The sequence below is a fragment of the Sorex araneus genome, chromosome 1 (genome assembly GCF_027595985.1).
Source record: "Sorex araneus isolate mSorAra2 chromosome 1, mSorAra2.pri, whole genome shotgun sequence".
Lineage (NCBI taxonomy): Eukaryota > Metazoa > Chordata > Mammalia > Eulipotyphla > Soricidae > Sorex > Sorex araneus.
Window position 1 is genome coordinate 171,724,179 of NC_073302.1, and position 144,179 is coordinate 171,868,357.

At 45.9% G+C, this 144,179-nt stretch overlaps 2 protein-coding genes across 2 annotated transcripts; one reads left to right on the forward strand and one right to left on the reverse strand.

Annotated features, from left to right (window-relative positions):
* The first annotated feature begins 22,476 nt into the window (after positions 1-22,476).
* On the forward strand, positions 22,477-85,878 carry RHOBTB3 (Rho related BTB domain containing 3). The gene is made up of 12 exons (XM_055139451.1): positions 22,477-23,340; positions 23,480-23,705; positions 29,299-29,485; positions 38,217-38,371; positions 43,060-43,171; positions 47,116-47,481; positions 57,109-57,221; positions 59,667-59,787; positions 68,696-68,869; positions 72,042-72,208; positions 75,444-75,540; positions 82,815-85,878. Coding segments are annotated over exons 1-12 (1,836 nt in total). The 5' UTR covers positions 22,477-23,338; the 3' UTR covers positions 82,931-85,878.
* A 23,483-nt stretch (positions 85,879-109,361) lies between these two features.
* Positions 109,362-118,845, reverse strand: GLRX (glutaredoxin). The gene is made up of 3 exons (XM_055136142.1): positions 118,538-118,845; positions 112,646-112,765; positions 109,362-110,610 (listed from the first exon to the last, which is right to left on the reverse strand). Exons 1-2 carry the CDS (start codon positions 118,742-118,744, stop codon positions 112,652-112,654), a joined length of 321 nt encoding a protein of 106 aa, XP_054992117.1. The 5' UTR covers positions 118,745-118,845; the 3' UTR covers positions 109,362-110,610; positions 112,646-112,651.
* Between the last annotated feature and the right edge of the window lie 25,334 nt (positions 118,846-144,179).

Here is a 144,179-nt window from a genome sequence, read left to right on the forward strand (position 1 = left end):
ATGCGGAGGATGGAACTCTGGTCTAGCGCGTGCAAGGCAAGCATCCTGCCCGCTGTACTATCTCTCCAGCCCTCCATCAATTACAAAGCCAAGCACAGTTTATTCTACATAGAGTGGGTTTCCGGCTTGTAGTGCACTTTCATCCTAGCTCAAAATCTCTGATGCAATCTCTTTTCCCAGTTTAAACCCAAAGATGAAATGTTTGAGTCCCTTTCTATTCAATAGACATCTGCTATGGTTAGGGCTAGGGACGTGGAGGGTTTGGGTGGAAAGTCAGACGAATATTCCCACATAAAATGGGAAGTGAAGCATTTTGCGATTGTTAGGTGGGGGCTAGTGGGTAAGTCTGTGCCTCTTGTGGGGTCCAGTATGTTTAAAATATGGCAAGATTTGTGATGTGCCCTTCTCCCCTCCACCAGACCCCGCGCAGTGAGGCTTGGGTGAGGCTACAGGGCCGCTGCGCAGGTGCAGAAGCAAGTGGTGGGACAAAGCGCCAAGGCAGCGCGACGTGGTTACATGGGCACCCCGCAGGGGCGGGGGATGGGCTAGGACTGACGCTGTCCCAGGCAGGGGAGGCGCCCGAAGTGCTGCAGCTGGACCCGGAGGTGGCCCTGGCTTGGGGTTGGGGGTGCTGTCCTGGTTTCTCGCCAACTCATCCCACCTACTTTAGACTCCTCGAGCCCTCGTCCTTAGATTTTGCTTCTTCAGAATTTTGTTCTTGTTGCTGTTTTTTGTCTTTGGAGGTCACACCTGGCAGTACGTGGGGCTCACTTTGACAGTGCTCAGGGCTCACTCCTGACAGTGCTCACGGATCAGTCCAAATGGCCTTGCCTCTGTTCTTCAGCGCTGCCCCAGGGAGCTGCTTTCCTGTCTGAAACCGGAGCCTGCCTGCTCACAGGCTTTGCCCGCGGAGCAGAAAGGTGCAGAAAGCTCTGGTTCACCGTGGCTGCAACAGGCCGGGCACCACTTTCAAGACAATGAAGGTTTTACAAGACACGCTCAATGGGGTCAGAAAGCAGATTTAATTTGAAAAGTTGTACCTGTTTTTTGCTTTTATTATTGGGAAGCTCACCTTGTGGTGCTCTGGGCTTACTCCTGGCTCTGTGCTCAGGCGTCATTTCTGACAGGGCTCAGAGGACCATTATGGGGTGCCCGGGGTCAAAATCAGGTCAAGGGCATGCAAGGCAAGCGCCCTACCCATTGCACTATCACTCAGGCCCTACCTCTGTTTTTTTTTTCCAACCCAGTTTATCTTTTATATTTCAGAGGTTTCTTCTGCCCCAGCCCCAGAATTGTTTCTCCTACATCACAGCACTGACAATTGATAATTTTGGGAAATTGCTTAACAGTCATGTAATGTTAGGGGACTTGAGAGGGAGGGGGTGGAAGGAAAAAGGAGCCCTGGAGATTTTTTTTTTTTTTAGTGGTTGGTTTGGCATTGCGATATTACTGCTAAAATTAAATATCAAATAAATTTCTTGGCTCAGTTTACTCATTAGTGAAGTGATGGAATTAAGAGACCTCTAAAACTTTGTCTGACCTTAGCAGCTGTCCTACATTATGGCAGATAGTTATTGCACATTTCCATCATTGCAATTTTCCCAGATCAGCTGTATGCAAGGAAAGTGCCCTATCTTCTGTACATCTCTTCAGCCCCTACTATCCTGTACCTTGAATGGGTCTTATACCACAGATTCCCTATCATCATGCATAGTACTAGTTCTCGAATTAGGTGGTTCTTCCTCTGATATACTGCATTATATATCTGCCACCTCTTCCCTTCTCCCCCAAACTCCCAATCCCAAACTTTATTAGTATAATCATAAAAGGCCCCAAATTTTAATAAGCTGCTGTATCTGTTATTGCTTAGCAAATTACCTCGGAGTTAGCAACTTAAAACTAGACTTTATTATAATGCTCTGTAGGTCAGGAAACCCGGAGAGGCTTAGCTGGGTCATTCTAGCTCAGTCTTTCAAGAGGTTGTAGTCAAGCTGTTGCCCTGGCTAGAGTCATCTTAAGGCTCAACTGAGAGAAAGAGGCCACGGTAACTTTATAACCTAATCTGAATATAACAGTATTATTGCTACCAATTTCTAATCACCTGCAGTGGAACAGCCCACAATCAAGGGCCGGGGAATTAAGCCCCAGCTTTTAGGGAATCTATGCCAAAGGATGAGAACTCCTCATATCTGTAAAACAGTCCAAGTTGTTAAGCTCATGATGCTGGATGCAAGTTATGCCAATCTTTGATTTCTTCTTACAGTCTCAAATTTGTCATTGGAAATAAGAACTGTCAGTCATTTTCATTGAAATGGCAGATTGCTTCTTTCATTTTTGAAAAAAATTGTCTGCTAAACACTCAACTCTGTTAAATTATAGTTTCTCTGGCAGTCATTTTCTCACGTCTAAATAATATTCCTTAAAAAGAAGTAGGTAATTCAAGCTCATAGCTCATACAGGGATACTGTTAATTTTTTTTTTTTTGACAATCAAGTACTTCAGTATGTGGGAGAGGGCTCTTGGCCATCTCCTAAGAAATCACATAGAACATGACAAGCACCCTACTTGCTTTCCCCAAATTCGAAGCATGACCTGCAACCCTTTGAGCCTTTCCCCAGACCTATAACTATTTTTTTTTCTTTTGGGGTCACACCCGGCAATGCACAGGGATTACTCCTGGCTCTGCACTCAGGAATTACCCCTGGCGGTGCTCAGGGGACTATAAGGGATACTGGGAATCGAACCCAGGTGGGCCGCATGCAAGGCAAGCGCCCTACCCACTGTGCTATCGCTCCAGCCCCTATAAACTGTTTTTTAAAGAGGCCACACCCAGCAGTGCGCCAGACCCATGTGCTGCTCGGTGTCAGACGCAAGGTTTTGTATGTGCTGGGCTCCACCACTTCAACTCTCCTTGTGAATATTTTTACATTAAATTCTAACCACTTACAGTTTATAAATAGTGATTTCAATATAGCCATTTCATAGTAAATGTCCATCTTTTAAAACACTTTGTAATAATTGCAAATGTATATGAAGTTGCAAAAATAGAAAAGAGGTCCCAGTTATTTGCCCCAATTTCCCCCAATAACTACATTTTACATTAGTAGAGGATTAGAGAAAATCAGAATATGAAAATCAGAAAGTTGACATCGGTATAATCTACTGACTTTATCCTTATTTCGCCAGTTAAAATTTTCTTTTTCATTTTTTGTTTTGTTTTGTTTTGTTTTGGGAGGCTCAGGGTTTACTCCTGGCTCTACACGCAGCAATCATTCCCAGTAGTTCTCGGGGTATCATATGGGGCACTGGGGACTGAACTTAGATTGGACACATGCAAGGCAAACCCTACCCGATGTGCTATTGCTCTGGCCCCTTACTTTGTATATGATTCTAAACCATTTAATCACATAGGTTAATATTATATCTAATCCTTAATTTTTTGTTTTAATTTTTCTTCATCATGTGAAGAAGCAATATCACAGAATTTTTAAAAGTCTTTTTCTGAGCTGGAGGGAGAGGAATATACATATATATGTATATGTATACATATATAAGAAATATGTTAAATAGAACTATGTTAATGTTAAATAGAATATTTAAAATGTTAAGTATGTTCAATAGAACTGTTAAATGGGATGGAATGATAGCATAGCCAGTAGGGCATTTGCCTTGCACACGGCCGACCCGGGTTTGATTCCTCCATCACTCTTGGAGAGCCTGGCAAGCTACCGAGAATATCCTGCCCACATGGCAGAACCTGGCAAGCTACCCATGGCGTATTCCATATGCCAAAAAACAGTAACAACAAGTCTCATAATGGAGACGTTATTGTTACCTGCTCAAGCAAATTGATGAACAACAGGATGATAGTGCTACAGTGCTACAGAACTGTTAAAATAGAATTTTACTCAATCGCCATTGTCTAATTTCTACATCATTCACTGTTGTCTAACTTCTGTGTCAGTAGAGTATGTTTTATGATTTCTAAAATTCAATTTCGTCTTGCACTGTTATAATTCTAGAATTCATAGTCCTAAGTCAGTTGTTCTTTCAATATTAAGCAGGAACTTATAGTTGCTGCTTTAGTTTTTATGAGTCAGGGTCAGTCTCTTGCCTTATCAAGCCGGTGGGGTACAATTAATCACTGTCTTGGGGCTGGAGAGATAGCACAGCGGGTAGGGCGTTTGCCTTGCACGCGGCCGACCCGGGTTCAAATCCCAGCATCCCATATGGTACCCTGAGCATGGCCAGGGGTAATTCCTGAGTGCAGAGCCAAGAGTAACCCCTGTGCATTGCCAGGTGTGACCCAAAAAGCAAAAAAAAAAAAAAAAAAAAAAAAAACAATTAATCACTGTCTTATCATAGTAAACAACACTCTAAAAGCTTGAAAGTTTAAACCTAACTTTCACAAGTGGCTGATGCTTCAAAAGGGCTTGTCCAGCTTATATAATGGAAGAATAATCATTGTTCTAACAAACTACCTGTACTTTTATTTATTTATTCATTTTTTGGGTCACACCCAGCAATGCTCAGGGGTTACTCCTGGGTTTGCACTCAGGAATTACTCCTGGTGGTGCTTGGGGGACCATATGGGATGCTGGGGATCGAACCCGGGTCGGCCGTGTGCAAGGCAAACGCCCTACCCGCTGTGCTATCGCTCCGGCCCCTCTACCTGTACTTTTAATGAAAAGATCTGTTATCTTAAATAACAATGTAACTTAAACATTATAGTTATTTCTGTTTTAGCATCATACAGCATATTAACATTGAACTTCAATCCTCCTTAGTGAAATCAAGATTTGTGTAACTCTAACCTGAACTAGACAATGAAGAAGCTTCCTTCTACTTAGAGAGAAAATATTGTTAGGCCACTTGCCAAGAAAATTAGTAGTATGAACGGGATCCCATCACCACCAAAGATATGTAATTCAATTTAATGAAAACAGTAAAAGTTTTTGTGCTTGGGAAAAGTGTTAGTAAAAAATTCTTGTAAGATTGCCATTTAAGGGGCTGGAGCAATAGTAGAGCGGGTAAGGTGTTTGCCTTGCATGCAGCTGACCCAGGTTCGATTCCCAGCATCCCATATGGTCTCCTGAGCACCACTAGGGGTAATTCCTGAGTGCAGAGTCAGGAGTAATCCCTGTGCATTGCCGAGTGTGACCCAAAAAGCAGAAAAATAAAAAAAATCACCATTTAAGTAAATATTTGCAGAATCTACAAAATGTCGACTTCATGTAATATTCACATTTCAGAGGTAGACCGACTTCAGACTTCCTATGTTCACATACTGAAGACAATACACACCAATATGTTAAGTTAGATTTCTAATTTCGTAATGTTTGGTGGGGAAAGTACATTTTGATGTTACTTTTACTGAACTAAAGTTACTGGAATGTCTTTGAACCCTAGAGGACTGTTCTGTAGTTTATTTCAAACTGTACAAGTCGTTCCTTTTTCATGAATCAATGATTCTCTCAAGGGAAAACTTAAGAACACAATGCACTTGGTCTCAGTCCATAAACTTGATAGAGGAGGAAAAAAAAACATTCTAATGAATATAAAACATAACAAAACAAAACCCAGGTGTTTAAAACTAATTATGGTTCAGTTGAGAGATAGTACAGGACTTAAGACATTTGCTTTCCATGCTGTATTCAGGTCCTGACAACTGAATGAATCAAATAAGTCAGAACTTAAGTTTGTTCTCCTGATTTTTTTCTTTGAGTCAGTTAGAAAACAAAGAATAGTAATTATAGATTTGAACATGTCAAAGTGCTGATAATAAAGAACAGTTGAGAGTTAAGCGCTGAAGACATGGGAGAAGAAAGGGAAACTAGAATTCCTTCAATGTCAGAAGCAAAAGCACATGTAGAACTAACAAAGTGATCAGCCTTTCAAAAAGATGAGAGATATTTATCTCACTGGATGAAAGGGATGCAGTGGGAAAGGCTGTATAAGACTGCATATAAATTTGTTAGCTTGGTAGTGAGACAAAAGGGGGAATTCCTATTGAATTCCCTTTTAATTCTGTGACATATACCAAGAGACTTGAAGAAGAAGAGCCAGCATTAGAGACGGAGGACAGTGACAGGCTTGTTGCACTTGGGAGAAGAACATTGACTAAGTTTACCAGGCAGTCTCAAATGCCCAATGGAAGGTAGAGACCATGAGTTTATAGTGATTGTGATTTACTACCATACAATGTAGCAGGCTAGCCACAGGAACAGAAAAATCAGACACTGGGATTATTGATCCAGAATTGGGGTTTGGAGCTCAAGTGTTATAGCAGATACTGGTAACTCCAGGGTACTGGAGATCAAAGTACAAGAATAGCATGTCGACCACCGATATCTTCAGTTACAGTACTTTGATTTTACAAATCTTTATTTTTTTAAATTTAAGTTTACTTTGGGTTTTGGTTCATACCCAGAAGTTCTCAGAGCTTACCCCTGGTTCTGTGCTCAGGGATCACTACTGGCAGTGCTCCACAGATGACTCTATGTAGTGCTGGGGATCAAACCAGGAACCATGTGCAAGACAAGTACCTTATCAACTGTACTATTTCCATAGCCCCAAACATTTATTTTTAGCACAAGTATCTCTGCAGACTGAAGCAGCCCCATAGTAAGAACCTCTACAACCAGGACAGCAAGCCAATTCCCTTTTCATTTCTTCTCGGCCTTGCAGCGTTTCCATTCCCTGCTCTGCTGTTCTGCTGCTCACCTCTGGCTTTGGTTACTGGTCACTGCTGATGTTTGTTGGCCTGTGTTGTTGACTTCCTCTTCTCCATATCTCAGTTCTTCACCAATCTGTATACTTACCCATCCACTCCCTACTTCTGCTATTTGATTGGTTAGACTCCACTGAAGTGAGAATTAAAACAACCAATTGGATCATCTTGATTATCTGGTCCTCCTTTCCTCTCTTCTTCCTTGATAAAAGGACAAGAAAAGTAATCGATATGGAGTGAGGCAAAAGTGGCATGAGGTAGTCTCACAAAAATGCTTGTAGAGGGGTCCGAGTGATAGTACAGGAGATAGGATATTTGCCTTGCACGTGGCCCACCTGGGTTCGATCCCCACCATCCCATATGGTCCCTCAAGCACCGCCAGGAGTAGTTCCTGAATGCAAAGCCAGGAGTAACCCCTGAGCATCGCTGGGTGTAACCCAAAAAGAAAAAAAAGATGCTTGTAGAATGGAAGAAAGTGGAAATTTGAATGTTCTACAGCTTGCATAAACATGGAGCAACTAAATGGTTGAAACAGAAGGATTGAAGGTAGTGTGTCAGAGACAGAAGGTATTTGAATGTCTGTTTCTGGTGTGAAACATTGCAGGTAGCAATATACCTTCAGTCTGTCTTGCCAAGGGAAAGGAGAGATGAAGTGAATGGAGCTAGCCACTGAAAGGGTAATTCAACTGGACATTGACATCATGGAGGACTGGTAAATATATGGAGGAAAGAGAAAAAACGTAATTTTTTTGTGGTGAAGGAGGTAGATATTGGGGGCAGTGATTGAGAATGTTAGCCATAGGCGAGATAGAAGGCTTTAGAGCAACTCACTTTGTTGAATCAGAATTTTAAAAAATCACCATGGGGGACAGTTACAGACTTACAAACTTCCATGCTTACGTTTCAGTCATACAATGATCAAGTACCCATCTCTTCACCAGTGCCCATTCTCCACCACCTACTCCCGGTACCCCTCCCACCACTCCCACCCCATCCCCCTCTGCCTCACCCTGCCTCTCTGGCAGGGCATTCCCTTTTTGCTGTCTCTCCTTATGGGTGTTATGGTTTGCAATAGATGTATTGAATTGCTGGGGCTGGAGTGATAGCACAGCGGGTAGGGCGTTTGCCTTGCACACAGCCGACTTAAGTTCGATTTCCAGCATCCCATATGGTCCCCTGAGCACTGCCAGGGGTAATTTCTGAGTGCAGAGCCAGGAGTAACCCCTGAGCATCAACGAGTGTGACCCAAAAAGAAAAAAGAAAAGGTATTGAATTGCTATCATTAGGTCTGTAGTCTACTTTCAGCACGCATTTCCCCTCCCGAGCAGGACCTCCAAGCACCCCATACTTGGTGTTCCCTTCTCTATCTGAGCTGCCTTTTCCCGCTGCATGTGAGGCTGGCTTCTAAGCCGTGGAGCAATCCTCGTGGTATTCACCTCTACTATTCTTGGGGGTAAGTCTCCCATTCTGTTACTTTACATTCCACAAATGAGTGCAATCTTTCTGTCTATCCCTCTCTCTCTGACTCATTTCACTTAACATGATGCTCTCCATGTAGATCCACTTATACGCGAATTTCATGACTTCATCTTTCCTAACAGCTGCATTGTACAGAATATTTTTTTAAGACAGTGTAGTAGCAATGATTTGGCTTTCCATTAAAGCCCAATTATAAGGTAATCTAGAAAGGCAAAATAGGAAGTAAAGCATGGATAAACCAAGATGACCCAAATGAGTTAAAATTGGACCCCTAATAAGCATATCAAGAATGGTTCATGTTAGGTTAGGCTAGCTAGATATTTAAAAAAAAAAAATCACCCTAGAAATATCTACCAGGAGCAGTGGGTCATATATCCCAGATTGGTACTGGATCACAAATTTTCCTGTCACTCCCTGATATAAGAAACTACAGGTAAGGGGCTGGAGTGATAGCACAGCGGGTAGGGCGTTTGCCTTGCACGCGGCCGACCCGGGTTCGATTCCCAGCATCCCATATGGTCCCCTGACCACCGCCAGGGGTAATTCCTGAGTGCAGAGCCAGGAGTGACCCTTGTGCATCGCCAGGTGTGACCCAAAAAGCAAAAAAAAAAAAAAAAAAAAAAAGAAACTACAGGTAAAAGACGTGTGCATCTTTTATTATTCATATACCTTTTAGAGAACTATTATATTACTTTGAAGCTACAGGTTTAAAAAGCTCTATGTAGAAGGTGACCCCAGGCTAAGTATGACCAAGACTAGTTGATCTTCAAAGCTCATGTCATCATGCAAAGCTAAACTTACCAATCAGAAAATTTCAGAAAATCAATCAAGGAATAAATTAGGTTAATGTAGTTTGGTCTGAAATTACTGCCTCTATGACAGTTCAACATTGTCATAATTCCAATTAAAGTATCTGATATGCAAAAACATCCTTGAAATAAGAATTGCCTGTACCTTAGGTGTTAATTGAATGTTTGTTGAACTGAAAAGATAATAACAGGGTTTCTATGTATATTTTTCTACAGGGAAAAGGTGTTGGCCACACTTCATAAGTCTCTAGTCCCTTTGACAGTCCCCTTTCTCATTATAAATGAGAAAATTGGTTTTCTGCTTTACACACTGGCCTCTGTGCATTGGGTTCACAGGAGCACAGTCTTCCCCTGAGTGTAATCAACTTGAGATATCCTGACAAAATTAAGATTCTGAACTTGCAAAACTGAGGAATAAGGCCTGGAAAGATGACTTGACTGAAGCTATGTCATCCCCAGGCTAGATAAGCAACTCCACTGGCATCTCCCTCAGGCCTGGCTAGCTGGGCTGTGTAGCGACCTGGCTCTATTCCGAATCAATCTGACCTACAATAAAAATCTTTCAGGCCATGACAGTGTCATTAGCAAAACACTGTTGTAACCGTAGTTACTGCAAGAGGACTGAGTAATTTGATAGAAATCATAGTGTGTTAATAAAACACGCGGGCTGAAAGTGCCTCCTAATTCTAGACTCTAGCACGAGGGGGTACTAATAGCATACAATTTGTGACGTTTATGGGTAACAATCTAGTAACAGGCAGTTCCATTTTCAAGCCATAGCTAGTGACTGCTAAAATGCTTACATTGAAACAAAACCAAGCCAAGTAAACACTGCTTGTGAGAGCCAGTTTTGTTTTGGTGGCATTATTTTACGCTCTGCCGGCTGCACATGATTCCTTTTGTTCCTAGACTTTCCCCACATTCCGTTTTTGTTGTGTTTTGCTTTGTATTGTGGCCACACGTGGTGGTGGCCAGGCTTCCTCCTGACTCTGTTCAGGGATGGCTCCCACAGGTCTCCACAGACCATATGGGGTGCCAGAGACTGAACAGAGGTTGACCATAGCAAGGCAAGCTATTACTCCAACCCTACAGTCTGAAGAGTTAAATAGAATGACCAATAAAAACAAGATTTCCCCACATACACAGTTGGCAAACATTCTTGTAACAATTAGATTATTTTTGTGTGTGAGTTGATTCAACTCCAAAGAATCGTTTAGACTAACCAATCCAACGAAGTGTTATTTCTCTTCAGTTTTCACTAGAAGAAAACAGTTCTGTTATCCTTCAGGAATTCTTAAATTCTCCTTATGATTTGCCAGTTTTCATAGTAGTAAACCGAGATATGTGGGAGTCAATTCACAGTGTAAACATGTCCCATCCTTTCTTGTCTCCTTGGATCAAAAATGTAATTCTTTACATTTCTTTAATAAACTATTTTACCATTTCTATAATTCCTACAAAATGATAATAGTGTATTATTTAAAAGTAAAATAAAGTAAATTTTACTTTAATACGTGAATATTTTCATGTGAAATCAACAAGGATAGATGTACTTAAAGGCAAAACTCAAGCAAAACTGCACCCAGAGCTCGCAACTGACAATACACAGCAGCAACTAGGGTAGGAGCGTAAAGACAGAAGTATCTGGGGAAAGGGAGTGTTCAGGTACATCTCTTGCATATACTATTTCACTTGAAAGGTCAAGAAGCTGTTTGGGGGGCTGGAGTGATAGCACAGCTCATGGTCCCCTGAGCACTGCCAGGGGTAATTCCTGAGTGCAGAGCCAGGAGTGACCCCTGTGCATCTCTGGGTGTGACCCAAAAAGAAGAAACTGTTTAGCCCTGGGATTTCCAGAGACACTTTTGCTTTCTCTTCCCTAGCCATTGCTTCACTGAGAAAGACCCACATGTTTGGTAGGGTTATTTGCATTGTCCAGCTCTAGCACTACAACTGTAACGAGCTTGTACACTAGACCATCCTGAGAGAGAACAATTGAACCACCTCCTTCTTGAATAGAAGGAGTATCAAGCAGTTGGAGAGAGATTTCAGAGGGCTGGAGCCCTGGAGGCCAGGGTTGAGTCCTGGCAAATGCGTGGACCTCAGCACTGCCCGTGTGGGCACAAACAGCAGCAACAGCAAAATACGATAAAAGTAAAAAACAAGAACAATATCGATACAGTTTGTGGGAATGTTTAGATCTGGCCATCGCTGGGAAAGAAACTGGTTGTCTACCTGGAGAGATGGTAATAATTACACAATTTCAGATGTTTCGATTTGACGAGACAGAGGTGAGAATATCAACTAAAAATAATGTTGTGATGCCAGATTAAAAATTCTTCATTTTAATGAGCTCTAAAAAAGGAACATAAAGATCAGTATCAGTAAGAATGTGTCCAAAGGGATATCTTAAAGAAGGGAAGAAGGAGGGGGAGAAAAGCAAGAGCAAAAAACAAAAATTCATAAAATAAGTTGAAAAATTTCAAATGCTTGAACTAGCCAAAGTGGTGCTTCACTTTGAGGACAGAAATTGCCAACTTAATGCTTAACAGTATCAGCAGGCTTTTGCAGCCTAAGAAAATTTTAAAATGTTAATTGCCATTCACTAAAAGAAATATATTTTAAACTGGTACAGAATATAGATTCAGAAGTGAAATATTTTAAAAGAAGTGGAGAAAAATCAGGGTAGGAAGTATTGTGTGAGGGCAGAAAAAGTGGGAGGAAATCTTTCCAAGCGTGTTTGTGAAAGGCTCCAGCTGGGACACTGCCCAGTAGCAAAGAAGCACGAATCCAAACATGGCAAGTAAAAGGAGTCCAGGGGTTGAGGAAGACATCAGAGGAATTTATCCTTGTAAATACCATAACTTTTAGTACTGATAAAACTGAAGTCAGACTAAGATTATATCATTAGAAGAGCTCTGGTTTTGTGTTGTTTGCTTTTTTTTTTTTTTTTAAGGAAGAACAAATACAGGCTGATCTCAGTCATCTGTAATATATATATATACATATATATGCAAATAAATAAATACATAAAAAAGGTTTATTCTCACACACACATATATATGCTACACTATCAAATAATAATAAATCTTAGAAACTATAATACAGATCTGACAATGACAGCATTTTTTTTTTCAGTGGGGGGAAGGGGGAGAATTGGGAATGAATTGGTTAACTGTGCTTGATAATTACATATGTACATCTATTTAGCTCATCAAATAGCAGAGCGAGCATATTAAAAGTTCCAGCCTCCAGATTTCTTTGAAGTTCTCTCCTTTGAAAATGCTGGAAGTAGGCAATTCTAGTTCAAAGGAACATATGTTCGTGTATTTTTAAGTAACATTTAAACTGGAAAACAGCAGTTGTTTGAAAAACACAATCAGGCACAATGAGGGAGGTGGTGTAGATAATATAAATGCAAACAAGCTCATGTAAAATGGTGCTAATCTCGAATTTTATGTTTTTGGAGTCAATTTGCAAGTTTTATCTTTCATTAGATTAGTTAATACAATACAATATGGTTTTGTACCAGGCTGGTTTCCAAGCCAGGAGGGCTGCTGCTTATCTGTGTTACTGTTGCCTATCTCCCTGGGACTTCCTGTCTCACAGCCTCCTTGCTGCACAACAGCAAGTCCAAAGGCCCCGCTCAGCTTTCTGCAGGGTCCTGAACCCTCTGAGTCCTCTTAAACTCTTTCTCAGACCACAGCCTGAGGCACCAGAGTGGAAGTCACAAAAACAAATCAGTTTTGGCTGCACACCCTTATCAAGAAGAATGTTGGCCTACCCACAAAATAGTTCATATACTGTGAACACAATAAAACGGAAATAAAAAATATTCTATCATATTTTAAATGATTAAAATGTATTCATTATAACATTAGAAAGTACATTTTTTCTCTAAAATGTTATTGTTGATAAGCTTCCTATGGAGAACGGTAATTGAACATGCCTCATTAATTTCCTTTTTCATTTTGTTTTGTGACTCAGGAGCTACTGAGCTGGTCTTCAGTAGGAATCATACCAAGGGGGGTGGGGTGGGGGAAATTGGATATGGGGACGATAGTGACTAGAGGCCGCCATGATTTATGTAAGAAACCCTATCATTAATATTATTGTAAACCATGCTGCCTGAAATAAAATAAAATAAGAGTGATCTTAGCAGCTTTGCTCATGACAGGTTAAAAACAAGAAACAACCCATATTGCGGTACAGTTATATATCCAAAGCACATACTCAACACTTCAAACATGCGATCTAAGCTGCAACCAGTGAACTTATAATGAGCCTGTCAAGGGGATGGTGAGGGGATGGTGTAGTGGGGTAGGGGTGAAGTATGGGAATAGTGCTGGAGGGAAGTTGATTCTGGTGGTGGTACTGGTGTTGAAATATTATATACATAAAAACTCAACTATCAACTTTGTATACCAAGTTTGATTCCCGGCATCCCAATGGTGTCCACTGAACACAGAGTTAGGAGTAACCTCTAAACATCGCCGGGTGTGGCTCCAAAACAAAACTGAAACCAAAACCAACCAACAAAAAAGAGACATAACCAATTTTTTTTCTATTTTTCAGGAATAAGCAGATGGTAAAGTCTAAGGGAAACTAAAACAAGAGTCAAGCTTGTGGTTATCTTTGGAGAAAAGAAGACCGTCATGGATGAGAGACACATGTGTGCATTGGGGTTTGGTTATGTGCACACCTTTGCAAGAATGTGGATAACGCTTTCTGACCCAGGTGATGTTTAGGAATGCTTATTTTATGGTCATTTATTCCTGTAGGTATTGGAGGTTCATGCACATTTCTGTATATAAGGTTTCACAATGAAAGAAAGTTTAAACTGCTGCACTCTTGTCATCACACCACTAACAACACTTGTAATACAGGTAGGTGTTCTAGACCAGAGGAACTGCCCGTGGAATAGACTAATTGATTTCCTCTGGCTGTCTCACTGTAACCCCTTATTGGAAACCTTTCTTTCTTTGTAAAATATTATTGTTGTTTTTTAAGTCCAAATAGTCAACTCATCAGAGGTTATATATACACGTTTTTCAGAAAACATGGTTTTAATTTTTTTAAGACAAGGATTTTTAGTGTATACCTGAGGTAGAAAGCAGAGAAAGAATTTCCTCACCAAGTCCAGAAAAATGGTATAGAGAATAGGGTGCTTGTTTTGCATGTGGTATACAAGGGTTTGAACTCCAGCCCTCACACGGTCTGCCAAGCCTGCCAGGATCGACTCCTGAGAGCAGAGCCAGGAGCAAGTCCTGATCACTGCCAGGGGTGATCCCAAACCAAAAAAAAAAAAAAAAAAAAAGACAAAAAAAATTTTTTTCCATTCCCTTTCTACCAGAGATCTCCTTTAGTGGCTCACATATGCACACAAATCACTTAAAAATATATTTTCATTATTGAATCAGTCTGGTAAATATCATACTGAAGCAGACCTTATCAAACAAAAGAATGCGAAGCCTATTAAAAACATTTGTGCTTTCAGTCTAACCTTACAGTAAACTTCCCACACTGTGTGATTTGTTCCAATACTTGGCTTTTTAGTGATGTTTTGTATGCATATCTCAAGGTATCAGCTGTCAAAGGAATGTAGCTGCTTTTTAATTTTTTTTCATTTTGTGTTCATGTATTAGACATTTTTTTCTTGGCAAGAAGAATTTCTTCCCAGGGATATGTTATTTTTTTGACTTTTATTTTTAAGAATGTCTGTAAGAAGCTTTTGAGCATTTATAATCAGTTTTCTTTACAGTGTCAGTTTAAATAATACATTATTTAAGGATTCTGGAAATATCACTGAGTTTTGCCTTCATGTTTGGATGTCTAACTTTAAATGGCTAATTGTGATCAGTTCAGTGCCCATTAGCTACAATATGCAATTAAGGTGAAGCCATTGTTAGGAAAAGTAGACGTAAATTCATACTTAGAACAATGTTGTTTATCATTTCAATGATACTGGTCAGCTTCTGTGAGCTCTGACTAGTCATTGCTCTTTATCTTTACTTGGCTCCCTCCCAAAGGATGCCAGAAACATTTGCTCAGCCATTGTATTTGCCTGCTGTTGCTTTGACACTGACTCCACTGGTGCGAACTAACAGCTAGTTTATTTAAATATTAACCACAGAGGCACTGAGTCAGATACAGAAGCAGCAACATGTGGTCAAATGCTGGTAGTAAAGGAAGGAGAGAGCCCTTCCCTGGCCCTGCCGGTATGAGTCTGATGCCTACCCTTTCCCCTTCACACTGATGCCAATCTGCACATTAAATATTGGTAAAGCTTTACGCTTTCCCTATTTTTTAAAAAAATTTGAGTGTTATCAGTTTATGATGTCCCATTGATTTTAGGGGTGTAGTCTTTTAAATCAACATCTGTACACACAACTTTATGTTTTTCAGAGGTAGGTGGGAATGGAGGTGCAGATAATCTAGTTATAGTTGCTCATTTCCTTGGGGTGGAATGGGTGGACTACACCTGTCATGCTCAGAGATAACTCCTGGTGGTGCCCAGTGGACCATATACAGTGTGCCAGGCTGGGGATCAAACCAGGGTCACTGCATGCCATGTAGCACCTTGGCCCCTGTACTGTCTCTCCAGCCCCTGGTCATTTTCAGTTGGTTATTAGCAATTTTGCCCCCCGTGAACCATAGTCAACCAGCTAGATAACAGACATGCCAAGGGGTCAGCTATACAAACATATAAGAAGGGAACCCAGGGGATAGGCTGCTGTTTTGCATCAAGGGCACCCCATATGGTTCCCTGGGGACCACCAGGAGTGATTCCTCAGTTAACTCCTAAGAATCGCCAGGTGTGACCCTAAAACCAAACCAAACCAAACCAAAGAGAGAGCCCAGGTCAGGAAACTCTTTGAAGGCATATGATATCCCTGTACCTGGGCAGGCCCTAGGGAAAGCAGCAGTTTTCACTCTGGTGGCCTGAGAACAAAGGGAAAGCGCAGGGACGAAAAGCAGCAGGTGTGGGCCTTAAGCAGTGGTCGGGGAGCCCGGGGCAGCCTGAGAGCAGGAGAAATGGCAGGACGCAGGACATGGGGGAACAATGTGTGACTGGCTGAGTGACATCCCGCTCCGGAAAGGTCAGTGGGGGGACAGGAAAAGTGCCATCATTCACTGGAAAAGAGAGGGCAGAGGGGGCACTGTGTGAGTGATGGCAGGACAGGAAGCAGAGAGAGAGAGGCCTGGATGCTGAGAGCCAGCTAGACCATCAAGAAACTGAACAGTTCCCTTTGAGCGCTCATTTCACGGGCAGAACTCAAAGGCTCACATTCAGGGGACTGCCCAAGTTCCCAAACGTCACCATATGTTAGACCTGACTTACCTCCACCCTCACCCCTTCCTCCTTGGTAACCACTATTTTGTTCTTAAAATCCAAAAGTGTCACCTAGCTCATTCATTTGTTTCCTTACATACACATTTAAGTTCTCCCCTTTACACACACACACACACACACACACACACACACACACACACACACACACACACACACACACTGCACTGTAGCACTGTCGTCCTGTTCATCAATTTGCTCGAGTGGGCACCAGTAACGTCTCCCACTGGGATCTCTTTCCTTCTACCAATATCCCCAGGTTCCGTCTTACTTCCCAGCCTGCCCCCCTTGGCAAGTATATGACATTTGTTTCTTATTAACTTGCTCCCAAAATGGAATTATCAGGAAGGGAATCAATAAAAGTCAATTTGTGATGAAGGATTGCTAAGTGATTTTAACCAATATGTAAGAGACATCAGTTCATTATTGAAACGAGTTAAAAATCCCTTAGCAAGCGAGGAGTCAACAAACCTTGTGATTTTAACCAACACAAATAAGACATTAATTTATTGTTGAAAATGTGTAAAATACCCTCGCAAGCTAGGAGTGAATATACATTTCCTAACCTAGTATGCGCCATTGGTTGTGTCCAGACTCCAGGCCACAGTGCTGGGAAAGTTAGCCTGTCTTCTGGAGAAGCTCTGTTCTTTTTCTTTTTGTAAAAAACAAACAAGCAAACAAATGTGTGTGAATGAGCTGGAGAAATACCCCACGGGGTGGTGGATCCCACGCCCCCACCCCAACACCCTGATAAGGCCCCGGTGCCCCAGCACTGTTAGCCCTACCCAGCCCAGATGATAGGCCTGGGAGTGGTGCCCAGCTTCCCAAGGCGCGCGGTTAGAGAAGACCCCCCCCAAACCAGCAAAAGGTGTGGTCATACACTGCAGTTCAAGTCGATATTCTGAAATTTCATGATTTGTCAGCCCACTTTGGAGCCCCTTGGTCTAGATAAAGTCGTACATTTTGGGGTTTTAATTTTGAGGCCACACCCAAGTGCTCTGGAGGTATTCCTTGCTCTGTGCTCAGGGGTTGGTCACATGCAAGGCAAATCTGACCCTAAAAATCCCCCCTTTTAATGAAAATGGACCTGAAAGTCTACAAGTAACAACAGCCACATGCACTGCCAGTGCTATGCTTGGCCTCACCATCTCGGGTACAGCCCTGGCTTCTCCAGATTCACAGAAACACAGATGGAAAATAATCTTGTGCCCATTTTGCCTCTAACTGGCTTCCTGTCTGGTTCTTAAGGAACAGCATGTTTCCCAGCATCTCCGGTGTTGATATTTAAGAACTGGGAGTCTGTTATTCTTCCCTGAGATACCACCAAAGGACCCCACATTCATGGTTGGCTACATTTTTATCAGGGGATAGGACTATCTCTCAGAATGAGCACAAAGCCTGTTGTTTGTACTGGAGTAAGCCCTTGGAAGCCTGACTGGGAGGGTGGAGGGATCATCCAATTTGTTACATCTGGTAAAAACAATGATTTTTAAAGAAGACTCTGGAGAGGGAAACTACATAGACACTAACCAAATAAAATTTGAAAAAAAAAAGAGAAAGATGTCTAACGTAGCATCAAGTTCATGGTGAAAAGAAATTTTAAGAAAATGGCCCTCTATGAGATTGTATAAAATAAGTATCATTAGCTGCTGCAATAAATTGCTTCCAAATATTTGGCTTAGCGCAATAAAGGGTTATTTTCTGCTATTACTATCATGAATGCATGCTGTGAAGTGTCCTCTGTTCTAAGTTAATTATTCAGGGACCCAGGTTTCTTCCATGCCACAAACTAATACAGTTAAAAAATATTAAAAATAAAATATGTTCCCGGATACAGCTGGCTGTGCTCAGAGCTTTCTACTGGTTCTGTGCTCAGGGATCGCGACTGGAGGGGTTTGGGAGACCATAAGTGGTTTTCTACCTTGTCGTGCCAGATAAGGGCCCTACCCATTGTACTCTCTCTCTGGCCCCAACAGACCAATACATTTTAACACAGCAGCAAGGCTAGCCTAGTTTTACCCAGTTGGTAGCTGGAAGGAGAAAAGAGTAAAGAAGTCACATTTTCTCCTAACTGCTCAGCGGGCATTATATTCCACTGGTGAGAAACTAATTGTGTGGCCCTAAAGTGTGCAGAAACATTTGACATCGTTTTGATGTGCTTTCTTCAGTTTCCCTATGAGTCCTGGAGGAGAACACCTGCTTGGTGTGCTTTCTTAGCTGTGGGTGTGTTTGCCCGGCTTGGGGTATGTATTTTGCTCTGTCCCTCTGAAGAAGTCCATATTCTCTCAAGCACATGTCTTTCTCTCTTTCTCTTCCCTTCTTTCCCAAATAAACTTATTTTGCTTCACTATTTGTGGTCCTTCCTGAAATTCTTTCCTGTGAGAAAAGGAGTGGACCTGAAAAGGTTGGGTAGGATTTAGCAAAACAGCAGCTTCTCCACCAGCCTGGGTTCCACTGTTCCCTGAGAAATCAGACGGCAGCACGGTATCCCACGGTGGGCAGGACAAGTGGCACCCGGGGCGATTAGACAACTGCCTGGTGGGGCTGGTGAGACATGAGGCCAGTATTGTGTAGGGACTAATCACAGACTCTTCGGTCCTGGGTGTCCCAGGGGTAACGTGGGCAGAGGGGTAAGCGGGAGATGCCCTTCTCCACTCTGCCATCTCTCTCCTTCCCATTTCACAGAAGTGTGTAGGGACCGGCTCCTCTTCCACCCACAACAGCCCTCCTCGTCTTTTAAGACTTAAGACAAAGACCCACGACAGTGCTTATATCCTCATTGCGTTTCTATAGGGCACAGAGGACACACTTGCTATTTTTATTTATTTTTTTTATCTTTTTTTTAATTGATAGAGGCTCTGTGATTTACAATACTGTCAATGATGGTTTCCCATGCACATATTTCCAACACTACACCCCTCCTCGGACTGGAGCGATAGCACAGCGGGTAGGGTATTTGCCTTGCACTTTGTCAACCTGGGTTCGAGTCCTCCAACCCTCGGAGAGCCCAGCAAGCTACTGAGAGTATCCCAGCTGTATGGCAGAGCTTGGCAAGCTACCCATGGTGTATTCAATATGCCAAAAACAGTAACAACAAGTCTCACAATGGAGACATTACTGGTGCCCGCTCGAGCAAATTGATGAGCAATAGGACAACAATACTACAGTGCTACATCCCTCCCCAGTGCTCCCACCTCCCTCCCTGAAGAGCCATAATGCCCTTCTCTTTCAATACACCCTGCACTCCAATTCAGTTGTGTGGATCAGTTGCCCCATTGTATTGCCTTTGGCCCTTTTCTACCTTTTACATCTTGGCTACCTTGCTGTGTATCTAAGTCCCATATGTGAGAGATATCATTCTGTATCTATCTCTTTCCTTCTGTTTGACTTCACTCATCATGATATCCTCAGTTCCATCCCTGTTGTGGCAAATGTCATGGTTTTGTTTTTTCTCATAGCTGCATTGTCTTCCATTATGTGTGTATACCGCAACTTCTTGATCTATTCATCCATGGCTGGGCATTTGGGTTGTTTCCATGTCTTGGTTATTGTACTAAGTGCTGTGATGAACATAATCGTGCACATATCCTCCTGTATCAATATTTTTGTATTTTGGGGATAGATGCCAAGACAGAGCATTTTTTGTAATGTTCACAAAACTTTATTTTTGTACTCTGTACTTACACATTACTAGATGCACAAGCATTTAATTATTTAAGGAACAGAATATTTTGAGAACATCCAGGTTCTTAAATAATCATAATATAATGGCCATTAATAATAAAGTCAACTTCTAAGAGTAAGACTGAGTCTTCTATCTTCATATCTCCCATGACAACCAGGCACTGTACTGACTCCCAAGTGCAATAACTAGGGAAAAACAATGAATGCCATCTCAACTCCAGGCCCCTTGAGTGTCTTATTAGTGTGTCTGTAGTTTAAAACAATAGCAATAAAAATTAACATCTTCACCCTTTTGTTAAAAAAAAAAAGTGCATCACAGCACTGTTAACTCTGCATTTCGGAAGAGTTCTCTAGAACTTCTTCCTCTTGCAAAACTGGAACTGTAAAATTGTTGAACTCCCACCCCTCGCCTCTGATAACAACCATTCTACTTTCTGTTTCTAGGAGTTTGAGGATTTGAGATACCTCCGAAAGTGGGATAACATGACACTGGTCTGTTTGTAATTGGTTCATTTCACTTAGCATAGTTTGTTGCTGCAAGTGGCTCATGTGGAACGGGAGGAAGGGAGGCACCTGCCACTTCCCTCTCTGCCCCTCAGTCACCCTAAGGGACATGCCTGAGAAATCTAGAACCAATGTGAGTCCACAGATGAGCCCCTGCATGGAACAGACCCAGAATCTCACCCGCCCCGTGAGGGCATCATCCCACTGCGCCTGTTTCCACTTGTCCACCTGGTGTGGGGAATGGGCCCGGCACCTGGATTGTTGGGGAGCTGGGGGGACCCAGGCTGGGCCCAGACACAGGCTTTCCAGTTCTGCCTCCTTTGCATCACAGCAGGAGACTCCAGGAGACAAATATCGAAGAAAGACAGTCTTATCTAGAGATTTTGAGGAAGGAGTGAGTTCCGTGTCCAAGAGAGAATGCTCACTTCCCCAGAGGGGGAGTTGGGAATGGGCGTTCAGGACAGAGATAACACCTCAGGGTCCTGAACAGTGAGCCTCCCTGCGTGCCTCTGCAGAGTCAGCTTAATAGCTTTCCTCCCAATCTGGTCCCGTGTGGGGCTTGCTATGATGCTGTCAAGGGGAAGAGGTTGGAACTTTGGGTGTTCACCTTTATGTCCTTACACAACTCTTCATTCCTGCTGGAGCTGCTCTCGGGAAGGGGGTCCCGCTTTCTCTAAGGCTGAGCTGGGGTCAATTCAGGTCATATCAGTTCTGTATCCCCAGCGCGGGTCTACCATCATGCTTCTTGGTTACTTTGGACTGAGTAACTTCTTTAAATCCCATCTTGGTCCTATTACTTCCTGAGAACTCATTACCAGCCCAGCCCAACTCATTACCTACCTGCCTCTTCACTGTCCTCAGTGTTCCTTCACTGGTAATGGGGTCAGAAGTTCCTTTTATTTTAAGGCTGGAACAATATTTCATTATGGGTCTATACCACATTTCTGTATGGTTCATCATTCCAGGGTCTGTTTCTCACTTGTGGTTACTGGTTGTGACTTATGAGAAAATATTATTTGCTCCTGCCCAGAGAAAAATGGTGATTCCTCTTAAAACCATAGAGTGTACAAAGAAGCTAGATTTTAAAACATCAAGGACTAGAAAAATCATGCCTCCTACTGTATACCCTCTGTGAGCGTAAGAGACATTACCCGACTTGCAACTGTGCCACCAGGGCCCCTGATAAACAGCTCTCCACAGGCCTCTCTCCTCTCCAGCAGCCTTTCACCCGCCTCCTCAGCCGCCCCTGTTCCTTAGCCTTAAAATGGCTCTGTTGAAGAAGCAGTGAATTCTTAAAGCAGGGCCAAACAAACCGACTGCCCAAGAAATAAAGGAATAAAACAAGAACTCTTGCACAGAACCCTTGCAAAGTCCCAGAGTAACCTCTGACCCTTCTGGGTGCTGCTGGTTCCAGGCGTTCATTTGCACTGCAGTAGTTTGAGGTCCTTCAGGGATCGGCATAACCTTTGCTTCAGTGCCTTATCATGAAAAAATCTAGAATATCCTTGCAATTAGCAAGTTCCTTACTTTTTCAGTCCGGCCTGCGGAGCTGTTACTTAAAACTGAAAAATCTCCAAGTAAACTAGCTTGAATATCTTGTGTGTACACATTAAACACCCACACGTAATTTCCTAAAAAAAAAAAAAAATCAAAGGAACACCAACCAGCTTTAAAACGTAAACGCCCAGCAGAATTTCGCCCCCTCACTTTTTTTTTTGCAAAATGTGCCAAATATAGTTTGAAATAGTAAATAATCCCCCCGGGTGATATTAGCAAATTAATTGGTGAGAGAACAAAGAAGCCTTTCTGCAGAGGCATGAATGTTGCCTTTATTATCCCCCCTCCCCGCGTACAAGCATGGTTTTAGAAAACAGCTGTCGTGCATGTTGACAAATGACAAAGCGGCAGACGTGGTGAAACGCTCGGGCCAGGCCGGCAGGAGGGAAAGAAGCGTGTTGCTGGCGGGCGGCGTCCGGCCTCCCGAGCTCCCCCGCCGGGGGCCCCGCGCCCCATCCCCCTTTCCCGGCTCGGGTTTCAGCCCTCCGAGTTGAACCAACTTGCGGCGGGAGCGCAGAGGCCCGGGAGCTCGGGACGCGGGCGTGGCCGCGGCCCAGCCGACTCTGCGGCGCCCCCCGCGGGCCCCGGACCCCCGCGGCCCGCACGTGCTGCGCCCGGCCCACGCGGGGGCGGAGGCGCCGGCGGCCCGGACCCGCCTCCCGGCCGGAGGAGGAGCAGCGGCGGCGGCACAGCTGCGGCGCGGGCGGCCGGGGTGTCCCCGGGCACTTCCTGAGCGGCTCGCGGCGTCCCCCGCGCCGGCTGGGGCGCTCACGCTCGGCCCCGGACCCCGCGCGCGCCCCCGACGACCCCCCGCGCGGCTCAGGGCGCCCCCCCAGCGCGCGCCCCCGACTAACCCCCGCGCGCCCTCGGGTCCCCGAGCGCGCCCCCGGTCCCCGAGAGCGCCCCCGGTCCCCGAGCGCGCCCCGGCCCCCGGACGCGCCCCTGGCCCCGCGCGCACCGGCCCACCGAGCGCGCTCCAGCTCCGCGCGTCCCCGACCCCGCGCGTCCCGGTCCCCCGAGCGCGGTCCCGGCCCCGCGCGCTCCCGGTCCCCGAGCGCGGTCCCGGCCCCGCGCGCGCCCCGGGCTCGCCAGCTCTGCGGTGGAGGCGCGCGAGGGGCCGCGGCCCGCGATGAGCTGACTGCGGCCGGAGACGCCGCCGCGGGGCCCCGGGAGGCCGCGAGCAGCCGCGCTTCTCGGAATCGCCGCCCTGCCCTGGCTTCGGAGACCATGTACGTAGGCGCCGCCGTGCTGCCATTGTCTGGGCTGCGGCGCGGGGCGCGGGGACCCCGGGGGGCTGCAGGTGCCGCCCGCGCTGACCGCGTGCCCCTGTCTCCCCGCGCCCGCCCTCCCCACCCCCCGGCCGTGCAGGTCCATCCACATCGTGGCGCTGGGGAACGAGGGGGACGCGTTCCACCAGGACAACCGGCCGTCGGGGCTCATCCGCACTTACCTGGGGCGCAGCCCGCTGGTGTCCGGGGACGAGAGCAGCTTGTTGCTGAACGCCACCAGCACGGTCGCGCGTCCCGTGTTCACCGAGTACCAGGCCAGCGCCTTCGGGAATGTCAAGCTGGTGGTGCACGACTGTCCCGTCTGGGTAAGGGGCGGCCGTGGCTCCGGCCCGGGCTTTTCCTTTCTTCCTTCTCCCCCGCCCCTTCGGACCCGCTCCGGGCCGTGCAGTGCGCGGGGCTCCCGGGCAGAGTTTTGGCAAAGATCGTGCGGGAGATAACGTGGGTCCTTTGTTCGCTGGGGCCACGGACACTAGGAAGGCACAGCGCTGCCCACTGCACGACCCGGAGGTTTGTCCCCTGCCAGACAGTTGACAGGCGGACGTGCCAGCCCCGGGGGACCAGGTCAGCGACTTTCACCAGCCCACGGCGATGCTGTGCAGGGCCACCCCGTGCGCCACGGTGTCACATTAGTGCGCTAAAAATAAAGTCAAGTCCGGCCGAGCTACAGTTCTCAGCAGTTCATAAACAGGACCCTTGCAGAGGACGGTGGGACGTGGGACTGAGAACGCACTTCAGACAGCTCCTTATGTGGCACCTACTGCCTTTGGAAATGTTGAATTAGTGGGTTTTTAATTGAGATCCAATGGACATCTGATATACCAGTTGTCGGTGTAGAGCGCAAGGGACTGATTCTTAGGTACAGATTGCGAAAGGATCGCGTTTAAGTCCACTTCATTAGTATTTTTAGTCTTCCAGATTATTTGGTAGGTGTGTGTGTGTGTGTGTGTGTGTGTGTGTGTGTGTGTGTGTGTGTGTGTGTGTGTGTGTGTGTGTGTAAAATCCCTCATGTGCCTTGGAATTTTCAAAAAGTTTAAAATTTTTGTGACAATGGGAAGAAATAGGAGTGAAGTCCTTAAGTTTGAATTGAGTTGTTGAGCATTTAATAAGAGGAGGAAGGAATCTACTCCCTGACACATTAGGAGTTTTCTGTTCACATTAACAGTACATTTTGAATATTTCATTTTCTCTTGTTTGTGATTTTCTGTTTCTCTACTGGTATTGGAATTATTTTGCAAATAAAGAGTACCTTTTTGTACCTGAAGAAAGTGGAAAAAGTAAAGTGCCACTGATCATCCCGTGAGATTTTGCATTTAGTGAGCTAGTTTAAAAAAAAAAAAAACTCCACGAAATTAGGGACTGTAAGGAATTTAGCTGTAAAGCACACACAAAAAAATTTCTTTTGAGGATTGCTGCATATTATGTGAAGTCTAAAAGATCGCTGGACAATATAAATTGTCAGTTGTAGGAAATTCACGCAAATAAGCTAAAATATAAAAAGCAGGCCTTTTCTGTAACAGGGATGAGAAGAATTTGGCTGTGAATGGACAGTGATGATGCTGTGGTAAGAACACTTGATAGAGAATTTATTGGCTGCAGGCCATCAAGCAAACGAAACATTTCTTTTTGGTCATTTCTTTGTGAGAGATCTTACAGTCTAAGATATTTTGGTTCTGCTAGCAGTTAGAAAGTGTTGTGTACATTGGGTAAATAAATATAGGGAGAATAAGTTGGAATGGTTAGGGTTACCTTATTTTTTTCTTTTCTTTTCTTTTTTTTGAACCGTAACTCTTTTCTGTTTGTTAATTTAACAAAAAGCAATGCTTGTGAGCCTACGTATGGTAGTAGATGAGGTCTTTCAGAAGGGTTAAAATAAGCCTACATGGCTTGGATTTTTGCCATATGCTGATTGTTGTGCTTTGTTTTGCTAATCACCTTTTGTTAGACTGTTTAAACCAGGGGCAATTTTCTAGGTTATAGTGGTTTTCTGATATGGTGGAGCTATTCTTTATAAGGTACTTTTCTTGGTGATAAGTCAAAGTCTGCCAGTTGATTGCATTCATCAGCTGGTATTTACATATACACTGAGTCCGAATAGTCCATATACTACCAGAGCAGATAGAGCACAGGACTTGGATACCAAAGCCCTACTTTGCTGGTTAGTGGCTGTTTTCCTTGATAAGTCCTTACCTTTACCTTCACTTGATCTGATTTTCCCCTCTCTGTAAAAATTGTAGCATAGGGGATAGAGAGTGGGAGGAGAGGGAAGAGAGAGGGGGAGGGAGAGAAGGAGGGGGGGGGAGAAAGGGGGGGGAGAGAGGGGGGAGAGAGGAGGGGGAGAGAGGGGGAGAGAGAGAGAGGGGGAGGGAGAGAGGAGGAGAGAGAGAGAGAGAGGGAGGGCGGGAGGGAGGGAGAGAGAGGGAGAGGGAGAGGGAGAGGGGGGAGAGAGAGAGAGAGAGAGAGAGAGAGAGAGAGAGAGAGAGAGAGAGAGAGAGAGAGGGAGAGAGAGAGGGAGAGAGAGAAAGAAGATCCCTGAGCACCCACAATCGCCTGCCCCCAAATTTCAGCATAATCCCTGCCTCCTCTGCTGAACAATAAGTGAGAGAATGCAAGGAAAGTTCTTCGGATCAAGGCCCCCATAGTGAAGGTGCTCAATAATGAAGTTACTACAATCATCATTAAGTATTTATTTCCACTTTAGAATAGCCACGAATGAGTTAGGCTAGGTGAAAGTAAAGTTTCCTCATGTTATCAAGCTTTACCCTGCTAGTTGGGCAGCAGTGTTAGTACATATTCGGTGGTACCTTTGCAGCCCCACAATCAAGAAGAATAAGACTGTTGTTTTCCCATAAAAATTCAGAAGCGTAAGAGATGACTTCAGTTCTGCAAATGTGGCTCCCAGCCCTGTGTTTCGTAACCTTCTGGAGGAAACCCTGGAACTGATTTTCAAGGGGTGGGAGAATTTGATTTCCTTCATAATTCTACAAACCAGTGGAACATTTTCTTTTGAACATAGTTTGAGAAGAAATGAGGTAGTGTTTCCTTGGAGCTGGAATGAGAGTTTTGCATTTGTTCATAGTTTTCTTCCATTGATTTGTAGCTTACCCCGGGTCATTCCTGGTGCTTTTTAGATGAACGTGTTCCAGACATAGTATATTTACTGATTAAGCAGTATGTTTTCACCCACCCCTTTTTTTGGTACAGTTACATTGTGATGTCACTCCTAGAACTTTTTCTGTTTACCGAAATTTTTCAAAAGAAACAGTGATGTAACATAGGCACACTTTTCTTGTGCAAGAGTTGAAGCTCTAATTTTTATTAGTAAACTTATTTATACTTAAATACCCCTAATATCTTTGTATTAAGTATGCCCAAGCTCAATCTTTCAGGGCGTTTTCCATAGCCTGTCTCTTTTTTCCCTTGTACACTTTCTGGGAAGCCTTGAATTTCAAACTATTTGGAATGCTTTGTAAAGAAGTTATTCTGATTTCTTCTTACAGAGTTTAATGACCGCTTAATATTGGCTTTACTTATATTTATTTCTAAAGAAATTCCTATTCATCTGACTTTGCTCCTTTCCTTTGTTCTCTCTCCTGTTTCACTTGTTTACTTTGAATTTGAAAGTGATAGCAGATACAGTTTGGAGTAGAATAATTTTTGTGGTTTGGGATTTGGAAATTAGTATAGTGCTCTGATGGAAGCCTGCTTTCATTTTTAAAATCTGTGTACCACTCCCTGCACTTGGTATCCTTTGCAGAGTCAAGACTTTGCCTTTGGTGTTTATATTCAGTAGTTTGAGGGTTGGGGATGGACTTCTGCTTCCAATAGGGTATTCAGATTTAAAAGTTCTGCAGTTCTTTGACTATGAGTGTTCTTGTAGGAATGGGTTGGTAGTAGGGGCACGTGTCTGGAACAGAGAGAGTGCATGCTAGGTGAGAGGCATCCAGGTGTGACTCTTCAGAATTTTCCATCATAAGGTGTAAGTTTTGCAATTTGATTTGAAGTATATAGTCATACTAGTAACATTTTATTATAATTTGTGAAATTATTTTTAAAATAAGTGAAATATTTCAAACTGCTAACATTTATGAATATGACTCATCTGTGCTAATTGGTAAGTAATATTTATTTACGATAAACTAAATTAAGAATTTTGATTTTAATTTAAAAAAAAGGTATAAGTTTTGACACTTGGGTCTTGATTGATTGATACAAACCTCGTTAACCCTGTTTGGGACTTAGATGTCAAAGTGTAGACAGACTTTCATCTGCACAAAGATAGCCCGGCTCTCTTTGGGTGGCTTTCTTTGGGTCTTTTCGTAGAGAAACAGCCTGTGTTCCATATCTAATTTTGTCACTTCCTAGAAATGCACAAAGGGTACAGGAAAAGGCAGATAATGACAAGTTAAATAGGTCGGAGAAAGTTACTTGGTCACAGTTAGCAGTGGTACTGAGATGCAAATGTATTTTCTTTAAACCATTCCTCATACCAGGCTCAGCAATGTTCTTGTAAAAATGTTAAAGCACTGCATTTCAAGGGAAAGGGTCCAGAATAAATTACTTTGGGCCCTGAGCCTAAATACAAATATTAGTAGTTGTAGTCCAGAAGCAAATATTTCAAAACTGGAAAGACATGCTGAATTTTTAATTTACATGAACAAAAAAAAAAAGTAAATTTCTTACCACGTTAGCACCTTATGTGTTATGCACCTTATCTTTATGTGATAGCATGTACCCCATACATGATAGATTGTCAAAAGATGGATAAAATTAAAATCCTATGTGGAAGCTTGGAAAATCCAGAAGTATATACAAACCTATTCCGTTCACACTGTATTATAGTTGAAAGCAGTTCTGCACACTTAACTAGGTCACAGAAAATCCTTGGAAGCTTCTTACCATATTGGTACTCTTGCAAGAATACATAGTGTTACATTTGCTAGGTTGTAGAGTGACAAAAATAAGGCATGATTTTAAAATGTGCTTAGTTTTAGGTGCATATATTTAAAGAAACTGCATTTCACTAGACTCCAGAATTTTTTACATCTTTTGTTATACCCCTCCATAGATGCCAAGACTAAATAAATAAGTAAAAAAATTACCTAAACAAATTGGTAGACTTCAAATATTTTTATTTCACGTAGTTAGTTGTTGTTTGGTTTTGTTTCTTGGGCCACACCTGGCTGTGCTCAGGGCTTATTCCTGGTTCTGCACTCAGGGATTCCTCTGGCTTTGCTTCACAGACCTGATAAGATGCCAGGGATAGAATCTGGTTTGGCCCCATGCAAGCTAGGCACCCTACCCGCTGTACTATTGCCCTGGCCCCTTCACCTAGTTACTTTTTAAGAAATAAAACTTTTAAGCCAATTCCGATAATAAAAAAACATAGTAGAAAATGTAGGGGCCGGAGCAGTAGTACAGCAGGTAGGGTGTTTGCTTTGCAGAAGGCCTACCGGGTTCGATTTCCAGCATCCCATATGGCCCCCTGAGCACCACCAGGAGTAATTCCTGAGTGCATGAGCCAGGAGTAACCCCTGAGCATCACTGGATGTGACCCAAAAAGCAGAGATAGATAGATAAATAAATAAATAAATAAATAAATAAATAAATAAATAAATAAATAAGGAGGACAAGTGGACTAGAGACTGTGACTGTTGTTTAGGGCTTTTATTTATCACTAGTGTTTTATACTCTGGGGTCTCAGGGCCTTAGCTCTGTCCCTGTGACCGCTCTAAGGACCAGTGCTCCCCACCCACCTCGAGACTCCCCTCCACGCTTCTGCCACCCCGCCTTTCCTTCCATACCCACCACAGCCTTCAGGAGTTCGTTGCTGTTTTGAGTTGATGTCAGAGCTCCGCAGCCGAGTGAAACCATGGGTCGTTGTCTTTCCCTTTGGTCTAGGACATTTTTGACAGTGACTGGTACACCTCTCGGAATCTGATTGGGGGCGCTGACATCATTGTGATCAAATACAACGTAAATGACAAGTTTTCATTCCATGAAGTGAAGGATAATTATATTCCAGTGATAAAGAGAGCACTAAATTCAGTGCCTGTGATCATTGCCGCAGTTGGTACGAGACAAAATGGTGAGTATTGAATTTTCTCTTTTTCTAATGAGAGTGCAGCCACCCTGCTCCTCTCACAGAGCTAAGTTTATTAATGATTAATGGTAAACTTCAAACAAGCCAGAATGACTTGGGTTCAAATGCCAGCTCTTATCTCGTTATCCTTGGATATGATAACGAGACATCAAGGGAGGTATTAGGACCTTTTGCTGTGATTCCAGTGGCTTCAAGGCTGTTTTTAGTAATGGTGTTCTTTTGGTGGAGAGGAGGTATTGGGCTGATGTGTGAGCGCTGAAAGACTGACAATCTGAAGGTCAGTTCCGGGAGAAGGAAAACTTATCCATACAAGGATGTGGGCTTCAGAGCAAAATTTCTAGGGTGAACATGAGACTTTTTTTTTAGTCTTAGAGTGCAACTTTGTGCCCTTTTTTTGGGGGGGTGGGTGGGGAGTGTAGCACACCTTGGACTTCTAAAAGCTTACTCCTGGCTCTGTGCTCAGGGATCACTCCTGGTGTGCTCAGGGGGCCATCTGGGGAGGTGGGAATTGACTTGGGCCAGCTGCATCAAGCGAAGTGCCTTCCCCACTGTGACTCCACTTTGTGCATATGTACAGACACCCACACCACCAGCACACGGATCACAATAAACAACCTTGATGGCGGGAGGCTCTCAGGCATCTTCCAGTTAATAACATCCCACCTCAGGGGTAACCACTCTCTGGCTCCAGTAACCTTATAAATATGGAATTGTACAAGGGCTGGGAGATAGAGCAGGTAGGGCACTTGGCCTTGCTTTCAGCCAACCCAGGTTCCATCCCTAGCACTCCATATAGTCCCCCACATCTTACCAAGAGTGATCCCTGAGTGCTGAGTGAGGAATAAGTGGGGTGGGTCCCCCAAACAAAAACAAAAATGACATGGAATTGCACAGTATGTAGGTCTGTGGTGTGTTAGGTCTGACTCATTTCACTTAGCATAGTGAATTTGAGATTTTTCCAAATTGTGCTTTATTCTTTCTGTCGCTGCATGTTATTCTGGTACACAGCTATTCCTCATTGGTTTACTATTTTCCTCCAGATCATGCATAAACTGTTTGGAGGACTGGCGAGTCAAGGTGGACATGTGTACATGAATAGCTTTAGGAGATAAAACCCAATAGGCTTGACCCTTCCTTGTCTCTATCTCTCATCCTTCCTGTCTGTCTTTTATTTTGCTAACCTTGATTTTTGAGTCATCCATACTTCTGAGCTACTTCCTGATGTCTTATCCTTTCTCCAGTAAACTACAATTTGACTTCAGATTTACACAGTGATGCTGGGTTTGTTCTCACCCAGCACTGGCAGCTAAGTGCTTGTACCAAATAATACATATTGATAAGAATTCTCTTTGAAATGATTCAAACACAACTTTTGCTTCTCTTTGTAAAGCAATCCTTTCCCTTCTGGTTGTTAAAGTTCTGATTGTACTTATTTCCCACCTTCCTTCCACATATCCCTGACTCCCAACACTTCCTGTAATTGTTTCTCGGGATCCCTTCTACTGGTTTCACTGACCCCGATAACCTGTTAACCTGACTTCCCCTCTGTCTTTGTTGGTGATGACTGACTTTGTTCCTCGGGTTTCTCTCTGGACCTATGTATCTCTGCCCCTTCCTTTCTCCTGAATACTCTGTCGTGGTGACTGACACTCCGTGTGTCCATTCACCCAACCTACAGTCATCCAACCAAACTTTCTCTTTTGTTCCTCATGACCAGTTGGTAAAGAAGATCTTTTATTTTGGTTTGGGGGCCACACCTTATTGTGCTCAGGGCTTACACTTGACTCTGTGCTCAGGGATTACTCCTGGCGGGGCTCAGGGCAACGATACCTGTGATCAAACCTGGGCTGGCTGCATGTGAGGCAAGTGCCCTTTACCTGCTGTACTGTTGCCCTGGCCCCCAAGAAAATCTTTCAGCTTTACATTGTAAGTCTCAGACGCTGTACTTTCTCTTCAGAGTTTCAGATCCTAATCACTAAATTATCTGTCAAGTGTATCCCTTTTTTGGTCTCCTTAAAGGGGCAGTTCCAGAATTTGTAGGATCCGAAACAGAATTTTAAATGTCCTTTAGTAAAGAAAAATCCTTCAAAATTATAGGCAATTGCATGAACAGAGTGGATATTTATATTGAAAACATGCACACAATTTGCAGATTCTAAAAATGCTTCTCAAATATGACACACATTTCAAAATGTTTGTTACTAAACAGATCGACACTTCTTTAACTTTTCTTGTATATCTTGGGATGCATATTCTTTGATCACTTCAGATAATAACTTCTCTTTGATAAAATTCCTATGTTAGGAAGAGAATGCTAGCTGATGTTTTTATCAGCCTATGTTTTCACTGTCTACCCCATTTTCATTGTGGGCACCGTGGCGTGTTTTGTATTTTTTCAATTCTGTGTATTTGTGTGATGACACATTATGAAATGCCCCAAGTGAGCAGAGGGAGAAAGCTTAGGCCCTTTCGTGTCCCAGGGCAGTGCTTGAGCACTTGAACTGGACAAGGAAGTGACTACAGACCACAGGTCCTAAACCACTAAACCCAGATCTAAAATCCTCCAATGCCCTTGGTTACTTCAGAGCTATTTCTTACAAGATGCAGTGAGTTAGGGGGCTGGAGAGGTGGTATAGGGGTGACCTGCTTGCTTTGCAGATGGCCTGCCCTGGTTCAAATCCCCGGCAGCACGTGAGATCCCTGAAGCACCACCAGGGGTCACTTCTGAGCAGAGAGTCCGGAATAGCCCCTAAGCACCCTTGGGTGTGACCCTAAACCTTCAAAAAATGAAAACATGAGCACACACACAAACCATGATTAAGTGAGTTGAAAGAGTGAAGATTGATTATTACCAAATGTAGTTCAGATATCTTACTTTGCCAGTTTTACAAAGGAATTGTAAATTGTCCATGTGAAAGAATGCTTTGCTCTGGTTCCTTCTAGGACTTTAAGATGGAAATCACAGAAAAGGACTTGGAAGCTTTAGCTTTATCAGTTTCATGTCAAATTGGACTCTGGTCTTCTTTTCCTGCTTTGCGCCTTTCTGAAATAAAATCCTCTTTGAGTAATACTCTTAGAATATAAGTCAGATCATGGCATACACAGTGCTTTAAATTCTTCAGAAAATTTTCCCCCCTCCCCCGCCCGCAGTTTTATGTGCCAAATTCAGACTTCAGAAAATCAGTGAGAATAAGGTCCCGAATTTCAGAAATTATAATACAGATATATTTTTGTTTGAACCATTTTAGAGTAAATTATAAATATTATGGGGTTTTATACATTTCCTAATTAAGTGCATATTATTTTAGAACAAAACTGTTCTACATTAATTATAATAAAATCTTTACTTAAAAATGTAAAATACTGTTATCTGTTATATTATTAAAGTGTAACCCATAATCACAGTTTTGTATTTGTTCTGAGGCTGTTTTTTGGATCCCGGATGAAATTAAAGAGTATACATGGCACTTGGCGGTCATGCCTCTTTAGTTTTCCTTTAATTCACACCAGTTTCCTGAGTTTGGGTGGAAAGAGGGAGGAGAATGTCGTTAATGAAATTACCATCCTTAAAGAATCCAGAACTATTATTTTGAACAATTCTTTCCGTTTTAGTAACTGTGGTTGCACGATAATGATTTTCTATCATCCCTTCTCTGCCTCGTGGTTGGTGGTGTTCTGTAAATGGGCCTTTCCCTTCTCTCCATTTCCACATCTTCCTTTAGCATCATTGTGATTCATAGATTGTCCCCTAAGGTCAGTATTTCACGATATCTGTCCTTCTCAGTATATTTCTCTGATTCTCAAGTTGTCCCCCGTTTTCCTGGAGTGAGTCGCCTCAAGCTAGCTCTAGTAAATCTCGAGCACTTCTTTAATTTCTGACACAGGTTCTAGACTCACGTTCCCATGTGCCTGTTCCAGACCTGCAAGTCAGAATTCTGGTTCCTTTGGGTGAGTAATGATATTTAGAGGCCAAAGTCTGGGTTCTGGGGGCGCTTACTCTGCAGGTGTCATTGCTTCGTGGCTGTTTTACTGGATCGGACCATATTTTTTAAAAATATGAGTTTCCAATAATCCTTTATTTCTGTCCAATACTTACATCTCGATGCAGTGCTTTTTTTCTTGTGAAGTCTTTCCTAAGAGAAAAGAGTTCCATGATGCAGCCCCTGACTGACTCCACCCAGAACCCCACAGGGCTCAGTCCACTAACTGACCGAAGGGACTAAATGTCTTTCTCTACACTGGGGAAAGTTTCGGCTTCTGTTCTCTGCTGCTATTACTTTCTTTGACTTTCTGTTTTCTCCTTTTGGACTCGTTTAGGTGTTGAGCTCTCTGGGTCTCTCCTCCATTTCTCTTACCTTTCTTTTTTTTTTCTTTTTGGGCCACACCCAGCGATGCTCAGGGGTCCCTCCTGGCTCTGCACTCTGGAACTACTCCTGTCAGTGCTTGGAGGGCCATATGGGATGGCAGGAATCAAACCTGAATCAGCCACATGCAAGCAAATGCCCTACCCGCTGTACTATCGCTCCAGCCCCTTACCTTTCTTTTACTGCGCCCATCCTTTTATTTCTCTGTGTTACATTATAGAAAAACTCTTTGGCCTGTGTTTGCCAGAGCACACTTAACCTTGCTGGGTTCATGTCATGCTTTGGCAGTAGGATTTGCTTGCTCTGTTTTTGTATGTTTGCAGTGCCAGGAATCAAACCCAGGCTCTCACAGATGTATGACACAGTCTCTAGGGCTGAGCCATATCCCACCTCCTTGGCTACTTAATATCCCCTCCCCTTGGCTACTTATTTCCATGGCCCTTTTTTCCCCATTTTCTTTTTTATTCATTTCATTTCAAATGTGAGACATTTAATTGATTCTCTGTTATAATTTCTTGTATCTATTTTAAGGTTGCAAAATTTTCTGTTTGTTTGGTTTAGGGCCACACCTGGCACTCAGGACTGATTGCTGGCTCTGTGCTCAGGGATCACTCCTGGCAGGACTCTGGAAATCATCGGAGGTGCCAGGGATTGAACCCAAGTCCTGCGCGTGCAAGACAGCACTTTCCCCCTGGACTAGAATATACTTGGATAAGCCTGCTGAGCACGTATAATAGGAAAGCCATGAGACTGAGTACATAGAGGGCCAGAGAGAAAGTACCACGGGTAGGCTCTGGCAGACGGCCAACCCCATGGTACATTTTTGAGTGATGATTTTTATTATAGTTAATGTAGAACAGGGTGTTTTTTTTAATTTAAAAAAATTTTTTATTGAACCACAGCGAGATACACAGTTACAAAGTTGTTCATGATTGGGTTTCAGTCATACAATGTTCCAACACCCATCCCTTCACCAGTGTACACTTTCCACCACCAGTGCCCTCAGTTTCCCTCCCATGCCTCTTCCCCTTGGCCCCCTCATCCACCCCTATGGCAGGCACTTTTCTTCTTTCTCTCACTGTCTCTGTCTCTGTCTCTTGCTCTCTGTAGGACAGTTTTTGTTCAATTTAAATTGACATTCAGCCTAAGGATGCAGAACTTAAAAATGAAAGCATTGATCATTTTTACTTATTTGAACATTCCATTTTGAATTATGTCTTTTTCTGAGAAAATTCTAAGTTTTTCCATTGGATAAGGTTGTTGTCGTTGTTTTTTTCCCCATGGTACAGATGCTTCTCAGAGAGTTCATCATTCGTAGTTTGCCTGATTTTGCCATTGGATTGTGGGGGGGGGCACCTTTCTCCCCCTCTGCCCAGCTCTTCTCTCTGGGGAGGAGGCCTCCTTGCCTGCTCCCCAGCCGCTTGCCGGGAGCACCGTCACTGCTGCCGCGCCAGTGCGCTCCCTCCAGGACCCTCCCTGACTTTGACCTTTGCTCTTTGCTCCTGGCCCTTACGCCTTGCAAGCTCACGTTTCCCCGCCCTGAGGTGTCTGTGGTTCTTCTCTATGGCTCTGCACACACAACTCTCCTCCTCCTCTCTCCTCCCGCCGCTCGCTCCCCCCCTCCCCCGTGGATTGAATCACTTCTGCCCTAGGGAGGAGAGAACACAGTGTGGGCTTCACTTGCCTCCAGAAACTGGAAGCAAATGTGTTCCTCCTTGGTCTCACATCAGGGGCCTCTGCGTTTGCTGCTCTCTGCGGCGTGAGAGCCCGGCTGGCTGCAGTGGAGCCAGGCCCGCCTGTCGAAACCCCGTGTCCTGTCCGTAAGCCGGGCAGAGTGGACTTCCTCCCTCTGTTCCCCTGGTGATGTCGTGCACCTTTATCCCCGTGCTTTTTCTAACGTGATGGAAGGGGCTTGCAGTCGGGCACACTCCTGGTCCCTCTGATTATGAGCCTCCTTCCTCTGTGGGACGTTACAGACCTAGTGTTTGATAGGTGCTCAGTAAACGTTTAAGGATGCATGGTCTTACGAAGGATAGACCTAAGTGGAAAATCAATTGTACTAACAAGGTAAAATTAATTTACCCCATTAGGTCTGATCACAAAGTAATTACAGGGCTAAATCCAGCCTGTCCCTCTTGTCCTCCCCTCTCCCAGACCCTTGCAGTGCCAGCCCTGCTGCCTGCTCCTGGGTACAGCTCTGGGATAGTCCTTCTTTCCCTGTGGTTTTGGGGCTGCACCTGGTGGTGCTCCAGGCTTCCTCTTAGCTCTGCACTCAGGGATCACTGTGGGGATGGCCCAGGGGACTGGGTAGGGTGAAAACAATATGGGATGCCAGGGATCAAACCCAGGTTGGCTGCTTGAAAGCGCCCTGCCCTTGATACTGTCTCTCTGGCCCCCTTAAGAGCACGTTCAGTCTCAACACTTTCCTCTGTGGTACATGCTTGGCAGCCTTAACTGTGTATATGTCTTCTTCATCAGATTTAACGTTACAAATATCTGGTTTTTGCCAAATATTTAATCATGTTTTTATTGACCGGAGCGATAGCACAGTGGGCAGGATGTTTGCCTTGCACCCCACCGACCCAGGTTCAATTCCTCCGTTCGTCTTGGAGAGCCCAACAAGCTACCCAGAGTATCCTGCCTGCACGGCAGAACCTGGCAAGCTACCCGTGGTGTATTCAATATACCAAAAACAGTAACAAGTCTCACAATGGAAACGTTACTGGTGCCCACTCAAGCAAATCGATGAACAATGGGACAACAGTGCTACAGTGCAGTGCGGTTTTTATCAAGATATCATAATGTACATAGGGTTCAGATGTTTTATGATGCCACTGCCCCATATCCACTACCAGCTTTCAGTGTCTGGGCCCCTTCTTCCCTGATAATAGACTCAGTCCTACAAGCAGACTCCCAGGGCCTGTTTTGAATTTCTCTTAAAAGTAGAATTTGGGGGAGTGGAGAAATAGTGTAGGAATTAAGCTGCGTGGTCTGCATGTGGCTCACCCCAGTTTGATCCCTGGCATGACACAGTGGCCCGAGCATCCCTGGTACAGCCCTGGATGTCCCCACGTACCACTGGGCTGGCCCAGGTGGTCCCTGGCACTGTAGGGCCCCAGCATCTTTGCCTCATGAACCCTCTCATTGAATCCCTGAACACAGAACTAGGAGAAAGCCCTGAGCCAGACGGGTGTGACCCCCACCCCAAACAACAGCAAAAATGGTTATTGTATGTAATTTTCACATAATTTTGCTCAGAAAACATTACTGACAACTTAATTTTTGTCCAGAATTCGAGTCAGCTTTGTGCATGGCAAGACCTCACCCTCTATACTGTCTCTTTAGCCCCTCCTTCAGCTATAAATGTTTTTGATTTTGAAGAGGAAGACAACAGTGATTGAATTTAGTCTCTATAATGGAATGTTTCAGAGTCTAAGAGATGAGATGGTTTGGTTAAAAATATACTCTAGGAGCTGGAGCGATAGTTCAGTAGGTAAGACTCTGGCCTTGAATACTGTAACTCACCCAGGTTTGATTCCCAGTACTGCACGAGGTTCTCTGAGCACCACCAGGAATGATCCTTGAACACAGAGCCTGGCAGGAGTAAGCCCTGAGCTCTGTTGGGTGTAGACAACCCCTCCTCCGGTTGGTGCCTCTCCCTGCTCTGCACTCAGAGTTTGTTCTTGGTGGGCTCCAGGAACCACATAGGCTGTTGGGTATTGAATCTGACTTTCCAAGTCAGACACATGCAAGGCAAGTGCCTGTCCTGTCTCTGTTCCCTGGAGTTTATCTTTCAAAAGAGTCAATCCATGAGCCAGGAGTGTAGGGGTTACAGTCCTGGCCTTGCAGGCAGATTGGATTGATCCCCATATTCCCTGTGTTCCCAGGGAACGATCCCTGAGCACTGAGTCAAGAGATCCCTTGAGCACCACCACATGTGACCCAAACAAAACGCAACATCCAGGAGGGAAAACCATTCAGACCAACAAAAACTGCTGTTCTCCATGGTTTACAGAGGAAACAGGTTGTTAAATTTGTGCTGAAGGTTGGATTCGAGGTTGTGTGAGAGGAAGTGGGTGCACCGGTACTTGCTGGTGGACCTACTCGTTGGACTAGCCCTTCTCCAGTTTTCCCATTGCTCCAGTTCCCAAGGATTGGGATCAAAGCTTGCAGGTTTCAGGGGCCTCTCTGCTCTCATGGACTTTTCCCACTCAAGAGTTCAGTGGGCGGTAAATCTGTTGCATATCCTTGCCCCGTGGGTTCTGGTATGAGCTCATTGTTCAGATGGTCTCGGTGCCTTTTCTCACTGCCTCATGTCAAAGCTCCTTCCTGCTTCCGTTCATTTTCCTCAGAAGAATTACCTTGCACGTGCCCACTGTGCACCTCAGACCGAGGCAGCTGTGTCAGCACGACGGAGGGCATCCAGCTGGCCAAAGAGCTGGGAGCGACCTATCTGGAGCTGCACAGCCTCGATGACTTCTACATAGGAAAGTATTTCGGAGGAGTGGTAAGTGGAAATTCCTGTTCCCTGAAGTCACTTGTCGGGTTGGCCCTCTCACTGTGTTTTTCAGAACATCAATAAGAAATTCAGTTCTGGAGCATGACCAGGGTTTTCACCTTGAGAAACAAAATGTGACTGAAGTGTCAAAGGGTTGCTGAGACTTGCGCTGTATTTTCTCTCCTAGTGAAACAATTTCTGTTGACTCACATGATTTTTTTTTTCCGTTTGGTGATTTGCGTATATTGATCTGTGATGTACACCTCAAAGGCATGTCGCCTTACACAAAGTGGTGACTTTCAGCTTAGTATTAATCTTTGTTTGTGTAGCTCAGCGAGTCTGGCAGCCTGGAAATTCTTCATTCCTATCTAATTTGAAATGAATAATTTTCTTTTTTTTTTTTTTTTTGAGGTAGGGGCCAAGGCTACACCCGAAGGTGCTCAGGGCTTACTGCTGGCTCTTTGCTCGGGGATCACTCCTGACGGGCGTGGGGGACCTGATGGGGTGCTGGAGATTGAACCTTGCTACGTGCAAGGCAAGGTTCATCTTACTCGCTGTACTGTTGCTCTGGCGCTGAAAAGAATAATTTCCATCTTCTCTGTGCTTCAACAGAATTTTATAAACTTCAAGTCACAGTATCCCAAAGAGCCTGGCCCGATAACTTGGTGGGAATGTGGGGAGCTGGGGCTGACTTGCTTAGTGTCCAGGGGCATTTATTGGACCCTATAGGCTTTTTTTTTTTTTTTGCTTTTTTTTTTTTTGCTTTTTGGGTCACACCCAGCGATGCTCAGGGGTAACTCCTGGCTTTGCACTCAGGAATTACTCCTGGCAGTGCTTGGGTGGACCCTATAGGCTTTTAAGGCCCAGAGGTCTGAGCATTCCATACCAGCCCTGCCTGGTTCTTGAAGGATGCTGTGGGATTGTATCATTTAAGTATTTGATACTTGACTTTAGACCTTTCTCTCCAGTCCTCTAAGAAGTCACTGCTTAGAAGACAGGTCTGATAATGTTGAAGAGAGGTTTAAAGTAAAGTAGACCCTCTGTTACAAAGAAATATATTGGACTTCCCCAAGATTCATTATGTGGAAGTTGCAATATTGTGATTTCTGGAGAAGACTGTAGAAGCCATTGGTATTGGGAACGCAGAAACAATCACTGTCACTATCACTGTCATCCTGCTGCTCATCTATTTGCTCCAGCGGGCACCAGTAACGTCTCCATTGTGAGACTTCTTGTTACTGTTTTTGGCATATCGAATACACCACGGGTAGCTTGCCAGGCTCTGCCATGCAGGTGAGATACTCTCGGTAGCTTGCCGTGCTCTCGAAAGGGGCGGAGGAATCGAACCCAGGTTGGCCGTGTGCAAGGCAAATGCCTTAACACTGTGCTATCGCTCCAGCCCACAGAAACAATATAAATGGTAATATACAACATTAAAAGTCAGCATTGGGGCCAAAGAAAGAGAGAGTACAGAGATGAGGGGCAGGCCTTGCATGGGGCTGACCTCAGTTGGGTCTCCCGTACCTCCTGGTTCCCTGAGCATCACTGCACATAGCCCTGGGGCATTGAGCACCGGCTGACGTCCCAGGGTGGCTCCAACAGCACTACAGTGCCAGCACAGCCCTGGCATTGAGCTAATTGGCTGAGCATGGCCAGGAGGGCCCCCCAGGACCTTGAGCACTCTTTGGGCATCCCTCCCCCATCACATCGTTAAGGAAGATCTAGTCACAATACCTATAATTATCATTGATCGAAAACCTTTTATTTTTGATGATGGTAGAAAGGTAGAGAAAGACGGAAGTTATTTTTCCTGTCAAGCATATTACACAGCAATGCTTTAAAACTTAATTTGATCTAAGCGTTTTGCATTTCTCTGAAATACCTCTGCAGTTGGGAGGAAAAGGGTAACTTAGTTCCATTTGTTGGAAAGGATGAGGCTGGTGCTCTAAGGCTAGATTTTGGTTGTTGTTCACATTGTTCCTTATTCCAGGTTCTTGAACCTTGGCCTTATTCTTTCCATTTCCTGCCTTCCACTTTCTCCCTCTCTCCCCCTGCTCCGCCTTGTCCAAATACTGGAGCATGATTATGTTAGCAGCGTGGTCAAGGTGGGGAGAAAACATGGTGCTTTCTGTCTCCTTAGTTTAAGGTCTGATGATAGGCTGGAGAGGCAGGAGAGCCAGTAGGGTGCTTGCCTCGCACACAGTGGACTCTAGGCCCATCCTTGGCACCACCTCTGGCCTCTGAGTAGCACCAGGATCATCCCTGAGCACAGAGCTAGGAGTAAACCCTGAGCACAGATAGATGTGGCCTGAGAACAAGAAAGGGAAGATGATGAGAGTAGGGTAATAATATGAGAATAATCACTTTATTTTCCATTCAGTCACTGTGAATTACAAAGCTACAAGGTTCTTCATGGTTGAGTTTTGGGCATACAGTGTTCCAGTACCAATCACTTCACTCCCCCAATGTCTCCAGTTTTCCTCCTGGCTGTAGAGGCACTTTTTGGTCTTTTTTGCTTCCTCTAGGCACTGTGGTTTCCGCACTGTTGCTTACCGGTATGGTGGCTATCACTTTACCTCCTTCTGTCCTCCTCCAGAGCACCACTTCCCCTCACCATTGTTGTATTGTTTCGTTCCCTCATCTATCCCCCCTGCCTCTCCCACTCCCTCCCTTTACTCCCTACTATGCCTGTTTATATGCCGCATATGTGAGAGGTTATTCAGTATTTGTCCCTCTCCCTCTGACTAACTTGGCTCAGCGTGATGTTCTCCAGATCTATCCACAGAGTAGCAAAGTGCATGACTTTCTCTTTCCTCATGGCCTCGCGGGTAGTATTCCACTGTCTGTATATACCGTCGTTTCTTTACCCAGCCATCTGTTCTTGGGCACTTGGTTTGTTTCCAGATTTGGGCTATTGTGAATAGTGCAGCAAGGAGTGCAGATGTCTTTTCTGCATCATAGAATAAACCTCTTTTCTGACTCTCGAGTCGTAAAGTGCAAATGAGATCATGAATTTAAGAAATAACGGCATTTTCAAGAACAGGGGTGGAGCTGATCTGTCAGATTGCAAGAAACATCTGAGATGTCTTGAGTAGCGGGTGAAGAGCTGTGCGGTGTTTCCTGCAGCCCCGCACCAGGGGACCCACATTCAGCCTTCATAGAGCCCCTGTCTGGCCCTCCCCGCATGTGCCCTTCCCCGAAGGGCACCTGCCCCGGGAACATGCCTGCTGCAGCTCGTGGTCCCTTTGAGACCTTCGGCATCCAGGATGGGAGCCTCAGCCACAGGTGGCTGTGTGACGTTCCTGCCACATTTCAGGCACTCAGTAGCAGCACAGGGCTTGTGGCTACTCTGTTGACTGGTGCCAGAATTGTAGACCATTTTTTACCACATGCAAGAGTAAGTTCCACTGAACGGTGCTGTCACCCTTCTCCCAAACCCAAGACCTTGGAATTCTCTGATCAGCCAGCACTATTTCCTGCTTTGTGCAGGCCTCGCTCCTGGGCCAGGCTGCTGAAGGCAGGGACAGCATTGCTGGCATCTGCACCCCTAGGCACACGAGAAACGGGAGAGGAGAGTGGATGTGGATGCCCAGGCATGGCATAGAGAGGGGATTGTGTTGGGGCCCAGAAATGAGAGACTCTGCATCAAACAATTAAGAGTCTGTATGAATAGGGGCTGGAGGAATAGCACAGCGGTAGAGCATTTGCCTTGCACGTGGCCAACCCGGGTTTGGTACCCAGCCTCCCATATGGTCAGGGGTAATTCCTGAGTGCAGAGCCAGGAGTGGTCCCTGTGCATCGCCGGGTGTGACCCAAAAAAGCGAACAAAACAAAAGTCTATATGAATATACATGTGAAACTGGCCCCTTGGGTGGATTTTGGGTTGGGGAAGGCGGAAATTCCTAGTGGTGCTCAGGAGTTTCAGGGGCCCCACCAGCAATTCTTGGACAAACAGGCCAGTGGTTTAATACAAGGGCCGAGAATACAGTGCCACATGGGCTTTGCCAGAGATAACCTAGGTCACCCCAGAGGTGCGGGGGCCCCTGGGTTCTTACAATAATGCATTTGTCCGGTCTCTTATACAATCATTATTTTTCCAGTTTCCAACACTTAGGCATATGTTTGTGAACATTTGCATGTACTCTTCCCCAGGGCTCACAGTGTAAGATTTTTCAGTTTATGAAGGGAAGCCTGGCAAGCTCTCTGTGGCGTATTCAGTATGCCAAATACTAAATAACAGGTCTGGATGAACAACGGGTTGACAGTGATACAGTGATACGGTGATGAAGGGAAGCAAGTAGCACGAAAGAAGATGAAAGAAGATGGTATACATGTGAACTCTCCTGGGAGAGAGGAAGTCGTCCCAGATCTTTTCCTGTCCAGAATTCTGCTCATATGAACACCTGTGGTTGCCTGTGAGCTAGTTCTTGATGGTCACTTGACTTTCTTGATTATCCGAAAGAATACTCACATCCATCTTAAGCAAATAGTTTATTTTTATTTATCAGTCTGTTTCATATGATACATTATTTTTAATTGAAAACAGTTTTTTTGTTGTTGTTTTGTTTTGTTTTGTTTTTAGTGATTACTAATGTATGTACAGTACTGGCCTTAGAAATATTAGTCAAAAGTGATTTGGGAGGTGAATAAACATAACATTGTTTTGTTTGAACTTTAAAAGTTTATTTGTGTTTTAGTTGGAGTATTTTATGATTCAAGCCTTAAATCAGAAGACAAGTGAAAAAATGAAGAAAAGGAAAATGAACAGCTCATTTCACGGCCTTAGGCCCCCACAGCTTGGACAGCCAGGTACATTTATTATCAAATAGATGTTTGTTCAATATTTTTTACAGATGATTTTTACAAGTCTTAGAGTAAGTGTTCAAGGCACATCTGATATTCCGATTCAGTATGGAACCTGGAATCTGCTTTTAGTAACTTTCTTATTTTGAAGCTGGAGGAACTTGGACTGTATTTTTATGTCTTAAAAACTTGAATCTGGGACTGGGAAGATTGTACAGCGGGCAGGGCACTTACTTTACACACAGCCAGTCCAGGTTCTATCCTGTATGGCCCCCCCAAGCCCAACCAGGAGTGATCCTTGAGCTTATAGCCAGGAGTATCCCCTGAGCACTGCCTGTTGTGGCCCCCAAACTAAAACAAAACAAAACAAAAACTAACCAAACAAAAAACCATGAACTTGTAACTTCCTAATAATGTATGTTTTGAAGACCTGTTCTCAATTAAAATCTAATAAAAAATAACAGGTGTAATGCATGTACCTTGATTAAATCCTGGTCCACAAAAAGTATTTTTTAGGATCCTTTGGTAAAATTTTAATATAGACCAGAAGTTAGACAATGTTATGGGATTTTGTTCTTGTGTGTGATAATGGCATTATGACTGATGAATGTTATAATATTTAGCTAATATTCTTTTGTGGGGCTAGAGCGATAGCACAGCGGGTAGGGCATTTGCCTTGCATGCGGCCGACCCAGGTTCGATTCCTCCGCCCGTCTCGGAGAGCCCAGCAAGCTACTGAGAGTATCTCACCCACAAGGCAGAGTGTGGCAATCTCTGCGTGGCGTATTTGATATGCCAAAAACAGTAACAAGAAGTCTCACAGTGGTGGGGGCTGGAGCAATAGCACAGCAGGTAGGGCGTTTGCCTTGCATGCGGCCGACCCGGGTTCGATTCCCAGCATCCCATATGGTCCCCTGAGCACCACCAGGGGTAATTCCTGAGTGCAGAGCCAGGGGTAACCCCTGTGCATCGCCAGGTGTGACCCAAAAAGCAAAAAAAAAAAAGAAGTCTCACAGTGGAGATGTTACTGGTGCCCCCTAGAGCAAATCAATGAGCAATAGGATGACAGTGACAAGTGCTGACAATGATTCTTTTGTGAGGATTGCAGCTTTCAAATGGTTCAGCGTATGGCTAGAGATAAAGTAAAAATAGTAAAAAGTCTTAATTGCTAAATCTAAGTGAAGGATATATTTGTGCTTCTTTAAAAAAATTATTTAAACTTCATTTAAACACTGTGATTTATGAAGTTCACAATACAATTGTTTCAGGTATTTGGTATTCCAACACTAGTTGCACTACCAGTGTGCCCGTATCTCCACCAATGTCCCTAGTTTCCCACCCCTTACCCCGCCAGGCCTGCTCCCTTAGCAAGCATTGATATAACTTACTTTATATCACCTATTACAGCATATGTCTTGTAATGGTATTGCTAAAGCAATGGCCTGAGGATTTACAGAGCTGTTAGGTACGGTCGGGCCTTGTGTGTTACTGTTTTCACTCATTGAGCTTAGTGGGCTTCTACTCAGTTTTCTGATCTGATTTCTTGTTTCTCCTGGACTCTCTGCTTGGTGAAGTTGGGAGGGGCAGCAGGGCTGCCTGTGGCGTGTGCCTCGGGGACAATCAGCTGCAGGGATCTCTCTGGCGTCTCTCTGAGATCAGTCCTGAAGCAAGGCCATTTCTCTGGCAGTGGCGGGAGTCGGCTGTGGGTGGGAGGAGCGCTGGACCTTTGGCAGGGCCTGGACTCCATCTGCCCCCACCCTGCCCCGGGTCCAGAGATCCTGGCCTGGCGGGGGCTGGGTCGGCTTGGGATAACTCAGCTGCTGGCGTCTCTCTGAACGCAGTCTGTAAGTGCTTCTTGATCATTCTTTGACCCTTTTTTTACTGTTTGAAAACAATCAAATTGCAAGACTAGAGAAAGTGACTAAAAATAAATCTTCTTAAATTGTTTCAAGCTTTTTTTGGGGAGGATCATACCCTGTGGTGCTCAGGGGTTGCTCCTGACCCTGTGCTTAGGGATCACTCTTGGTGGTAATTGGGGAACCATATGGGGTACTGGGGATTGAACCCAGGTTGACTGCATACAAGGCAAATGCTCTGCCCACAGTACGATTGTTCCAGACTCTCAGGCTTTTTTTTTGAGGGGGGGGTCACACCCAGCGATGCTCAGGGGTTACTCTTCGCTCTGCACTCAGAAATCAATCCTGGAGGTACTTAGGGGACCATATAGGATGCCAGGGATTGAACCCAGGTTGGCTGTGGGTTCGCTTCCCAAATGCCCTACCCACTGTGCTATCGCTCCAGCCCTTCTCAGGCATTTTTTAACTTAATTTTGTGATAGAAGTAGACTGGTTCTCCATCCAGATAAATCTGATGCATATAGAGAGACTATAAATGATGTGCAATTTGGCTGTGAACTTCCTAGGGTGACATAGCTTCATGTAGCAAACACTACAGCCTTAAAGATTTTCTGGATAAGAAGATAGACTGGCAGGGGCTGGAGCAATAGCACAGTGGGTAGGGCATTTGCCTTGCATGCAGCCAACCTGGGTTCGATTCCCAGCATCCCATATGGTCCCCTGAGCACTGCCAGGAGTAATTCCTGAGTGCAAAAGCCAGAAGTAATCTTTGATCGCCGGATGTGACACACACATAAAAAGAGCAAAAAAAAAAAAAAAAAAATTTAAAAATTAAAAAAAAAAGAAGTTTGGTTCAGGTGATTGACTGTCCTTCAGGAAACCCTTTACCATTACACCATCACTTGGGTCAGGTTTGGAAGGAAGTTAGGCAGCAAACACCTCACAGTTTGGGTCTCTGGTGAGGGCTCAGATATGGTTCTCGGCGCTGAATGGGTTGAGGGCTGATCTTCGTGATCAGACTAGGAATAAGGATTGTATATCTTCTTATATAAATTAGCAGCCTCACCCACACTTTTGCTGAGGTGTACTAGGTGGGGAGGAAACTGGCTCTGGGGGAGTAAATTGCTTCACAAGGAGGAAGAAAAATAATTTAAGATCAAAGGCTTTCAAAGTACAGAATTCAAGACTTTGAGGTGTTGCAGGTTTAAGTGTAGTACGCAAGGGCTGGAGAAATAGCTCAGCAAGGAAGTTTCTTGCTTTGTATGTAGCTGACCTGGGTTCGATCCCTGGCATCCCATATGTTCCCCCAAGCACCACCAGGAGTGATCCCTGAGCTCAGAGCCAAGAGCCCTGAGCACAGCTAGATATGGCCACAAAACAAAACAAAACTTAAAAAAAAAAAAAATAGAACAGGGGCTAGAGCAATAGCACAGTGGGTAGGGTGTTTGCCTTGCACGAGGCTGACCCTGGTTTGATTCCCAGCATCTCATATGGTCCCCTGAGCACCACCAGGAATAATTCCTCAGTGCAGAGCCAGGACTAACCCCTGTGCACTGACAGGTGTGACCCAAAAAACAAATAAATAAATAAATAAATATAGAAATAAATAGAACAATGTCCTCTATCCCACTTTCAGTCCCAGGAATAAAAATATTTCAGGTGTGAGACTGGATTTTTATAACTTACTCAAACTTGGTTTGAATGTTTATCAAGTGAAAACAGAGAATAACAACATATTAAAATTCAGATTTTGGAGGAATATTTTATTTCAGGACATACAAATATTGAGAAATGCTGTTTTATTGTTCTTTGTAGGACTTACAGAATCAATTATTCAGCACTGTAGAAAGTAAATATGTAGTATTTCTATGTGACTGTGTTAAGAAGCACTGCAGTCCCAAGCTTCTACGTGTCTCTAAGATGTTTAGACTAGTTTTGGAGGTTAAAAAAATTTCAAAATACTGCAGATTCAGTCATGCTACATAATAATATTTTAAAATATTGTTTTTTGGTATTTAAAATAAAACCCAACATGATCATGTCTATAGATCTGTGAACTAACTTGTTATTTTCCTGTTCTTTTTTCGGTGACAGAGAAAATGCCGGTCTTAAAGGCTGAAGCCTCCCATTATAACTCTGATTTAAACAACTTGCTCTTCTGCTGTCAGTGTGTGGATGTGGTCTTCTACAACCCAGAGCTGAAGGATGTCATCGAGGCCCACAAGATTGTCCTGTGCGCCGTCAGCCACGTGTTCATGCTGCTTTTCAATGTGAAGAGTCCTGCTGACATCCAGGACTCCAGCATCATCCAAACCACCCAGGACCTCTTTGCTGTGAACAGAGATGCTGCGTTTCCCGGTGCTAAGCCCGCGGCTCCCGGCAACCCGCCCTTACGCGTCATCGTAAAAGACGTCACTTTCTGTTCCTGTTTGTCCGACATCCTGCGCTTCATTTATTCAGGTATCTCGATGTGTGGTTCTGGCGCCGTGTAAGCTGTGAGTGTGTATCTTCCTACCATCAGAGGTGAAGGGCATGCTTGAGATAGAATCTGCCATAGGGCCAGGAATTGGTCCAAGTCTTTACAATCTTTTTTATGAGTCTTGGTTTTAAATCTGCTCACTTAAAAAAAAAATCAGGGGGCTGGAGCGATAGCACAGCAGGTACGGCATTTGCCTTGCACACGGCTGACCCGGGTTCGATTCCCAGCATCCCATATGGTTCCCTGAGCATCGCCAGGAGTAATTCCTGAGTGCATGAGGCAGGAGTAACCCCTGTGCATTGCTGGGTGTGACCCAAAAAGAAAAAGAAATCAGTGGTAAAATCAATATAGCACTGATTCTCCCTCACCCCCACAGTGGGCACGTATATTATTAGTATTTTCTTTTAAAAAGACCCCAAATGTGATAATGCAAGGATCTTTTGCCCAGTTTAAGGAAAAAAATTTTTTCAAGTACATATAAATATGTATCTCTACCTTCACCTCTTGTTATTACTTTGCTGTTTGACTCTTGATTTTAGAAGGAATTTAGGGGGTGAAAAAGCTTGAGGGGAGAAATGAGCAGGGTCATTGCATTCAGTTTCGGAACAGGAAACAGACTCTAAAGTTAGTTCAGGCTGAGATACAATCAGCTTTGACTAGGACTATTTTAGATTCGATGTTTTTCTGATTGTGTTCTTATCTTCTAAGAGTCAACTTATTAGATGTTTTTATTTCACCTTTTTACAATTCAGTATTAATCACATGCTCAAGAGTAGAAGTTTTATCTGAGTTATTTTGCAAATGCAGGTCTCACCTCTAAACGTCCTGGGTCAGAATGGAAAGAAATGGGCCGGGCCCACAGGGCTCCAAGGGCTGGTGGGCACATGCCAGGCTCCTCTGGGCCACCCAGCCCCATCCCTGCCCTGAGCTGGTAGTAACCCTGAACACCACCGGGTGTAGCCCAAAGTACACAATGAAAACTAAAATTTAAGAGGCCAGATAGTACAGGGTGCAGGGGGCCTCGCCTTGCGCATGTCTGACCTGGGTTTGAGCCCTGACACCCTGTGTAGTCTCCTGAGCCCCACCAGGAGTGATCATGGAGCACAGAACCAAGAGAAATCCCTGAACATAGCTGGCTGTGCTCCCATTCTCCTCCCAACACCCCCCTCCCCCTGCAAATAACCCTAAAATTTAAAATGGGAAGGAACAATTAGGGACCGTGACAGGATCAGTGTCCAGCAGATAGGGTGCTTGCCTCGAATGCAGCCTGCCTGGGTTCAATTCCTGGCATCCTGTATGGTCCCCTGAGCCCACCTGTTTGCACAGGAGTGATCTGCGCAAAAACAAAACAAAAAACCAAAACAAAAAAGGAACAAAGAGCTTCAGAGAATAAAGCATCCAACATCTTCTGGGAACTTCCCCTTACACTTTATTTAAACACTAGGTTTTATAAAGTTGTTTATGATAATTTGTCACGCACATTCAGTATTCCAACCCAATCCCACCGCCACTGTCACCTTCTCTACATCTTTGTCTTCATTTTCCCAACCACCCGTCAAGCCAGGCCCCATAGCAGGCCCACGGTATTTTATTTCATATTGCTTGTTACCACTAAATGGCTAGCGAAATGAGCCAAGTATATATTCATAGAAGAAAATTTGTGAAAATTATTGTGTCTCACCATGGGGACATTAAGTCCTTGTCTGAGGGTGTACTAAGTTGTTGTTACAAGTTAAGCCTTTTGTGTAAATGTTTTTGTTAGTCCAAATTATTTGGCTTCTACATTACATTCCCATCCAACCTGCTGTGCTCCTATTGCGATGTCAGTATTATAGAGTTTGGAGATGCTGCTTCAGAAAATCCAGAATATTTAACTGGGTAGAATGTCACTGGGTGTGGCTGCCTGCGCTTCCAGAAGTATGGGAAGGTAGGGGGAGGTCGCCCATCCCAGTTCGTAGAAGGCCTGGAGTTTTCAGCCAAAAAATCCTGTGTACCATCTCTGTGGGACTCAGCCCTGAGGTGGTGGCATCTGCTGAGGCATGGCGGTGGCTTTGGGGTGTGAGTGTGGTGCTGGAACGTAGGGCAGGAGTTGATGGATGGAAGGAGCTGAGGCCGTCATAGCTGTTGCCGACCTGAAGGTAATCGGGCAGGGCACAGGAAGCCTGTGGCGATGACAGGATGAAACAGAGTTGTCAAGGTCAACTCCAGCTAGGAGCCGTCTGTCACCCGGGCTCAGGAAGGCCAGCATGCTGAGTGGGCGAGGGAGGACTTGTCCTTCCTCCAGTCCTGCGGTTTGCACAGCACAGTGCCACCTGGGTTCTTGTGAGTATGTAGGTTCTGCTTGGGTAGACCCTGACCAGAGCTTGGCATTGGGACATCAGCCGCCCGACAGGTGTGGCTTACGGGTGTGGCCCCCAGACAGCAGCAGACCCATGCTGGGAAGAACCAGCATGAAGGAGCTGAAGAACTGCTGAAGGAGCTGGGAAGAACCGCTGAAGGAGCACGCCCCTGGCATCAGCCCTGAGGCTGGGAGAGTGGCCCAGTTACCGGTCTCAGCGCGCAAGGTCCACAGGGGGTCGCCAGCAAGGGGGACTGATGCAGAGGTTTCCAGAGCTGGACTGTTGGCGACTGGATGCCAACGCATTGGAAGCTGGGAAAGAGATATAGCAGCTGTGTGAGAGCGGAGAGAGGCCTGAGGAACCAGCTGAGCTGCAAGTCCCTGGACACAAACTTTTCCTTGGACGCTGGACTCGTCATTGCCTTTCTGCTCTGATTTCTCTGTACGTGACAGTCCAGGCAGGGAGTCAGAGCGGGCCAAGGGCTGAAGGTCTGAAGGTCTGGGCTGGGGGACGGCCCCGCTGGCTGCTCAGGCAGAGCTCGGGAAGGAAGGCCTCAGCGGCATCCCACTCAGTGCCCGGGTCCCTCTGCACTCATTCTCCTCAGCTCTGCCTGTCGGTCTGACCTTACAGAGTATAATCTCAGTCTCAAGCAGAAATTGGATTGTTTAAAAGTATTCTAGCTGGGTTTTTTTTGACAGTCAACAAAAATTCTAAAAACTGGGGCTGGAGCAATAGCACAGCGGGGAGGGCGTTTGCCTTGCACGTGGCTGACCCGGGCTTGATTCCCAGCATCCCAGATCCCATCGCTGGGTTTGACCCAAAAAGCAAAAGCAAAAAAAAAAAAAAAAAATTCTAAAAACATGAAACAACACGGGGATGGAGAGTTAGTACAAGGGGGAAGGCATTCTCATTGTGAGGGCTGACCCTGGTTCGATCCCTTGCACCACGTAGGGTCCCTGAGCCCTGCCAGGAGTGGGCCCTGAGGACTAGCGAGTGTAGCCACAGAATAAAACATGTAAAGAGAGGGGGTGGGGGATCAGATTTTCTCTCTCAAGTGTCTAGATGTTTGTTTATTTATTTATTTATTTACTTACTTACTTACTTACTTATTGCCTTACTGTAGTTTTTGTGGCTAGGAGGCTGGCTTTTTTTTTTCTCTTTTGGTTCACACCTGGCAATGCACAGGGGTTACTCCTGGCTCTGCACTCAGGAATTACTCCTGGGGAGTAATTACTCAGGGGACCATATGGGATGCTGGGATTCGAACCTGGGTTGGCTGCATGCAAGGCAAACGCCCTCCCTGCTGTGCTATCACTCCAGCCCTGGTTTTTTATTTTTAAGGATTTGTTAAACAGGTAAAAGTTTAAGCCTGCATTTTTTTTTTTCTCCCTCAAACCTCAGTAAAGAGACTGGCCTTGTGTGGTTTTATTTTGCTTCTATTCTTGTTAAACACGCTAAGACTTTGAACAGCATTTTAAGACCAGTTACGCAATGGTTTCCTCCCCCAAAGTCCCGGCCTTGCAGGCTCCTCCGGGATCCGGGAATCAGGCGGCCTGGCGGGGGCCGCCGATGGGGGCCGCCGAGCCACGTTCCCATCACGCTCGGGACTGTTTGCCCTGAGCAAACACAGGCTGCAAAACACTTCAGAACTGTCTCCTGCCTGGGAAAGGGCAATAAAAGAGGAGTCAGAGTGCAAGAAATGAATGCTCTAGCTCTTTTAATTTTTTAATTTTTATTTTTATTTCATTTTTATGAGGTTGTTCACGATAATTTATTACATTCAGTATTCCAACACCAGTCCCACCACCAGTACGCATTCCCACCACCATTATTTTGAATTTTCCCAACCACCACCCAAGCCTGCCCCAATAGCAGGCTCTCATTAATTTATTTTGTATTGCTTATTATGAATTGTTCTCTAAAAATGACCAAAAGAGGTTTCCATAGAAAAAAAAGTGGATGAAGATTGTTGTGTCTCACCATGGGGCCATTGAGGCCTTGTATAAGAGATTACTAACATGTTGTTATGGGTTAAGCCCGGTGTACTAATATTTTTTTCCTAATGTGTGCTACTGCTGGTACATCAGTAGTAAAGTGTTCTAGCTTCTTTTTAAATTTTGTGCTTTCCAGAATAAGTGCTTTGTGTCGATTGTGTCACAGTGGACATTGGGCCCTACACTTGGGACAGGCTCTCTGGTCACTTAGTTAGCCCTTTCACCTGACAGAAAAGGCTTCGGGTTATTTATTTTGGGGGTTTGAGGCTCATTCCTGGCTCTGCGACAAGGGATTATTCCTGGAAGTGCTCGGGGGACCCTATGGGATGCAGTGATGAGGCCCGGCTGGCTGTGTGCCAGGCTGTGCCCTACCTGCCGTTTGTCTCTCAGGCACAGGCACATTTCTGACCCACCACACTGACGGGTTTGAATGTTTATGCTCATGTCCTGCTGGAAAGTCGCTGACACCGTTGGGGTGTAAACATGCAGAGATTGACAATGGGTCACGGGAGGTGGATCTGGAAGCCAGGGCCACGGGCTCTGAGTCTCACAGAATGGCTCTTCTGTGGCCTCCAGTTATTCTTTTTTTTGTCCTAGCCAACTTGTTTCATTTTATTTTATTTTAAATTTTTAAAAAATTTTATTGAATCACCGTGAGATAGTTACAAGCTTTCATGTTTGGGTTACAATCTTACAATGATCAAACACCCATCCCTCCGCCAGTGCACATTCCAGTTATTCTTCCCTGTGTGATAGGGCCTTGCTGCCTGCACATTCCTGAGTCACGTGGTCTCACGGTGAAGAATTGGAAGCTTTGTCAGAGCCTCAAGAGGGCAGCTTCCAGGGCCAGAGAGATAGTACAGCAGGTGGAGCGCTCTGCTTGCAGGCAGATCACCCGGGTTCAGTCGCTGGTACTGCATGGGCCACCTGAACTCCACCAGGAGTGATCCATGAGCGCAGAGCCAAAGTCAGCTCTGAGTACCATTGGGTGTGACCTCCCACCCCCCACCCCCCCAAAAAAGTTCAGCTTCCAATTCTTCCTGCTCGGGTTGGTCCTTAGAATGCCAGATTGCTTACTGAAATGCCAGAGCAAATGAGTGCGTCTTGCTTCTTCAGTTTGCACCAAATATCCAGCTCTGAGAGTTATGGCATGCTTTTCTGCATGTTTAAAAATACTTCCCGGACATACCTTACAGGCCTGAGATCCCGGGGTCATGCTCCAACATCCCCACCCTGCAAAGCAAGCCTTCTCTCTGTAGTGCGTTACCGTAGGAATGGGCTGGTTATTGAACGAGGAGGCTGCTCGAGGGCTGGAGCACAATCCTGGATTTGAGCCCAGCATTGCAGGCCTTCTGGGTACCACCGCTGGAACCTTGGGGCTCTGGCACACTTGGGAGGCTCAAAACAAAGGGAAAAAGATAGATTGACCCGGCAAGGGCTGTGACTCAGCCATAGAGCACAGGCTTTGTACATGTGAGACCCTGAGTTCAATCTTCGGATCCTTAGCTTAGGCAAAATAATGTGTGTGTGTGTGTGTGTGTGTGTGTGTGTGTGTGTGTGTGTGTTACACACACACCTCACATCCTACAGCCACCACCATGTAAACAGTGGACCAGCTTCATGACTACTCTCAGAAGAGATGCCAAGCCAAACTGCTAACTCTGAGGTTCTGGGGAGAGAGGTGGCTGAGAATCACCCCGGTTCTACAGATCCCGGAGCAACATCCCCAAATTCCTCAATACTAACAACCCATTTGGAGCGTGGCAAATTAGATGGGAAAGTAGCGTAGAAACCAACTAGGCTCAATAAATAAAACCATTAACACAGAAGGTCCAGCTACCAACAAACAGCTCAGTAAACCCCCGGACAATGACTTACTGACCCCATGCGGAGATACAACAATTTTCACAAATATTCTCTTGCTCAATTATTTTTTGATAATTCTATTTGCCACTTTGTTGTAACAAGCAATATAAAAATAAACTAATGTGTACCCATCCGGGGACCAGGCTTGGGGGGGGAGGTACATGGTGGGGATTTGGGGACAGTCTTGAAGGGGAGCCAGCATTGGTGGTGGGATTAGTGTTGGACCATTGAATGCTGAGACAACTGTATTACGAACAACTTCATAAAAACACGGTGTTAAGTTGATATGTATACATTAATTGATAGTGAAATAGAGGGGAAATTGCTGTTTAGTATTGAGTATATCCTGCTCACAGAGAGCAGGCGAAAGATTCTCGCTTTATTAGGGCCCGTGCGTGTCAAAGATGTAATGATTAGGAGAACAACTCAATATTGATGTTTTAATTTAGGCACCGTGGCTTACAAAGGTGGCCCTAGTAGGCACACAGTGTCCGGACACCATCCCTCCACAGTGTCCCCAGGCTCCCTCCTACCCCCTCAGCCTTCCCCCTTGACAGGCACATTTTCCAGTTGGGTTGTGGTTTGGGTCTTTGGCTTTCAGTGCTGTTGGCTCTGTGGTTCAGAGATAAAGATCTGCCTCACCTCTACCCACCAATGAGCCTGAGGCTCCTGGCTACGCCCCCGTGAATTTAGGGGGGGAGTTAAGATGAGGCAGATGGAAAGTGAAAACCCAATATTTAGGGTGTCCCGACAAACTCACCTGACTTCCGTTCCCAGGCATCTTTCTATGACTGGTAATTTACAAATTTGGCATTTACAAATTTACCTGTGACTTACAAATTTGTGACGTATGGTTTACCTACTACTGGTCCCATATATGTAGACTCGATGCTTGGTTTCAGGTCTTCTGAGTTGAGTTACTGTGCAGATGTTTTTAGTTCATTTAATTTGACGTGGAAGAGATGGCATCTGTGCTCTCCTTTAGTATGCCTCAGCCTAGAGGGTCAGAAATACAGAAACCCAAGCGCTGCCCCTGGCTTGGGTAACCTAAAGGTGCCAAAGCATGGCCCTGAGCCGGGGCCGGGTGGGGGATGGGGCTGGAACCAGGGGGCAATAATGGCTGCAGCTGCAATTCAGTTCCCTTGAAGAAGCTAGATTTGGGGTGTGTGTGGGGGGAGGGGGGTTCTGACTGATTTTTTGGATTCAGGTTACACCACTAATGAATAGAACGAGCTCGGGATCTCCCACCTGTGACTGGCATATAGTACCTTGTGAATCACTTTTTCAGGAGATAGACTCTCTGTAGGATGGATGGGGATAATAGCGTAGTTGGAATTGTGCCTTGGGGAACTTCCTAGCACGGAGTAGTGTCTTGGACGAGTAGGGAAGGGAAGCCCGGCACGGAGCAGGGAGGTGTGGGCAGCTGAGAGGAGGCAAAAGGAACTTCTGTTGACCATCGATTAGGAAGACATGGGTGAGTCCCAGCAGAAACTGGGGCTTGACAGTGGGTAAGACTGTTGAAATGAGCTGGGGGAGATACGGCGGGGACGTGGCAGGCATGACATTGAAAGAGGGAAGGAGGGGGTGGGATCCTTTCACCCCAGGGCCTTCATCGGGGAACAGTCTGGCTGCTGTCTTCAGGCTTGTTCTGTTGAGGCATCTCAGTCTGGTCAGGCATAAGACCTTTCTGAATGTACTTGGTTCCTACTGCATATTCTTCTCTTTAATGGAAGTCACTGTGTGTGGTCAGTACAACTTATTTCATGCATGGAAAACACCAGATCTGCCTCCTTGCCCAAGGCAAGTCATTTGGGTGCTGCAATGTACTTGTGATTGTACTTGTGTTCTGGTCATTGCTATTTTTTTTTCAAATTTTATTTTTTTATTAATGAGTCATCGTGAAGGTACAGTTACAGAGTTTCATGCCTGTGTTACAGTTATACAATACTCGAATATCCATCCCTTCACCAGTGCCCATTCTCCTCCACCGATGGCCCCAGTGTCCCTCCTCCCTCCCCATGCTGTCCCCCCCACCCCCACCCCCCTGTGACAGGGAATTCCTTTTTGTTCTCTCTCTCCTTTTGGGTGTTATGGTTTGCAATAGAGATACTGGGTGGCTATCATGTTCAGTCTATAGTCTGCTTTCAGCCTGCCTTTCCCATTGCTATTAGCACTGAGACTTACAGCAGAGAAGGAACAACTATCCAGGGAGGAAGTGTCCAGGGCTTGAGAAGCAACTTAGTGGGAGGAGAACAGTTGTTGTTGGGGGCTGGAGGGTCTGGGCCACATCTAGTGGTGCTCAGAGCTTACTCTTGCTCTATGCTCAGGGGTCACTTTTGGCAGTGCTTGGGAGACCATGCAGTCTGGGAATGAAACTGGGTCAGCTGCATGCAAGGCAAGTGCCTTAACCCCTGTACTCTCTCTCTGGCTCCAGAAAACAACAGGAGCAATTTAAATGTTTTAGATAATTATAAGGGCTGGAGCGATAGCACATCAGGTAGGGCATTTGCCTTGCACGCAGCTGACCCTGGTTCAATTCCTCCGCCCCTTTTGGAGAGAGCCCATCAAGCTACTAAGTATCTCCCCTGCACAGCAGAGCCTGGCAAGCTCCCCCTGTGGCATATTCGATATGCCAAAAACAGTAACAAGTCTCACAATGGAGATGTTACTGGTGCCTGCTCGAGCAAATTGATGAGCAATGGGATGACAGTGATACAGTGATAAGGATGTATATTTGGCATAGAAATAGGACTTGAAAAGGTGATACTTGGAGGGAATATTCCCAGTAGCTAAAATAATAGATGTAACTTAAGTGCCCCTAAGCGCCCATCAGCAAAGGATTGGACAAAGAAGAGGTGATACATTTACAAAATGGAATATTTTCATTTTAAAAAATGATGAAATGTTGCCATTCACAGCAAAATAGAATGAGTTTGAAGGGATTGTGTGGAATGAAATAATTCAGAAGGGAAAGGACACCAGTGATCTCATCTGAGTGAATGGTATAAGGATATAAAATTGATGAACAAAACAAAGCAAAATCGGTTAAAGACAAAATAGAACAAAGGTTATTAAGAAGGGGCTGATGGGAAGAAATTAGGTAGATGGGAAATAAAAACTAAAAAATAAATTACTGATGCTGGAAGAAAAGAAAAATACTAAAGAAAGAACATTGAGGGGGCTGGAGCAATAGTACAGTAGGTCCAGCACTTGCCTTGCACTCGGCTGACCTGGATTCAATCCCGCCTCCCATATAGTCCCCTGAGCACCATAAGGAGTAATTCCTGAGTGCAGAGCCAGGAGTAACCCCTGAGCATTGCCAGGTGTGGCCCCTGAACAAACAGAAGGAACATTAATACCTAATCTAAGATTTTTCTTTCTAATTAAACATATATTCATGCATTTACAGGTGCTTTCCAGTGGGAAGAATTGGAAGAAGATATCAGGAAGAAGTTGAAAGATTCTGGGGATGTCTCAAATGTTATTGAAAAAGTGAAATGCATTTTAAAAACACCAGGAAAGGTAAATTGGTTTATTATAATTAGCTTACTTTGACTTTCTCTGAATTATAACTAGTAGACTTTGATGCATATATAATATTGAGTCAGTATGTAAATGTTTTAAGTAAAACATTTGCCACTTAAATATAAACATATGCTTTCTATCACTATCTAAGCTTTTACTCATATAAGAATTGGAATATATGAGTCATGCCTTTTAAATGTTAATTTTTGAATTTCATCCTTTGAAATGTCCCTCAGGAACCCCAGGAATTTGCAGCCTATGTCAGGAATGAAGGCTGGTGAATTTGTTCCATTCCAGTTACGCTTTCTTGGAGAGGATGCTTTCTCAGTCCTCAAAATTTATGTTAAAAATTGCATTCAGGAACAAACAATTTCTTTTTTGTGCCTTTTTCAAGAGTTCTGTGAGATCTCTATGATCTCATGAGCAGTGAAGGATTCATTTCTCAACTAGTATAACTTCAAAGTTATATGTTAGGTTCAAAGATAATAAGAATGCAGACTGTATATATGTAAGCTTGGATATGTTGAACCTAGTCACATACTGTATAAACAGTCTGTAAGAACTTTAAAATTATAGTTGTTAGGGGACTAGAGAGATAATACAACAGATAGGGCACTTGCCTTGCATGTGGCTGACCTGGGTTCAATCCCCAGCACCTCGTATGGTCCCCTGAGCACCACTAGGAGTGATCCCTGAGTGCAGAGCCAGGAGTAAGCCCTGAGCACTGTGCGGTGTGCCTCCCTCTTCCTCTGTCCCGGCCTCGTAAGAAGAAATGAATAGCATAGGATTAAGGAGAAGACCTTTCTTCTGTGTGAGTGACAGAATGATGCAGGTATACAGCTTTAATAAGTGTTTTATAAGTGGATGGCATAGTGGTAACCCTCTTGCAGTCTGGCTTAGCTAGATAATGCTTTTGTAGAAACATGCCCCAAACTTACGTTTTGCCTTTCAAAAGCTCTCTAGATGAACTTGTGTGTGTTCTGATTGCTTAGGTGAATATGTGCTCCGGTACATTTTTTGTTCTCAGCAAACTTGTGCCTTTCCTTGGCCTTGATTCGGAGCTGCCATTCCCCTGAGCACTGGGTATAAATTGGATTCTTGGGAGAGGTGTGGCTGGGGCTGGGCGCTTCCTAGTCGGGAAGTCCACTCCCTCCGTGCCCCAGGAGGAGCGAGGAGGCCTGTTGTCCGGGGTTCGGAGCACCCCCTGCCCTGGCTGCAGCACAGGGAGGAATTGGGAGCAGGACGTGCTTCGGGGATGCAGCTTCTGCCAGGAATCCTCTCTGGCTGTTCCGGGCTTTTTACAGATGGAGGCATAAGCTGCTTTGTTTCTAAAGTCTCTGCTGCTCTCAAATTCTGGGATGCTTCTGGACAGGAGGGCCACATCAGTGCTCGGGGGCCCAGGGGTGCCCCCAGTTGGGTTTTCGCAGCAATGTGGGCCTGAGGCCCAAGCGTGGTGACTGGCTAGAGGGTCTCTGGAGCCCACACAGGTGATGCCTGTGTTCCAGCCCCTGTGTGTGTGCCCTGGGTCTTCTCAGTGTCCTTCAGGGGAGGTACTGGACAGGGTCAGAGAAGGTACCCGGGGCCAGGACTGCCAGGAGCCTGTCTGGTGCATGAGTTCCTCTGGCAGTGTTCCTCTACCTTATGAGGAAGGACAGTATTTTTCTCTTTTCAGCAAGTGTCTGGCTTCCTGGCACAACTGATTCATCCAAAGTGGGGAGTAACGGGCTGGAGTGATAGTCCAGAGGGTGGGGCATTTGACTTGCACACAGCTGAACTGGGCTCGATCTCTGACATCCCATATGGACCCCAGCACCACCAGGAGTGACTCCTGAGTGCAGAGCCATGAGTAACCCCTGAGCCGCGCCAGGTGTGGCCCAAAAAGAAACTGAAGTGGGGAGCAATGCCCCTGGCTCTTTTGTTGTTGTTGCTGGTGTGGTATATCATGGCCCATCAGAGGATCGAACTCACCAGGGTCTGGTCATGGGGCTGCTGCCCGGCGCTGTGCTTTGGGTCTGCCACTGCTGCTAGGGCTTGGTCCTGTCTTCAGGCCAGTGCCCTCAGGATGCCCTGGCCAGACAGCAGGCGGAAACCGTGTGGACTTGCCTAGAGAGAAGTGGGCTGGTTGTCCGTGGAAGAGATTCGGCCTGCGGGGTGGGTTTCCCAGGTGACAAGAGCAGCCCTGGGACCCAGGACCCTGCATGCAGCTCCCCAGCATGGAGTTTTCCCCAGCTGCGTGTGCTGAAGCGCTGGGGATTGCTCTTTGCCAGACAGTGCGTGGCTCTGGAGGGGAAGCTCCCCTGGAAATCCTGGCTGGAGGAACTGAGTCATTATTTTAGTAGACATTGAGCACCATTTTCTGGATTCTCCCACTCACCCATATATATTCTCAGAATTCATTGTGCAACATTTCTCCTTCTCTTCTTGTTTTTTTTCCCCTCCCAGATTAATTGCCTAAGGAATTGCAAAACCTATCAAGCCAGAAAACCTCTGTGGTTTTATAACACCTCCCTCAAGTTTTTCCTTAATAAACCGATGCTTGCTGATGTTGTCTTCGAAATACAAGGTATGCTTCAATCTTCGCGCTATAAGAGTGAGCCCTTTGTATTTCCCTGCTGTTTCTACTTTAAGTATGTGGGTGAAAGGGTAATGGTTCTCTGCAGCAGAACATAGACTAATGTGGTCCGAATTTCAACCAGATCTTCCAGAGAAATGAACTGTGTTATTAAAATGGGAAAAGAAGGCTTGGCCCTCACAAGCCGTGTCCTCCCCTGGACACTCATCTCTGGCTTGTCGCAGTGTCTCTCAGCTTGCTTTTTCCACTCTGGGGCAGTCTGTGCTCCCCTCCTCTCCCCTCCCTGTTTTTGTTTTTTGGGCCACACCCAATGTTGCTCAGGGTTTATTCCCGGTTCTGCCTCAGGGATCACTCCTGAAAGGCCCAGGGACCCATGTGGGATTCCAGAGATTGAACCCGAGTCAGCGACATGCCAGGCAAACACCCTCCCTGCTGTACTATGGTGCCAACTCCTTGAGTTCTCTCTTGAACGCACACTTCTCTCTTTCTCCCCTGTGCCCCCCTTTTTATTTGGGTTTTGGGCCACACCCGATGATGCTCAGGGGCTACTCCTGTTTCTGCACTCAGGAGTCACTCTCGGTAGGCTCAGGGGACCATATGGCTGCCAGGATCAAACCTACCCACTGTACTGTCCCTCGGCCCCTCCCCTCTCACCTTTCTAAGCAACCCTAATTCAATAAAAGCATTATTGCTTCACCGTTTTGCCTCCTGAAATTCTTTTCTATGGAGGAAAGAACACAGACACACACACCTGTGCTGAGGGGAGGACTGACTCCTTCCTGCTGAGGGCAGTTCCTCTCCAGCGCGAGTCCGCAGCTTCCTGAGAAACTGGGTGCCGGGGATCACCTTCCACCTTGGGCAGAACCAGTGGACTGTAGGTACAGCTTGACAGCTGCTTCATGGGGTTAGTGGGATGGGAGGAGTGTCTGTGCACCAGTCCTCAGCCACAGCAGGCCCCTCCTGGGCAGGTCAAGCAGAGAAGTGGACATTTACCTCCCTGACCCCCCCACTTTGCCAAGCTGCTGGCAACAAAACCATCATTAACAGTATTGTAAATGACATGGTCCCCTAAATGACACTATCTCAATAAACACTAAAAAATATAAAATAAAAAATATAAAATAAAAAATAAAAAATATAAAAAATATAAAAAATAAAAAATATAAAATGAGGCGGGAGGGTGGAATGATAGTGCAGCAGGTAAGGGGCTTGCTTTGAATGTGGCCAACCCCTGTTCGACCCCCAGCACTCAATATGGTCCCCTGAACCAACCAGGAGTGATCCCTGAGCGCAGAAATAGGAGGAAGATCCTGAACCAACCAGGAGAGATCCCTGAGTGCAGAAACAGGAGGAAGATCCTGAACCAACCAGGAGAGATCCCTGAGTGCAGAAACGGGAGTAAATGAGCCCTGAGCATAGAGCCAATAAGCCCTGAGCACCACCTGGTGTGAACACAAATGAAAATGTAAAACAAGGACTCTGCCACTGCAGGTGAGGCCTGCCTCTGGTGACATCATGGGTTACTAAGGGAAGGGAGGCAGGGTTCTTCCCTTCCAGGTGGGTCCCAGCAGCCGCCACACCTGCGCATCACAGCTCCTGCAGCACCTGACATCTACTCAACTATTGACATGCTGCTCACTCTAATGCTTCTTGCCATTTGTTGAGGACTATCAGAGAACAAAGAGCATGGCCTCCACCTAATCCCTCAGCATTTTCCAGGGGATCTAACTACAAAGACTCACCAACACAGCAGGAACACTAGAAAACCATTGGGGCAACACACAGAAGTCCTCCATGTTCAGGAAGTGAAAACATCATCACCAGAGACACAAACACCACCAGCCAGCTCGGGAAATCCTCCAACAATGATTTTAAGTGAACCATGATGGGGATATTTGATGAACTCAAGAAATCATGGCACCGGTTGTCAGTGAAGCACAAGAAAATAGAAGAGTCAGAACGACAGAATGACAATAGAAAGAGCAGGAATGAAGAACATGGAGGGTGATAGAAAAAAGTCAGTAGATGCTCTGAACAGCGGAATAACAAGCTGAGCAGAATGTGGAGAAGCTCCAAGATGAGAAGGAGGAAATGGCTAGGGAACATCAACAGTGGATAGTCTGAAAAGAAATGAACAGCACACCAGTGGGCTATGGGGTGAGTTCTAAAAGAGCAATATAATAATCATCAGAGTCCTGAAGAACATGAAGCCAAATGTGATGAGGAAACAGTTAAAGAAATCATTGATAAGAATTTTCCACAGTTGAAGTTTTTCCCAAAGTTGAAGGCTCTGAGATCCAAGAGGGCTGAAGGCTCTCCACAAAAATAGACCAAATTAGGAAAACTCCAAGGCACACTGTACTCAAAATGATGGCTAGAGACAGAATATTAAAAGCAGCAGGATCAAAAAAGGAACTTACATACAAAGATAACGTAAGATGTGAAGATGATCTAACAAATGAGACTATGAGTCAGAAGAGTATGGGAGGATGTAGAACAAAAACTCGATGAAGTCAGCACCTCATCAAGAATATTCTACCCGGTTAGATTATCATGCAGATTTGAAGGACTGATAGAGAGCTTCACCAACAGGCAACTACATTGAAACGAGTTTTGTAAGAAGCATTATAAGGGTAATCCCTGAGCACCACCAAGTGTGGTGACCCAACAACAAAAAACCAAAAAGAACAACAAACTAGCTCCTTTAAAGAACAGAAGTGGGGGCTGGAGCAATAGCACAGCGGGTAGGGCATTTGCCTTGCACGTGGCTAACCCGGGTTCTATTCCCAGCATCCCATATGGTCCCCTAAGCACTGCCAGGGATGATTCCTGAGTGCATAGCCAGGAGTAACCCCTGAGCATCGCTGGGTTTGACCCAAAAAGAAAAAACAAACAAACAAAAAAATAAAGGACAGAAGGGATGTGTCAATGTGTGGCATTGAGTTTGGCCCTCAGTATTGGTGCATATGGTTGCCCTTTACTATGTTAAGAAAGCTTAAAGACGTAGCTTTCTGATCATCACAAATTGACTTACATTGATCTATTTTTAGGTAATGCCATTTGCTATTCTTTTATATTTTGTTGTGCAAAAACTGTGAAATGAATTTGTTATGTGCCTGCCAAGGGGCTCAGTCTGGTGAGTGGAAAGGAACCTGGGGTCATTGGTGGTGGGACTGGTATTGGAACACTGTATGCCTGAAACAACTCTATTATGAACAACCTTATAATAAACAGTGGCTTCTTAATTTTATTTTTTTAATGAAGAGATAGTCCAGTGAGTAGGGGTTTGCTTTGCACGAGGCCAACCGTAGTTTAATCTCTGGCATCCTATATGGTCCCCAATCACTGCCAGGAATAATTATGAGTGCCGAGCCAGGAATAAGTCCTGAGCATTGCCAGGTGTTACCCCAAAATAAAAAATAAATAAAAATTGTAAAAAATGAAGTGAAGATAGGCAAAAAATTTTTATATATATATTTGTCTTAGTATTTTTCCCCAACCATCTGCTTCATTAATTTTCAAGGATGATTATAGATGGAGAATATATATGTACATATTTCATATATATATATATTTATATATTTAAGAGCGATAGCACAGTGGATAGGGCGTTTGCCTTGCACACACCGAACCAGGTTCTATTCGATTCCTCCACCCTTTCGGAGAGCCCGGCAAGCTACCGAGAGTATCCTGCCTGCACAGCAGAGCCTAGCAAGCTACCTGTGGCATATTCAATATGCCAAAAACAGTAACAAAGGCTCACAATGGAGATGTTACTGGTGCCCGCTCGAGCAAATCGATGAACAATGGGACAACAGATATATATATATATATCTTGTGTGTGTGTGTATATATATATATATATATACACACACACAAGAGTTTAGGTTTTTAATCCCCTGAAACAAGCCTCCTTAATATTATATTACCTCTGGCTTATTAAACATTCTTTCGTTGTGTTTGAATAGAAGGAACTACTAGTGGGTTGAAGGTTATGTCTGGCTTACATCAAGCATCTGTAGCTTTTGCTACACTTATTTTTTTGTCATACACTGAGAATTAATCACCAAAGCAATTGAGGTTGCTTTTTACTCTCTGTAGGAAAGCAGTGCTGCCAAATGTTAATAAAGATGAGCTGTTTTAGTGTCCATTATTGATGATTTGCTTGGATAACTTTGTTAATTTATTAGACTAAAAACATAATCTTAAAATGAATTGTCAGATGTCTTCAATTATGCAGGAATTGTTCCAACTGAAGTAGAACTTCAGGTGGACTATTAATAGCAGGAAGATATAATTCTAATTTTATAGTAGGAATATATAGCAGCTATCAGTCATTTAATTTCTGAAGGGTTTTTTTCCCAGAACAGTTCATTTCACTTTTAAGCTTGGCGGCTTGCCAGTCTCTAAGGGAGACATAGAGACGTGCTGAGATAAAGTGCCTTCTCTTCTGTCCCCAGCTGTGTTAGCCTCGGTCACTGAGAATGGGACAGGAAGACTAACCTTGAAATGCACTTTCAAAAATGACTTAGGAAAAAGAAAACAAGGACCAAATTTGCTTCTAACTTTTATATAAGCCCCATTAATATCTGCTTGCATGATCAAATAGTTGAGCGATTCTGGACCACACCAAATAGATTTGACATCTGTTTGTTATCACTGTAATAGTCTCTACACATATATTTATATAGGTCAGTGGTCTCCGGCCACCAGTGCTTGCCTGCAGGTGTCAGAAGGTTGAGAACCACTGATTCACAGTTTTGGTTATAACTTCCTGTCTGGACTGGTCTCAGGTGGAAAAGTATTGAACATTAATGTATATTTATTACAGCTACTCCTAGTGGCTTTTTAAGAGCAACTATAAAAAAGGGGGGGGTGTTGGGGGGAAGTGTATCTGTGTGTGTGCCTCTGTGTGCCTGTGTTTATGTCTGTATTTATTTGTGTGTTTGTGGAAGCCCCTTCACTGAACTGCAATCCAGACCATATGTCAGCTGCTCTAAAACTAATCTTGGTAAATATTTAGGCCTTATATGGTTCTTTTCCTTTTCTTGGCAGTCTCAGGAATTGAACCCTGGATCTCACACATGGAGAGCACGTGCTCTACCTCTGCGCCATGTCCCTGACACTGGTCCTAACCCTTAGATAGAGAGATAAGGGTTTCCCTTCCACATTTGGATCTGTGTCTCATGAAAACTACTTTAACATAATTGAATTTCCTAGGGGCTAGAGTGATGGTATAGCAGTAAGGCACTTGTCTTGCACAAAGACAACGTGGGTATGATCCCTGGCATGCCATATGGTCCCCTGAGACCTACCAGGAGTGATCCCTGAGCACAGAGTCAGCAGTAATCCCTAAGCACTGTCAGGTGTGGCCCCCAAACAAAACAACATTGAATTTTCTCACTTTTTGTTCTGTGGTAGTATATATATATTTTTTCTGTGCTCATGGGACCATCTGGGGTGCCAGGGATTGAACCCAGGTTGGTTGCATGCAAGGCAAATGACCTACCTGCTATATGATCACTCCAGGCCACCTCCTGTGGTAATATATCTTATAAACTTATATCGAATGTACTTGTGTGATATTCTAAATATGTCTTGAACAAGGCAATTTTCTTGTTCAAGAAAATTGAAAAATGAAAATTTTCACTTGGAAACTTGGAAAGCAGTATGAGAAAAGTATGATGGATGTAGTATTTTATTTTAGGGAAATAAGAATCAGAGACCTCTGATAACTTAGGCGAAGTTTCTAGAAAACTTGAACATTACATTTTTTGTTTCATTTTTTTCCTTAAAAAATTTCGCTAAAGCTCTATGGGAGCAGAGAGGTGAATAGTCCAGGGATTAAGGCTCTTGTCTTGCATATGGCCGATCCTGGTTGAGTTCCCAGCGCCTCATAGAGGAGAACCCCCTCTCCTCAGCCCAGAGCAGGAATAAGCCCTGAGCTCTACTCGGTGTGGCCCCGAACCACCTCCCTGCAGAAACAAAAACAAAACCCCAAATCCCCAAAGCTGTAACAACTGAGTGAATACTACAAGAAAATATTTTAGGCTTTGACATTTTCAAATAACATGTTTACCTTTCAATTACAAAGTAGATGTACAAACAACCCCTAGCCCCCAGAATAAATTTTCAGCTCTTTTGTTACTCTTGTGGACCATACCCAGCAGTGCTCAGACCTTACTCCTGACTCCGTGCTTAGGGCACTCTGTGTGGTGGAGGAGGTCGAGGGCACATGCCGCAGGGCCCATGGCTGAACTACTTTCACTATGTCTCCAGCCATACTTAGTAATTTCTTAACCGGGGGTAAAATAGTTTTCCAAATTAGAGCTTAAAGTGGGGTATTAGAAATGCTGCTAAGGCCTCAGGGTTTATTGGGAAGGGGGTTGTTTTTGTTTGGGGGCCACACCTGGCTGTGCTCAGGGCTTACTCCTGTCTCTGTGCTCAGTGATCCCTCCTGGTGGTGCTTGGGGGACTGACCATATGTAATACCACAGATCAAACCCTGGGCTGCCTCGTGCAAGGCAAGCACGCGCCTCACTGTACTCTCTCCAGCCCACAGGCCTGAGATTTTTGTTGTAGGTTTTGTAATTGTTGTGACTATACTATCTGGAAACATTTCTGCTCAAATTCTGAGGTCTGGCGAGGATGTGGCTCAGTGGTCAAATGCATGCCCTCCCTGTGTGAGGCTCTTGGGTTAGATTCCTGGCACTGCAGAAAAACAAAAGAAGCTATGAACCACATCAATCAATAAAAGAAACATAGTAAGGGAACACCAAATGGCCAAAGTCATTGGTACTGGAAGTTTGATCTACAGAATTGAGCTTACATGCCATAGGGGGCAGTGGGGAGAGACCCTTGGGACACCGGTGGAGGGAAGGGTGCTCTCTAGTGATGGGTGTGGTATTGGAATGATATACGCACGAAAAATATAATTAGCAGTGTCACAAATCTCGGTGTGTCAATGAAAATGGTAAAACAAACAACAAAAAAATTTAAGGGGCCGGACCAATAATACAACTAGAGAGAGGAATTCCTGAGTAGTGACCCCTGAGCATTGCCGCCTGTGACCCAAAAAGAAAAAAAAAAAAAAGTCAATAAGATAAAATCCCTACATTCCAAACTCCTCCCACAGCTACTACCTGTTTACTATTTTGGGCTATTCTTAAGTTCTTCTTAACCAAGATGATAAGTCATCTGATTTGTTGGCTTGCTTCCAATTTTCCTTTTCTAATTTCAGGTTGCTCTCCTGGAGGTTTTAAGGCCTTAAAATTACAAGTCAAGTTGTGTTACCCGTTTGCAGTCAGTGCTAATTGCTGTGTATGAGTCTAACCAACATGCTTTCATTGTGGAAACCGGTCACCCCGCCCCCTTCAGAGGACACGGTCACTTTGAGGGCAGGTGGCTCAAAGGCAGGCGGGCAGGAAGGGCACTGGCTGAAAGAGGGGGGCCTGGGCGCGGAGTGCCAGTGGAGTGTGGGCACCACCCTCTGCCCTCGTGCCTGCCTGGGCATGAGAGCTGCTCCAGAAGATGTTTTATTTTAACTTAAAGCCAGGGAAGGATCATCGCCAACATCTGCCCCCATACAGTGGAAGATTATAGAAGGCAGCAGAGAATCAGCTCCGGTCATAGTGGGACATTCTGGGAGGGGTCAGTTTTGTCACTCTCAAGGACTCTGGTGTCTTCCGACAAAGTAAACGTTTGACAGCTCGGAAGCCGAAGCACTTTGCTTTTCTCATCTTTGTATCTTTTGCACCAGGCGGGATGATTGGCACCAGGGTCTGGTAATCTGCTCTTGCTCTCCTGCAGGCTGGCTGGAGATTCGGGGTTTCTGGCTGGGAGGGTTGGGCAACTGGCTTCACCCCCACCTTAGCCTGGTCTCCAGCTGGAGCTGTGGGAACAGCAGCCTGGCGCTTACAAGCTGTCTACTGTCCTTTCAGCCAGTAACTTGGATTTGGAAATGTTCCTCTCGGGGAGCTTCCCAGGGGAGGGAACCTGCTGGGAAGCGTTGAGGCAAGGTCAGTGCCTGGCAGTTTTTCTGGACGAGCTTCCCTCTTCTTTCCCTCCATGATTCTTTGAATGGTTTGGAGAAACGGTTTCCTTCTGCTTCCGCCTCCTAATCAGGGTGAACTGATTCAACTGTTCTGTGTGTTTGGCCAATAAAAGAAAGGTTTCTGGAGCATAGCGTACAGGTTGTGGTGGGTGGTGGGATTTGAAGCCAGCTGGAAAGGATAGACTTTGTGTTATAAAATCAGGCAGTAAAACATTTTGTCTCAACATTTCTGTCTTCAGGAAATAGCAAGGAAGAAACAAATGGTTGCCGACTTGACAAATGATGGTTTCAGCATCACCTTTTAACTTTTTAAGAACATTTTTATTCTCACACTGTGATTTACCTCGTTGTTTATACTACAGTTGTTTCAGGCACTCAGTGTTCCAACGCCAGTCCCACCACCAGTATAACCTTCCCTCCACCAGTGCCCACGCACGACCCTAGCCTGCTCCCTTAGCAGACGCAGACAGATTGACTTCATACTGTTTCTGACAACACAAGGACAAATGGAATTGTCAAAGCTTAGATCAGTGTAAGAGATCTTCTGGTAGTTGTTGCATCTCACACGGGTGTTACTAAGGTCATTGAGGATTTCCTGGGCTGGACGGTGCTCTCCGCGCCATGTCTGTTAGTCTGTCACTCACTGGGCTTGGTGGTTGTCTGCGGGTGTCAGTTCGCAGCACTTGTCTCGGCTGCCCTGCAGTGGGGCACGTGAAGTGCAGGCTCTGGGTGCCAACTCCTCTGCTCGGCTTCTGTCCGCCGCTGTGCCCGTTACAGTCTGCTCTCCTCGGGAGGAAAGGCACTGCCTGTCCTCACAGAGCTCTGTCTCCCTCTCGAACCTTCTAGGTACCACAGTGCCAGCCCACAGGGCCATCCTGGTGGCCCGCTGTGAAGTGATGGCGGCCATGTTCAACGGGAATTACATGGAGTCCAAGAGTGTGCTGATTCCCGTTTATGGTGTTTCCAAAGAGACCTTCCTGTCATTCTTGGAGTACCTCTACACCGATTCCTGTTGCCCAGGTGAGCGGGGCACACGGCGGACTCTAGCTCACAACCCTGCTGCCCACACATCCTGGTCAGTGGCCTCTGTGAGATTTACCTTCTTTGGGCTGGCATCGTGGACATGGTGGTGTGATCATGAGGAACCGTTAGTTCAGGGGCAGCTTGGTGGTCCCTGCAGATACCCTGGACGGAGGTGTCTCTCGGTACCCAGTGGTCACTTGATCGCAGAGCTCCAGGAGAGCGTTGGGAAACTGCTTTTGTGACTCTCAGTGCTGATTGAGGGGTTCAGTTTTCTGACACCTCCGTGGCCATCACTTTGGTCAGAAAATGGGGGTTCTGTTTATTAGGGATGCCCTCCCAAGCAGTGCTCAGTGGAACACTCAGGTACTGGGCAGGACCATGTACTACTCCTAATACTCAGGCATCTGGGAGGTTTCTGTTCATGTAAGATAGGCACCCCTGACCCGGGCTGTCGCCACAGCCCCAGCATGAGGGACTTGATTATTTTATTTCATTTTTAAAAGTTCATTACTTTAAAAATTTTTTTCTGGCTTGTAATACTATGGTTTCTTATGGACATAATATTAAGACATGGGTTTTAGTATTTTTTTATTTGGGGTTTGGGGGCCACACCTGGTGATGCTTAGGACTTGCTCTTGAGTCAGTGCTCATGAATCACTCTTGGAGAGGTCAGGGTACCATATGGGATGCCAGGTGTGAACCCCAGGTTGCTGTGTGTAAGGCAAGTGCCCTACCTGCAGTACTATCACTCCAGCCCCAGGATGTGGGATTTCAAGGTCATCTTCTGACTTGGCCTGAGTCTCTAAAGCTGACTTGTCTCAAGTGTTGTCTGCAGTTCGGAATGTGCACTGTGTTATTAGATTGATTCCCTCTTCACATGCGGAATACTCACATTGTTGGCCTAGAGCGGGCTGCCCCGGGCCACCTGGCTGGGAACAGATCTTTCTGGGTCAGTTCCTCCACCTAGAGGCAGAAATCGAAGGCCTGGATGCAGGCACGGGTGTCCCCTTGATTTGCCCTCCTGCTCTGGCCACCAGATGGCTCCCACCACCCCAAACACAGTTAGAAAGAGCACTTAGGCGGAGGCGTCAGAGGCGAAGGATGTGGGGCTTGGTCCGGAACCCCAACAGCCATGGCAGGAAACCAGCGTTTCACAGTCTTTTCAGATTCTCCACTTTGAGTTCTACAGCTGTTTTCGGAATGTCTTGTTTTAAATGGGTCAGGTGCCCTCTAGTGAAAAGCCGTAGAAGTTCTCTGAAAAATTCCTTGTACCTTTTAATTTATTCTGTTCTGGATCTAGTTTTAAGACTGTTTTCAATGCTATTGCAGCATGTGACCCAAACTATAATAATCAAATAAAAGTTTGCCAGGGACACTGAACACTGGTGGAATTGGAATATTATATGCCTGAAACCATTCCTAATAATATTATAATGATGATGCCTAAGTTAAAGATTTTTTTATTTTATATTTTTTTAAAGGACTCTGTTGGAGCCAGTTAGGTTGTTTGTGTAGTATTAAAGATTTTCTTGGGGCTGGAGTGATAGCACAGCAGGTAGGGCTTTTTCCTTGCATGTGGCCGGCCCGGGTTCGATTCCCAGCACAGCCATGAGTAATTCCTGCGTGCATGATTCAGGAGTAACCACTGTGCATTGCTGGGTGTGACCCAAAAAGCAAAAAAAAAAAAAAAAAAGATTTTACCATTTTTGATATAAATGAAAGCATTGGTTCTTATCAGAATAAGAGTTGCTAATTTTGTTATTTCAATAGTAGGAAAATTGTGTACTAAATAAAACATTTTCAGTAGACTCAAATTTGTCAGTCATCCTCTCCCCAGAGTAATTGAACTATTAATTTTGTATTTTATCTTGCCAATTAGAGAAATGTTCAAAAAATCTATTTGGTGAGAAAATGTTCTAAAGTGAATAATCAGAATATTGGGGATGCTCCCTATGGGAGCACTGAAATTAAACCCAAAATTAAACAGCAAATTCTTTATTGCTTTATTTGCCTTGAAAAAGTGACAGAAAGAAAATCTCTTCATTGTGGAGTAATAGTACAGTAGGCCAGGCTCTTGCCTTGCACACGGCTGACCAGGCTTTGATCGTGGTACCCCATAGGGTTCTTTGACCCTGCAGGAGTAATCCCGGAACACAGAGTCAAGAATAAGCCTCAGGCATAGCGGAATGGGACCTCAAAATGAAACAAAAAACAGTTAACTGAAAAATTTTTTAAGGGCTGGAGCCATAGTACCGCGGAAAGGGCGTTTGCCTTGCATGCGGCCAACCCAGGCTCAATCTCTGGCATCCCATATGGTCCCCCAAGCACCACCAGGAGTAGTTCCTGAGTACCGAGCCAGGAATAACCCCTGAGCATCGATGAGTGTGCCCCCCCAAATAATTTTTTTAAAAAGACTTTTAAAAATATTGTAATTACATTAAATTTAATTACATTAAATTACATTCACATTTTCCTGCTACCCTATTTACATTGGAATGAATGTAAGGAATTTGAGGAGGGGAGGGAAGAGTTGCATGAAACACAGGGAAGTGAAAATACCTGGGTGTCAGCCAGGCGCTGGGAGGATTGGGAAGTAGTAGTCGATGGCTGCCGAGTTTTAGTTGGGGACTGAAAGTAATAAAGTTCTGGGGGTGGATGATGGTGATGTTCGAAAAGCAGAGTCGATGCCACCCACTGAACACTCAGAAATAGTAACAAATTCTGTTGTGTTCATTTTACCGTAATAAATACATGAGGCAAGAACCAGGGGACTAAAGCTGGGGAAGGAAGATTTGCAAAGGTTGCATTTGTTTAGAAAGCAGAAAAGAATGATAGAGTTGAGAGTGGAAAAGTGATTGAAGAATGCCCTCTGGAGAATAGTGAAAGCGTAAAAAAGAAAAAGAAAAGAAAATTAAAGGAAAGAAAGAAAAGAACCCTCAATGCATAGACTCACATCTGCATGTGCAGACCCAAATGGACTCTTTTCAGGTTGGAGGAAGAGTTTAGAATGTGGATTTTCTTTAAGCTTTTCCCCCAACATTCTGCTTATCCTACGTGGGGCAACAAGGTCGCCCATTTGTTATTGCTTCTTTGTGCTCTGTAGTTTTGCTGTAGCTCATGCACATAAAGTCCTCACGTTCCCTTTGCTTGCGTTTCCTTTCTTGTGCAGCTGGCATTTTCCAGGCCATGTGTCTCCTGATCTGTGCGGAGATGTACCAGGTGTCCCGGCTGCAGCACATCTGTGAGCTCTTCATCATCACACAGCTGCAGAGCATGCCCAGCCGGGAGCTGGCGGCCATGAACCTCGACATCGTGGATCTGCTCAAGAAAGCCAAGGTGATCCACCTTACAGAGCTAGCGTTTTGATTTTGTTTTTTCTGTCTGAATCTTCTAAGACTTGGAGTTGTGTTGATATTTTGCAGGGGTGGGGAATTGAACCCATCCCCAGCCCTCTTGTAAGATTTATTGACAGTATTTTCACTTCTTTTGTTGCCTCCTAAACAGGGCTCAGGAGTAGGTTCAGGGGCCGCACCAGCAATTCTCGGCCAATGGGGCCGTCCATTCTGCACGGCCCCAGGATGCTGGGCTGCTGGTTCCAGCAGTGATGGGCACCTCGAGGAACGTAGTTGGGGTGCTCAGGGGACTGTGTGCTGCCAGGAATTGAACCTGTGCTGTCCTGCTGTTTCTTACGCAGTGTGCTAGTCTTAGCTGGGGAGTTGGGTTAGATGCAGTCAGCATGCCCCTTCAGTGATCTCTGAAGCCCGGGGTTTGGAAAAGGTGTGTGAGCACTCCTTTCGAGGCTGGGGGAAGGCGGGAGGAAATCGCCTTTGACAAAGGTCAAGTTTTTTAACTGAATTACACCCCCTTACTTGAGTCAGTTGAGTATGGTGCTATGCTTGTCGTATCAGCATTATAACAAGTAGAATTCACATTGTCTTCACCCCAAATTATCATCCCCTGGGCTTCTCCAGGGAAAATGCAGAATTGGTCCTTGCATATTTATAGAGACCACTGGGTTCCGACTCATTTGTTCTCTAATTTACTCCTGTAGTGACATGTTGTGAAGTTTCAGGTGTCGTTAGGAGATGTGTACACTTTGTTGTTCCTTTCACCAGGTCTCACTGTGCTGTGCTTATAAAACTCATTAGGGGACCGGAGATATAGTAGAGCAGATAAGGCATTTGCCTTGCTATGCAGGTTTCCTCCCTGGCACCCCATGTGGTCCCCGAGAACCTCCAGGGGCTTACTTAGCACTGCTGGGTGTGACCCAAAAAACAAAAAAAAAAATTTCTTTTTTGAGATGATAGGGCTGTGAGGATAGCCCGTAGGAGCACAAGCTTTGCATTCTGGTGCCCCAGGTTCAGTCTTAGGCCCTACATTGGTCCCCTAGGAGCAAGCACTGAGCTGGGAGTACCATTGAGCACTGCTGGTTGTGTGGTAAGATACAGAATGGAGACGAGAAGCCTGTCTTTAAATCAGCATGTTTGAGGTGAAGAGGTGGCTCTGAGCATGGTGACTGCAGCCTTCCCTGGTTTTTTCCCAGCACCACAGATGGACCCTGAGCATCACTGAGTGTTTCCCAGAAATAGTGGCCCAAAACAGCAAAAATGCAATTAAACTAGAATTTTTTAAAAATGGATTATTTTGTATGTCTTTATAAGAACTGTACTAAGAGCCAGAGAGATCGTACAGCGGGTAAGGCACTTGTCTTGCACAGGGCCAACCTGGGTTTGATCCCCAACACCCCATATGGTCCCCCAGTACTACCAGGAGTGACCCCTGAGTGCAGAGCAAGGAATAAGCCCTGAGCACTGCTGGGTGTGGCCTGGCCACAACATACAAAAGAGCCATACTTAGCCTAAAAGTGGAGACGGCTCTTCATCAATAGCTAATGGACTGGGAGGAAGCATCAGCATCCATTGTGGTATTTTTCAACTTTTAAAAGGAATGAAGGGGACTGGTGCAATAGCACAGCAGGTAGGGCATTTGCCTTGAACACAGCCGACCCGGGTTCAATTCCCAGCATCCCATATGGTCCCCCAAACACCGCCAGGAGTAATTCCTGAGTGCAAAGCCAGGAGTAACCCCTGTGCATCACCGGGTGTGACCCAAAAAGCAAAAAAAGAAAAGGAATGAAATGTTGATAGATGCTACTTTAAGATATTTTGCTAAGTATAATAAAACGCTGGAAAAAGGGCAAATGGATAATTCAGCCTAATAAAATACCTAGAATTCACCAAGATGGAAAACACTAGTGGCTGCCACCAAGAGGGGTAAGGAGAGAGCTCACTCAGTGGGTGCAGAGTTTGGGGTGACATGGTCGTGGACGTGGAGCTGCTGATGCAGTGCTCTGAGGCTGCCTCATGCCCCTAAACTTGGCGCTCAGAATGGTCAAATGGGGTCCGGAGTGATCGTGCAGCGGGTAGGGTGTTTTCCTTCTACAGCCCAACCTGGGTTCAATCCCTGGCATCCCATATAATCCCCTGAGCATCACCAGAAATAATTCCCAAGTGCAGAGCCAGGAGTAATCTCTGAGCATCTCTAGGATATGGGTCCTCCCCCAAAATGGCCAGAATGGGGCCTGGAGCAATAGTACTGCAGGTCAGACATTTGCCTTGCACTCAGCTGACCTGGGTTTGATCCCTGGCCCCATTTGTGATTCCCCCCGCCTCCCCCCAAGGCCTGCAAGAAGTGTTGTCTGATTACAGAACCAGGAATAAGCCCTGAGCACAGCTATGTGTGGCCCAAATTAAGGAATGAAGGAGGGGAAGGAGGGAGCGGGGGAGGGAGGGGAGGGAGGGAGGGAGGGAGGGAGGGAGGGAGGGAGGGAGGGAGGGAGGAAGGAAGGAAGGAAGGAAGGAAGGAAGGAAGGAAGGAAGGAAGGAAGGAAGGAAGGAAGGAAGGAAGGAAGGAAGGAAGGAAGGAAGGAAGGAAGAATGCATCTATCCACAGTAATAGGAACTGTTCACTGTTGTCATAGTTGAGAGGTTCAGTGCACCAGTGGCCAGCACTGGATGGACACCAGGGTCCTGATTACCTGACCAGGTGCTCCTAGTTTCCACAGCAACAGCATGTGGGAGTGACTGATAAATGCACAGGGAAACCCTGCCCGGAGTGACTGTCCTGTGGCCCTTCCTCACGGGAATGGCCACTCACTGAAACCGGACTCCAGATGGGCCATGCGGTCCTCATTAACTTGTTTAGACATGGCTCATCACAGGCTTACCTTGGTTACACGGATCCGCTGCGTGGTGTGGAGCCGAGCTGACACGGAATTCTCCAGAACTCAGAATAGTGTTTGTCAGTGACACCTGCGAGCAGCTGCTTCAAGGCCCTCGGCTGCCCCAGCACTAACTTACTCCTTTCGCGTTTTCTTTGTCGAATGCTGTGGTGTTCTGTGTTAATAATGATGCTGCCTTTTCCTCTCCATCACAGTATTCTGAAGGCTGCAACACCAGTAGACACCCTAAGTTGGACTCAGGAGTCCCCAAGCTCTCACTGGCCCTTTGCGCCTGCATGCCGTTCTGACGTTCAGCAGCCAGTCTTGTCTCACTCTCCGTTTCTCTTGCAGTTCCACCACTCCGATTGCCTTTCAACCTGGCTACTGCATTTCATTGCCACTAACTACCTCATCTTCAGCCAGAAGCCTGAATTTCAGGATCTTTCAGGTAGATTGCCAGTTACTCTTTCTAAATAGAAAACTTGATGTTCTTTGTTCTTATATTTGAGACATCATTTTAGGAATAGAGAAAAATAAGTGAAAAGGGGGCTGAAATGATACTGCAGAGGGTACAATTTTTGTCTTCCATGCAACTGACTTGGGTTTGATCCCTGGCATCCCGTATGGTCTCCTGCGCCCACCAGGAGTGATTCCTGGGTGCAGATTGAGGACTAAGTCTTGAGCACACCCTGAAACAAAGCAAGCAAACAAAAATAAGTGAAAACTCCTCCTTTGCTTTACAGTATGGTCGTTGAAGACACTTAAATGCATTGCCACTTTAGTTCTCATGGCTGTGTTATAGCGATCATCTATTTTTACAAGCTTTTTTGTTTTTTGTTCTTTTCTGTAGTACATAAGGTGGCCTCAGTTGCATTTTTGTTGTAGTAAACAATATTGGTTTTAACTACCTAAGTTAGAAGAAAAATTCAAAGGACAGATTAATATTTTTTCTAAAGGAGTTGTAGCAATTATTTATTATGTCTAATATTGTGCTGAATATCTGTTAATTTTAATATGTCTAGAAGTTCATTATATGCCAGGAATAGTTTTTAATTTTTTTTATTCATTAGAGTGTTACAAAAATTACTGAGCATAGTTTACAGAATGTGATTTTCCCCCTCTGCTTTGTTTAAACACCATGGTTTTGAATTTGTCCATGATGCATTTGTTACAGGCATTCAATATTCCAACCCCAGTCCCACCACTGCTGTCACCTTCCCTCCACCATTGTCCCCATTTTCCCAATCATCCCCCAAGCCTACCCTATAGCAGGCCCACAATAATTTATTCTATATTTTATATTTTAAATGGCTACTGGAAATATCAAAAAAAACACTTCAGTAAAAGATACCAAATTGTGGACATTGTTGTATCTCACCGCAGGGACATTAAGTTCTTATCTGAGGGTTAACTGAGCTGTTGTTGCTAGTTGAGCCTTCTGTGTTAATGTTGTTGTTAGTTGAGCTTAGCCGACTTCTACGTTACATTCCCATCCAGTCTGGTTTGCTGCTATTGGGATGTCTTTGATGTTATGCTTCAGAAGCTCCGGAAAATGTAACTGGGCAGAGAGCTTACATGGCAGGCAGTGGTGGGATGTGGGCATGTCTGCCAGGGCTTCTGGAAGGCCACGGTGAGGGGTGGAGGGGAGTGGGGAGTCGCCCACACTGGAGTTTTCAGTATACCTGAAATTGTGGGCAGTCTGGCATCTTTGTCAAGCTCTGTGGTGAGTCTGCAGGGGCCGGCCATAGGCGTGGCGGCAGCTGTTGAGGTATGAGTGTGGCTGGCGGGGCTTTGGGCAGAAGCTGGGTTTGGCAGCTGGTTGATCTTTTCGGAGTTTTAATCATGAGTCTCTGAAGCTGGGCCAGTAGATGAGCTTATACAGTGGCGGTGGTGGGATGTCCAGAATGAATTTTTTTTTGGGGGGAGGGGAGTCACACCTGGTGATGCACAGGGGTTACTCCTGGCTCTGCACTCAGGAATTACCCCTGGCAGTGCTCAGGGGACTGTATGGGATGCTGGGAATCGAACCTGGGTTGGCCACATGCAAGGCAAATGCCCTACCCGCTGTGCTATCGCTCCAGCCCCAGAATGATTTTTTAAAGTAAATTGCAAAATCTAAAACCAAAAGGTGAGCTGCTGATTTCTCAGAAGAAGAAAGGAAATGAGACTAGCATGTTCATGAGCAGATAGGTTCATTGCCTTTTCACAGTGCTCCATTGAAGAGACTCAGAGTACGACAAAAAAAGGAAAGGAGAGATGAGATACCAGGGTGAAAACTGTTCAACTCAGATAGGAACATTTGGAAGTGCTTTGAGGTTTCCTAAGGGTGTGGTGAGACAGTACAGCAGGAAGGGCACTTGCCTTGCATGAGCTGACCCAGGTTCAAACCCAGCACCTCAGAAGCTCCCCCAAGCACTACCAGGCATGATCCCTGAGCACAGGGTCAGGAGTGATTTCCTGAGCACTGAACACCCTCCAATAAAAGGTCTTCCAGGGTGAGGACCAAGGATATGGAGAGGGGAAGAGAGTGTAGAGATGGACAGGGAGCTGAAACTCACGTTTCCATGACCTTCCCCCTCACCTCATTTAGGGCTCCCTGAGTATTTCATGTCTTCTGTGTTAATGTTAGTTGAGCTTAGCCGACTTCTACGTTACATTCCCATCCAGTCTGGTTTGCTGCTATTGGGATGTCTTTGATGTTATGCTTTGATGTTATGCCTTCTGTGTTAATGTTGTTGTTAGCTGAGCTTAGTTTACACTTCTTTAATGTAGAAGTGTAAAGTAACAGTGGGTGGGGCCCAGGCCCCTATCGGCAATGCGGGGCCCAGGGTACAGTGTTCTGGGGCCATCCAGGGGCCAACTCAGCGCCAAGCATGTGCTTTTCCTCCTTGCACTTGCCCCTGGCCTCAGCCCTTCTGCTTTGATCTGTTGCATGTGTTAGAATTTCAGATTCTTACTTGGGACGAGGAATTTGCCCTTAAAGATGTGAACAGCTACCCGGGAGATGGCTCAGGGGCCAGGATCTGGGGCTCTGCTGGGGGAGTCTAGCATTGACCCCCAACACAGCACACTCCTCTGAGCACCAAGGGCGCTGCCTCTGAACACCACCGGGTGGGCCGCAAAAGAAAGGAGACATGAAACGCTCTTTGCTTCCCTCTGTTTCTCTTGGTTCAGTTAAAGAAACCAGCTGCCTTTTCCCCCAGCATGGGAGGCCGGCTTTCAAGCCGTGTAGCAATCCTCCTGGTCCTTATCTCTACTATCCTTGGGTGTTAGTCTCCCATTATATTTATGTACTTTATATTCCACAAATGAGTGCAGTCCTTCTATGTCTGCCCCTCTTTTTCGGACTCATTTCACTCAACATTATACTCTCCATGTTGATCCACTTGTATGCAAATTTCATGACTTCATCTTTTCTAATAACTGCATAGTATTCCATTGTGTAGATGACCATAGTTTCTTTAACCAGTCATCTGTTCTTGGGCACTCAGGTTTTTTCCATATTCTGGCTATTGTAAATAGTGCTGCAATAAACATGCAAGTGCAAATATCATTTCTACTGTATTTTTTTGCATAAGAGGGTGAAATCTTGGATTCTCTTCACGATTCCTGTAGCTTCTGTAGATTGAGAAATTGTCCTGCTAGTATTGGGATTCTGTGCGTGGTGTTCTGGGACTATTTCTTCTGCAGCCCGTTTAGAAGTGAGATGGTAAGAGTAGGGAAGATCTCACATCATGGCCAGCCTGGACGCATGAAGCAGGTGGTGGAAGATGCGTCATCTTGAGCTAGTAGGATCTCATGCAAACACACAGTGCAGGAGTGTCGGGTACCCGTGGCATTTATAGACTCACTAATCTCACACTTGAGTTCAGCTTGGTATTGTATTGTCTCGAGGCAGGTTTGTTCAGTTTGTTTGTGTTTGTGGCTCACTTGCCAGAGGTCAGCCGCGGTAGCTTTGCTTCTCGGGGTTTCTTATGGACGCACATGCAGAGGTCGGGAGTGGGAGAGGGCCCGTCCAGGTGGTCAGCACTCCTGGTTTGCTGCCGCTGCTATTTTTATCCTAGTGAAAGGGAGTAGGGCCAGGTCACCTTTTTTCCCTAAGGACACCTAGAATTCATTTCCCTCAGAAATGAGGTGCTTTTTGGGCTGGAGCGATAGTACAGCGGGTAGGGTATTTGCCTTGCATGCGACCAATCTGGGTTCGAATCCCAGCATCCCATATGGTCCTCTGAGCACTGCCAGGGGTAATTCCTGAGTACATAAGCCAGGAGGCACCCCTATGCATTGCCGAGTGTGACCCAAAAAGCAAAAAAAAAAAAAAAAAAAAAGAGGTGCTTTCTTCCTGTCCATATCTCACAGCCTGAGTCCAGACCTTGTTTGTCTGAATGGTAATAGGTGAAGTCAAAGGGTAGACAGAGAATGAAAATCGACCTCTAGAGGAAAGCTTGAAGCCCACGGAGGGGCTCGGATTAGAATCAGGCCAATTCACCCCACAGAGGCCCAGAAAGCCCGAGAAACTCAGGGGACCTGGTATTTCAGAAAACAGAACCAGCTTCACAGACCAAACATAGAATTAGGCAAGTGTGTGAGACGCTTTTGTGGAAACTCCATCGCATTGCAAAAAGCAGCTGCTATTCGCTGTCCTCAAAAGGGCCGGCAGGCTTATTCCAGGGAAACTGCCCCACGTGTCCAGATTGGGAGCGGCAGGTGTGGCCGGAAGGGGCGTTAGAGCTGGGCAAAATGTGGCCTCCATCCACATCTCGGTTCCAGATGCCTGCCCGGCCCCCCAGCATCTGCCACTGCAGCCGCCACTCTCTGCTCAGGAAGTGACGGCTTCGTTCTCTGGTCTCCAGGAAAAAGCACACAGGGGCGATCACACGGGACCGTTTATCTGCGCAGTCACTCCTAAGTATGGTTTCCAGGCAGTGGACCTGTTGCCCAGAGTGTTGTCCAGCAGCTGTTCAGTGTCTCCAAAATATCAAGGGATGTTTTGGATGGAGAGATAGCGCAGCGGGGAGGGGGTTGCCTTGCGTGCAGCCAACCTGGGTTTGATCTCCGGCATCCCATGTGGTCCTCCAAACACCTATAGGAGTAATTCTTGAGCACAGAGCGAGGAGAAAACTGAGCACCACCGAGTGTGGCCCCAAAAAACACCAAACCAAAAAAAAAAAAAAGAGAGAGAGAGAGAGAGAGAGAGCTGAGGATCAGTAGGTATTGGCAGCAGTGACCACCGTGATAGATGGGTACCAAAGTCAAATTAATAAAAACTGATGAGATGAAACTTACAGGAACAGAGAGAAAATTTGATTTAAAAGTGGATTCTAAAATGAGTATCTTCCCCCAAATAAGATACTTATATTGATAAAAACAGACACAGAATGTCTTTTTTCTTTGTTTCTTTCTTTCTTGGTTTGGGGGCCACAGCCAGTGATGCTCAGGGGCTACTCCTGGCTCTGCACTCAGGAGTTGTGCCTGGTGATGCTCAGGGGACCATAGGAAATGTCAGGGATTGAACCCAGGTCAGTTGCATGCAAGGTAAGGGACCTACCCGCTGTGCTATCTTACCAGCCCCAGGATGTTCTATTTTTAAAAAGAAGCAGTATTGAGGTGTGTGTCTGGGGTTCCTGCAGCCCCCCCGAGGAGTGGACTTTCACACTGTCAGATATTAGTTGGGCTGTTGCTGGCCCTCTCCGTTCTGGAGAAGCCCGTGTTCTGTCATGAGCACACGTCTTAACGCCCCTCTCCTTAGCTCCCTTTACTCCCTGGTGCACTTGTTACACTTGAAGCAGCTGATTAGTAGAGACCAGAGGAGAGGGGTTGAGGCCAAATCCCGAGGAACAGGGAATAAGGGTGTTGTTTATTGGCTGTAGAGTTTTAGGGGGGTTTGTTGTTGGTGGTGGTTGTTTGGTGGGTTTTTTAGGGCCACACCTAGAAGTGCTCAAGGCTTACTCCTGGCTCTGAGCTCAGGGATCACTCCTGGCTCACATCAGCCGTGTGCAAGACAAGCACCCTACCTATTTTATTACTGCTTCAGTCCTAAAATTTTAGTTTTTCAAGATGAAAAGAATACTGGAGTTTGGTGGTCCAGTACCATGAGTGTGCTTATTTATGTAACTTGTACACTTAGAAATGGTTAAGATAGTATCTTTGCAATATGTGTGTATATATATTATTTTATATATTATTTATATATAATTTTATATTATTTATATATAAAATAATATATATTATTTTCACTTGTGATATATTTACCACAATTAAAAATAATAAAAGAAAAGGAAGTGATTCTTGGATATTAAGTGTGATAGCAAACAAACAAAAATAAACCACACAACTTCCCCCACCCCCCAAAAAAAAACTAAAACTAAAGAGTTAAAAGACAAGGTTAAGAAAATCTTTAAAACTCCCCAAAGTAAGACAGAATAGTAAAGAGAAGGAGAGAAAGTTCCCCCCCTTTTTAAGTAAAAATTCAATGTAAGAGGTGAAGTACCTGAGTAATATTAATACAGAAAAAAATTGAAGGGCCAGGGAAATGGTGCAAAGGGCTAATGTACGTGATCACACACTGGAACGCTGACCCCCTCTGAGTTTGATTCCTGCCTGCTGAGTTCAGAAATGACCCTGAGCAAGCCACCAGGTCTGGCCCCCAAATCAAATATTTTTAATAAAAGTGGAGAAAAAAATGATCAGAAATAATAAAAAGACACACTCTAAGTGCTAAAGTCAACAGAGTAAGAGAAACTACTAAGCTCTTGGCCCAGTGACAACAGCAATTGTATCAGGTCATCTGAGAACAGTGACTCTAGAAAGACAGACCAAAGTGAATCACACACACACACACACACACACACACACACACACACACACACACACACATGCATGCACACACACAGGAAATAAGAAAGCCATGTGACATGCTTCAACATTCTAGGGGCAGTTTTTTAGCCTAGAATTATATCCCAAGTCAAGGATAGAACGGCCACAAGGAGGTGTCCAGAATGCCTGTTTGTTATTTGTTTGGGGACTACACCAACCAGGCTGTACTCATGGATCACTCCTAAAGGACTCAGGAGACTGAATGGGGTGCCAGGTATTGAACTCAGGTTGGCCGCATACAAGGCAGACGCGCTCTCCACTGTACAATAGAGGAGCAATAGCTCTGTCCCTCACAGTACCTTTTCAGCAAGCATCACCCAGACTAGCAAACAATCCAGGTGAATTGCTGGAGTGAAGGACTCACAACAAAGCAAGAAGCAGGCTCAGAAAACACAGTGGGGGCAGAACTCTGGAGGGGATGCTCACCACTGTGGTTGTGTCTTCAGTGGACCTGAGAACTCATGCAGGTGAAAGAGGATGGAGAGAACCCAAAAGGGTTGGGGTTGGGTTAGCTCCCAAGGAAACAAATGAAATGGAGACATGAGTCTTTTAGTCCTCTCCAGGGAAATAAGAAATGGAACCTAAAAGGAACCTAAGTGGACAACAGCCTATCTTGTTCACTGTTTCAATCTGCTTGATGAAACAGTGCACAAGACATGTACAATTGTGTATCTCATTGTAACATAAATCCTAAAACTTTGTTCACTGATTTTGGAAAACTTGAGGGAAGTGTAAGGGTTATGGAACAACAGAAAATCAATAGTCAATAGGAAATCTGCAGTCATTACCCAAATTAGTTTCAAATTGAAGTCTATCCAATTAACACTCATTTTCTGAAACTTTCAGTGGAAGAACGCAGTTTTGTGGAGAAGCACAGATGGCCATCGAATATGTACTTGAAGCAGCTTGCGGAATACAGGAAGTATATTCATTCGAGGAAGTGTCGCTGCGTAGTGATGTAACTAGAGCTTTCATAAATCCCACTTTGGGCAGTGGTGATGATGATGATGCTGTTGAACAGTGGGATGCTTTGGGGTACCAGAAAAGTTCTTGTGATCTAAACCAATATGGGCATTGGAGGAAAAAAATCACTAGCAACTTAATGTGTTGGTTAGTTCCATTTGAAAAAAGCCTACTATTGAGATTTTTAAAGGGAACAAAATATACCATAGACTAAAAGTAAGGCTTCACCCAATTATATAAAGCTGTGATACAGCTACTTTTGCCATTTAAGATGCTCTATTGCTTTAGTGATGTTAACTCCCCTCCCACTTAATATATGCTTGAACTTAAAAATTGTATAGGTTTAACACTTACCATGTCTGCAAAATTGCTCTATTAAGGTGCATTTAAAGACTCACTATGACTATTTCTGTAATGAGCAATCTAGGAGGAAGACTGATGATCTGAATTTTTATAAATAGAGATGTCCCTGGAATTTTGAACTTGCAGTGTTACTTGATTCGAAGTCAGTGACCATATTTGAACCACGGCCCTTCTGAGCCACCTTTTTTTTTGGCCCTGCCCTGGGATTTCTCTCAGGCAGGAAACCTAACCAGGGCTTGTTTGGGCCATGAAGCCTGTGTAGACCATTTAGCCCACACTGAGAAAGGCTCACATTTGGTTCGATAGTGGTACACCCTGAAAATCCCTTTTTTGTTGTTCATTTTATTGTGGCACCTGATCTCGAATCCAGGTCCCAGGCATGTAAGGCATACACTCTACCGCTGAGCCACATCCCAGCCCTTGAAATTCTTATATGATAAAAGGGCTCGAATTTCTGCTTTGTGTACCCCAAAGTCATGTATGTCCCCTTGAAGGATCTGGACTGTTTTTCTTGCTCTGATATCACTGTCTCTGAACATGGAAGAGGCAGCGTAGTCAAGGGAAGAGGAAGGAGGGGGCTGCTGAAGAAGAGAATACATGGGGTTCCCATCTTCAGGGTTGTCTGCACCACATCAGGGCTGCCACTATCATCTCAATTGTCAAGTGAGACATGGTCATGTTGTCTTAGCTTTAAAACACGACCCTGGCTCTGACGCAGACCTACAGGCACTTTTCTCGCTCATTGTGTTAAACCAGGATGTTGATGAAAGTATAACTGATCAATGTGACCTTCAGATACATTTATCAAGATGCACATAGAGGATATGGTGCTTTTGAGAGACTCTGTTGTCAAAGGCTTAACACTCGATCTAGCACATGTACCAAAGTTAGGATGTCCATAGCATGATCATTTTCATTCTTTCTAAGGAACTCAAGGATATTTGACTAAGAGTAGCAGGAGTTTTGTCTTTTGAGATTACCTGGTGAGTTGAAGAATGGTTATAAATCAGACTGATTATATGTGGAAAATGTGGTATTAAGGTAGAAGACAGAACTATAGTTTCTATAGCAGTTCATGATAAACTGCTCAAAAGCTCACACAAGCTGCAAGGTAGAAAACCAAACTGTTTATTTATACTTCATTTTATAATTTCAGTGTTACTCATTAAAAGTTTGGCTAATGTACTGTACCATTGTGGTGAAATATAATCCATCATTGGACGTCAAGAGTTAAACAGAAGGGGCTGGAGTGATAGTATAGTGGATAAGGTGCCTGCCTTGCATGCGGCTGGCACAGGTTCAATCCCTGGCATCCCATAAGGTCCCCCGAGTCCAGCCAGGAGTGATTCCTGAGTGCTGAGCCAGGACTAATCCTGGAGGATAGTCAGGTGTGGCCCAAAAGCCAAAAAGAAGTAAAACAGAAAACATATCCTATGTAGATCTTCTGAGAAACTTGATTTTCATTGAATTTTGTTGAAGAAAATACCTGGGATACACTTCATGTTTCTCATATTAATTACTTGAGTTAGCTTCCAACAGATCTCACTTGACAAGGACTAGAGCTGTATGAATAGAACTGTAGCTTTCTAGAATGCGTCCGCATAGGAGACCGACAGCAACGGCCTTTTGTTCCTCATAAACATATTCTTATCCTCATGCGAATCATAGCATTTAAAATTCTAACTCATTAACTTTTAATCTAGGAAGTTGAAAATGTAAGTCCTAGAGGAATAGAAAATATTTTCTTGAAGAAACTAACATTTAAATAGACGTTAGTCCATTTTTTTAGGTTGCCATAGTTTTTAGACTGTATTGAGTGGACGTTGAGTTTGGAGTCTGGTGCTCAGTTGGTGTGGAGTATGTAGCATTTATGATGAATAGGTGTGACCACACTCGAAGACACACATGTTCTAACTCCCCAGAGATAGAACAATTACCAAATTAGTTTGCAAACCTAGACTCGGTAGCTTTGATTTGTTCAATTTAAAATGACAAGAAACTAAAAATTACTTACAAACTATGGTGGAGAGAAGTGAGTGTTCTTTTTTGAGTGTCTTTTTTAATGGAAAGATTATTTCTAGAGGGATGTATGCCAATTTCTGCTTCAATATATTACCCATCATTTTAATTAGCAAGGATAATGTAGGGTAGGATTAGGGCCTTTTCTTTCCTGGCCACATTTTCACCTTCTGTAGCCTTTTGTATACTTCCAAAGACTCTGTGTTCATATTCTAGGAGACTAGCCTTGTGACATACAAGTTTCCATAGCTCAATGAAATTTGCACATGTGGCGGCTTCATTCATACTGAGCAGTAGCAGAAAACGCAAGAATTGGATAAATTTGACCTCTAAGTCAGTGAACTTTTTCAACTCTAATTTTTAAAACTACACTACAACAATATAGTTCAGTAGAACAAACATGTCCTCAAGGGTACTTTATTTCTTTACAGTGTCTGTTTAATTCAACCTTTAATAATTTTGCAAAGAAGGGTATGTGTGTATTTTAATATAGCCTGACCTGATTTATATGTTTTTAGCTTTAGTATTTAACATTTTGTAACAAATAAACATTTTTTTTAAAACAAGTCTATCAAGTGTCCTGTGGTTGCGTGACCTTGGATGTCCAAATGCGGCAGTAAATCTGGGATTGCTGTTTTGTGTTTCTCAAGTATAATTATGGCTCACAGATCATTTTCATTATGTGTAAAGTATTTTGAGTCTAGCTTGTAGATGACTCGTTTATGGTGACATAAAGAAATTCATCCTGCATTTAACGTCATTACATGCAGCCTTTAACATGAATTCCTGCTGCCTTTACTATAATTTCTAACAAAAGAAATGCATTTGGGCTAGAAAGACAGTGCAAGGGATAAGGATTTTGTCTTGTGTGCAGCTGACCCTGGTTCAGTTCCTGCACCAGGGTCATTCCTGAGCACAGAGTCAGGAGTAGGCCCAGAGAGCACTGAACACAGCCTGGGGTGCTCTCCCCTCAGGGAAAGTGCATATTTAGGCAGTTTTTGTATGTCTATATAATATATAGAGATATATAGACACACCCACATATATACACGTATGTACATATATGCTTTGATAATTAGCATAAAGGTGCACTCACTTGGATGTGAGCTGGGGAGAAGCTGTTCTGAAGAATATGGATTAAGGAATCCAGTACTTAAGAGATTGTACTGCTCAACTGTTAGAAAAGATGAAGTCATGAAATTTGCACACAAGTGGATCAGCATGGAAAGTATCATGTTAAGTGAAATGAGTCAGAAAGAGAGGGACAGACATAGAAAGATTGCACTCATCTGTGGAATATAAAGTAACAGAATGGGAGACTAACATGCAAGAACAGTAGAGATAAGGACCAGGAGGTTTGCACCATGGCTTGGAAGCCGGCCTCACATGCTGGGGAAAAGACAGCTCAGATAGAGAAGGGACCACCAAGTAAAGGGTGTTTAGGGGACCTACTCAGGATGGAAGATGTGTGCTGAAAGTAGAGTGTAGACCGAACGCAATGGCCACTCAATACCTCTATTGCAAACCACAATACCCAAAAGGAGAGAGTCAACAAAAGGGAATGCCCTGCCACAGAGGTGCGGGATGGGGGAGGGTTGGGGTGGGGATGCTGGGAGGGATACTGGGCACTGGTGGAGGGATGGGTACTCAGTCATTGTATGACAAATGCAAACATGGAAGTTTGTAAGTCTGTAACTGTTAAAAAAAAAAAAAGATAGATTGGCCCAAGAGGGTGGTGGTGGGCGATTGTACTGCTAGGGATTGCTGAGTAGTAAGCACATGCCTTGAGTTTGATCCTTGGCATCACGTGATCACCACCCTCACCCTCCCCCATAGTGGGTAGTCTTGGGGAGGCCAGCACCACTTCACACCATGGGGTCTGAAGCCTCTGAGGGCCTCCACAGTTCTCCTGCGCTCTGTCCCTTACAGGGCTCAGTTGGAAATAGCCCTTCTAGAAGACCCTCTCCTCCAGGGCAGGGGGCCTGCCGCAAAGCTGCCCTTGCAGTGGCTTGGGTTGGCTGCTCATTCAAGCCCCAGCTTGAACCGACCCCTCCTTTGCCCTTTGTCACCCTTCAGGGAGAACTCCGACTTCTGCACATGGCTTTCCTCGCTTGTTCATTCTGTTTCTGCATGTATTTTCCATATTCTTTGTTCATTCCTTATAGCCTTTACTGCATTTTAGGGACTTAGTATTGGTGGCCTCATATGGCCATCATTGAAGACAGGAACCAGGAACTGATGTAACTCACCCACCCACTAGCTTCCCTCAGGCACAGGAACTGACATCAGCTTTGCCTCATCAGTGACATCAGTGACCTCAAGGGAGCAGACTGTCTAGGCTCGACCACTACTGAGACCTCGCAGGTGCAGCTGTGAAGCTGCTGATCTGGAGTAGCCAGAGCTGGCAGGCACATGGGACCTGGGAATGAATGAAAAATAAAGAATAGAAGTGACAGTGGGAGAACCACTGAGGAGGTGTAGCTCACTTACAAAATGCCCCTGGGAGACAGAGCATAGTCCCCGTCTGGGAGGCGGAGCACACAAGCACGCAAGGTGGGAGACAAGAATGAAAGGGGGGAAGGAGGCGAGGACATGGCTCATGGGCAAGCACATGCCTGGCATGTGGGGCCCCAGGTGTGATCTCTGGGCTTCTTAAAGAAATGAAGGGGAAACAGCATCCACTGTTACGGAATGTTTGTCTGCAAAGTTCCCCTGGCATGCCACGGGCTCTGTGCCTCTGTACGGCTCGCTGGTCATGGAGGAACTGTCAGCATGAGACGTGTGTCAGATTCAGAGCAAAGAGCTATATTTGCTCCCATTGAAGAACATAGAATGCAACTCAGTGAACATATTTAAGTGGAAAGAAGAATGGAATTTCAGTTTCTTCCCTTGGTTGGAAACTTGGAATTGTAAGATCCATAGTAGAATTCTTTTGACTCAATACCAAACAACCAGAAAAGTTAAAGACTGAGGTTTTTAAAAATTATTTATTTTGGTGTGAGAGCCACAACAGTGGTATTCAGCGGTTATTTCTGGCTCTGTGCTCAGGAACTACTCCTAACAGAGTTAGGAGGACCATAATGGGGTGCTGGGGATTGAACCCTGGTTGGCCCCATGCAGGCAGCCTTACACACTATACTATTTCTCCGGCCCCTAAGGACTGAATTTAGGCCCTCATTTATGACTTAGTGCCTGTCGTGCTTAAGTCACCACAAGCAAGATGGGCATCTTTGTATTTTGGTGTTTCTTCCTTAAGGAATGATGTTATCATGAAAATGTTTTTCTCCTGGTATTTATAATTCCTCTGAGTCCAGAGTTCTCACAAATTCAGTCTCTGACTTGTCATGTTCAAACAGAACAGTTCAGCATATTTTGAAGTTTCTCATTTTATAAGGTTGATATTTTGTAATAGTTAATACATTTGCCAGACTCAGCTCAAAGCAGTAGAGAATAATCTGTTTGCTTTGGGAAGAATCCTCTATTGCCCTTCATCCCTTTCCCCACATTCCCTGTAATTACTTCATTTCTTATGCACCATTACCGTGTTGATGTGAATGCAAGCAAACAAAAATGCACGCTCCTATTGTCCATGTGCTAGACAGAATAATGGCTCCCCAAAGATGTCCTCATCTTAATCCCCAAAATTCGAGGGTGTTGCCTTTCACCACTAAAGGGATTTTGTATTAATTGAAGGATTAGAGATGAGAAGATTATCCTGAGTACACACATTGTTGGTTTGAGGTTCCTGTTGAGAGAGAGTAGTACAGGGATTAAGGCGCTTGCCTTGCAGGCGACCAACCCTGGGCTCAGTCTGCAGTGTTGCATCCCCCAGGAGTGATCCATGGGCACAGAACCAGGGATTGCCCCTGAGCACTGCTGGATGTGGCCTGGAAACAAAAGCAGGAAATGAATGCGCCCTGTTTTTGAGACAGAGCCTGGGTGACTCACGCCTCTGATCCCTACCATGGGCAGGTGCAGACCCTCCCTTGCACTCGCAGCTCACAGAGCAGCGTTGGAATCTCCAGCCGGACTTTCCAAAGGGCTTGTTGCACCCCACCTGGCCCCAGAGTTCAGATCTCGTGCATCTGGGTTGCAGGCTGAGAACCTACCTTCAGAACAGCTTGCTGGGCCGAGCTGGTGCTGCGGGTCTGGAGACGACCTTTAAGAACCCAGTGAAGGTGACTGGATTAGAGGCCCACACTTCCCTCAGCAGCCCCCAGCCCCTCCAGCCCAGGTTCGTCCCTGAGCCCCTGGTGCTCTTTCTGGCTACACAGATCCTCTTCAATGTGCTAATGCTACAAGAATTTATCTACCGATCAGAGCATCTACCAAGGCCTGCGGGTGTGGAGTCTGCGGGCCAAGCAGAGGCTCCGGAGAGTAGTTCTTTTTCTCTGGGGGTCAGTGGGGTCCAGAAGGTGGGAAGCAGCAAGACCCTCTCAGGATCTCCTGCTACGCTTCCTGCAGACCTGGGTTTTGCTGTGACAGAACTTTCACATTTGTCTAAGAGATCCCCTCAGTTATATGAATTGCCAACAAGTCATTGTAAGATTGAATTCTGGTGGGTTTCTATTTGTTCTTAAATTTTGAATTAATAATACCACAAAATGTTTTTTACTTTAGAGATCCTGAATGTCATATGAATGCCTAAAATTTTGATTGGTCTTTTTTGGATTCTGCCAAAACTTTAAATATAAATTTAAAGTTTAAATTTAAATTAAACTTTATTTAATTAGATTAATTAATTTATTTTGGTTTTGACAGCCAGCTGTGCTCAGGACTCACTTGTGGTTCTGTGCTCAGAGATAACCCCTGATGGACGGACTCAAGGGACCGTATGTGAGACTGGGGATCAAACCCAGGTCAGCCATGTGCAAGGCCTAGATGCTGTGCTATCGCCCTACTGTCTGCTGAATTTCAGGGATCTTTAAAATCTTTTGGGCATATTTTTGTTCATGTTTCCAAACTTCCTACCTTTTAAAAAATATTATTTATAATTGTTTTAATTGAGGTAATATTGGTTTATGCGTGAGGTATCCCAAAGAGGAACCAGAAGAGCTATGCTTGGAGTATCATGTTTCACTCAAGTGAGAGAAGGAATTTTGAGTTCCTACCTCCATTGACAGTCAAGAATCAGGGATGCTGTTTTGTTTGCCAAGGCGTCGAAAATCAGATGGGCCAGACACATAATGTGATTCAGAGACGACGACCGCTGGACTAGAGCTGTTACCGACTGGATTCCATGGGATGTCAAAAGACTGCATGACCGCCCACCTATGAGATGGTCAGACTTCTTTGTCAAAACCCTGAATGAACGGTTTGAGGCTTTTCATATTCCTGGAGGGAGCAGATACCATTGAGTTACACTAGCACGTGACAGGGACGAATGGAGACGTTACTGGCACCTGCTCAAGCAAATCGAAGATCAACAGGATGGCAAGTGATACAAGTGAACATTGGTTTATGACATTATATAGGTTCAGGGGTTCATAATTATACACCAAGACCCAGTTTCATTCTTTACCATATAACTTACCCCTCTATCTGATTTACTCAACCAACCCTAGCTATTTGTTGTTGGGCCACACCCAGCTGTGCTCAGGGATGACTCCTGGCTCTGCCTTCAGGGATCACTCCTTCTTGTGCTCTTGGGGACCCTATTGGGTGCCAGGGACTGAACCCAGGTCAACCACATGCAAAGTACCCACTGTACTATGTCTCTAGCCCTAGCCCCAATTATTTTTAATGGATATAGCATGAAGGCTGATCTTGTATGAGACATTAAGATTGGTAGAGATTAGCTAGAGCGATAGCACAGTGGGTAGGGCGTTTGCCTTGCATGCGACCGACCCAGGTTCAATTCCCAGCATCCCATATGGTCCCCAGAGAACCATCAGGGATGATTCCTGAGTGCAGAGCCAGGAGTAACCCCTGTGCATTGCTGGGTGTGACCCAAAAAGAAAAACAAAAAAGATTGGTAGAGGTTAGGGGTTTTTGAACTGCTCTAGGGAACCAAGCCACATACTGATTGCTTGTGTCTTCCTCCATTTTCAGAAACCTTTGTAGCACCGTTCCTTGAGAGACACCCATGGACTGTTGGGCATGGTTGATGGAGCGGTCAGCACAGTTACTGGTCCTCTGAGTCCTCACACAGACTGTCAGGACCTGGTGCCCATTTCTGCTTAGGGACTAGAGAACTAAACTTCACCAGACCACCGAGGCCCTGGTTAATGTGGTGGAGCAGGGGGCTGGTCACAGCAGAGGACAGTCACAGCAGAAGCATGGGCAAATGCCACCCTCAGGGACCTGTGTGGAAGGATGAGAACCATGGGAGGCCCCCCAGGAATGACTCAGCAAGACTCTGACACCTGTATCCTGCAGGCAGAAGTGCCCTGGAATGAAATTTCTGTTATTACTCTTTGTATGAAGTTTACAGACTGCTGAGTCCTGAAAAAATGGGCATTGTGTAGTATTTCAGCATTTCCAAGTACTGCGCTTTTACTTAGTGCCAGTCAGAAAAAGCAAATTGCACGTGCTATTTCCTCTTGAGCAGACCCGACGGCAAAGCAGAGTGGTCTAGTGGAGTGGCTCACCATGAGAGGGACATGGGATCACTAAGGTTTATGCAGCTTCCAGCTCCACCTCTTCCTTTGCCCTTGGACAGAAGTCACGTCTCCCTGGACTTTTGGCTCCTTTATAAAACGAACCTGATGAGTGTAGCAACTTCTCCATGTTATTGCGAGAAAGAAAGGTGATCATCCAAGTAAAATGTTGAAACTGGTGCCTAGCACAGTGTTAGCGCCCTGGCATAGTCGGTGTTGTGGCAATTGACATGATCATTGCATTGTCCCAGTGATCCCTTGAGCCCTGTGCTAATAGTATCTCCATTCTAAACTGGTGCAGTGAGAAACTCATGCCTATGGCCATGGAGTTAATCAGTGGCAGAACTGGAGAAAACCAGACCTGACTTCATTGCCCACATGATCTACCATCTCGTCTCCATGAACATTTCAAAAAAGCTGCAAAGCAATGCTGATAAACACTGGGATTTGTGCTCCCCACCCAAAGTTCGGTAACACTGCTGACTCTGCAAAAGGGAAACTCAAGTTGGGAGACCAGAGATGTCTCCACATCAGGGATAGGAGACCCCCTTCCCCAGCTGAGCTTTCTTGCTAGACTAACTCTAAGGTCTAGGGGTCATTAAGGTCACCACTACTCTCTACCACCACCTTTATCCTCACCTCCTCCCAGGGTACTATTACAAGGACGAATATGATCGTGGTTCTTCTACTGTTAACAGTCTGCCCTTGTGGTTAATATTTGAAGGCAGTAACCCAAGACTGATGGCTGGAAAACAAATAGCCCATCTGGTCTGAAGTGGTCAGAGAGAAAGGCAGCTGGATGCAGGTCAATTCAGCCCCGACAGTCAAGGAGTGAGATTCTTCTGTTCATCTTCTTTCCTTTTAATTAATTTTAATTTAATTAGTTGATGTAATTAAGTTTGGTTCTCATCGTAAGAATCCAAGCCGGAGAAAGCCACTGAGCTGTAGGCACACAGCTTGGAAAAATCCTAGCAAGGATTTGAGTTTGGGACATGTTGCTTCGAAGCAATAAAAATCCATTCTTCGGAGTGGCAACTTCGGGTCCTTGGGCTGGTTCCTGTAGGCGCTCTTCAGCTTAGGGGAACATGCCTGCACAGAATTGTGTAAGTGAAATGCTGAGCTCTGTGTGTCTAATATAGTTCCACCCAAAAAAAAAGGAAAGGAAGGGAGAAAGAAAAGAAGGAAGGAAGGCATGAGAAGCCAGTAAAATGGTTTTTCTTTTTATTATTTTATTCATTATTTTATTTGTGTTTTTGGATTGGCGGCCATACCTTGCTGTACTCAGGGGTTATTCCTGGCTCTGCACTCGGGAATTAGTCTTGGCAGTGCTCCAGGTACCATATGCGATTACAAATTTCTTACACAGCCCTCCTAATGCCACATGCCACACTAACTCCTTGTAGAACGGAGTGGGGTCTACAGTGAGTGGAGAACAAGAATGAACACGTGTGTGTCTGTATGTGTTTGGTGATGGCCTTCTCTGTAGACCACAGAGCCCTGGCTCTCTGCTCCATTTTCAAGATGTCATTTTATACAGTTGTGAAAGCTCAGGACTGTGTTGAACCAGTGCCTCTAACAACCTCTGGGAGATTATGGGGTCACAGTGATCCTTGAACTGACTCAGTAGATGAAAATGTGGGTGGGTCATGGGTCCTTGTTGAGAACCTCTGGACTTTCTGAGTAAGTCGAATGCTGATGTGGGGTGGGTGTTGGGGGAAGATAATTGACAGCATCCTGCACAAGGAAAGTGAGACGTGGCCATCTGAGCCAGCCGGGGGAGGGACATGAAAGGGTAACAAAAGCATTCTCAATGCTTGTTCTTAAAATGAATTCTGAGAGGCTCCTTGAAGAGAGGACTGCCGGTTTCATGCTTTGGGGAACTTTGGGCCACTTGACCGCTGCTTACACATTCGCCTGTTAACTGCTCTGACAAGTTCCACCTGATGGTGCTGCCAGAGGCCTCGCCTCCCTCTGTGTGGGCGTCTTCAGGGTAAAGGAGACAGACCTAGAGCCTTTCCAGCCTGCCCGCCGCCTACTCTCTGCTGCTAAGGCTCAGGGAAATCAAACATTTGCTTCTCCCGTGTCCCAGGGGCTGCCCTGGGACATCTGGACGTCCCTGGGGTATCACAAGCTTTAGGATGTTGTTTGAGTTCAGGTGATCAGGATCCTGTTGGACGCACCTGCACCCCATCTGTGTAAACTGATCATGTTCCTGCAGTGCCCTTATCCCAGCAATGAAAGTGAAGTGGGAGATTGATGTATGTGGGATTTGGTGAGACGGTGAGCAGACATTTGGTTTTTCTTTTCTTTTTCCCCCCTCCCTTTTTATTATTTTTTTATTGAATTACTGTGAGAAAAAGTTACAAAGTTGTTCACAATTGAGTTTCAGTCATGCAATGCTCCAACACCCATCTGTTCACCAGCGAACATTTCCCAGCACCCATGTCCCCATTTGGGTTTTAATTGGCAGTAATGTTTTTCAGCAGCTTAGAAGTTCATGGCACAATTGAGAGGAAAGTAGATTTCTGAAGTAGATCCACCCCATCATGCACAGCACCCCCATCCATTGCCAGTGCCCCCCCCATAGTGCTATAGTTATGTTGTGCATTCGATGGGTTTGGGTAAATGATTATAATGGCATTACATTTTTTATACTAATTTTTAAAAAAATGTTTTATTAGTGAATCACAGGGCTGGAGTGATAGCACAGCGGTAGGGCATTCACCTTTCATGTGGCCAACCTGTGTTCAATTCCTCCGCCCCACTCAGAGAGCCTGACAAACTTCTGAGAGTATCGCGCCCGCACAGCAGAGCCTGGCAAGATACCCATGGTGTATTGGATATGCCAAAAACAGTAACAATAAGTCTCACAGTGAGAGACGTTACTGGTGCCCGCTCGAACAAATCGATGAGCAACGGGATGCAGTGACAGTGAATCACCGTGAGATATGGTTACTTAAGAAACAATTTTACTGCACTAAAAATTCTCTGCCCCGTCTGTTTGTTCTACCTCCTGCCCCTCAACTGCTAGAAACCACTACTTTTTTTTTTTTTTTTTTTACATTTTGATCCACATCCAGTGTTCAGGACTTGCTCCTAAATCTGTGCTCAGGGATCACTCCTGACAGTGCACAGGAGACAATCTGTGGTGCCAGCGATCAAACCAGGTCAGCTGCATTTCACCTGCTGTTCTATCTCTCCCGCCCAACCACTGATATGTTTACCATCTCCATACTTTTCCCTTTTCAAGAATATCAAGTCATTGGAATCTAACCCTCAGCCTTTCCAGATAGCTTCTTTTCTTTGTTAATAAGTTTTTAAAGTTTTATCCATGTCCTTGTTTCCTTTTGGTGCTGAGTATCATGCTGCTGTCTAGAATATTCAGTGTCTCACAAATCACAATTATTATTGCTCACTGAAAAATATCTTGGCTGTTTCCAAATTTTGGCCATTATAAATAAAGTTGCAATCAACATCTGTGGGCAGGTAATGTGTGGATATCACTTCCAAATCCTTTATTTTTTAAATTGTTCTTTTAGGGTCACACCTCACAATGCACAAAGCTTACTCCTGGCTCATGCACTCAGGAGTTACCCCTGGTGGTGCTCGGGGGACCATATGGGATGCTGGGAATCGAACCTGGGTCGACCGTGTGCAAGGCAAACACCCTACCCACTGTGCTATCACTCCAGCCCCTCCAAATCCTTTAGATATTTATCAGGGAGCACAGTTGTGGAATTGTATGCTACAAATTTGTGGTGTTTTGCAAGAAACCACGATTTGGAAAGATAGCACAGGGATTAAGGTGCTTGCCTTGCATCCTGCAGACCCTGAGCCAGCACCACATATGGTCTGCCTACCACCGCCAGCTGGATATGGTTCCCCATCATCTCTCCCCACCAAATCAAGCTAACAAAATAAACAAGGAACCAACAAACTGTATTCCGAAGTGATACAAAATATCATTTTGTTTTCCCAGCAATAGTTAATCAGTACCTCTACTGCTCCATCTCCTCACGGGATCTGGTGAGGTCAGAGTTCTGATTTGGTAATTAAGATAGGTGTATAAGCAGGTACTCCCTTCTTCTGATTCACTCTTCCTGATGTGAAATAGAAAATGTCTGTGCACATGCTTATTTCCACCTATGGATCTGCTTTGGTAAGGTGTCGGTTAAGGTATTTGGCACATTTAAAAAAATTTTTATTGAATCACTGTGAGATAGTTACAAGTTTTCATGTTTGTGTTACAGTCACAAAATGATCAAACACCCATTCCCCCACCAGTGCACATTCCCTCCCATCAGTAGCCCGATATACCCCCCCTTTCCCACCCTCCCCCTGCCTCCATGGCAGACAATATTCCCCATACTCTCTTTCTCCTTTTGTGCATTAATGGCTTGCAACACAGACACTGAGAGGTCATCATGTTTGGTCCATTATCTACTTTCAGCACGCATCTCCCATCCCAAATGATTCCTCCAGACATTATTTTCTTAGTGATCCCTTCTCTATTCCATCTGCCTTCTCCCCTCTGCTCATGAAGTGGGCTTCCAGCTATGGGGCAATCCCCCTGGCCCTTGTATCTACTGTCCTTGGGTGTCAGCCTCATATGATGTTATTCTGTACTCCACAAATAAGTGCAGTCCTTCTATGACTATCCCTCTCTTTCTGACTCATTTCACTTAGCATGATACTCTCCATGTCTATCCATTTATAAGCAAATTTCATGACTTTCTCTCTCCTAACAGCTGCATAGTATTCTATTGTGTAGATGTACCAAAGTTTCTTTAACTAGTCAGCTGTTCTAGTGCACTTGGATTATTTCCAGATTTTGGCTACTGTGAACAGTGCTGAAATGAACATATCGGTACAAATGTCATTTCTACTGTGCTTTTTTGCATCCTCTGGATATATTCCCAGAAGTGGTATTGCGGGGTCATATGGAAGCTCAATTTCTAGTTTTTGAAGGACTGTCCATATTGTTTTCCAGAAAGGCTGGACCACTCAGCATTCCCCCCAAGAGTGAAAGAGCGTCCCTTTTTCCCCACATCCACACCAGCACTGGTTGCTTTTGTTCCTTTGAATATGTGCCAGTCTCTGTGGTGTGAGATGATATCTCATTGTTGTTTTGATTTGCATTTCCCTGCGATGTGGAGCATTTTTTCATGTGTCTTTTGGCCATTTATATTTCTTTTTTGAGGAAATTCCTTTTCATTTCTTCTCCCCATTTTTTTGATGGGGTTGGAGGTTTTTCTTTCCTTCTTTCTCCTTTCTTTCTTTCTTTCTTTCTTTCTTTCTTTCTTTCTTTCTTTCTTTCTTTCTTTCTTTCTTTCTTTCTTTCTTTCTTTCTTTCTTTCTTTCTTTCTTTCTCTCTCTCTTTTTTTTTTTTGCTTTTTGGGTCACACCTGGCATTGCAGAGGGGTTACTCCTGCTTGGTGCTCGAGGGACCATATGGGATGCTGGGAATTGAACCCAGGGACGACCGCATGCAAGGCAAACGCCCTACCCACTGTGCTATCACTCTAGCCCCTGGAGGTTTTTTTCTCATACAAATCTACTAGTGTTTTGTATATCCTGGATATTAATCCCTTATCAGATGGGTATTGGGTAAATATTATTTCCCATTCTGTGGGCTCTTTCTGTATTTTGGTCACTGTTTCTTTTGAAGTGCAGAGGCTTCTTAGTTTGATGTAGTCCCATTTGTTTATGTTTGCTTCTACTTGCCTGTTCAATGCTGTTTCATCCTTAAAGGTGTTTTTAGTTTTAATGTCATGGAGAGTTCTGCCTACATTTTCCTCTATGTACCTTATAGATTCATGTCTGATATTGAGGTCTTTAATCCACTTTGATCTGACTTTTATGTCTGGCATTAGACAGAGGTCAGAGTTCATTTTTTTGCAGGTAGCTATCCAGTTTTCCCAGTACCACTTGTTGAAGAGGCTTTCCTTGTTCCACTTCACATTTCTTGCTCCTTTGTCAAAGATTAAGTGGCCATATATTTGGAGATCTGTGACAGGATATTCGACTCTGTTCCATTGGTGTGCAGGTCTGTTTTTATCCCAATACCATGCTGTTTTTTTTTAATAAATTTATTTATTTTTAATTAATGAATCACCATGAGGGTACAGTTACGGATTTATACACATCTGTGCTTATGCTTCCCCCATACAAAGTTCGGGAACCCATCCCTTCACCAGTGCCCATACTCCACCACCAGTAAACCCAGCATCCCTCCCATCCTCCCCAATCCCATCTCCCCCCACCCCACCCTGTCACTGTGGCAGGGCATTCCCTTCTGTTCTCTCCCTCTAATTAGCTATTGTGGTTTGCAATAAAGGTGTTGAGTGGCCACTGTGCTCAGTCTCTAGCCCTCATTCAGCCCGCAACTCTCTTCTCCCACATGGCCTTCGACTACATTATAGTCGGTGATCCCTTCTCTGAGTTGCCCTTTCCCCAGAATGTGAGGCCAGCCTCCTAGCCATGGAGTCAACCTCCTGGTAGTTGTTTCTACAATTCTTGGGTGTTAGTCTCCCACTCTGTTATTCTATATGTCATAGATGAGTGCAATCTTTCTATGTCTGTCTCTCTCTTTCTGACTCATTTCACTTAGCATGAAACTTTTCATGCCGATCCACTTAAATAAAAAATTTGTGACCTCCTTTTTTCTAACAGCTGCATAGTATTCCATTGTACAGATGTACCAAAGTTTCCTCAACCAGTCATCCGTTCTAGGGCATTCAGGTTTTTTCCAGATTCTGGCTATTGTAAACAGTGCTGCGATGAACATACATGTGCATATGCCATTTCGATTATACTTTTTTGCCTCTCTGGGATATATTCCCAGCAGTGGTATTGCTGGGTCAAATGGGAGCTCAATTTCTAATTTTTTGAGAATCGTCCATATTGTTTTCCAGAAGGGCTGAACCAGTCGGCATTCCCACCAGCAGTGTAGAAGCCAATACCATGCTGTTTTAATTACTACTACTTTGTAGTAGAGTTTGAAGTTGGGGAAGGTGATGCCACCCATCTTCTTTTTCCCAAGGATTTTTCCAATCAAGGATTGGAAATCCTTTTCCAGTCCTTTTCCAATCAAGGATTGCTTTAGCTATTCGTGGGGGGTTATTTTTCCATATGAACTTCAGGAGTGTTTTGTCTATTTCTTTGAAAAATGTCATGGGTATCCTGATATACACATTAAATTTGTATAGTGCCTTGGGCAGTGTTGCCATTTTAATAATGTTAATTCTCCCTATCCATGAGCAGGGGATGTGTCTCCATTTCCTAGTGTTTTGTAATTTTTCTCGTATAGGTCCTAGGTCCTTCACTTCTTTGATTAAGCTGATTCCAAGGTACTTGATTTTCTGAGCTACCATTGTGAATGGGATTTTTTTTAATATCTCTTTATTCTCTTTCATTATTTTTATATAAGAAAGCCATGGACTTTTGGGCGCTGATTTTGTAGCCTGCAAATTCACTATATTGACCAATTGCTTCTAGGAGCTTTTCTGTAGAGTCTTTAGGGTTTTCTAAGTATAGTATCATATCGTCTTCAAATAGTGCTAACTTGACCTCTTTCTTTCATATCTGTATGCCCTTGATATCTTTTTCTTGTCTAACTGCTATGGCCAGGACTTCCAGTACTATATTGAATACGAATGACGAAAGTGGGCAACCTTGTCTTGTGTCCGATCAAATACCTGGAAATTAAACAGCTCACTATTGGACAATAAGTGGCTTAGAAAGTAAATCAAAGAGGAAATCAAAAGATCCCTGGAATTGAATGAAAATGAGGACATGAGTTACCAAAACTTATGGGACACAGCAAAGGCTGTGTTAAGAGGAAAGTTTATAGCTCTATAAGCATTCCTCAGGAAGAAGGAGCGAGCCCACATAAGTAACCTAACCTCACACCTTAAGAGCTTGGAGAATGACCAACAAAAGGAGCCCAATCTGAACAGGAGGAAGGAAATAATAAAACTCAGAACAGAAACCAACGAGATAAAAACCAAAAAACAATCAGAAAGATCAATGAAACCAAGAGCTGGTTCTTTGAGAAAATAAACAAGATCAATAACTCCTAGCAAGACTCACAAAAAAAAAGGGAGAAAACCCTAATAAATTGAATTAGAAATGAAAAGGGGGACATTACAACAGAAACTACAGAAATTCAAAGGATCCTCAGAGATTGACTTTGAGAATCTTTATGCCACGAAACACGAAAACCTCGAGGAAATTGATACATTTTTAGATTCGTATAGCCTCCCAAGGCTGAACGAAGAACACCTGGAATACCAAAACAGACCTATCACCATCAAGGAAATTGAAACACTAATAAAAATTCTCCCCAGGCACAAAAGTCCTGGCCCAGGTGGATTCACTAGTGAGTTTTTCCAAAGTTTTAAAGAGGACTTACTCCCAATCCTCTTTAAGCTTTTCCAGGAAATTAAAGAATCAAAAACACTTCAAAACAATTTATATGAAGCAAATATAACCCTGATACCAAAAGCAGACAGAGATACCACAATGAAAGATAATTAGAGACTGATATCCCTGATGAACACAGATGCAAAGATTCTCAACAAAATATTAGCAAATAGAATCCAATGACTCATCAGAAAGATTATACACCATGACCAAGTAGGATTCATCCCAGGGATTCAAGGATGGCTTAACATTTGCAAGTCAATCAACACAATTCATTATATCAATAAAAGAAATAACAAAAACCAAATGATCTTATCAATAGATGCAGAGAAAGCATTTGACAAAATCCAGCACCCGTTTATGATGAAAACTTTCAGCAAAATGGGCATCGAAGGAAGTTTCCTCAATATAGTCAAAGCCATTTACCACAAGCCCACAGCAAGTATCATTCTCAGTGGGAAAAAACTAAAAGCCTTCCTTCTTTGGCACATTTTTTTTTAAGTTTTTATTTTATTGAATCACCATGAAAAGAATTACAAAGCTTTCAGGTTTAAGTCTCAGTCATGTACTGATTAAATCCCCATCCCTTCACCAGTGCACATGTTCCACCACCAAGAACCCCAATATAACTCCCTTCCACCCACCCCCACCAAAGTAGCTAATAATCTTCACTTTATTCTCTCTATATTTTGAATACATTCAATATTTCAATAGAGAACTCACTATTATTGTTTGTAATTTTCCCCCAACAGTCAGGCCTACTGAAAAGGCATCATTTAATAATTTCTTTTCATTGCTGAGAGTGAAGACTCTGAGTTCACTGGTGCGGCCACGTGGTTTTGGGTTTCTGATATTTTAGCTCAGTTTTCAGTCTAGATGCATTTCTGCAAAAAGCTGCTTTGGGTGCCAAAATGGGTTAGAAGACCTCTCGATCATAGTCTTTAGGAGCAGAGGGTCCGTTTCTCGCGCCGCAGCTCCAGATCTTATCTGGGCGGAAGGCGTGCCGGTAACGCCCCCACTCCCAGGACCACCTACGGGCTACATCGCTAAGAAGTTCTATCTCTGGGTTGGGAGGTCTTAGAGGGTGGCTCTCGCCACATGGATGCTTCGGCCGCCGTCTTTGGCACATTTTTAAAAATAACTCTTTGTGTTGGTAGCCTGGGGTTTAAGAGTTTCTTTATTTTTGGATAGCTCTTATCAGCTGTAGCTTTTGCAAATTGCCTCTCAGAGTTGGTGGTTCTGATTTTCTTGAGAGTGCATTTTACAGAGCACAAATATTTCCTTTTTAGAAAGTCCACCTTGTTGGCTTATGATACATTTTGTATTCTTTTGAATTTTTTGAGGGGGCACAGCCAGTTGTGCTCAGGGCTTACTCCTGTCTCTGTACTCAAGGATCACTCCCAGTGGGGCTTAGGGACCATATGGGGTGCTGGGGATGGAACATGGGTTCGCCACATGCAAGGGAAGTGCCTTCCCTGTTGTACTATCTCTCTGGCCCACTTTTGTGTCATGTTTTGTGAAGAATGTAAAGTCTGTGTCTTGATTCATTGTTTCCCAGGTGATTACCTCCTTTTCCATATGCTTAAAAAAATTTTTTTTGTGGGGAAGGGCACACCCAGCCTTGCTTACTCCTGGCTCTGCACTCAGGGATCACTCCTGGCGGTGCTCAAGGTGGTGCCAGGGATGGACCCAGGTCAACTGAGTACACCTCACTCGCTGTTCTATCTCTCAGCCCCACTCTCCCCATCTGGCCTTGCATCCTGCTTATTTTTTTTTTTCTTTTTGGGTCACACCTGGCGATGCACAGGGGTTACTCCTGGCTCTGCACTCAGGAATTACCCCTGGCTGTGCTCAGGGGACCATATGGGATGCTGGGATTTGAACCCGGGTCGGCCGCGTGCAAGGCAAACGCCCTACCCGCTGTGCTATCTCTCCAGCCCCACATCCTGCTTATTTATCAGAGTCTCAGTGCTTTTTCATAGTTGTTTAAAACTCCCAGTTTGGTTTCCACGTCTCTGCTGTATCTGAGTTTGCTTCTTATGTTTGCATTGTGTCTCACTGTGCCTTTAGTTTGCATTGTGTCTCACTGTGCCTTTAGTCACCTCATATTTGTTTCCAGCTAGCCAAATGCCATGTACTGAGTAACTGTTGTCACAGGCCTTTGGTGATGAGGTATGGAGATGGATGGAGGAAAGGGAAGCATTCTCTTATCCTGAACGTTTCAGCTGTTAGTGATTCTGTGCCTTGGGGCTGTAAGCATAGTCACACACTCACATTCAGACACAGATACACACGGCCAGTGGGGAGAGTAGCTGGACATAGTCTCTTCTTCCTCAGGGCCAGCCGAGGGGGCCAGAATCGGGTTTTCCACTTTTCCCAGGTATGTTAGATTCTAGTCAAGTTAATCATGTAACCTACTTGTCACAAATTCTATGACCATTTTTTTTTTTTTTTTGCCAAAACTGTCGGGGAGCCGGAGACATAGTACAGTGGGTAACGTGTTAGCCTTGGTGGCTGGCCCAGGTGCAAATTGTTGCTACTATGTATGGTCTCCCCAACACCTCCAGGAGTGATCTCTTCTGAACACAGAGCCAAGAGTAAGCCCAGAGCACAGTGGGGGGGGGGGAGGGAAGGATTGTGTTTGGGGGTCCCCTCCCACTTGGAGAGGCTAGGGAGAGAATACCGTGGTTTGAGACCCCCTGCCTTGCATGCGGCTAACCAGGCTCTAATAGTGGCACCACCTCTGGCCACCAGCACCGCCAGCCGTGACCCTGGGCCCGGGGCTGTGTGTCTGAAGTATCGCAGGGTTCCCAAGCACACAGGAAAGTGAGCAGGCAGTGGCTGGGCCAGGACGATAGCACAGTGGGTAGGGCACTTGCCTGGCATCCCAGGTGGTCCCCCAAGCAGTGCCAGGAGTAATTTCCTGAGTACAGAGTCAGGAGTAACCCCTGAGCATCACCAAGTGTGACATATGACCCAAAAACAAAAGAGAGAGGGAGAGAGAGAGTAAGAGCAAAAGCAAGAGAGAGAGAGAGGAGAGAGAAAGGAGCGAGCGAGAGAGAGGAGAGCAAGAGAGAGAAATAGAGAGGAGAAAGAGAAGCGAGAGCGAGCAAGCAAGCAAGAGAGAGAGAGCAGTTGCTGGGCTCCCGCCTGAGAGGTTCTCAGCTGCAGAGCCCCGAGCCACAGCTGCGAGGGTGGGCAGGAGGAGGCGGCCCCCACAAGCCTAGAGATCTCTGAGAACTTTGAGCCACCTAGGCGTGGCAACACGAAGTTGTACTTTCTTTGACTCTTTTGATAAGAGACTCCTTCCCTCCTGCTCAGCTCAGACCTCCAGTGGAGGTCAATATAAGGTGACGTGTCAGACCCTGGCCAGAATGCTTGTCTCTGGTTAGTCAGATTATCTTTTTGTCCCCTTCAATGTTTGAAGTATGTTTTTGTTCATGTTATTTTTTGTTCTGGGCTGGATCCAGTTGTATTCAGGGCTTATTCCCAATTCTGCCCTCAGGACTGACTCGGGATTCTGGCTCAGGAATTATTCCTGGCTCTGTGCTCGGGGCTTATTCTTGGTTCCATGCTGAGGGCCTACTCCTAGCTCTGTGCTCAGGAATCACTCCTGGTGGGGCTCAGGGGACTATCTTTAGTGCCAGCGATCAAACTGGAGTCTGCTACGGGCAAGGCAAGCCTCTTCATCCTACACTGTCTCTCTGCCTGCCAGTTGCCAGCTATTCTAAGTACACCGAAGAACACTTTCACTGGGACTTTCTTTCCACTCATTTTTGCTGCTTTCCTTTGTGGACCCAGCCATGTGTTGCTCTTTGGGTGACCAGGAGCACCATCATCCGCGGGGCATGACTTTTGGTTCCTTCATCCACACAGAGATTCTCTGCTAGGAGCTGACAAGGCAGGGAGATGAGGCAAGAGCCTACCTCTGACCACATCCTGTCCCGCCCCTGCTATGAAGCTGGAGACACCAGGTGGCTCAGAGCCTTTTCGGACACCGTGGACTGGGGAGCTGACGGCACTTCAGGTGTAGGGAGCCTTGGTTCTGGTGTGAGCAACCACCCCCAACTGGGGCCTATTGCAAAAACCCACCCGAAAGCTACGAAGATGAAGATCAGTTTTCTGGGCACAGGAAATCAGATGTGAATCAGAATATGAATCAGAGTCCCATTGCTGCCCGAGTCAGCCGGACTGTCTCCTGCCAGACGCCAGCTGGAGCTTGGTGCTAGGGCAGCTGTGTGCCACGTCTCCTGCCGGCCACGTCTCCTGCCAGACGCCAGCTGGAGCTTGGTGCTAGGGCAGCTGCGTGCATGGGAGCCACAGCCCTGCTGTCTCCCTGTGAGCACAGGCCAGAGCTGTGGCACATCACACCAGCCCATCTCACCCGCAGCTGAGAACGCTCATGAGGTGGGCTGGCTACCGGAAGTCAGTGTCACCGGCATGACTCTGACACTGAGAACAGCAGCTGCCTGGGCCGCCCGGAATGACTCAGAGGAAATTGTCCCTCTACCAGCTGGGCCAGCTGCCCCGGCTCCTTCATCCACACCTCACTTTGCTATCACATCCAGCCCCTACGTGCTGCTAGCTGCAAGCACTGGCGTTTTCTCCTTCTGACTCTTGATCTCAATTTAAAACTAATGCTTAATTTATCATAGTTGAGACTGTACAATAGTGTTAATGTTTACGGCATCAAAGTACAAGACTACTGCACACCCTCCCCACCGGCCCATCAAAGTACCCAAGACCCTCCCGCACTTACCCTGTGTCACCCTGCGCTAGTCTCTCTTCCTTCTCCCTCACCTCCCACTCCTTGGTAACTGGTTTTGTATTCCTAGACCAAGGGCTTGTCATCTGGATACTTGCCCTTGTTTTGTTTCTCTATACCACTGATGAGTGAGAGTGTCAACATTTATCTTTCTGCCTCTGACTTATTTCACTTAACATGGTACTCTCCAGTTCCACCCATGGTGTAGTGAACTGCAGGATTTCATCTTTTCTTGCAGCTGTGTAGTAATCCACCGTGTATAGGTACCTCAGCTACCTGCATTCATCCATCATAGGACACAGTTGTGTCCACACCGTGGCTATTATTGAGTGTGCAATGAACATAGGTGTGCACAGCTTTTTGAATGAATGTTTTAATATTTTGGAGGTAGATGCCAAAATGTGAATCTCTGGGTAAGATGGGAGTTCTATTATTACAGCTTTTTTAAAATTTGTTTTGTTTTGAGCCAAACCTGAGTGAGTTCAGGACTTATTCCTGCCTCTGTCTCAGGGGTTATTCCTGGCAGGGCTCTGGACTATGGATGTCAGGTATTGAACCTGGGTCAGTTCCATGCAAGGCCAGTGCCCTACCCACTGTACTATCTCACTAGCCCCTATTCAGATGTTTCTGGACAGTCCCCATACCACTTCCCATAGCGACTGAAGCAGACGCCAGTCACACCAGCAGTGGATGAGGAGTCCTGTTTCACCACATCTTAATCATGGGATGGAGCAACAGGGAACAAAGTACTGGTCTCAAACAGCTTACATTTTAGTAGTCAATATAGATGATCACCAAGTACAGTGCATTATACAGAGGTGAAATGCGGATAAACATTATACATAGGTAGAAACCTGGTGGAGAAAAATACAGCAGGCAGAGAAAGAGGAGACACAGAATCAAATGCAACTTAAGATGGTGGGGGCGGGGCAGGGGTCTAGAAGGCCTCACAGAGAAAATGACATTGGGACAAAGACTTTGTGGGGCTGAGTTGAATAGCTCAATCCAGGGGCTGGAGCGATAGTACGGTGGGTAGGTCGCTTCTCTTGCACATGGTTCACCTTGGTTCAATCACCAGCATCTCTTATGATCCCCTGAGCACTGCCAGGAGTGATTCCTGAGTACAGAGCTATGAGTAAACCCTGGGCATACCCGGGTATGCCCCCCAAACAAACCAAAAATTAGCTCAATTCAGGCATCCAAACCCTCCAAACAGCTCTGGTTGCCTCAATCCTAAGTACTTACAGTCAGCCAGATCTCCAAACACTTGAGGAAGCCTTTCATTGTAAATCAGAAATAAAAACTAAAAACCTAAGAGGAACAAAGAAAAGGCAGGAGAGGCCTAAGGGGCGGCTGGGAAAATTGTGGTAGATGACGGTGGTGGTGGGGCTCTAGTGAATGCCTATAACAGAACACCATGAACAACTTCGTAAAGCACTGGGTTTAAATAAAGTGGGGCGAAAGAAAGGGAAAAAGGAAAGCAAAGGCAGGAACTGTAAGTGAACTTTCCCTTTATCTTCTTTTTGTGCTTTTCATTCGGAACAGTGTTGAGGGCCCATTCACTCTTACCTGCTCCAGCCCCAGAAAGAAAACTTTAAAAAGTCCCAGATATTATTATTTGGAGTTTCTTCCCCCTAAAGTCAGACCTGCTGAAAAGGAAGCATTTGATAATTTGTTTTCTATTGCTGAGAATGAAGAGATATGAGGTCAAGCGGCCACACTACCAGTCGCATAGTGAGGTTTTTTTGTTGAAATATTGAATGTAATCAAAGTGAAAGTAAAGTGAAGTTTATCAGTTATACAGGCGGGGTGGGGAGCTGGGGAGGTGGGGGCTGGGGGAGGTATACTGTGATTCTTGGTGGTGGAATATGTGCACTGGCGAAGGGATGGGTGTTCGAGCATTGTATAACTGGGACATAAACCTGAAAGCTTTGTAACTTTCCACATGGTGATTCAATAAAAGAATAAATCTAAAAAAAACAAAAGTCCCAACTATCATTAAAATCTTCATTGAGGTAAGAGAAGTGATTGTTTCCCCAGTAGGCAAGCACAGTCACCTGAAAGAGGTCAGGTATTGGGCTGGAGCCATGGTACAGCAGGTACTATGCCTTGCACGCAGCCAAGCCAGGTTCCATGCCCCGCATCCCAGAGAGTGCCCTGAGCATGCCAGGAGTGATTCATGAGCATACAGCAGGAGTAAGTGCCCAGCACTGCCGGGTAGCCCCAAAACAAAACAAACAGAAAAAAGAGCTAAGGAACTACTTAGATGAAACAGAAAGCAACATCGTCCAGATAATATCAAAGAACAATTGGGAATCAACGTCATGATACTGGAAATTAGAAACTCACTCGAGAGCAGAGCGCCCACATGCACAAAGCCTGGGTTTGCTTCCTGCCTCCACAGCCTCTCGAGCATGTTGTGGTGGGAGCCTGTGTTCTCAGACCATAGCCCTGAGCCCGCCCAGGTGCAGGGCAAGCACTGGTGCCTTGGCAGTACCACCTGGCCACCCTTCTTTTCTCAATACACAAAAGAGAAATCAGAGAAAGGCAGGGCAGAAACTCTCGATTACCTAATCCAAGCAAGCCCCCCAGGTGAGTGTCAGCACATTGCCTGGGCCCTGGAGTCCTCCACAACACCCAAGGCCCTCCCCAGGCTCATCACTGCGATGGTCCAAAGCACAGGCTTAGAGGGTCCAACTGGACACAGGTCCAGGAAGCAGGGCTGGGGCCTCGCAGAGGCCACGCACACACCCGGCTGTTTGAGGACCCTCTGCTCGGCTGGGCTCCTGAGCAGTGCAGCTGACTGTGACCATAGCACGTTTCCTTGCCAGAAATGTGGGTTTGCCAGGGTTTCCCAAGACTGAAATGCAGTGCGTCAGGCCATTATAGGGGATAAAAAAAAAAGAGAGAGAGAAATGTAGGATGACAAGGGCAAACTCGAGCTGGTGCTCACTGCTACAGAGGGAGGGGCCGGGGCACACAGGGTTGTCGGGTGCTCGTCCATCTGCTCCGAGTAAAGAGGTGCTATTTCTTTTCACTTTAGGGGCCACACCTGATTCAGAGCTTGGAGGTGATCGGGGGGTATTTAGGGGCCTCGGTGGTGAGGAGGCTTGAGCCCAGGACTCCTGCATGCAAAGCATGTGCTCCAAACCTGCGGAGCCACCCCCCATTCTCAACTCCTTTTTTGAGCCACACCTATTAGTACTCAGAGATCACTCCTGGCAGTGCTTGGGAGAGCAGTTGGTGCCAGAGTAAACATAGGTCAGCTGTGTACAAGGCAGGTGTCTTACCCTTTGGGCTATTTCTCTACCCTGGCCTCCACCCTTTAACTCAAGGAAGGTCTATAGATCAATAAAACTATTTATCCTTGGGTATGACACTTGCCTTGCACACCGCCAGCCCTGGTTCGATTCCTGAAATTCCATCTGGTCCCCTGAGTGCAGAGTCAAGAAGTCCCTCTGTGCAGTCGCTTGAGCACCACTAGGTATGTGCTCCTCTCCCCCACAAAAAAAAAAAACCCTAAAACTATGCATCCCCAATATATACCGTTAGTCTATCACATTATAAAATGGGTTGCTCCTTAGAACTGGGAAGTGAGAAAAATTTATAGCAGCATTTTTGAACTCTTGAAACCACATGTCTATTGCTGTGGTTAACTAGAATTTTGCCAGAAACTGAACATCAAGATGTTGAGGAGTTGTGCCTTTGACACAATCAAGTGTCAGAATCTGTCAAGAAATTCTGTACAGATAGCTGCAGTTCATTTAACTACAACCTTACTATGGTCAAAGGGTTCAGCATTGTACTTTCAGATTACACAAGAGAGATCAAAGGCTTTTTTTTTCCTAGCTCTGAGTTTAAAACCGCAGTGAGAGAGTACGGAGAGGAGCCTGTCCACTGGGCCTTAAAGGAGGTTGGGAGTAGACTAGAGGAGAAAAGGATCAAAGATGGGGAGCTTGGTGTGCAAGGTCCCAGAACATGAAACCAGAACCAACTCATGGTCTGGAGTGGGTGAGGCTATGAGCTGGCCGTGTGTGTATGAGTCATTGTGCTGTGTGGGGGCAGCCAGCAGGACCATCCTCCTCTGTCTGGTTGTGGGGGAATTCTGGTCCCGAGGAGAGGCCGGGGAAGTCCAGGTCCAAGGGAGGCGGGTGGGCCTCTGGCTGAGTGCTGAGCATTACTCAATAGTGCTGAAACCACACGCTTAAACAACTTGTCATTCCAATACGAAAATTTAAAAATCACATCAATGATTTATACTTAGTGATAATAACAGGCATTTATTTCTGAAAGTAGGGAACAAATATAAATATGAATAAAGCCTTACAATGATATGCTTCACACTAATGGCATTCCTTAAGGTCTTGACATCAGAAGAATTGAACAAAAATCACTTATCTCTGGGTGCTCTTTATTACAAAAATTAAGCATTCATACAGAGAATGTAGAACATATTACCTTAATCTTGCAATTCTAGAACAGACAAACTTCATGTAAGGGATTCTAAGTTTTGGGAAACTTGAGGGGTGATGGGAAAAGAAAAACATTTAGGTCAGAGTTTCTCAGACTTGGTTTCTCTTAGATATTCTGGGGGAAGAGGCTACTTTCTAGGATGGTACTTTGTTTTTTATGTTTAACTTTTGTGGGTAATTTTAATTGAATTAATAAACACTTGCACAGAATCATCCTCTCATGTGGCTGAGCACTCATACCTCTAATTCTTGTGGTACCAAGTGAAGACAGTTCATGCCAAACTATGCATATACAATCTCTCAAATCACGTCCTAAAGCCTTCACAGAATTGTTGGACTTTCCTTTGAGAACCATGAGTGATCCAATCTTAGAACACTTTAGTGATTCTTGAGCCAGGATCAGATGGGTTTATTGACCCCTTTGGTTAGTCTGAAGAAGAACCTTCAAAATACCCTTAATTCGAGCATTGTATAACTGAGATTTAAACCTGAAAACTTTGTAACTTTCCACATGGTGACTCAATAAAAAATAAAAAAAAAAATACCCTTAGCTTTCATATGCAGTTCCGTAAATCCAAACCAAATAAAACAATTGCAACCATCTATAGATTTATGTTGGAGCAAGAACTTGGATAACCTTGGTTGAGAAATACTGACTTAAGAGGTAGAGGAGTCTGGAACATGGCAGGCATCAGAGTCAAGTGCCCCGAAAGAAAGAAAACCTTTTGGGTCAGAGGATGAACGATAATTTTAACTTATCACAGTTAGGCCCAGGAGGGCCAATCCAGCAGAACCTGAGATCAGCCTCTCTGGCCCTGGGGTTCGTGGCAAGTTGGTTCCTTTTATTAATACTGAGTCCAAAAGAAAAAATTGATTGTGCTCCCCCAATCATGCCATGATTGGTTAACATATTTCAAAATTTGAAGTAAACAATTGCTGGGCTGAATGAAGGCAGGCCCAGATCCATCCACCAGACGTGTGGTCATCCTGGGCCATACGCTGCAGCTCTCCACGGGGACGTCCATCTAGGCTCAGCTCTACAATGGAGAAATGGCACATTCAGGAAAGTCATGAGTTGGCTTCCATTCTGACTTGCTAAGGTTGTAGAATACAAACAGTTGGCATCCAAATCAGTTGTGTTTTAGTGTAAGGCCTAAGGCCAGGAAGCAACATAGTGTTTGAGCGACAATACAGCAGGGAAGGCACTTGCCTTGCATGTGGCCGACTAGGGTGTGATCCCCTAGTCCCCCTTTTTGGTCCCTGGAGCCCCACCAGGAGCTTACTGCAGAACCAGGAGTAACCCCTGGGCATCACCTTGTATGGCCCCCAAAGAAAAACTGAAACAAACAGCAGAGGCATTGCCTGCTGTGAAGACTTAGCAGAATTGTGATTAGATAGTCCTTGCATTAACTATTTCACTTCAAAAATTCAGTTTTTTTTTTTCACTTTTAAAAATATCCTGTTGTGATGCTGAGGATAATCACCAGAAATTGTCTATGCTTACTGCTCACAGGTAAGGTACTAACAAGTGGCAATAAGTAGCATCCAAATAGCATTTTGGCTCAGGAGGTAAATCTCTCACTTGACAAAAAAAGGAAACAACAACTAAAAAAAAAACCCTAGAGTTTCTGTGTGTGAGGGGCCTCACTAGATGTGATATGGCAGTGACAAGCTGGGAGAGGGGGTAGCTGTGAGCCCCAATCCTTGCAGTATTTCCCTTCTAGAAAGGTTTTTCACCTCCAAGTTTCCCATTGTACTAAGGGTCTCTTAAGGATACAAATTTAGAAAACAGTTTTGGTGTTTGAGGAGTCAAACAAGATTGATTTGCATTGCTAATATGGGAAAAGCAGAAATTTCTCTTGATTTCTTGGTACACCTGCGCTGTAACACTGTCTAGCACTGTCGTCCTATTGTTCATAGAGTTGCTCAAGCGGGCAACAGTAGCATCTCTATTGTGAAATTTGTTGTTACTATTTTTGGCATATTGAATATGCCATAGGTAGCTTGCCAGGCTATGCCATTGTGGGTGGGATATTCTCGGTAGCCTGCCCGGCTCTCCGAAAGGGACAGAGGAATCGAACCCGGGTCTGCCATGTGTAAGGCAAACGCCCTACCCGCTGTGCTATCACTGCAGAATAATCTGGAGCTCTAGAATAATCTAAATTGGTTTGCATAACCCACATGGTCTGGGCCCTGCCCACTAGGATTCTCAACTCACCTTGCCCTTGCTTTCTGTTTTCTGATTCTTCCATACTTGTCACCTCAGAATCTGCAGTCCCTGGGCTTAAAAAGGGCTCAGCCCCATGCTCTATCTTGAGAAAGGCCTTCTCTCAGTTACGGTCCCTGTTCCTCATACCTAGACATCACAGGATTCTTTGACAGCCTTTATGTTCTTGTTCTGATCTGTCCACTTCTCTAGAACATAAGTTCTGTATCATCATTTTGTTCATCACTATATTCCCAGGCCTGGTGAAGTGTCTGGCCCATAGTAAATGCTCAATAAACATTCAGTTATTTTTTTCTTTTCTTCTTTATCCGTAAGTTTATTTTATTGATTGGGTCACACCTGCACTGCTCAGGGGTTATTCCTGGCTCTGCACTCAGCAGTCACTCCTAGTGGTGCTTGGGTGACCATATGATATCAAACCTGGGTCTGCTGCTTGTACGGCAAGTGCCCTACCCTCTATACTACCATTGGTTATTTTTCTTTTGGAGGAGAGGGTTGAGGCACACCAGCTGGTGCTCTGGGCTCACTCCTGATTCTGTGCTTAGGGGGTCACTCCTGGCAATGTTGCAGGGGTAAAATGCAGTGTTGGGGTCTGCACATGCAAGATGAGAGCCTTACCCCCTGTGCTCTCTCTCCAGCTCCTCAACAAACATGTGTTAAAGGAAGGTTGAGTGAAATAGGATCTATTCCCGTTGGCACATTAGTTCCTTTGTGAAATGCTGGTTCTCAAATCCCACCCCCAATCCTTTCTCCAGAGTGTTTCCTCCTGGGTCTTAACAGAAGGTGGTGGTGGCCTTCGGAAAAGCTGGGCTCTGGGTGTGTGGGGCCGTCTCCTCTCCCCTCACCTGCCGTCACTGCAGGACTCCCATCTGCTTCAGCCGCATCAACAGCTGCCCGCTCTGATGCATGCTCACCAGCTCCGAGCAGCCTCCGATGCACTCTGTGCCCAGGAAGACCCGCGGGACCTGCAGGGCAAGACAGACCAAGGAAGCTAAGAAGCCGCCTTACAACCTTCTCCCCTTCCTTTCCTGTTTGTTGCCACACTGGCAATGCTCAGGGCTGGCTTTGGGCTCTGGGCTCAGGAAACCGTAGGCGGTGGCAGGGGTCAAACCTGGAACAGCCACCTGCAAGGCAAAAGAAATTTACACCCTGTATTACCAGCCCGACCGCAAGTGAAATTTGTGATAAGTGGGAAGGCGAGAGAGCAAGCGCACGAGAGAGACACAGACAGAGACACAGAGAGGAGAGAGAAGAAAAGAGGTGGGGGGGGGCGTGGCAGGGAAACTAGTGACATTTTTGGTGGTGAAAGGACAAGTGTTGGAACATTATATGACTGCAACCCAATCTTGAACACTTTGTTACTGTGTATCTCCTGTAATTAAAAAAAAAAAAAAAGAAAGAGCCTGCATTCTCTCACCAGTCACCAGAGACTGACATGTACATGCTTCTCCTAGATGTGACAAAGGGGGGTGACCTTGTATGGGGCCATTAAAAAAAAAAAAAAGGAAAGGTGAGAAAAGAGTTGAGTTCTTTTGGGAAGTCCTTTCAGGATTCCTTCGAAGAAGAGGATCTGGTGTGGGGAGGCTTTAGGCTTTAGCCAATAAGGCCGAGCACTGAACCCTGCATCACGTGGCCGGGGCCAATCCCTGTGTTTCAAGTGGGACGCCTTACACAGAAGTGGGGCCCAGGGAAGATCCCAGTCACGGCCTCTTCCATGACGCCTGGGGCTCAGTTTTGCAGCATGCAAATCTGTGCTGTGCACGTGTAATAAGTACCATCAAGGCAAGTGGGAAGATGAGATCAGAGAACAAAGTTTTTCCATGGTTCTACAAACAGTAATACTTTAGGTGGGAGAAATGGTCCAAGAGCAGGAGCTCATTTCTGGGCAGTGCTGGGCAGGACCAGAACTCTAGGCATGCCCCACAAACAAAAGCAAAAAGCAAAAAGCAAAGCCCCCTGTTCCAAATTGTGGCCTTTTAGCTTATACCTCCCCCCAAAACACTCAGCTATGGTCAGCTGTAGCAGGAAACAACAAAACCCCTGGGATTCTAACAGCTGTACTACACACCTTTCCGAACAGCTACTGCCCCCAGGAAACAGAAGCCATCACATGGGCATGTGTTCTTCCTGGAATAAGCACCTCGCGTGCTTGTGCTTGTCCTGATGTTTCTTTGCTTGCCCATGTCCACTCTAGAGAAGCCTGTGTTATCTCTCAAGCTTCTCTTCTCTCCCCTCACATCTTTCTAAATAAGTTTCAATAAAAAGTTTCTTGCTTCAGAGAGAGAGAGAGAAAGAGAGAGGGAGGGAGGGAGAGAGGGAGGGAGGGGAAGAAAAAGCCACCAGCACTTAAACAAGGAGGGCGCATGATCATTCTTATTTGGTTTATTTGGTTTGGTTTTGTAGGGGCCATATCTGGTGATGCTCAGGGTTTACTCTTCACTCTGTACTCAGGTCCTCCTGCCCGAGGAGGGAAGTCATATGGGAGGGAAGCTGTGGATAGACCTGGGTTTGCTACATGCAAGGCAAGAGCCCTATCTGCTGTATTATTGCTCCAACCCCTGCACGATCATTCTTGAATGATTTTCTCCCCGTTCCATGGCCACACCCTGGCACCCTCTGCAGGGGATGTAATCAGGGCCACCTGCCTCCAGCAAGCAAACCATGGGCCTCAGCCCTCTGAGCATCTCCCAGCCAACTCCTCCCCTCAGCCCCCACCTTATTTCTGCACAGTGCCAGGCAAAGATCAAACAAGGCTTCACACATGCAAAGCAAGTGTTCTACTGCCAAACAAAAAGAACTAAACAGGCTGGGCAAAAGTTAAGAGAACATTTTTCAGACTGGAACCCAAGACTTCAGGTGCACCACACCTGGAGTGATGCCCGAGCACCCCAGTACAACTAGGCATGGCCCACAATCCAAAAAGAGATTGAACAATTGTTACTCCTCTGCTGTCTTGTCACATGTCTTATTGATCAGAGCATTGACCAAGAAGAGTGCAGTTAAATCCCTTTGTAAGAATGGCCTGAGAGGGACTGGAACAAAAGTAAAGCAGGTGGGGTGTTCACCTTGTATGTGGCTGACCTGGGTTCGATCCCCAGCTTCCCATAAGTTTCCCCAACTACTGCCAGGAGGAATTCTTGAGTGCAGAGCCAGGAGTAACCCTTGAGCAATGTCAGATGTGGCCTAGGGGTCCTCCCCTAAAGCAGGTTTTCAAACTTAATCACAGATCAGAACCACCAAAAGGCTCATGGAATAGGGCTGGAGCGATACCACAGCGGGTAGGGCGCTTGCTTTGCACGCGACTGACCAGAGTTCAATTCCCAGCATCCCATATGGTCCCTGGAGCACCACCAGGAGTAATTCCTGAGTGCATGAGCCAGGAGTAACCCTTGTGCATTGCTGGGTGTGACGCAAAAAAAAGAAAAAGAAATACTCGGAGAAGGTGTCAGGGCCTGAGAGATAGTGCAGCGGGCATGGAGCTCACCTTGCATGCTGCCAGCCTGGGTTGATTCCGTAACACATACAGTCCTGCAAGCTCCACCAGGAACAAACTCAGTACAGTCAGGAGTAAACCCTGAGCATAGCGGGATGTGGCTCAAACATCAAAAAAGTAGAAAAAATAAATAAAAGGACAGGCCCACTCCCCTCAGCCTCTCCAATTGGCATAGGGAATCTTTTGGGCCCTCACTTATACTTCTTTTTTCTTTTTAATTTTTAATTTTGGGGCTACACCCAGTTGTGCTTAGGGCTTACTCGGGCACTCAGGGATTACTCCTGGTGGGCTCAGGGGACCATACAAGTGGCCAGGAATTGAACCTGGACTGTCCACATTTAAGGCAAATGCTCTTCCTGCTGAACTCTCTCTCGGTCCCCCACCCACGTGTACTGTTGTTCCCAGCTTGCTGCGGTCCCCGTGCCCAAGACCAGCCACAAAGCGTTAGCTGTCACTAAGGGCCTTTATCCTCAGGGCCGCGTGCTCTGAAGCCCCAGGGTCTTCAGCAGCTGTGAAACTGGACCCTCTCAGCCTCCACAGCAGCCTGGCCCCTGACAGCACAGGCTGCGAGCACCAGTCCCTGCCCCACCCCTCCGGCCCCAGCTCAAGAGCACGGGCTGCACAGTTCGTGTGGGGTGGCCTCAGTGAGGAAACCGGAAGCCTGGCTCAACCACGGGAGGAAGAGGAAGCACAGCCCCCTGCCCTGCTCTCGGCCCGTGTCACTTTCGGGGGCTTGAGTCTGACACTGTCAGGGAGCTGCCAGCAGCCCCCTCCCACCATAAACAGGGTGTTGAAGCAGTTCATCACTAAGAACATGATTGATGGAGGGCTTGGCTCTGTGGGAGGAAAGGGAGAACATACGGGAACAAGTAAGTGAAGTCTATAGTCCGTGCCCTGGCATGGAACACAAACAGCTTCTCCAGCTCCAGGACCTGATCAGAGGTTCTGCCACAAGCGAGCCCCAGAGCACCGAAATGTCCACCGCTCAAGTGTCCCCCTGGCCTTGATGAGGGTCCTGCAGAATGGGGCACCCTGAAGCATATAACTTTTCAGGCTTTGCTCCCCTCTGAAAAACAGACTTCAAAACATTCCAAAGCAAATGTGAGAGGCCACTAGAAGAAAAAATGTTGCTTCAGAATAAAATGAAAAATGCTGCCGGGAATATGCGGCAGGTTTTTCCTGCTGGGGAGCAGATACTGCCAGGTGAAGTTGGAGCGCCCAGAACTTCCTGAAAACTGGGCTCACTTGGGGCTTGCTCTCAGGCGTGTGTTCTTTGGATGGGAAACTGACCTGCTTTACTGAGGCCAGCCTGCCCAGTGTGTCTGTATCAAGGGTAGAGAGTTAGCCTGACATACGCAAATGTTGTGAATATTACAATCAAGTTACTTAGCACTTCTGGAATCAAAGCAATTAGTACAGTGGGTAGGGCACTTGGCCTTGCAAGTAGCAGGCCCAGGTTCAATTCCCGGCATCCCGTATGGTCCCAGAGCCCTGCCAGCATATGCCTGAGCACAGAGCCAGGTGTAAGCCCTTAACACTGCCAGGGCTTATTAAAACAAAACAAAAAGTTACACTTCTGCCCCTGCAATGGGAATCCGTGTGCGTGCATGTGCACGCGTGCGTCTGTCTGTCTATCTTGGGCTGGAGAGACAGCACAGGTGTTAAGGTATCCCCCTTGCTTATGTGTCCAACCCTGGTTCCCGCCTCTCCTCCCGCCCACACATAGCCTTTCAGACTGACCCCGGCCCCCGGCACTGCTGGGAGGAATCCTGGTGGTCCTCAGCACTACAGGACCCAAACCCCACTGGCTCCGTCAGCCCTCACAACCGAACCATCTCTCCTGGTGCATCTGGCCTGGTTAGTCGCTGAGGGCCCTTCTTATCTTCTTGCGAAGCCTTCCCTCTGCCACATAGAATCTTTTGGCAAATTTCAAGTACACCCTATTATTTTCTAGTGTTGCTCAATGTAGATTAGAGCCCCACTTTATCACTATACAATATGGAGTCTCTTGCCCTTCTTTTAGTATATTTTTTGTTTGTTTGTGGGTCACACCTGGCAGTGCTCAGATGTTCCTCCTGGCTTTGCACTCAGGGATCATTCCTGGTGGGCTCGGGGACTATACGGGGTGCTGGGGATCGAACCAGGTTGCCTGCATGGAAGGCAAATGCCCTCCTTCCCCATCATACTATCTCTCTGGCTCTCCTTTGTCCTCTTCAGCCAAGGGGTCCCTAACACTGCCCACCCCCGCTGCCCTCTCCGGAGGTGTGAGTTAGTTGGCAGGGAGTGATTTCGGCCAGGCGAGGATGTGGATGCAGATGAGCAGTGACCAGTAGTCCAAAGGCCCAGAGGCAGTCCTCACATAGATGACTGGCCCAGCAGGAGCCCAAGTGCCACTTGGAGGCTCTGGCATGGTTCTGAACAAAGGTGACCTGGAAGCCACTGACTTTTTTTTTTTTTTAATTGGATCACAGTGAAATAGTTACAAGCTTTCGTGTTTGGGTTACAATCACACAATGATCAACACCCATCCTTCCACCAGTGCACATTCCTCACCACCAATATCCCCAGTTTCCCCCCGCCTTCCTCACCCTCCCCCTGCCTCCATGGCAGACAATATTCCCTATACTCTCTCTAATTTTGTGGAAGCCACCGGCTCTTTGTCCCTGAGCTGTAAGCACTGGCCTGCCATTTGGACTCTGGACTTGCTACCCTGGCTGGCTGCAGAAAGCCCCATTCACACTCAGGGCCAGGCGCAAACTAGGAGCAGCTTGATTTTTCCAAGGGGGGAGCAGCTGAGGAGATAATAGGCGAAAGCTGGGGTAGGGTCTGAGAGCCCACTGGGAAGGCGGGAGGGCGCCAGGCACACCCAGCACGTGGCTTCCCACTGAAGAACAGGAGTGCTCCGTGGCCCCCTCCCTCCACCCCACCTCCCTCCCTGTCACTCCACAGCATGGCTCCGAAGACAAAGGTCCCAGTTCCCTCCCCAGCCCCTCCCGACCAGGCTGTTGGGGCTGGCCCTGCTCCACAGCACGGTCAGCCAGGGCCCTCCTCAGGCCCAGGGGACACAGCCCAGCCAGCCTCTGCTCCTGCCCTCCCCCACCCCACAGTCCTTGCAAGCGACGCTGAGTGACAGCCCTAGCGGGGCTCTAGAGAAAGACACCGTGTCCGCGGCTCACAGCGCTGACAACAGGAATCCTGAGCTGCCCTCCCCCTCCCCACCTCAGCAAATGCACCCCAGACTCACCGTCCGGGCTCCCGTGAGCTGTTTCAAATAGTCTTGGACCTCCTCCGTGTTGTTGGTGGCTGTGATATCGACGAATTCCAGAAGCCCCTGTTTGAAGGGCAGCTGGCCCAGCAGCTCCTGGGTCCGCTTGCAGTAGGGGCAGGTGGGCTTGATGAACACCACCACCTTCCCGGGCTGGATTTTGCAGTTCACAAACTCCTGGGCCATGCTGATAGGCTCTGGGGGAGAAGCTTCAACTGCAGGTACAGCTTGGGGTGTAAATTGGCCGCCCCGGCCAGCTGGCTCCCTTTTAAAGGCACCTCCTCCCCGGAGGAGGAGTTTGCCTGGTGTCATGTTCGGCTTTTAAAGAGACAGCCCCAAAGTCACTCGGTGAGGTGTGTCAGCTCCGGAGACACTGGGATGGGCTTGAACCAATAGCAGTGCTTGGGTCATCATCACTGTCCCCAGGAAAAGCTTCCCTTTACTGAGCCTGCACTCAGTCCTCCCGGCCCTGTAGGAAATGGGAGGGCGGGCTGAGCAGGCCCGGACTTCCTCCAGAGCCATAGTTCTGAAGGCACCACCAAACGGGCCAGGAAACAGCCCTGGGAAATCTCTCCACAGGATGTGACACTGAAATGGTACTTTTGCATCTCAGCTGGATGTGGCTCCCAGAGCTGGGTTTGGAGTTTGCTGTGAGGGTTTTAACAGAATCAATTTTCAGCATTTAAAAAAATCTGGACATTTCATGCAGATTCTCTTTTTCATTTGGGGGGCTACACCTGGCAGTGCTCAGAGCTTAGTCCTGGCTCTGTGCTCAGGGTTCACTACTGGTGGGTACTGGGGACCGTATGGAATGCTGGGGATCAAACCTGGGTCAGCTGTGTGTAAGGCAAATGCCCCACCCACTGTACTGTCGCTCCAGCCCCTTCATTCTGGACAAGCCGCCTCTAATTCGGTGACGTTGCATTGTCAAGGACAAAAGGAAATAGGAAGCAAATGGTCCCAAGGAACGACTTACTGATGCAGATGTCAGGAGGATAGGCTGGATAATCTAAACCTCCTTCCTCTGTTTTATCAGACCACCAGCTCCATGGAAAGTGTTCACCTGCTGCCTTTGTCAAGCAATTATAAAAGCACCTGCTTTGCTCTGAATCCTGTCAGGAAACCTTTCCCGCAATGTGGGAGCTTCACTGCTGCCTTTCCTCTCCTTTCCCTTCTTTTATTTAGTCATTCCATCTCTGGATCTCTGGCTCCTGTTTTTAGTTTTGAGTGTTTGGGGACAGGAATCCAATTGACTGTGCTCTCAAAGTCAATATGCAACAAGACTGCGTGTCTCTGCAACAGTTTGTGTGTATCTGTAGCTGCGGCGGAAGAGCTGTGAGCCCCTTCCTAGGACAGGGCAGGCTGGCTTCCCCCTGCCGCAGGATCCCAGCCCTCCTGCCTTCCATTGAGACACCAGTATTTGCATTTGTGACCTGTGAATCGTAGTTCTGAAAGGCTGGAAGCAAAAGTCAACAGGACCCCTTAATCAAACACCAGATTCAATGAAGGTCTTTTTTTTTTTCCCCAATGAAGGTCTTTGTCCCATGAGTGGAAGTGTGGAATGTGGGTGGCAAGAGTTATAGGAACCTGGATGGGTCACCCTCCTGAGTGGGAAGAGCGAAGGTTCGAGGTCCAGTTCTGACCACCTAGGCCACAGGCTGCAGGAGCCACCTGAGCAACCAGGCTTCCTTTGAATGAGCATCACCCTTTCCCCCCTGAAGTTCCGTGTCGAAACTTCCTGGGTGTCTTCAGGATGTGGGATGGGCCGGGGTGGACGCAGTCTGGGCTGTCGCATCAGTGAATGCCCAGCAGGTTGGCATGGTGAGGCGGCTGGAATACGGGCACCCGGGAGAGCGCTCATTAGTCCTAAAATTAGATGGCAGAACAGGAAAGCCTGAGTCTGAGTCATGGGAGGAAGCTCTGCGTGAGATCTCAGTCAGCCAACGGAGTGTGGTAGGCCGGGTGGGGCCCCTCGTGTGGGCCTGGGCTTCCGGGCCCAGCCTTTCCTGCACCCCACGTCCATGCCGTTTTCCTCGGCACCTTCTTCCTTCTGTTCCAACTCTGGTGGCCGTCTCCTCTCAGGCCCTCAGAATGCTGTCTTGCTAGTAATCCTGGACTCCTCGAGAACTCTGGCCTCAGACTCAAGGCTCAGCGAAGGCTCCTGCGGCCCCGGGCCTTGCTGTTTCTCCAGGGCCTTTGTCTGAGTAGTACCGGGGTTCACTTCCCTCTCTGCTCTCTCCTCTCGCCCCGTCCCACGTGACTGTGTTCAAGTCTCTGTTCAAGTCTCTCCCGTGGTGGTAGAAACCACCATGCTGTGCGGCAGTAGTGGGGGGCAGGGAACGAGACAGGCAGCAGCTCGAACCCAGGGCCCGGGAGGCACGTGCTTCACTGCTTTAAGCAATCTCCTTTCCCTCTCACACTGAGGGAAATTTCAAAGATTTAAATTTTTTAGTTTCTATACATTTTGGAGTAGAAAAATATTTATTGGGCAGAGGTAAATTCTCACAGAAAGCTTTCTTCTTGGAAGGAGCTAACCCTCTTCTTTGTATGTGGAAGGACTGAGACCATCCCCGCCCATTTTACAATCTCAAACTCCCGGTAGAGAAATTCTGGCTTTTAACAATTGGGTGGGGGCCAGTCAATCTTGGAAGAAATTCTTATCTCAAAGATTGCATTTTGCCCTAGCTTCGATTACATCCAATCGTTAATTCTCCACTCCCTCCCTCCCCCCAAGTATAAAAGCAGCCTTTGACTAGCTGGGGCATGAGAAGTCCCAGAAGCCTCTGGAATAGCAATGCTTTATCTTGCGAATGTAAATCTCTCCTGGAGTGGGTCTCCTGCTAGTCTGAAGTGTGGAAACGTGGAGTTGGAGTCTGGGTTTCCATGGGGAAGAGGCTGCTTTCTTTTCCAGGGAAGCCTTGAAACTCTACGATAAAGTTCTTCCATGTTTTTCCCTCTTGGTGGTTCTCAGGGATCACTTTTGGCTCTTGTGCTCAGAGATCATTCCCGACAGTGCTCAGGGAACCATGTAGGGTGCTAGAAATCAAAATTTTCAGGCTCATCACTTTGGACAAGAACTGAGTGTTGGGGCCAGAGCGATAGTACAGCCTTGCATGTGGCTGACCCAGGTCCCCTGAGTACCGCCAGGAGTAATTCCTGAGTGCATGAGCCAGGAGTGACCCCTGTGCAGAAAAACAAAATGAACTGAGTGCTGAAAGTAGGTAAAGGGATGTACATGATAACCTTGTAGCACCTGTATTGCAAACCATAATGCCCAAAGAGGGGGGTGAAGGGGGGGAGAGGGAAGCTGGGAAACTGGGGACATTGTGGTGGGAAATGTAAGGGATGGGTATTGGTGGAACATTATATATGACTAAAACCCAATCATGAACAACTTTGTAACTGCGTGTCTCACTGTGATTCAATTTTTAAAAAATAATAAAAATTTAAAGAGAACAACAACAAAACTCCAAATTCTTCAGGGTCAATCACTTGCAAGGCATGCGCCCTACCTGCTGTGCTGTCTTTCTGTTCCTGAAAGTTCTTTTTTAAAAAAAATCCAGTCACAGAAATGATTTCTTTTAGTTAGCATAAGGTAGGAGTTTCAGGTGTACCACATGAAATCTTCCCTGGGCCTGCCTTTCTGCCTCCTCCCTTTGTTTAGCATAACTAGTTTCAGGAAGGTTGGCTCTTTGTTCTTAACCCACCTCCCACTGTCTCCTTGGCTTACATCTGTCATCTCAGCTCCTTATCAACCTTCCAGCTAAAAACACCTTTAGCCAATCACAATCAATCATAATCTCCAAGTTGCTAAATCCCCTTATCTGGGGTGTGCTGGCTGAGCCTGTCTCTGAAGTCTGGGTGTGGTCTTTTTGGTAGATGGATGCTATGGTCCTCCCAAAGGATCCTTTTGCATTGGGCACCCTGGAGAGATGGAGGCAGAGGATGGGATTTGGGGGAACAATACAGCACAGCCCCAGGTGCTACAGACCAGCGCAATCCAGAGCAAACATTGAGTTGGGTCATGGGGTGGCCCAAGACACACCTCATCTCATCTACAAGCCTCATTTCAGGAAGGACCAGAGGAGGAACTTGTCCGTATCCCTAGGCTTCTGGACAGAGGGCAGAGAAGGACAAGGACTCATGCCCTCACCAGCAGTTTTTTATTCCTGATTTCTTTGGGCTGCTTTCAATCCTCACTGCCAGTTCTCACTAGAAGAAATCTCTATTCCCTTTCTTGGGAATGAGAACATAAGGGAAAGCTGTTTAGCTCTTTCTACAAGACTGTTCCCTCTTAGGGGGCTGGAGTGATAGCACAGCGGGGAGGGTGTTTGCCTTGCACTCAGCTGACCCGGGTTCAATCCCTGGCATCCCGTATGGTCTCCTGACCATCTCCAGGTGTGACCCAAAAAAGAAAAAAAAAGACTGTTAAAAATAAAAGACTTTGGGGGCTGGAGCAATAGCACAGCGGGTAGGGCATTTGCCTTGCACGCGGCCGACCCAGGTTCGATTCCCAGCATCCCATATGGTCCCCTGAGCACCACCAGGGATAATTCCTGAGTGCAGAACCAGGAGTGACCCCTGTGCATCATCGGGTATGACCCAAAAAGCAAAAATAATAATAATAATAATAATAAATAAAAGACTTTTCCCTTTTTCAGAAAATCTTTTAGTCCCACTGTCAGCTATTTGTTCAAAAGAAATGGGTGCTGACAGATCTGCTGTTTCATGCTCAATAGGGTCACCGTGGAACAGAGCATAGTGGCCTGGTGGGAAAATTCTCCTAGAAAGTAAACTATGTTTTGTCTAGGGCCCCTTCCACAAAGGTAACTTTTGACCCACGACCTATTTTGAGATGACAGAGTTTAGCTGCTTTATAGTTCCTCCTTTGGAACTTTTTTTTTTCTTTTTGGGTCACACCCGGCAATGCACAGGGGTCACTCCTGGCTTGTGCACTCAGGAATTACTCCTGGCGGTGCTTGGGGGACCATATGGGATGCTGGGAATCGAACCCGGGTTGGCCACATGCAAGGCTGTACTATCGCTCTGGCCCTAACACTCAGTTCTTGCAAGACAAATGCCCTACCCGCTGTGCTATTGCTTCAGTCCCATTTTTTTCTTCTTTTGGAACTTCTTGTCCTACAACTCTGAAGTTGTTCAATTATTTCACGGAATCCATGTCTCAGTCCTGAGACTAGATGCATTCATGAAAGGAATCGTCTCTACATCCTTGACACAGAGGAGAAAAGTTACCATGGAATGAACTGGAAATCCAAGCAAGAGCTCCAGCAGCCCCCGAAGGGTCTACATCTCAAAGCACCTTCGGGTGGAAATCATTCCCGTTGTAAGAAATCAGAAACACAGACTACTGGTCAAGGACATTCATCCTGCTCTTATTCTCCAACTTCCACCCCGGAAGCCAAGTTCCTCACTTAGCTCTTTGTTCAGGTTTCTCTTATCTAAGTCTAAGAAGGTGGAGACCTGCCCACAAAGGAATTCTTGTTCTGGAGTTGGTTTGCTATCCACCCTCTTCCCCCTTCTTTTCCTCTAACCCCCCTTCTGTGACCCGGCCCACAAGTCTCTGCTAGTGACCAGTCAGCGGGTGTGTTGCCAATAAAGCTCTTCTACACCATTTCTCATTTGATTGGCCCTTGAGCAGCACCTGAACCAACCTTCTGGGCTACATTCTTTGTGGGTCTTGTCAGAATGGGCCCTTGCCTCATGACTGCTAGGTGAACTTTGTGCAGAAAGGCCTTGTCATTTTCTCTCTTCTTCGTAGAAGCCGGGAAATAATTGGGCTGGACTAGGACCAAGAATGCATTAGGGAAAAAATTAATTTAAAAAGTAAAAAAAAAAATACATTAGGGCCAAAGAGCACTTGCTTTGCCAACAGGAAGCCCGGGGTTGATCCCTGGCTCTGCATAATTCTCGCACCAGTAACTCAAGTGAAGTAGCTCCTGAACTCTAAAATCAAAAAGTTAATTGAAAGTATTTATTCCAGTGTAGGGATCATGATTGGGTTTAATAACAAGTCTCAAGGTGAGGTGTCCGTTTTGGCTTGAAGCTGAGCAGAGGGGCAGCTTGGTGGGTGTCATCAAGGGAAGGCTTAGGCTGCTTTTACGACACCTTAAGCTGGACTGGAGGGCAGTACCAGAGGACAGGCCGTTTTTGGTGCCACTGTGGTTAGATCCCTGCACAGCATATGGTCCATTGAGCACAACTAGGATGATCCCTGAGCACAGAACCAGGAGTCAGCCCTGAGCACTACCAGGTGTGGCCCCCAAAGAAGCAAACAAAACCCCAGCTAACCACCAGCACCCTGACCTTATCCTGGCCCTGCCATAGGTCTCAGGTGAAAGAGGCTATTGAGGCATATTGTTACATGTTGTTCTCACAATGTTGCTGTTAGTGTAAGTGCTACCATGTTACCTATCACTGTTACATGTTGCATCTCACTATGTTTCTTATTCCTATGAATCATGTTGCCAAAACCTTTCTAGTCTCAAAGGAAACGTTTCCAGCTTTGTTTATACCTCGCTGAAACCAGTTTTCAGTCTGATTTTATGGGCCAAGCACAGAGAACCTCTGGCAGCTGGATCCCTCCCCTGCCACCTCCAGGCTGTCTCACCCACAGCCGCCAGGTTGGGGATCTGCTCTGGGTCAGGCTCCGTGTTGTCCCTTTTCAAGCGTCATCACTAAACCGCAGAGCAGCCCAGAGAGGAGATTCTGGGTCCTAAACTGAGGCTCTGAATCCTAATCTGGCTGGAGGGCTAAAGAGGAGTCCCAGGTTGAATAAGGGATGGGTGCTGGAGCATTGTAGGACTGGAAATCATGAACAATTTAGTAACTGTGTATTTCTTGGTGATTCAATAAGCACTGTAGCACTGTGTAGCACTGTTTTCCAGTTGTTCACCGATTTTTTTCAAGCAGGCACCAGTAACGTCTCCATTATGAGACTTGTTACTGTTTTTGGCATATCGAATACGCTACAGGTAGCTTGCCAGGCTCTGCTGTGCAGGCGGGACACTCTCAGTAGCTTGCCAGTCTCTCCGAAAGGGACAGAGGAATCGAACCTGGGGCAAACGCCCTGCCCTCTGGACTGGATTCAATAAGATTGAAAAAAAAAATTATTTAAAGCTCTTTTGTGTTGCTGAACTTCCCCAGCTCTTGGGGCCAAGAGACCATGATGCCTGTCTCTCTGCAGATCCCCTTAAGAGCCTTAATTCCAGATAGATTTGGATTTCAGAGCAGCTGCTAAATGGATGAGAATGCGAGGCTACAGCTAACATTAAGTCTCAACTAGGCCTCAGTTTCTGTTTCCCCGAAGTAGAAATTACTTGCAGTTTCTGGAAGACTCCTATTTATGTAACTTGCCGAGATAAGGAATTGGGCCTTTGGGTCTGGCTGGTCATCAGGGGTCACTGTACCCTCCTTAGAAACTGTTACTATTATCTAATTGCTGACCACTGTTGTAAAAGGGCCGATGCTAAAAATAGAATAGTGTATAGATGGCTTCTTAACTCTGAACCCTAGATAAACCACTTGTGATTTGGAGTCGGGTCCTAGTCAAGACTCCACTGTGTTGGGTGAGACTTTGACCCTAGCTCAAGCTAGTGCTGGCTCGGGCTAGTAATAAAGTTCCTTTGCTTTTGCATTATTGTGTGCAGAGCTGGGTCTCCCCGGGACTGGGGATCTGAAATTCGGGCACAAGAATATCCCAACTTTTGAGCTCTGGCTCCAACCCGACTGATCCACACAGGGGCTGGAGAAGCAAATGCTGGATTACAACCGGCTTTCAGTCAAGGCCTTTCTTGACCCCTGGGATTCGGCTCTGAGTCTCACCTCCTCCTGATGTGGCCCCCCATGATGCAGCCCCCATCATGGCAATGAAATTTCTGGGAAGTATAAAGCCACCAGTCCTAAGCCTGACCCACCTTGTGGATACAGAAAGCAAGACCTGATAAGACCTTCTCCAGCAGAGGACCCTGAGGAGACTGGACCCCTCCCTATAGAAAGGGCCTGAAAGGAATTACTCGAGAACCCTCGATTCCTTCCTTTAATCTGATTAACCCTCAGTGAGCCCAGACCAGAGAAGGCTGGACCCACCCACTGAGAGAAGATCCAGCAAGAATAAAAGTCAAGAAAAGGAGTTTCAAAGAAGACCACTCCCAACCCTACCGCCTTGGAAATGACTCTAGCCACAGATTCTTACCTAGCCAGGAAGCCTCACGTGGGCTGTAAAACCCTGTAAAAATCACCTTGAACAAAGGGAGGGCGTGCCTGTGCTGGCGGGGGGCCCATGTGCTGCTTGTGCCCACATGACCAAGAGCATGTGGCACCCGAGTACATGTGGTGTGTGGTGCCCGCAGTCCCTCCTGAGATGTGCACTTTCATACCTAATGCTGGCTCTCTCCATCTCTGGAGAAGCCCGTGTTCTCTCTCGAGTGCTTTTCTCTCTCTCTCTCTCCCTCCTTGCCTTTCCTAAAAACCTCCAAATAAAATCTCTCTCTCTCTCTTTTTTTTTTTTTTTTTGCTTTTTTGGGTCACACACCCGGCGATGCACAGGGGTTACTCCTGGCTCATGCACTAAGGAATTACTCCTGGCGGTGCTCAGGGCACCATATGGGATGCTGGGAATCGAACCAAGGTCGGCTGTGTGTAAGGCAAACGCCCTACCCGCTGTGCTATCACTCCAGTCCCAAAATAAAATCTTTTTTTTTTTTTTTTTGCTTTTTGGGTCACACCTGGCGATGCACAGGGGTCACTCCTGGCTCTGCACTCAGGAATTACCCCTGGTGGTGCTCAGGGGACCATATGGGATGCTGGGAATTGAACCCAGATCAGCCACATGCAAGGCAAATGCCCTACCCGCTGTGCTATTGCTCCAGCCCCTAAAATCTCTTTTTACTTCACTGCTTGTCCACTCCTAAAATTCTTTTATGTGAGGCAAGACAAGAACCCCAAAACCCTGGGTCCCGGGTGGCAGCGGTGGAATGAGACAAAGTGACTGTCTCTTTCCTCCCTGCCTCACATGAGCCACCTATGGGACCCACATGACTGTGCTGAGTGGGAGAAGGCAGAAGGGGCCTGCCGGGCGTTCCTCCTCCCCACAAGCTTCCTGGGAGCTGAGGGGGCTCTCAAGTGGTGCTCGGGAGCCAGGGCACAGCTCACGATTCTTGGCCGCGTGTGTATGTGCATCACTGCAAGGGCCCCAGATGTGGGACTGCTCAGACCCTGGGGTGCTGGGCCCCTTCAGGGCTATGCCTGGCAGTACTGGGTGGGTGGGGCAGGGCTGCACCTCTCGACGCTGAGGGACCAGGGGTGATGGGTATCTATTCCAAGTCAGGTGCACACTAGGCATGGCCCCTAGCCATTGTACTATCTCCTGCCCGTCACGTACTTTGTATTTTGGGGCCACATTATTTGCAGGCTACACCCAGTGATGCTCAGGGTTTACTCTTGGTTCTGTGCTCAGGGATCACTCCTGGTGAGCTCGGGAGGCCCTGGGTATCTGCACGCAAGGCAAGTGCCCTACCCATTCTACTACCACTCAGCCCCCTCCCCACGTGGTTTTCAAGAGACCAAATACTCCCTATCACTCTGGGGCTGCAGTAGGTCTCATGTCCGTCTGCCTTTCCTGAGCACGTTGGGATGGACTCAATACCTGTGCTCACTGGTCTGCCTCCCTTTGCCACCGGGTCACCTGCTTTATTCTCTGATACCCATTTCATGGCCAAGAGCAGGCACTGTTTCCCGTGGTGCCTCCCCCACCCCCTCCTCGGGGTTCTCTGTCTTAATCAACCCCACTGGCTCAGGGCAGGGTGCTCTTTTGGCCTGGCCCCACATCTCTGTCCTCCATGTGGCAGTGTCACCTCCATCTCTGCAGAACTGTGACCAGAGGAAGGAAGGCAGGGCCCTCCCTCCGGAGAGGTCTCCACAGCTGTCCGGACTGGGTGTTCTTGGTCAGTCCCTCCAGCCCTCATCCCACTCAGAGACTAGCAAAGAATGGAAACATGCCTCAGAAGACTGTTGAGCTTCTCCTAAGGGCAGGGGTGGAGGACGCCCTCAGGCCTTCTTGGAATTCTCTGGAAGAGGGAAGAGGCTGTGCGGGAGGCTGTCTCTCGCATACTCAAACAAAACTGACTTCACAGTGGGAGAAAACTGCAACACTGACATTTTTGTGTCATGACGCTGTTGGGTGGCAGCCTCTGCCAGGGTGTCAGTGGTTTTATTCACAAACTCAGATGAATATTCATGCTCATTCTCGGACTCAGTGCCATGTCTTCAAGCCTAAATATTTTCAGTATTGTCTGCTTGGGCTTTCCGCCAAGGCCATTGTCAGAAAGGTGTTACTTGTCAGTATATGATCCTCCCTGGCCGCCCAGATCAGAAAGCTGGTTCAGGGGGGCTTGGGGATAGGCAGGTGGGATTCCTGCACAGTGCTGTCTACCACAAAGCCTGCCCCTTGCCGTGCTGCTGCAATCGCAGAACCCGATAATGGGGCTGGAAGAGGTCCCGAAGCAAAGGCCACCTGCTCCAACTCCAGCCTGTGCTCAGGTTCCGAGCTCTCCAGGGTGCCTGAAACCTAGCCCAGGCTTGTTCCTGGGGAGCAGGCAGAAGTCCCGATCCAGGACAGGAATTCTGTGGGGTCCCTCAGGAACAAGGAGGCTGTGTTGGTGACTGTAGATGGCCAGGCTCAGCACAGGCACATCTTTTAATTAGTGATGGGGACACTTCCGGACTACAGACAGGAGGTGAGAAAGGTTAGAGCGCCAATCTCCATAGGCTTGGACAAGCCTCATCCATGAATGAGTCTCCTGAAAAACCCAGTTCTGCAGGACCTGGGACTGAAATCTCCAGCTTACATGGAATCGGGAATGGGCAACATTCCCCCATCTCCTTGAGCTTTTGGCAGCCTGGCACGCCCATGAACTATCTCTGGCACCACAAAGGGTCATTAACGGCCATGATCCAGAGACTCACAGATAAAACTCTCAGAAGAGAATAACATGAGAGCAACACACTGCAGTGATGACTCTGAACCCCAAAGTCACCGTCCAGTTCAAAAAATTTTTTTTGCCTCAGCGTATGACTATATTTAATATATAGTCCTACAGTGTGTGGGTGCAACATCTCCTACTCAACACCACTGATGTGCCAAAAGTAGCACACCACATTTGATGGGGTATAAACTAGAAGGCAACCAATCTCAGGGAGAAAAAATATATACATATATATATATATATATATATATATATAAGCTCACGAGGTTCAACCATTAACAACATATAGTAATCTCTTATAGAAGGGCTTAATGGCTCCAGAGTGAAATACAATAATCTTCACTTTCCTCTAAGGAAATTTTTTAGACCATTTTTAGTGGATTATTTGTAACACGCAGTACAAAGTAAATTATTTAGGTGATTCTTTGGAGGTTGAGGTGGAAACATTTATTTGAAAAATGGTGTTGAAAGGTACAATGGTGGTTGGGTTGTATTGGAATATTAAATGTAATAAACTATTGTGAACAACTTTATAAAAATAAAATAAAAATTTAAAAACTATGCAATGATAGCCATGCTTATGAAAAAGAAAAAGGGGTCCTTTGAGGGAGTGATGAGAAAATTGGATTCTCTGGGAAAGCACCAGAGTGCTTTACTGATTGCAATCTGTCTGACATGCTGCTGCTAGTTGGTGGCTAATCTGATTTCCAACTCCTGGAAGCCAGGTTTACTTCATATGCATGTGATCTACTCACCCTACAATTCTACTTAGGAAGTTTTAGTTTTGTCTTGATTTAAAAAAATAAGGAAAGAAAATAAAAAAGGCCAGTGAGATCCTACATAGGTTAAGGCACTTGTCTTGCATGTGGCAGACCCTGGTGCAATACCAAGCACCACATATGATCCCCCAAGCACTACCAGGAGTGATCCTTGTGTTGAGAATCATGACCAAGCACTAAGCACCATGGAGTGTGACCCCCAACGTCCATAACATGATTTTTTGTTTTGGGATCACATGCTTTGTTGTGTTCTGAACTTACCCCAGACAGTGTTCAGAGTACCATGTGCAATAGGGGGTTTTGTGCTCCCTTCCCAGGTGCTCAGTGGTCATTCCCTGCTTCGTGCTTGGAGGTTGTTTCTGGCAGTGCTTGGGAGACTATGAGATCTGGGGATCAAACATGGGGCTCCCACATGTGAGGCTTATGCTTAGCAGCGAGCCATTTCTCTGGCCCATAAAATAGATATTGTGGGGGCCAGGGAGCCATATAGTCAGAATTGCTTAGGGGATATTCCTGGGTCTGTGCTCAGGGGTTACTCCTGGTGGTGCTGGTGATTGAGCCAGGGTTAGCTAGGTACAAGACAAGTACCTTACATAGTATATTCTCTCTGGCCCTCTGAAAAAAAATGTTTTGGGGGGGATCACACCCGACGATGGACAGGGGTTGCTCCTGGATCATGCACTCAGGAATTATTGCTGGCGGTGCTCGGGGGACCATACGGGATGCTGGGAATCGAAACTGGGTCAGCCGCATGCAAGGCAAACGCCTTACCTGCTGTGCTATCACTCCAGTCCCTGAAAAAACGTTTTAAACAAACACATTTTTATTTACTTTTTGTTTGTTTTTGGATTGGCATTGCTCAAGGCTTACTCCTGGTTCTGCACTCAGGGGTCACTCCCAAGGTTCAGGGAAAATATGGCATGATGGGGAACAAACTCAGATTGGCAACACCAGCACCCTACTGCTGTACTATCTCTCTGACCTCACTCCTGTGTGATTTATCTGTAGTAATAGTAATAACAAATAACCCCCAAATGGGAAGATGACTCAAACCCCCATGATCAGGGAATTGCATAATTAGTTACACAAATCACTGTATCACTGTATCATTGTCATCCCATTGCTCATAGATTTGCTCAGTGGGTGCCAGTAACGCCTCCTTTCATCCCTGTTGCATTCAGGGTCAGGGGAATGAGGCCCATTCTTTTTTTTTTTTTAATTTATTTTATTGAATCACCATGTGGAAAGTTACAAAGTTCTCAGACTTATGTCTCGGTTATACAATACTCAAACACCCGTCCCTTCACCCGTGCCCATATTCCACCACCAAAGACCCCAGTCTACCTACCTCTCCACACCCGCCCCCTCACCCCCATCCCTGCCTGCGTAATTGATAAATTTCACTTCATTTTCTCTTTACCTTGATTACTTTCCATAATTCAACACAAAACTCACTATTGTTGGAGTTTTCCCCCAAGAAAGACAGCCCTACTGCCAATGAAGCATTTGATAATAGTTTTCCATTGCTGAGACTGGAGAGATATGAAGTTCCACTGTCAAGTACTTAGAATTATTTTTCCCCTCCTTCCCGCACCACCAAGTTCATGCCTGCTTAATAAATAGTCCTCATATTATGGCTGACACCACACCGCCCGACGAGAAAGAGAGATATTTCCTGTCCTCGGCAGCATGGGGCTATGGCTTAGTTCACAGTCTAGAGACATGGCTGCAAGCAGTTTCTGTAACCAAAAGTAGTTCCTCTGAATGCTGGTTGATCTGCAGCAACGTGGCCGCACGAGAGTGTGGCCACCCGGGTCGAATCTCGGCGGAGCATGCGCTGGTATCAGCCGAGACTCCCCAAGTGTCCCGCTGTTCCAAGTACATATTTTTTTAAAATTTTAATCCCCCCCCCATTCCCGCGCCTCTAAGTTCATGCCTGCTTCATAGACCTCATAATATGGTGGACGCCACACCGTGTTTCTCCCAGAAAAGGGAAAAGAACCGAGAAAGGAGGATATTTCTGCTCGTCGGCTGGCGTGGGGCTATGGCTTAGTTTACAGTCTAGAGAAATGGTTGCTACTTTGATTACCTTCTATATTTCAACAAAAAACTCAGTATTATTGTTTGGAGTTAAACCCCACAGTCAGACCTGCTAAAAAGGAACCCTTTCACATTGCTGACAATAAAGATATAATAGGTCGCGCGGCCGCTATTGCGGCCTCGCAGGTTTTTTTTTTTTTTTTGTATGAAGTCCAGGGAAAATTCTGCCAGTATTTGCATCCCTGCAAGCTTTTACTTCCCTTTTGTGGTGCTCAGATGGAGAAGCCTGGAGAGAAAAACCCTGCCCCGCTGGCGGCGAATGGGCCAGGGGCTCCCATCCCAGTCTGGGGGGGGAATGAGGCCCATTCTTGTTACTGTTTTTGGCATGTTGAATACGCCACAGGTAGCTTGCCAGGCTCTGCCGTTCGAGATTCTGCATCACTCTCTTCTGGGAACTTTGTTTTATAGTCTCTGGATCTTGGCCTTTGATGAGATTACATGGAATGGGGCGGCGGGATGGTGGGGCAGTTTGTGGGTGTGACTGCCAAGCTACTGGAAAACTGGGGATCTGAGTGGAGGAGGCCCAGTCCAGATCTGAGCAGGCTTGTAGATCTCAGTCATGGTTCCTGCATACCTGGGTTCCTCTGCCAGTTCCTTCATGTGTGAGGCTCATCCTAATGTGTGGAGAGTGGCCTTGAGCATGGCTGTGGCTGGGTTCTGGATTCTTTCCGCTGCTGGGGAGGGGAGGGAAACTCAACCCACCCTCTCCGAGGGGCCCCCAGTGAAGACAGCCTGGCATGGGGGCAGGAGATTCTGCAGTTGCACAAATCATTCACTGTAATTAATGTCACAGACTTATCTAAAGCCATTAAAAATATCAAGTCAAGATCAGAGGAATGGATCAGCAGGCTGAGCACATGCTTGGCAGGTAGGGGCTCAGGTTTGATCCCAACATCAGAGAGGATCAGAATACCCTTGGGGTAACACCAGAGTACAAAACCAGGAGTGACCCCCAAGCACTATCCAGTGGCCTTATGCAACAACAAAGAAAACAACATAAATTTAGGACGTTATATCTCTATGTACTAATAAGGAAAGGTCTTCAAGATACTTAATCTCAAGTGATGTATTTATTAAATAGGCAATAGAAAGAGATGCCACAAAGCTTAAAAGTACAAAATAAAATGCAGTGAAAGAGAAGTTTCTTCCCTTCCTCCATGACAGCTGCTCAGATCTTCTTGTCAGGGGCAGCCACCTGCCCCAGATTCGTCTGTGAGAATATATTGCAATTTTTTAACATATGTTCAGAATAGTGTGTGATTCCATTTGAGCAACCTGCTGAGATGTGTATAGAATCATACAATTCCCCAAGGGGCTGGAGCAATAGTTCAGCAGGTAAGGAGCTTATCTTGCATACAGCTGACCTGGGTTTGATCCCCGGCCTCCCATCTGGTCCCCTGAGCCCTGCCAGGAGTGATCTCTGAATACAAAGCCAGGAGGAAGCCCTGAGCATCATGGGTGTGGCCATGATGCTTTGGTTTTGGTTTGGCCAAACCAAACCAAACCAACCAACCAAATGAAACCCCCAATAAAACAACTCCCTGAATAACTAAATAACCAAAGCAATATGGAAATAAAAAGAAGATGGAGGGCATTGTATTGCATGACTTTAAAAAGGCTGTAATAATCAAAACTGTGTGTTATGGAAATAAAGGCAGGCACTCAAACCAATAGAATAAAATCAAGAGTCCATAGATAAGTCCTCAGATATATGGACAGTTAATCTATGACAGTGGAGCTGGGTGCATGAAGTCAGGTGGGAAAAGCCTTTTTAACAAACGGTTTTGGGGAACTGGAGAGAGAGTACAAGAGGTCCTGCCTTGCACACAGCTGACCATAGTTTGATTCCCTTCAACAAATACAGTCCCTTGTGCACTTCCAGGAGTGATCGTGAGAACAGTGCCAGGAGTAAGCCTTGAGCACTGCTGGATATGATCCAAACTGCCCCCTAGCTACTAAATGGTGTTTGGAAAAGCTACATGAAAATTTAAAAAAAAAAAAAAACTGGATCCTTCTCTCACACCATTTATAAAAGTTTATTTGTGGGGAGGGGACAAACTGACAGTATAGTTTAGGGCATTTGCCTTGTATATAACCCAGGTTCTATCCCTGGTATCCCAAATGGTCCCCTGAGCACCATCAAGGGTAATTCCTGAGTGTAGAACCAGGAGTAAGCCCCGAACGTTGCTGGGTGTGGTCCCCCCAAAGCAAACAAAAGTTAATTTGGGGCTAGAGAGATAGTTGTAGTGTGTAGGGTGCTTTACTTGCACACGGCCAGCCCAGTGTTGATCCCTCGGACCACATATGGTCCCCCAAGCCCTGCTAGGTGTGATTCCTGAGCTCAGAACCAGGCATAAGCTCTGAGCACCATCTGGTGTGGCCCCCCCAAAGAAAACAAAGCAAAACAAAAATAAAAATTAATTCAAAATGAATGAAGATTTATTTATTTATATTTTTGCTTTTTTGGGTCACACCTAGCGATGCACAGGGGTTCCTCCTGCACTCAGGAATAACTCCTGGCGGTGCTCAGGGGACCATATGGGATGCTGGGAATTGAACTCGGGTCGGCCGCGTGCAAGGCAAACACCCTACCCGCTGTGCTATTGCTCCAGCCCCTGAATGAAGATTTTAGACCAGAATCCATAAAATATACTAAAGAAGACATAAGCAGAACTCTCCAGGATGTGAACCTTAAAAGTGTCATCAGTGATTCGACTTGTTTGGCCAAGAAAACAAAAGTAAAAATAAGCAAATGGAATAACATTAAACTATAAGTAACTTGTATGGTGAAAGAAACTTGGGCTAACATGAAAAGGCATCCTACTGGGGTTGGAGAGATAGCACAGCGGGTAGGGCATTTGCCTTGCACATGGTCGACCCGGGTTCGATTCCCAGCATCCCATATGGTCCCCTGAGCACCGCCAGGAGTGAATCCTGAGTGCATGAGCCAGGAGTAACCCCTGTGCATCGCCAGGTGTGACCCAAAAAAGCGAAAATTAATTAATTAATTAATTAATTTAATTTAATTTAAAAAAAAGAAAAGGCATCCTATTGATTTGAAGATATTTGCGTATCATAACCAGATAAAGAGTTAATATCTAAGCTAAATATAGAACTTATAATGCTCAACAACAAAAGCCATCAAAAATGGGGAAGAGGAGATGAACAGATATTTGCCTGAATACATACAAATGGCCAGTAAGGATATAGGAAAGTGCCGTTATTATTTGTGAGCAAGGAAATGCAAATCAAAATGGCAATGAGATATCGTATATGTCAAAAAGACCAGAAACAACCAGTGTTGGGTATAACGCAGCGAGAAAGGAAACCTCCTTCACGCTTGGTGGGAATGCCTGTTTCAGCCTCTATAGTAAACAGTATGAAAATGTCTCAAAAATGAAGAAATAAATAAACAAACAGACAGTGTGAAGGTGCTGGGTTCTTAGATGGGGGCGGGGGCGGTGAGGGAGTGTTGTAATTTGTGAACCTAAATCATGAACATTAATACTATGAGTGTAATGCTAAAATTAGTGACCTCTTGACAAACCATGCTGCCTCAGCTGCAATAAAGTAAGCATTTGAAAAATCACACAAGCCAACCCCTACAACGAGGTCTGTTTGGCAGGGAGGCAGCTGTGGAGGAAGGCTGTGCACTCAGACCCACTGGTCACTGTCATGGTGCTTTGTGAAGCCAGTATTTCCGATCACCAGGTGTGACAGGTGTCTTAGACAGCGGTGGGTCATTCACATGCAACTGGTGAGGGAACAAATTCCTAACAGCCTAGATGCTCAAAGGAAGTGAGTCACTTTGAGGCAGAGTTCCTTCACCTGGCGGAGACCACCCAGTGATGAATGCCAGGCCTGTGGGGATGGGGCTGTCACTCGGAATGATGTCCAAAGTGACTCAAAGAAGCTGGAAGTGGAAAATATAGATCTGAGCTGAGAGACCATGGACAAGCCTCTGCAGAAGGCTGAGAAGAAACACGACGAAGACCCTCCTCACCCAGGGGCCCTCTGCTCCTGCCTTCCAGTTCTTTTAGCCCAGCACCCTCCCTGCCGAGGAACCCTCTTGGTTTAGATTCTCCCACAGATTCTGAGCTTCCCTGACAGATAAATGAGAAGTATGCTGATACAGAATACAGAAGTGTTCTGGCCCGAAGGACAGTACAAAGGGGAGACACTTACCCTGCCTGAGGCCAGTCCAGGTTCAATCCCCGGCACCCCACATACGGTCTTCTGAGCCCTGCTAGCAGTGAGCACAGAGCCGGGGTGGGGTGGGGGTGGTAAGCCACATTGTTGTTGTTCTGAATTTTATTTTATGTATTGAATCACTGAGAGATACACAGTTACAAAGTTGTTCATAATTGGGTTTCAGTCATATAATGTTCCAATATCCACACCATTACCAGTGTGCATTTCCCACCACCAGTGTCCCAAGTTTCCCTCCCACTACCTGCCCACCTGCCTCTACAGCAGACACTTCTCTCTCTCTCCCTCCGTCTCTCCCTCCCCCTCTCCCTCCATCTCTCCTTCTCTTTCTCTCCCTCTCTCCCCCTCCCTCCCTTTCCTTTTCCTTTTAGACATTGAGTACAGGTACTGAAAAATTATCTTGTATATCACATTACCTCCTTTCAGCACTCAGTTCTTGTTTAGGAAGACAGTTTCCAACTATCATTGTCATAGTGGTCTCTTCTCTGTCCTAACTGCCCTTTCTTTCCCTGACTGCCCCCCCCAACTTGCAGTAAGCTTCCAACCATGGACCAGTCAGCCTAGCCCTTATATCTACTATCTTTGGGTATTAGTCTTATGCAGTGTTTTTTCATATCCCGCAAATGAGTGTACTCATTCCATGTCTGTCGCTTGCCCTCTGACTTATTTTACTCAGCATGATACTCCCCATGTCCACCCATGTATAAGCAAATTTTATGACTTCATTTTTTTGGGTAGTATTCCATTGTGTAGATGTGCCATAGTTTCTTTTCTTTTCTTTTTTTTTTTTCTTTTTGGGTCACACCCGGCAATGCACAGGGGTTACTCCTGGCTCTGCACTCAGGAATTACTCCTGGTGGTGCTCAGGGGACCACATGGGATGCTGGGAATCAAACCCAGTCAGCTTTGGGCAAGGCAAACACCCTACCCACTGTGCTATCGTTCCAGCCCTGAGTATCACAGTTTTGTTATCCACTTTTCTGTTCTCAGATACTTGGATTGTTTCCAGATTCTGGCTTATTGTGAATAGTGCTGCTATGAATATAGAAGTGCAGATAGATTTTCTGTGTTGTGTTTTGGGCCCCCAGGGTATATTCCCTAGAGAATTAAAAGCAAGCTCCCAGAAGTGAGCTCCCGATATCTTATAGCCTACTTCTCCCTCTGGAAGAACCTGGCAAACTACTGGGATTTTCCTGCCCACATGGGAGAGCCTTGCAAGGTTCCCATGGTGTATTAATATGCCAAAACCAGTAGCAAGCTGGGTCTCATTCCCCTGACCCTGTAAAAGCCTCCAGTATGGCATCATTGGAAGGACGAGTAGAGAGAGGCTTCTAAAATCTCAGGGCCTGGATGAATGGAGACATTACTGAGACTGCTCGAGAAATTCAATGATCAAGGGGATAATGATGATGATGATGAGGGTATATTCCCAGGAGTGGTACTGCTCAGTCAAATGGAAGCTCAAATTCTAGTTTTCTGAGGAATCCCCATATTGTTTTCCAAAAAGGCTGGACCACTCTGCATTTTCACCAGCAATGAAGAAGAGTCCTTTTCTCCCTACATCCATGCCAGCACTTTTTGTTCTTGTCCTTTCTGATGTGTGCCAGTTTCTGTAGAGTGAGATGATATCATTGTCATTTTGATTTGCATCTCATGAAGGGTAAACCTTGAGCACTGCCAGATGTATCTCCAAAATAAATAAAATGTTCTTCAGTTGGATTCTTGGGAATAAGTGTTGGCACATTCAAATGATTGAAAGAGATATGCAGCTGTAGTCATTAATAAAAGAGACATGGATGCACCAAATTTACTATGGTTGAAAAATTAAAGCACAGAATTATGGATATGGATAATCTTTCACATGATATAAAAGTGAGGACTATGAAAGTGTTACGTTTCTGTGAATATACATATATACATGTTTTTGTGTATATATGAATAAAAATTCCAGGTGAAAAACACACAAAGTTTTAAAAGTTGCAAGAGTACAAGCTACCAGGGCTGGAGTGATAGCACAGTGGATAGGGCATTTGCCTTGCATGCGGCTGACCCGGGTTCGATTCCCAGCATCCCATATGGTCCCCCGAGCACCGCCAGGAGTAATTCCTGAGTGCAGAGCCAGGAGTAACCCCTGAGCATTGCTGGGTGTGACCCAAAAAGAAAAAAAAAGAGTACAAGCTACCCAAAACCAGGATAAACATGGATCTCCATACCTGGACTCTCTCATGCAGACCCAGAGAGGGGCTGAGACTCACAGCCAATGCAGCCGTGACTGGGAGGTGGGGCCGTGCCTTGTTCCAGCTTTGTGCTAGAAGGTTCTCTGTGGTTTGAAATGAGTACAAATGGGTATACTTTTCTTTCTTTCTTTTTTTTTTTGCTTTTTGGGTCACACCCGGCGATGCACAGGGGTCACTCCTGGCTCATGCACTCAGGAATCACCCCTGGCGGTGCTCAGGGGACCATATGGGATGCTGGGATTCGAACCCGGGTCGGCCACATGCAAGGCAAACGCCCTACCCGCTGTGCTATCACTCCAGCCCCCAAATGGGTGTACTTTTCGATGGCCACGTAGTGCCTCTGTTGCAAACCACAACACCCAAAAGGAGAGAGAGAGAACAAGGGGGAATGCCCTGCCACAGAGGTGGGGTGGGGCAGGGGGATGGGGTGGGAGGGATACTGGAAACATTGGTGAAGGGGGCTGGGCACTGGTGGAGCGATATAAACAAAATGCAAACATGAAAGTTCACAAGTTTGTAACTGTAACTCATGGTGATTCACTAATAAAAAAGCAAAAGAAAAAAATGGGTGTACTTTGTTGGCTATTATTCACTTTTCTTTTTAAATGTAAGTATTCATTTAGAGCTTTGGGGTCACACCCAGATGTGCTCAGGGATCACTCCTGGCAAGGCTCAGGGGGACCATCTGAGGTGCCAGAGATGGAACCTACCTGCTGTTCTATCTATTTGGTCTATGACTTTTTCTCTCTCTCAGTCTCCCAGTGGGCAACTTTGGTCTCAAGAAAGCCCTTCAGGTTATTTCTGGACCCCCTGGAGGTGTTTCCCACAGCTCTTAAGCACACATTCTCTCAAATGTAATGTAGTAAAGGGGGGATGCCTACATCACCCTTGACCCCAGAGCTTAGGGAGGAGAAGGGCAGAGAAGGAAAGAAGTCAAGAAGGGTGGGAGGGAAGGGAAAAGATGAATGAGAACAGCAAGTAATGGGGGAACAGGAATCTGGGCTTTGGTTACACTGAAGACGTGGGAGAGAGGTACAGCCCCACACCCAAAGCACGGACCCACAACACACTGAGCCATGTAATGTGCCTGTCAAAGTAGTGGTGGAGTTGGGCATCCTAAATGGTCCCCCGAGCACCGCCAGGAGTGGTTTCTGAATGCAGAGCCAGAAGTAATGCCGAGCAGATCTGGGTGTGGCCCCCAAAAGAAAACAAAAAGAAAAAGAAAAGAAAAAAGAATCCGTGGGCTCTTGAAAGCCTCCTTCCCCACCCCCCCCAACCAGCAGGCTCAGTCCGCCCCCTGGTTCTCTCCCTTTTGTCACAGGGCAGGAGCGGGAGACGCCAGGTGGGTGTTGGCTTCTCCGTCCAGGACTGGGCCAGTGTCTCGGGGTTATGAAACCACGCACCACACCCCTGGTGACGGGAAGAGAATGGAAAGATCCACGGGAGGAACAAGCGGCGGCAGCTCCCAGATACCTGCTGAGTTTCCCAATCATTGCGTTGGGACATGAGGGGAGGGTGATGCGGCCCATCGCAGTGATGGATGAGGGAGGGGCCTCACCCATCCCGCGACACGCCCGCCTGCTGCTGTCACTTGGTCTCCGTAGGAGTCTATGGCAGGCAGGCTGGGAGGCGGTTCATGGAAGAGGCGACTGCAGTTCCCGTGGGAGTTTCTGGTTCTCCTAGAGAGCTCAAGGGCAGCGTGAGTGGATGCCCAGGATTCACCTGAGGGTGCTTGGTGGGGACGGTGGGAGACACACCTCAGAGCTCCTAGCTGGGGACCTGAAGAGCCACAGCAGTGCTGAGGAGGCCAGACTATGTCAGCAGTCAAACTGAGTCCTGGCTCGGGACTCGGGGCTCATTCTGTGCTGAGGATGGGGACTCTGTGCTGAGTGAGGACCCACTCCTGGTTCTGTGCTCAGGGAACACTCCACTCCTATTTATGTGCTTAGGAACCACTCCTGGTCCTGTGTGCAGAGACCACCCCTGGTTCTGTGCTCAGGGACCACTCCTGGGTCTGTGTTCATGGGCCACTCTGGTTCTGTGCTCAGGGATCATACCCAATGGAGCTTGGGGACCAGGTGTGGTGCCAGATGAATAGCATGCAAAGCAAGTGCCCTGCTGCCTGTCTCATCTCTTGGGCCCATGGTTAAGTATTGAATTTTGTTTGTCTTGTTGTGGAGCCACACTCAGCAGTACTTGGGGCTTCCTCCTAGCTCTGTGCTCAGGGATCCCTCCTAAGGCCCCGGTGGCCCTGAGGGGTCACTCAGGCCTCTGCACTTGGGAGTCACGGCTGGCAGTGCCCGGGAGCCTTATGGAATGTCCTCAACTTATAACTATCTTGTAGTGATTCAATAAAATTGAACAAAACAAAACAAAACAAAAACCTCCACTGCTGCATGCAGGGCCAGCACGCACTCTCCCCGCTGACCTGTATCTCTGTCCCCTCCTTGTAGCCCCTGACCATGGCCATGGTGCTGGCGGTCCTCAGGTGACCCGCAGCCCCTGTTGGGACAGGGTGGCAGGGAGCAGTAGGAGGGAGACCCCAGGCTGCTTCCTGGAGCCTGTCTCTCTATAACAAGACGCTTTCAACTTGGCACCACAGAATTTTTAGTATCTTTTTTTTTTCCTTTTAGGATTTTGGGGCACACCTGGCTGTGCTCAGGAATCATTCTTGGCAGGACTTGGGGGACCATATGGGATGCCTGGATCTCCCCTGCAATGCAAGTAGTTTTCTACCCACTGTACCACAGCTCCAGCCCCCATCATCTTTCGACCTGACGATAGCAGGAGTTCGCCAATGTTCCTGTCACTAACCACGTATATAGTGCTCTGCATGCGGGACAGCAGAAGGCATCTGTGAAGAAAATCTTATCAGGTTCAAGTTTCTATTGTAAAAAATTGGGAAGCTTATCTAGGGTAGTTCTGGTGGCACCTGAGCATTTCTGGGTGTGCCCCTCTAACATAGTTGGGGGGTACTGGATATATAATCCCAGCAGGTAAAGTTCTTATCTTGCCTGTGGCAGACCTGGGCTCAATCCTTGCTGGGCACCTCACCACAGGTTCCGTCCCCTGGGCCCCCAAGGGTGATCCTTGAACAGCCAGGAAAAGCCCTGAGCAGCATGGGTGTGGCCCCCAAACAACAAACTCTCTCTCTCTTTCTCTCTCTCTCTCTTTCTTTCTTTCTTTCTTTCTTTCTTTCTTTCTTTCTTTCTTTCTTTCTTTCTTTCTTTCTTTCTTTCTTTCTTTCTTTCTTTCTTTCTTTCTTTCTCTTTCTCTCTTTCTCTCTCTCTTTCCTTTCTTTCCTTTCTTTCTTTCTTTCTTTCTTTCTTTCTTTCTTTCTTTCTTTCTTTCTTTCTTTCTTTCTTTCTTTCTTTCTTTCTCTCTTTCTTTCTTTCTCTCTTTCTCTTTCTTTCTTTCTTTCTTTCTTTCTTTCTTTCTTTCTTTCTTTCTTTCTTTCTTTCTTTCTTTCTTTCTTTCTTTCTTTCTTTCTCTCATTCTTTCTTTCTCTCTTTCTTTCTTTCTTTCTTTCTTTCTTTCTTTCTTTCTTTCTTTCTTTCTTTCTTTCTTTCTTTCTTTCTTTCTTTCTTTCTTTCTTTCTTTCTTTCTTTCTTTCTTTCTTTCTTCTTTCTTTCTCTCTCTTTCTTTCTCTCTCTTTCTTTCTTTTTCTCTTTCTTCCTTTCTTTCTTTCTTTCTTTCTTTCTTTCTTTCTTTCTTTCTTTCTTTCTTTCTTTCTTTCTTTCTTTCTTTCTTTCTTTCTTTCTTTCTTTCTTTCTTTCTCTTTCTTTCTCTCTCTCTTTCTCTCTCTCTTTCTCTTTTTCTTTCTTTCTCTCTCTCTTTCTTTCTTTCTTTCTTTCTTTCTCTCTCTCTCTCTCTTTCTTTCTTTCTTTCTCTCTCTTTCTTTCTCTTTCTTTCTTTCTTTCTTTCTTTCTTTCTTTCTTTTTTACACCAGCGATTCTCAGAGGTTACTCCTAGCTCATGCACTCCGGAATTACTCCTGGCAGTGCTTGGGGGACCATATGGGATGCTGGGTATCGAACCTGGGTTGGCTGTGCAAACCCAGGTTGGCTGTGTGCCCTACCCCCTGTGCTATCATGCCAGCCCCACAAACAACACTTTCTAAGGGCTGGAGAAAGAGAACAGGGGATGATGCCTTACACCTCCCCTTGATCCCCTGCATAGGTCTCCTGAGCCATCAGGGTCACTCTAAGAACAAAGTCAGGGGTAGCTTCTGAGTACTTCCAGTGATGCCCCCAAAGCCCCCCAAATGGGGTAGTGGGGGGAGTGAAAGACAACGATAACAAGCCAATTAGAACTTATTACAATAATATAAAGCCATCCAGTCATGAGGAATGAAAGGCTAGGGCCAGGGCAGTAGGACAGCAGGTAGGGAGCCAGTCCTAATCCTAAGGACCCCAAATGGTCCCTTGAACCTGCCACGAATGATCCCTGAGTGCAGACCTAGAAGTAAAGCATCATCAGGTGTGCCCCCCCCAAAAAAAAAACCAGGAAGATGTTAATATGTAGAACTGGCTAAACAACTTTAAAAAACAAACAAGCTTCTCTCCACCGAGATGTGACCTGAGCCGCCGCATATGTACGACCTCTTCGTTTCTGAATGACCATGATCCCGGAGGCCACCTATCTACTTTTGGCTCCAGCAGCTTCTTGCAGAAATGTCTCTAGACTGTGAACTAAGCCACAGCCCCATGCCACCCCAGGAGGGGAAAGGTTTTTCTTTCTCGGCTTTTCCTTTGGGCGGGGGAGGGGGGTGGGGGGGCGATGTGGCGACTGCCATCTTATAAGGACCACTAAAGAGAGGTACGAGCTTGCAACTATGCAATTTCTGGCAGAAATTTCCCTGGGCTTAGTTACTGAAATACTAAAATACAGAAATCCAAAAACCATGCAATTGCGGCCGCGTGACCTCATATCTCTTCATTGTCAGCAATGAAAAACAAATTATCAAATGCTTCCTTTTCAGCAGGTCTGATTTTGGGGGGAAAACTCCAAACAATAATAGTGAGTTTTTTTGTTGAAATATTGAATGTAATCACAGTAAAGAGAAAGTAAAGTGAAAATTATCGGCTATACAAGTGAGGGGTGGGGTGGGATGGGAGGTATACTGGGGTTCTTGATGGTGGAACATGTGCACTGGTCAAAGGATGGGTGTTCGATCATTGTATAACTGAGACTTAAGCCTAAAAGCTTTGTAACTTTCTACATGGTGATTCAAAAAAAAAAAAAAAAAAAAGAACTAACCCAACTTATGTCTGGTGCAGTCCTGGGCAACCCC

Bases quoted from the DNA above. Each gene is read 5' to 3' on its own strand.
- GLRX (XM_055136142.1), bottom strand. From the start codon at position 118,744: ATGGCCCAGGAGTTTGTGAACTGCAAAATCCAGCCCGGGAAGGTGGTG. The intron at 112,766-118,537 runs GTGAGTCTGGGG...CTTGCCCTGCAG, and splicing joins AGCTCACGGGAGCCCGGACG to GTCCCGCGGGTCTTCCTGGG.
- RHOBTB3 (XM_055139451.1), top strand. The intron at 23,706-29,298 runs GTAAGGGGCGGC...CCTTTGGTCTAG, and splicing joins TGCACGACTGTCCCGTCTGG to GACATTTTTGACAGTGACTG. The intron at 68,870-72,041 runs GTGAGCGGGGCA...TTTCTTGTGCAG, and splicing joins CACCGATTCCTGTTGCCCAG to CTGGCATTTTCCAGGCCATG.